Raw genomic sequence first — 127,741 nt, 5'->3', positions numbered from 1 at the left:
AGAATCAACTGGATGGCAGTGGGTTTTGGTATGCTATTATGATAAGGTTCCTGAGTGGCACAAACAGTTCACACTCAACTACTAATCCAAAGGCTGGAAGTTTGAACCCATCCAGAGGCTTCAGGGGAGAAAGGCCTGGCAATCTGCTTTTGTAAAGATTACAACTAAGGAAACCCAGAAGGCTGGCTGTTCAAACCCACTAGCCACTCCTCAGAAGGAAGGTTAAGCAATCTACTTCCGTAGTGATATCGCCTCGAAAACCCAAGGAGGGGTCACTATGAGTCAGGTCTGACTAGAAGGCACATAACAACAACAAGGAAACCCCATGGAGCTGTTCTCCTCTGTGCTACATGGGGTGCCATGAGTTGGAATCTAGTTAAAGGTTTTGCTTGTCTTTGTTGTTGTTGTTGTTTATGTTATTGGTGAATTGACAATCTGATAATCAGTACCAAATGAATGGAAATATACCCATATATGCATCAATGATAAAATAAACAATCTGATAGTTTTTCTGTACTTTGCAGAAGATAAAAAGTATACTGCTTTTCCAGAGACAATTTCCTATGAAAGCAGCATACTTAGTATTATTTCATGTAAAATCATCAACATACAAATATTAATGGTAAAGATTACAGTTAACAGACTTTAAGTAGAAGACCAAAATTATAGATTTCATGAATAGGATTATTTTCTTTTAAACAGACTGTAGGCAATCTACACACATATTATTTATTTAAAAGATAAGATTAGAGCTACTTGATTGTGTAAACACCATCATTTGTAATGCCGTTTGATTAGAGTTTTGCAATATAATTATTATAGTATGGCAATAACTGAGAAAATATGACCTTGAAAAGGGGCATCTCAAGGAGGATGCACTGTATGAGAAAGAAGCCACAGAAAACCAAGCATCTTTATGCATGATTAAAGGCTTTTTAACTTGAAAATCATTGTTCTCATAAAAAAAAAAAAAGACCATGTTAGCTGGTCTGATAGAGCCTGAAGAGACCCCCCAGACTATGGCCCCTAGTTACCTTTCAGGTCTGGAACTGAACTCACTCCTGTGGCTTCCAGCCAAACAATACACAGGCATATGGGGTAAACATTTACATCAGGTAGATACACTCCTTTGTGGTGTAGTAAATTACCTGGTTTGGCTTTTCTAGCCATAAGTCTTTGTAAACTTCATGGTGGAATTTGCCATGAGCAACCAAGTAGCTCCTGATTGTTATTCACCTGGGGCACTGTTGTGGGAGCAGCACAAAGTAATTTTCTGGGAAGTTAGCTCTGTCTCAGGTCTATGGAATTCTGATGTTGGGATTGGTTACTTTGCCACCCTGCCAGGCTCAAAAGGAGGCCTCCTAGAGGCAGAAGGGGGTCTCTCTGACTGCTGGCTGAGAAAGACATGCTGCTGAGAGAAATGCGCTCCCGAGAGACACGCACTGCTGAGAAAGAGACACTGAGAGACATGCATTGCTGAGACAGAGACTAAGAGAGACTTTTGGCTGAGAGACTTCGGGCTGAGAGAGGCTGAGAGTTTTTCCTTAAGTTGTATTGTAGCTTGGTGCTTCCCTAATAAACCCCATAATCTGTGAGTTGTGTGTGGCCACTGCAGCGAATTATCAAACCCAGCAGAGAGGTGGTGGGTGCTGCGCCCACGGAAGGAACCGTTAGTGAAAGGGCTAGAGGGAGGCAGCATGTCTGGCCTCTCAGGGATAGGCCTTGGGCTACTGATGGTGATTCTGTCTTCTTGTGGGGTTAGAGGAAGTCAGAAGATGCGGCCTCCCTACCCCTTTAGCATCCTTGGAGCACTCAATCCTGGGAAAAAGAAGGGCAGTGTAAGCACAGAGGGGGGCAGGAGTGCATGGGAGGGAAAGACAAAGGGAAGAGATAACTAAGGGAAGAAGCGGGAAGACATCTTTTACATTGTGGGGAATTGCAGTCAACATCATGAAACAAAATGTGTTTGAACTGAGGTATAGAGAATGAATTTGCTCTGTAAACTTTCACCTAAATCACAATAAAAATTAAGAAAAAAAATCATTGTTCTTTCATTTCTCCAGATACTCCATTATAAGTTGGAAGACCTGGTGTTTTCAACTCCACTGGTAAGAAAGCCTTAGTCTAAAGAGAAGTCACAATTTATACCCATCTCAAACAGTGAATGAATAGCTTTGGTGCACAACATTAAGGACAACGTATTAGAATTGATTTTGAAGGGTATGTGGTAGGGAGAAAAGTACACCACCTTTGCTCCTGTCCCAAAACACACGTTTAATTTCTTTCTGATGCTTATTTACCAGCACGTGTCAGTAAGTTAAGGTAGATAAAACTGGGTATACCTGGGAGGTGTCTTAGCTGTCACAGCTGTCCCAGCACCCACAGGCCTTTCTGCGGCACACAAGCACTTTCCACCCAATCCTGCAGCTGATGATGGGATGCACTGACCACACACCGGCATATATGGCACCACCACTAGATGAAGATTTCAAGGAACACAGGTTGCCACTGGGTAAAGCTTAGCTGTCCACAGATCCTAGGATTTAAAAAAGTTCTGTATGTGGAGCAGGCTGCTCTTACCAGATTTAACCAGTGAGAGAGAGGCAGTGCTTCCCTCTCTTTCTCCATGTTACCTGCTGAAGAAAAAAATAACTGTCACCCGATCCCACTTAAAGAGAGCGCTGCGAAAGCTACACTGCCCAACTTGTTTTAAGAATTTACTATGGCCTTGTACAAGCTGGTTAAAAAGCACTTTTATTTTTCATTTATAATTGATATTTAGGACTGATGCAATTATAGCCAAATCAATATCATGCATATTTTAAAACAACCACACCAGTGAAACGTATTTTCTAAAATGTCCCTTTGACTATTTCAAGAAATTATATTATTGCAAAATTATATCTTTGAATAAAATATATCTGTGTTTAGGTTAAGTGCCTTCCCCAAAGTGTTTTAAAAGTGAAATAATGGGAACATGGGTTACTAATACCCCAAACTTGTTAGGTTGGTAGGTTTTGACATAAGATGAATGCTTGTTAAAGATGGATGTTTCTCATGAAATATGTCACTACTAGTATGCAAAAATGCAAATGCAACCATCGCTGTGGAATCGGATCTAACTCATAGCGACCCCTCCTTGGGTTTCCAGGCAGTAGCACTACAGAAGTAGATTGCCCAATCTTCCTTCTGAGGGGTGGCTGGTGGGTTTGAACCGCCAGCCTTCTGGTTAGCAGTCAAGTGCCTTAGGCACTATGCCACCAGAGCACTCCCCACTACTAATACATACACCCCCACCCCCACATACGACTCGATGGCAGTGGGTTTGGTTTTTTATATGGCTAAAACTGCATCATTCACTCATGGATCACGCAGAAATAACTGAATTGTCCGTTAAAATTATAAATGCGGCAAGGGAAGGCTTTCTGCTGTGTGGTGTGAGTACTTAGAGAAAGACAAAAACTGGAGACTCTTAATACTAATTACACAACTTGTCCTGTTTATTTAAAAATCTCAAAATTCCTTTTAATTCAGTTTCCACCTCATAAAAATTTTAGCCACGTCATTTACCAACTCTTCTCATTTAGCTCCTTAGACAGCTCAGCTTGGGTATCATCCAAACGGTGTGGGTGGGGTGAGAGGGACAGGTTTTTCAGGTCTCAATGCTGGTTTATTCCATTGTCTCTCTTTGTTCCCAGGAATTGGAAACAGACTCGTGGTATTGTTGCTGCGTGCCTCTTACACTCTCAGGTGCCCCGCCCCCCTTAACTGCCCCCCTCTCCATCACAGCGAAGTCAGGACTTTTAAGGTAAGGACTCAAGCTTTCGCGTCCTGCCATGGCATAGCATCTGCGCCTGGGGCACACGTGCCTTACCCTGGCGGCCCCTTTGGGATACTTCCCGCCAAACGAAGATAAGTCTACTTTTTTGAAAAATGTTTGACATTTTCCAATAAAAACAAATTTTACTTTATAAGCAAAGTGGGATGAGCATCACGTGACTGGTAAACCCACAGCCAAAGCGTTGCCCATTACTCATTTTCTCTCAACTGCACAGTCCACTCTTTCTCGTGCACACGCGAAAAGGCAGCTCTAACGAAAAACCAACCTCAGAAATATCTGAATGTGACCTCACTTTCAAAAGAGTGACATCAAACAAGGGGCCAGAACCGAAAGACGTGTTTGACTTGAAATATCAAAGAGCTCCCCTCTTCTTCCTCCTAAGAAGCTACGCGGTTACTCCCTGAGTTACTTTCACTGAGATCTGAAGGTTTTCATTAAAGGGAAAAGTGAACAAGTGGCAGGATTTTTGCAAACTAGAGCCCACAGCTTCCTCGGCTGCACGTTCTCCGGTCCCTCCAGCTCGCGCGCGCTCGCGCGCTCCCTCTCCAGACCCACGTTACTTTGATTGACAGCTCGGCTCAGCCGCTCTCCTTCCCACCGACCTTCCCATCTTCGGTGCCAATCTCCGTGTCTCACCGCTTCCCATTGGCTGGCTCCAGCATCCCGCGGCTCCTCCAGGAACACTTCCTCACCAAGCCCGGGAGGACGCTGCCGGCGGAGGAGGAGCGGGGATGGGGGGAGACGGGGGAGACGGCGGAGATAGAAGCGAGCGGGGTGGGAGTGGAGGGGACACGGGGACGGCCCGTCTGGCGCCGCGTTCCCATAGGTGCCGGGGAGGTGCGACGTCAGCTCCCCACGTTGGGCTCGCCGCGCGCGATTGGCTGACGCAGGCCTCTCCGTTGCCCCCCTTTTCGCGCAGGCCTTCGTTCCCCGCCGGCTTCGCTCTCAAGGCCCCCGCCCGCGCGGGGCTGGGCGGGGCCGGCGCTGGTTAGCTCCGGAGTGTGAAACCGCGTGTTAATGTAACCGGCGCGAGAGGCGCGGGCGGCGGCGGCGGCTGCAGGAGCAGCGGCAGCGGATACCCCGTGGCCCGCGCCCCCGAGTCGGCCGACTGCGTCACCTCCACCCCCCGCACGGCCGGGCGGGACCCGCGCCGCTAGCCCGGACCTCTGCCGGGTCGCGGCACCAAACCCCGCCGGCCGCCGCTGCCTCGACTACTCCAGACTCGCCCGCGGAGTTTGCCCGCCAGGGTGGGAGGCCGAGCGGGGGAGCGCACTCTTGCTCTTCTCCCCGCTATCTCGTGGATGTCTTCTTCGGGGTCGTAAGAGAACTTTGCAGTGGGCTGGAGCTCCGTTTGGGGAGAAGCAAAGGAAGGGAAGGAAAGAAAGAAGACAGAGGAAGGGGCTTGGAGAACAGTCCGGAGCTGCTGCGCTAAGCGAATGCGAGGAGGGCGAGGCGCCCGGATGCGCCTCGGGCTCGAGGAGCAGCGAACGGCTGCGGGGCTGCCCTCTGCGGTGTAGCCCCGTCCGGCCTGGAGGGTTTGTGCAACCGGGGAGCATACCGAGTGCGGTCGTGCGGGGCGTGCCCAGCCGCCTTCCGGTGCGCCCTCCTCACTTTCTCTGTCTCGCCGTTATCCCGCACTTTCCGGGCCAGATTGAGGTTGCGGAGCGCCGGGCGCGAAGCTTTTGCCGCGGCCCCGACATCGTTCCCCGCCGCCTCGGCAGCTCGCTGAAGGCGCAACCGGCGGTCAGCCACTGTCGTCGCTAGGTTGGTTTTTGTGGGGCTAAGCGGGGGCGCCACCTGTACTTCGCCCGCCACCGCCGCGGGGAAAATTCGGAGAGAAGACAGACCAGGAGACAAGCAAAGAAAAGCCACCCGCCCGGATTTGTTTGCTCAGGATAGGCGTCGCGCGCTCGGATCGCCGAGGGGAGCGCGGCCACGGTCGCCGCACCCCTACCTTGCCGCCCCAGTGGCCAAGGCCCGCGAGTTGGAGCTCAACCTCTGCGTTCACTACCCGGACGCCAGCGTCGCCGCGCAGGTTCCTGGAGCAATAGAGCACTGGGCGCCCGCGATGTGGCCCTGAGCGCTCCCGGGAGCCCGCACCGGCGGGAGCAGGAGCTGGCGCTGAGCGGCCGGTGCGCCCCGCGGAGTGCGCCTGCTTGCGTGGCCAGCGCGCCCCCCGCCTCCAGCGTTTCCCGCTTCTGCCTGGCTTCCCGGTTTAATATTCCTTGGCGGGATTAAAGTTAGAAATTGAGCGGAGAATTCAGTTGTCGGGGAACAGAGCCGCGGCCGCCGCCAGAGCGATGTTCCCTCAGAGCCGGCATCCGGTGAGGCGCGGCCGGGTGGGTGGGGGGATGTTAGGGGCAGGAGTGTGGGTGGGTTGGGTGCCGTAGGGAGAGGGGTGGTTGCTGCTGCCTGGCGGACCTCTTCCCCTCATAAGTGTGAGACTAGGGAGGTCCCGGGTCCCCCCTGCAGCGTGGGGAGTGGGTTGAAACTGCAACCCCCCCCCCCTTTGGTCCCCTCCTACTTGTCTAGACTCAGCGGAGGGTGGCGCCCGGGGAGGCTGGGGTTTCTCTCCCGCAGCCACATCCTTGTCCTATCCGAGCCAGGTGGGGGTACCCCCCCTTTTGCCTCTTTTCTCCCTTATTTACATGTCAATACGGCCCCCGTTCCGGCGCGCCCGGAGGTGGCTCCGGCGACTCTGGGAACCAGGCACGTAAGGGAGTTGTTTTTCTCCTTTGGTCCCAGGGGTCATTATCGTGCCTGTGGGGGAGGAGGACCGAGGACGACGACGACAATCCTCCCTGGCAGCCTGGGAGCCCCATTCCTCTGCCGTGTGACCCGGGCGCACTTATTGCCACCTTCCCTGGAGGCTAGAAGAAGCTCTGAGCCTCTTTTAGAACCTGGGGACCGGGAAATGCTTTCTTTCCCCTCCCCAAAGTGAAACGCAAAGTCTAGTTTGGAGCTTCGGTTTTCCGCCGCGTCTAACTTTATTATTATTTGTATGCCCTACTCACTCGTCTCTCTGACTTATCGCTGTATCTGAACGCACCCCTATTCCTCGGCCCCCATCGCTGCTCGTCCCCAGACGCCGCACCAGGCTGCTGGCCAGCCCTTCAAGTTCACGATTCCAGAGTCTTTGGACCGGATCAAGGAGGAATTCCAATTCCTGCAAGCACAGTATCACAGGTGCGTGTCCGGCGGCGCTGGGCGAGTGGTCGCCCTTGGAGTCCCTCTTAGGCGTCCCGGTGCCCCTCGCCCAGCCCCGGCGGCTGCTGTACTTAGTACTTGCGTCCAGGCGGTGGCGTGTGGAGTTGCAGTTAAGACCTGTCATTCACGTTTCCCCCTTTTCTGCCTCTTCCCAGGCCGCCTCTTGTCTCCTCCTCCTTCCATTGTTTCCCTTTTGCCCGTTTGCTGCTGTTCCAGGGAGTCCTTTTTCGTGTATTTAGGGGTTGCATGAGAACTGTCAATATTTGCCCTTCATTTATTTATCTTGTAACTGGCTGAGCTGAAACATTGGTTCAATCGATGCCTTAGCTCTGGAGTTCGGGTTCACAGAAGCACAGCCAGTGTTGAAATCACTGCTTGCCATTCTAGGGAATCGGATTGTCTGAGGCAAAGTCCATCGTGGAAGGCTAGATGCTTTCATCTGTGGCCATTATTGGTGATGATTTGGGGGCGGGGGGAGTAGTGTGTAGGAGAAAGCTCACCTGCCTTTGCTTCATTCTTAACATGTTAACGGGACAGGAGATTGGAGTGGCACTTTTATATCCATCTCAGCCTTAGTTTCTTTCTTCATCTAACAAGACCTGCCTTCAAAGGAAACTATTTTGAAGTATTTGGCCTATTAGGGCTTTTTCAGAAAAATGTTAGTTTCTTGCCTTGCTCTTATGAAGTATTAGCTAATAGGAGCTAAGAAATTAATTTGTAAAATGATAGTATGAATTTTTTGTGGTGTGTAGGAAAAATCACACAGATCAAGCCAAGTGGCTTGGGTGTGGATTTTCTGATTTTTTTGTGGGGGGAGCTTTTGATTATTGATTGACCTTTTGTCTACTTGTAGATCTTATCTCTATAGCCTGAGGCATACCTGCACACGCCATGTTTACCAAGCCGGGAGAGCTTCAGCCCACTTCATTGGAGTAGCTACTTGACATATTTTGACAGGCATTTTAAAACCTAAGGTTTTAAAAGGGACCAACCATTGTAGAAAAACTTTACAGGCACAGTTTTCAAACCTAGAGACTGTTAGAGTTGTCTAAGAAGGTACAGTCTATTCCTGGGGCTGAAGATTGTGCAAAGGCTAGATTTTGGTGGATCTGGAATCTAGGAGGCAGGAAGTAGGAGTGAACAAGTGGCCATGAGGAGGAATCGGTCTTCTGGGTAGGTCACAGGTTGTAATGTGTTTTTCCATCTTGTCATCTGTGACCAAGTATACGCCAAGAAGAAAAAGAATGGTAGCTGAATGGATAGCCTGTACTGTTCACCTTATTCCTTTTCCCTACTAAAATGCAAGGACAAAGCATTTGGGTGTTTACCTAGATAGTTTATGGCTTTTCCAAATTGATCTGTGTTTTTGCTTGAAGTGCAAGTATGTGAGGCAGATGTTAAAACAAGTGACATAATGTTTACATTAAGTTGCCTGTTTTGTTTTTGTAGCCTTAAATTGGAATGTGAGAAACTGGCAAGTGAAAAGACAGAAATGCAGAGGCACTATGTGATGGTAGGTACCGAAGTTTGGGCTTTTTTTTTTTTCTGTGTAATATTAACAAATATGTTTTCTTAGCATTACAAAAATGTGAGTTAATGAAATGTTTAATCCTTTTTTCTTTTTGCAGTATTATGAAATGTCATATGGATTAAACATTGAAATGCATAAACAGGTAAGCTTTAGTTAAATCTCAAACTGAGATGAGAAATCACTTCATTCTGGTTTTATAGTATTGGCTTTGTCCTTGGTGCTAGAGAGGTGGTTTGTAAATCGTTTTTCTGCCTTGGTTTCCCATTCCTGTGAATTGGTGTGGTATTCTGCAGCAAGGGTTATTTCTTGACCATTTTAGGCTGTTTAAATGACTTGGTGAGAGGTGCTTAGGAAATGTAAACTTGTCTGTTTATAGGCAGATAGAAATTGAGACTCTGAATTTACTTTTCTATCTGGATAGATTTAGTCTCTTGAAAGATCTGGGTGTCTTTTAGGGTTGTTAAAGCTCAGGATAGTTATTTTTGTGCTGGTTTGGAAAAGAAATGTGGACCTGTGGGGGCAAGGAGGCATTCAAAGAGTTTCTTGAATTGCCTAGAACAAGGTATAGAGTTCTCTGGAGTTCTGGTGCACTGGAACTGCATAAAGAGACACCCAGGTTCAGAGGCTTGTAAGCAAACATCTTTTTGAAAAGTATCTCAATTGATGCAAGTTTGGAGATGAAAAAAAGCATCTTTTATGGCTACAGCATATGTTGGGAGTTGCTTCAGTCCTGGTGATTTTAAAAGCATGAAAAGATTAGTGACTGGAAAGCTCTAGCTATGACTATGAGTTTGCAAGTTCCCATAAAATTCACACTTATGGCTACTATAATGGTGTATAAAAAGAGTATTGAGCTGGAACAAGGCACTAAGGACCTCATAAGAGAAGAAAAGCTAAATGATTGCTCAGCCCAAAGGACCCTCGATTGAGTAGTCATTGTCTGCCAAAGAAAGCATTAATGGCAGGGTGTAAGTATTCTGGAGATATGCTGACATTCACTTTTTCATCAAGACACTGGTACAATAAGTCTTTTAGAAATCGATTGCCTCTTAAAAAAATTATCATCAGATGAAGTTGCACAGTTGGACACATTTCAAAGTGCAACAATACAATTCTTACTGATGTATATGTGCTATTTCATCTGAAACCCTTGTTTCATTAAATTAAAGAGCATGGCTGACCGGCTGGGGCACAGTGGAGAAATTGATTAGTTCAGCCTTCAGATCTTCCTTATATTCAAAGACTTTCATTAAGCAAGTGTGTTTCAGATGTGTTGAATTCTGCTTTTGTGACTCTGCACTCTTTGATTTTTAATTCATCATAGATTTCGTAATGTTAAGTTATTGTGTATGTTAAATCTGTCTTCACATGTGTTTGGAAGGAGAGAGTTAAGTTTGGGGCCTTTTGTTAGCAATATAATTGAGCCTTTTAAAAAGCTGATATGATTCTGATTTGCAGAATTGGTAACCTAGCATGTGTTGGGTTTTGCCTTTGTTTTTGTGTGTTTAAATGGCTAGTGTCCTATTGAGGTAATTGTAACTTGTTGATAGTAACTGGACTAGAAGATTTATGGCTAAGCTTTGGTCATTTAAATGAATTATGCAAATAAACTTTGCCTAGGACTTCTAACCTGTCACTTAAAAAAAAAAAATTAAAGATCATTTGCTGGTAACAAATATGCTGAAAGAATAAGAGGAAACTGAGGGTTCTCTTAAGCTCATAAACTCAAAAGGATTTAATAAGCTCCCTGACTATTTTACAAGGGCACGCCACCTCTGTAATGTGGTATGCTCATGCTGGATTTATTGAGGGCTCTAAAGGGGGTGTGTAATGCGTCTGCGTTCGTTACATGGCAGGGTGACCTTTACTTTTCTTTATCGAGTAGGAATAAGGGGCAAAGTGCGCCAGAAGCCCCGTGGTGTGGAAATAGTTTCCTAATGAGTTCCCGTATTCCATTGGGCATTTGTGGGTATATAGTGTCTGTCCCTGAGTCTGCGCACATTAATACTCTGCTGTGTATAATTGGCTCAGTAATTTGACAAATGCGAAAAGCTGAGAGACAGACACCATGTTCTTTATAGTATGGTACTAAGCCCCTTGAAATTTAGTTTATATTGTAAATGGTGACAGAACCTTAACTGGAGTGGTGCACAGAGCAGTGCTTTAATTCAGTTTAAAGTGGCCTTACATTTGAAAAACATCCTTCTGAATGTCACACATTAATAATAAGTTCTGAGGAGGCATTTGGTGCAGCTAGTAATCATAATTCTTATTAAAACTGGTGACGTCTGGCCCCCAGGGTGCATCCAGGCTCAAATTGATGCTTTTTGCTGCCTGATCACCAGCATGGCCTGAGTGCTCATTATATTGTAGAGAGGGCCTTTGGAGCTCTCATTAGATTTGACAGGAATTCTCTCTAGGGGGAAACTGGGCATTAGTGAGACTCCTGACAGGCTGAAATTATTCCTGCTTTATGGCTTATAACCAAATGCTAGCAAGGCATCATCAGGGGACACAAAAAATTGTCATTTCTGACAACATCTTTGTTACTGAAAAAAATGCAGTGATGGGGAAACTTTCAGCGGAGAGAGCTTTAATGCTGTTAAGATTTGTCTCCTATGTGACGGCCGCCCTCCTCCCTTCCCACCTTTCAGCGGGTCTGTCGGATGAGGGAGTTTGAGAGATTTCAGTGTCAAGTCTTACCACCAAGTTTTCCGTCTGGAAGTTTTAAAGTGAAAAGTGCGTCCAAATCAGGAATGGTATAATTGTGGTTTCCTTCCTTGGTTTGGTGCCCACAGTCCATGTTTATGTTGTGTCAACACTTCCTGATAAGCCTTCCCCTTACTTTCTCTTCTCTCATTTGTGACTAGTTAAGAAGTCTACTGAGTAGGAGTGCTAGTAGATACTGAAATCTTTCCTTGAGACAGTGAGGCACTTTTTTTCTGAGAGCTTTCTTTGATGGATCTCTGCCTTTATGTCGGGCAGTGGTGGTTCAGTGGTAGAATTCCCACCTTCCTTGCAGGAGACCTGGGTTCCACTCAGTGGCCAATGAGTGCACCCTATGTGCAGCCACCACCTGTTGTCACTGGAGGCTGCTGAGTTGTGGTGGCGAACAGCTTTCAGCAGACTTTCCAGACTATCAGATGGAGTAGGAACAGAGACCTTGTGTTCCACTTCTGAGTATCAGCCACAGCAGTCCAGTCAGCAGCTAATCAACGGCATGGTGCAGGCCTGGGCAGCATTTTGTTCTGCTGTGCGTGGGGTTACCATGAGGGGTTACCATGAGTTGGGCTGACTCCACGGCAGCTGTCAACAAAAAGCCGGTTTTATCTCTCTGTCCCTGTAGACTCATAAACTGTGTATCTCTGACTAAGAGAGAGGTAGAGGCATCTGGTATACAAATTAACACCACTGAAGCAAGTCTAATTGTTTTTAGGGCTATGCTTGGTGTATGTGGCAGAGTAATCTTTAGCTTTTTTTTTTTTTTTCCCCTATCACGTTGCTTGGTGTTACCTCATTTAATCTTTTTGGGAACAAGATGCATTGTAAATACATAAAAACCCTTTTTTATCCCATTTGTGTATCTTTAAAGTATGCTGAAGAAGGCAAGCTATCATGAGTAACTTCAACTTGCATAACACTTAACAGTGACTGATTTTTCTGGTTTGACTTCAGCTGTCAGCCTGTAAAGTAGATTGGAAAGGTGTTTTGCTCTTCTCGCACCTGTGGGCATGTGTTCAGAGTCTGGGACTTGATCAAGGCCAAGTGTCATTGGAAGCTGGGGTCATCTATAGTTTCTTCCCTGAACCCACCCTGTTGCCGTGTGGGAAATGAGGCTGTGGCAGCAGCACCCCCGGGCCTCTATGTAGTGACCTCCACTCTCCGTATCTGTCTCTCTTTGCTCACTCTTGTGCTGTGTTGTCCAACCTCATGGTTTATAAGACATATCAGGGTTAGACAGGGATTGTAAAAATTGGGAAACTCAGCACATAGACTGGTCTGTTGTAACTGGTTGAGAGATACTGGCCTCAGATTAAATGGAAAGTTCAAGAATACAAAAAATGATATGCTTAACAGTTGTTTTCCCACTTTTTTTTCTTTACAGTTAAGTAAAGTTTTACCTGTGAATTTTTTCCTGCGATACGACTATCTTAAATTAAGTCTGAAAGGTTTATTTTCTTATTTTTTAACCATGTACATGGTCTTGGGTGCAGTTTCTCCCTTTAAGATTCTCTTCTCAGTCAAAATCTCAGATTGGGGAATGACTCGCTGGAGTGTAGGCACTTAGAGTTAAGCATGACCAGGTGTTAATAACCTTGTACTGCAAAGGGGTAGTTGTCATCAAGATTGGAGTGGCCTCTGACTTTATTTTCTTCCAATAAGCCTGTCCTTTGCACACTTTATATATAGAGATAAAGCTCCCTATATTTAGCGCCTCCACTCCAGAGGTGCAAGATTAGCCTTTGTTTTGTATCACAGGCAACTCGATTCCTCACTGCTGAACCTTCACCCATCCCTTCACAGTGGCTTAGTGGCTGGTTTCTGCTCAGACCTGGACTAGGGTTAGGCAAGGGAGGCAGTGCCTCAGGCACAAAATATAAGGGAACACCAAAAAATCTCAAGATAAATGATAGTGTAATGCAGTGTTTTTAAATTCAAATCAATGCCAAAAAAGTCTCCAATGATCAGTATTCCGTGTAAAGACAGGATTTTATAACATGGCAATTAGGTGAGGCGAGGGAGGCTAAGAACTGCAACTGCACATTCAGAGTGCCTCACCTGCTTTACCCTGTGTCTGCGTTTCTGGAAAGGAAAGAAGAGTGTGCATGTCCCATTGTGAGCACTTGACCTGACCGGTAGAATCTGCCTTGGTGTGAGATAGTTCATTGAAGTCACTTAATTAGAGACTCTGGGGACTGAGTGGCACAAACGCTGAAGCTTTCACTACTAGCCAACAGGTTGGCGGTTCAAACACTTCCAGAGGTGCCTTGGAAGACATGCCTGGTAATCTGCTTCTGGAAGATCACAGCCTTAAAAATCCTATGGAGCCAAGTTCTACTCGGCACATGTGGGGCTACCATGAGTTGGAATTTACTCCATGGCAATTAATACTCCATGTGGCAACAATAGTGTTGGCAAAGCATTAGCAAGTTACCTGGACCTTGGTTTTCCTCTGTGTAAAATGAGGGGCTGAAGCTAGGCAATTTCTAAAATCTCTAGTGACGAGATTCTGGTTCATCTGAAGCGCGAGGGTCATCCTGTCCCACCACCCGTGTTCAGAACCGAATGCCATGTGTACGTGTAACTTGAGGTATGTCTTAGCCAGAGACCAACCACTGATGCTAGCTACCAAGGCCAAAGATGTCCTCCCAAACAGTGTTTAATATGCAATCCAGAAAGAAAATCCCGTCCTTTTGGAAATATTTGAATTAAACTATCTTGAGTGGTAGTTAAAGATATATTTAGTTTCTGTCTCATGGAACCATTTTAAGTTTGCACAGGTCTGGATCTTGACTGTTCTGTTGCTATACATTTGTGGTCTCTAAAACTGAATTAAATAGGAAGAAAGTAAGAAACTTATTACTTTGACTCTCTTTAAGACTAATGGATTTATCCCCCACCTTCCCAACACTTACTGCTGCTTCAGATTTTTTAAAATTGAAATTCTCAAAACCAGCACCTTTAATGTGAGAGAATGAGCATAGTGGTTTTTAATTAAATTTTTAGAAAAATTGTTTTTGTTGGTTGGCTTGTTTGATAAGATTTGACATTTATACCTTTGAAATAGTCCTCACTAATAGAGTTGGTGAGTTCTTTAAGTAATAAATCTGCCTTAGGATTGTTCCATGAATATGGCTGATGTTTTGAGTAGAGCTATTTTATATTGACTCTGATAGAATGGTACAAATGGTTAAGTGCTTGACCACTAGCTGAAAGGTTAGTGCTTCAAACCTACCCAGAGGTATCTCTGCCTGGTGACCTACCTCCAAAGCATCAGTCATTGAAAATCCTATGGAGCTCAGTGCTACGTTGACTGTGAATGGGGTCACTATGAGTCAGGGTAGACCATAAATGTATGGGGTGTACGTGTGGACATGGTTTGATCTGAAAAATAATTTAGACTGAAATTTTAAATTAACATGAAGCTGTTTATGTATTGTCATTTATGTAATTTAACAAAAAATGGTTTCTAAAATTCTTTGCAAAAGTATGGTGTTTTCAGAACTGCTCAGTTCATACACTGCTGAATTGCATGATACTCTATATGGAAAACCAAGAAATGTTGACTCAGTTTTATCAAATAACCTGTGACGGAGCACAATCATCTGTTTCATTATTTTACATTTAAGTTCTTAATTATTGTGTTTAATTCTATTTACCTGCTAAGAAGCAGTGTAAAATTAGAACTCTGAACACAGTAGCCCTCTTACCTCCCCCAACAAGCTCTCATACTAGGTGGTGTAAGAAGTAATTTTTCAGTTTTTCTTACAGTGTTATTTACTGCTTAATCACTTTTTTTTTTTTTTTAATTTTATTTTATTTAGATTTGGGTGAAGATTTACAGAGCAAATTCACTCTTGATACAGCAGTTCACATATACTTTTGTCTCATGTCATTGACCACAGTTTACCACAATGCAACAGCTCCCCTCCAATTTCCTCCCCAAGGTACCACTTCCCAGTGTCCATCCCTCCATACTCTCCTGCCCCCTAAGCTGTCTCCCTGTGCATAAGGTGCCCTTCCTTCTCCCATGTGCTTAATCACTTTTTGACTAAGAAATATGTTAGCAGAAAAAAGATAAGTTGAAGGTCATCTTTGGTATGAGGAAAAAATTGGAAGGAAAAAGCAAATTGTGAAAATTTTATTAATTGAATTTATTTTTTCAGCTGTCAAATGAAAGACTACTATTAGACTTGGTGGTTGTACATGAGTATATACTGAAAAGGGATAATTTTATATATAACTTAATGAGCATCACTGACATCTATTTCTGATGTACTAGTATTTATTCATTAGATACTCATTATCCAGTAGATCAGTTATTTTTGAGGATATAGGTACATTTAAACTTGCCTATCCAAATAATAAATTTTGTTGACCACTGAGATCCATACAGTACTGGACTGGTTTGATGATGGTGCCATTACTGATCTAACTAGCTCCATCTACAGTATTTTGTGTAGCTGGTCAGTGCATATTTTGAGCACGTACCCCTGGTGTTGTTTACTTAATACATTTTTAAGTTGTATACATTACTACAGTACTAGTATGTTTGTTGTGTTTTTGCAGTTAGGTGTCTTTGAGGTGATTTTGGCTCACAGTGACCCATGCGATAGAGTAGAACTGCCCCATAGGGTTTTCTTGGCTGTAGTCATTAAAAACAGAAATTTTTAATACAGGGGGTAAATAAGAGTTCTCTCATTTTCACCCCAGTGTGTGAGTCTGTCCTGTCTCCTGTCTTAGTTTCCTAGTGCTGCTATAACAGAAGTACCCTGAGGGGATGGCCTTAACAAACACATTTATTCTCTCCCAGTTTAGGAGGCCAGAAATCTGAATCTGGAGTGCGGCTCAAGGGGAAAGCTTCTTTCTTTGTTGGCTCTAGGAGAAGTCCTTGTCTCTCAGCTTCTGTTTCCTGGTTATGTGGTGATCTCTGTGTGCCTAAGCATCTGACTTTCCCTATCTCTGCTTGTTCTTTTATGTTTTGTCAGGGATGGACTCAAGATACATCCTGTAGTAATCCTGCCTCATTAACATAACAGACAATTAATTCCCAAATGGGATTATAGCCACAGATGTAGAGTTTAGGATTTATAACACATACTTTTTGGGGACACAGTTCAGTCCATAACACCGCCTAGGGTATACCCACTCTACTTGGGAACTCTAGCCCTAGAAAAGGAGCACCTTTAAGCTTGTGAATGCCAAGCATCTTTAGGGGTTTGAGTCTTTATGTCTGCTTTTACTAATTTCGACTTCCTACTATAGGAATTACCTCTTTGCTTGCACTTAGAGGCCCTGATTACTCTCCTCTCCTGTCTTACTGGGCCACCTCTCCTTCCCTGCAATTGTTTTAACCCAGCCAGTGGATTTCTTCTTCATGTGTGAAATAGGTTTGATATATTTCTGCTCTCTTTATACAGAAATCTAGGCCTTCTTGTCACACTTCACATGGCCTTCCTCACTATGCTTCAAGGCCCAGTTCACCTGGAAACACTGCCTGTTACCTCAAGGTGTTCCTTCCCTTCCCCTTCCAACAGGAGGCTGTCACATCACTTACTTTGCTTTGTTTTCTGTAACGATGATGTTTTTCTTGAGCCTGTTTTGTTACTTCCACTAGCTTCCAGCCTGCTGGAAGCTTGAGCTTGAGACTTAGATCTACCCTTCCCAGTGCTTTATGTAAAGTAGGAACTCAGTACCTAGTGTGTTTGTTATATAGAGTGGTAAGGCGGTCTGGTGGCATAGTGGATAAGGTATTTGGCTGCCAACTAGAAAGTCAGCGGTTCAGACTCACCAGCTGCTCCACAGAAGGAAGAGAGGGTGATCTACTTCCATAAACATTTACTGCCTTGGAAACCCAGTGAGCGTTGCTGTGAGTTGGAACTGACTCGATGGCAGTGAGTTTGGTTTGGTTTTGTATGTCAAGTGGTGGAGAGAGTCCCTGGGTGGTGGAAATGGTTAATGCACTCAGCTGCTCACCAAAAGGTTGGAGGTTCGTTTCCATCCAGAGGTACCTCAAAAGTATTACTTGGTGATCTACTTCTGAAAAATCAGCCATTGACAGCCTTACGGAGCACAGTTCTATGCTGACAAACACGCGGTCTCCATGAGTTGCAATCACTTGGATGGCAACTCTTTTTTTATGGACAGTGGTGGTTGTAATTGCTTTAGATCCTGAACCTGTTTTAAAATCACACGAAAGCTGCTTGGCCACAAACAGAACACATTTTTCATGCAAATGTGCATTTATCTAACAATTTTATCTGTTAGTGGACCACTTAAGAGCCTTCAGCAGTTCATGTAACCCAGATTAAAAATTTGAATTAAGAGTACCAGGATGGGCATTTATGTGAAGATTAAAAATTAAATCTATGTGGTTTGGTATTTTTACAAGACATCAGTTTATTTCTAATCATCTCATCTAGTAGCATTTCCTGTGTTTTATTTCTTTTGGAAAAGTGATTTACAGTCAGAATATCCACTGAAGTTTCTTTTCTTTTTTTTGTATGAACTGTATGATGAACTGTATGCTATAGCAATTACAAATTTACAGGGACAGCACAGAAGGCAGACAACATTAAAAACATGTACTTGCATGTGGGATAATTCATTTAGAAAAGAGTAGTGAGTGGATGGAATGTACTGTGTGATAAAAATGCTACAAATACCATTTAGTTGCTGTTGTCAATAAGAAATTTACTTGTTTTTGAAAAATCCAAATATGGTAACAGCTAGAAAAATGTAACAGGTTTATTTAGAATTGTTATAAAGTTGAGCTGCTGAAACTTTTTCATGGAAACGTTGATTTGTATTAATACTTTATGTCCTACCATTTATATTAAAAACAAAAATGGAAAGACTGCCAATATCTGATTTCTGTTGCATTTTTCCATTTGCACCATATACATAGGTACCTTTTGACTTCTGGAAAAAAAGAAAAAACATCTAACATTCAGAATTACCAGTAACAGACAGGATTTTTTTTTTTTTTTAAAGAATATAATGTTTCTCATCATAGTCGATTCTTAAGCATATTCTCCATGTATGCAGCATGCTAGCTGGAAGACTTTTGACCTAATTGTTAGTTTGTCATAGATAGCTCACAGGCTAGTGGCTTCACAAAGGCCAACCAGATCAGCCTCTTGCCTCCTGCAAAGCACCAATAGCTGTGCTCTGGATATGTGGTTCTATTTTGAAGTCCTGAGCAATTTCTCACACCAGATGCTGGAAGGGAAGTTTGGGAATCAGAAGTTCAGTAGACTTCTGATAACATTTCACAGTGCCACAATACCAGGCCTATAAGGATAAGGTTTCTTGACCCCTCCGGTAGAGGGTGGACTCTTATGAGTGGGTTTTGTAGCTAATTACTTCCTGGGGGCTTTACCACCAGTTGATTTGTGGACAGGCTGCTTTGTATGAACCATGGTATGAAGACCTCCTTACTTACCCTACCCCTCCTTTGGCTGGAGCTCGCCAAATTTAGAAGCAGTGCTGGCCTTAGAGAGTGGCAGTGACTGCTGGATTGATGTTTCCTAATGGGAGTTTAATTATTATAATATATATTGGTTTGTACTGAAAAAAACTCCCAAACTACTATGTTGCTGAGACAAGTTTCCTTGTGAATTGAATGTGTGTATTCATAACTGCCCCTGGAGCGCTACTTATCTCCTAATGTCTATGATAGCTGCCAAGTCGGGTTTCTGATAAATTGAATTACAAGCTTCTCTAAAGGCATTAAACTTGACTTAGTTATCAGTTTCTTAATAATGATTATACACAGATTATTTACATAACATATTTTATCATTAGAATTTTGACATAGCCTTCTGCCCTCCAACATTTTCTTAGAAAGAATTTAAAATATATAGGAAAGAAGAAATAACAGTGAATACCCGTATACTCATTGTCTAGAGCCTGTAATTAACGTTGTGTCCTATCTGGCTTATCACATATTTTGTATAGAGCGTTTGTCCTCCTCCCAGTCCCCAATGAGTCACTCACTTACTCTCACTCAGAATCTGGAGAACTTGGAAGGGCTTGTTAGAGGGTCAGGCATTTCTTTTGCAACCAGCACCATTATAGAGTGACACATGAAGGAAGGCTTTTCCTCTGCATTTTAGGAATTATGTTTTAACGTATGTTAATAACCTTTTCCTACTAGACTTGCCCTTTGTGTTTTGGGCATAGTTCTATTAGGTGATCCACCATAAGATGGCATTACAGTGTTTTTTTCAATAGGTATTTGTACTTACACACAAAAGCTAGACTCTTCTTACCAAGGCCCCTTCTCGACTTTCCTTTTGGTTCTTTAAATGAAACTTGAAATAACATACCTTTACTATGGAAGCGGAGTTCCTGGATAGTGCAGAAATTTAAGCCCTTGACTGCTAACTGAAGGGTTTGTGGTTTAAACCCACCCATAAGCCCCTCAGAAGAAAGGCCTTGATAAACAGTGTAGAATGCAGTTTTACTCCGACACACGTGGATGCCATGAGTTAGAATTCATTCAACAGCAACTGGTTTGTTTTTGTTTTTTTGAGAAGTAGCTTTAGTGTGGATAGGTAGTAAACTGGGCATTAATTGGGCAAAAGGACTTTGACTTCTCACTTTGTGAATACGGGCACTACCCTGGTGGATAAGTCAAGGTGGCTTCAGAGGCCATGGGTGGTGGAAGGAGTGTGAAGTACCAGAAAACAAAACCTTTTCGAGGACATGTCCTCAGAGGGAGGCTTCCCAAGGCGGTGGCCTCCAGGCTGAGCTCATGAGTGAGGCCCTCTTTGTTCCTTGCACTCTTGATGCCTTGAGCAAACAGCCGGTCAGAGCTGCTTACAAGGAAGGTGACCAGTCAGTGTATTGACACGAACAGACACAATACAAAACTGCATTAGGAGGCGAGCCATTGGGATTTGCAGTAAATATATTACAGAACACAAGTGACTTGCCGATACTGCTTGTTTAGCAGTTTGCAAGGGCAATGGCAGTATGGATTTTCGAATTAGAAGGGAAGAGCTGTTCTTTCTCTGTGTGGGAACATCTAGTTGATGGCTGGGGAGAAAATTGATTTGGAGAACAAAATGCAGCCTCCTTTATTTGTGCCATTTGAAAGGCTTCGGTGGATTAGGGAGTGAACAGGCAAAGGGTGCTTTTGTTTTAGGAAGGGGAGTGTTAACATTTATCTGTGTCTTTGGCCACCCCCACCCCCGGTCTCTGGACAGCTTGCGATAGGGTGCCCTCTCTTTCCCAGAGTGGTTGTCTTTTTCAGCTCTTCTGGCTATGGGAACTCAGATTCTTGGGTCAATTAATTGATTTATATTTTATTGAGTTAAAATATGTATAAGAAAACACTTGCCATTTCAACCATTTGTACATGTATAATTCAGTGACGTTAATTACTTTCATCATGCCATGCAACCATCACCACTATCTGTTTCCATATTTTTTCATCACCAGTGTTAGAAACTTGGTACCCCTTAGCGGTAACTCCCTTTCCTCCCACCCCCTCGCCTCTGGTAACCACAACTTTGTTTTCTGCGCATCTGCCTATGCTGGGTATTTCATGTAAGTGGGGTCATAGCAATACTTGCCCTTTAGTAAGTGTGACTTACATCATTCAGCGTAATGCTTTCAGGGTTCACCAGCATGTATCACAATTTTATTTCTCTTTATGTTAGGTTTACTAAGATAGAGTAAGCTTACTTGGGACATTAGACTGAGTCTCCGTAGCCCCCATGGGTGGTTCTCCCACGGCACTCTCTACACATTGTTCGGTAGGTGATGTCTGTAAACCCTCTAGCGTTCATTAGTGTTGGTATTCACTGTTTCCCCTCACAGAAGAGAAAACAGTCTAGTAGGGTTAGGAGATGACAGTGGTTCTGTACCCCACAGCATTCATGAGGATTAAATAGTTAAAACATACTGGATAGTAGTTACTGTGGTGCCTGGCACATAGTAGGCACTCTGAAGCATTACTGGGAGAGGCAACAAAATCTGCTTGTGTTCCCTTTAAAACTGGACCCTGCAGTAGGACTTCTAGGCCATGCTCCATTTTACTTCCATCTTTTTTTCCCCAAGCTCGGCATCCTCCTTCTTTGTGTTTGAATTATTTAGTTTTTATTTTTCTCCTTCAACTACAAAGCCTTTAACTCATTTCCTTCGAAGATCATAAGCATTTGTCTTTAAGCTCAAAATGGAATCCTTTTTTTTTTATTATTTTATTTTATTTTTCCCCCTAAAAGACCCCTGTTGGCAGCTTCTACCATCTGAGGAGTCTTGAGGCATTAAAATGCCTTACTTTGGCCTAACGACAGATGTGTCCTTGGGAGACCACAGCCTTATATAGTGATACAACTACCAGGGAGAATAAACTTGTATCAGGGTTTTTTCATTTAAGCGGATGAATGAACAACAAAGAGGATTTGGTTCATTTTGCTGAAGTGAGTTTGGACAGAACAAAGATATATATATATATATATTTCTTTTTAATGTAACATGGAAAATCCGGCTCTTGTTTTGAGGAGAGAATTTGTCATTGTGAAAATAAGAGGGGGTGGATTATAAGGTCAGATTGTTGCTTGGCTAGGGAAAGAGAAAGCCATGAGTCTTGGTGAAGTGTGTGTACGTATAACCTATAAAAACAAAGTGTTATTTGCAAAAGTTTGAGTAGAGTAATTGTGTTTTGTTTTTCCATCTTCTCCATGGGGTTGAGATTTTTGTTGGCTGTCACGTTGACAGCTGCTGTTTATGTTACTAATATTTATAGAAGCGGGGAAAAAAAACTCCCAAGGGAGAAAAGCTGAGCCATTGGGATTGGACATACTGAAAGTTTAGGCTATTGACTCTTATTGCCAAGTGTGATACAGGGGAAACTTCCTGTGTGTCTTCGTAAGTATTTGAGATAAAAGAGGCACAATTGGTCTGGTAGTCCTGTGCTCAGACAAATTGTTCCCCTACCTGCTGTCACACTTGTTACAAGCTCACCAGCCTGCTGACTTGGATGTGGTGAGAAGCTTCACATTTTCCTCTCTTGTCTCTTAGCTTGAGCAGGGGCCCTGACATCCTGCCTATCTGTGGGCGAAGCTCTAGATTCTTGACAAACCCCTTAACTTGCCAGTTGGCCTGGGTTCCAGAGCCTTTTCCATTTGTAAGTGGGCTGGCTCTTTTACAGTGCCTGAGCAGTGAGTTCCCGCAAAGCCAGTCTCCTCACACAGCTACTGAGAACATTGGAATTGGACCACTGGAATGTGTCCAACTTCTCGGTACTTTTTAGCTGACTGAAGGCCAAAATCATACCACTAACTGAGGGGAACTGCTGACTTTTGACTCTTAGAAGAAACCTGTATTCCATAATTGAATACCTTGAATGCTGTGATATTTGTAATTTGAAGTATAAGGAGGTGTCATATTTTGACTATGCAGATTTCTCAAAGAGTACAGAGATTTTTGAATCTGTATTCTTATTTCTTGACAAATGGGTTAAATCTTAGTGAAAATGAGGTAAACTTTCAATGAGGTAGATTGATGAAAGAGCTGAAACAGTAGACTCAGATATACCTAGGATCATGAAGTTGGTGGAGGACCTGGCAATGTTTCCTTCTGTTAGGAGGTTGCCATGAGTCAGAGACTTGATGGCCCCTAATAGCAGCAACAACGACCACCACCTACCTAAACTAAAGAGCCCCAGAAAAATCAATGCCATTACACTACTATGATCTTGTGTTTGGTCGCCGTTTTATCAGAAGGTCTCATATAGAAAAAAGCTATGATTTTCTGCTTAGCTTGTGGAATTACTCTTGTCAGTTTCACTGAAAGTGCTGAGATAGTTCAAAGTTTCTATGAAATGAGTACCAATTGTTGCTTCTCAAATTAAACAGATCTAAAAGGGACAGGGGCTTTGGAGTAGACTTTGCACTGTGAGAAAATTGATATTGACATCATTTATAATTTGGAGTATAGTTTGAAGACCAGATTCTCCTGTTTGTTTCATACTGGTTAATATGGCTGTAAAGAGGAGATGAATGTGGCTACTTTTCCAAGTCTATTACTCAGGAGGACTGTAAATTTGATTGGCTGTTACAATTCTAGCAGAATCATTCGATTTGAGAGCAATAGAAAGATAAGATATCCAATTACCCAAATGATTTGCAGGGTTAGCCAACGTTGTCATGGAGACACGAGTTGGAACAAATTAAATTTTAAGCAATAAAATAATCTTAAAGCCCGTCTGGGAACAAGAAAATTTGGCAGTGGCACTTACCTGAATTGAATCTTAGCTTGACACGATGTTGTTTGACATTGATATACTGTGGGGGCCTAAACTTATATGTGGCACAACATTACCTTTAAAAAAGTAGCTCAGGCAAGCCAGGAAAGTGGAGTATTAGTATAAAGGAGAAGGATATTAACATTTATTCCATGGCTTAAATGATGATTAGGCTCTGGGTTCCCAAGAATATTTTGTGTTTGAGGGTTGAAATGCCTTAATAATGATTAAGAAGCTTTAATTGGACACTTGGAAGAAATAAGGATTCATTTAGCAGCAACATGCCGTTTTCCGAATTGCTGTTCCCCTTTGTGTGTGCCTTAGCAGATTTAATAGGAATCTCGTGGATGTCTTTTGGTGGGGGATGGAGGTGTAAGCATGCATATATTTGCATGTACAAGTAACTAGATTTTGGCACATGCCCCTCACTGCAGATGATTCTCTGTATTTGTAAAAATGTCTACTTTGCAGTACTGCTTACAGACTGAGAATTTGTGTTCCAAACTTTAGCCGATGACCTAAAACCTTGAAAAAGCACCAGTCAGGGGCTTAGAAGGTTATTTCCCCTCATTAAGGTACTGTTTAAGTGATTCCTGGCTTGTGCTGAGGATTTGAAAACAGCCGAGTGGCCCAGAAAGAGGGAGGGCTTTTTTATCCACACGTCTATTAGACAGATGGAGATGAAAATTGGTCTGAGGTCAGGCCATTTTCAGAGTTCTCCCAGCCTTCGATTTTCCTCTCATCCTCACTACAGATCATCTCAAATGATTCAGTAATGACCAAAAGTGCAACATTGACCTTTATTCCCTGTGGATTACTGTGTTTCACAGTCCAAATGGCAGGAAGTCTATTCTGTTCTTTCAGAAGGAGCTCAGCATTACTGAGGCAGCCCAGCCCTGTGGGAACCGCGCTCGTGCAGACCAGTGTAACAGAATCCATGGGTTAAATTTGGTTTCTGGTGCTCTGGGAAACGAGAATTGACATGTCCTGGAACCCACATATTAATGGAAGAATATCTCAGACGCTTTCTAAAAACACACGCAAGCACGTAAATTGATTTGTCCGCTTGTAAGATAACTTGTGAATTATAGGAGTGGTAACTTCTGGTGGTGAAGGGAAGCTTAATAAGATGCCCCCTAGTTTATAAATTGTTGTCACTTTACCCTCGGTTGCCCTTCCCTTATTTAATGCTTCCCGACAGTATATCTGGATAAAACATAGTAAAATGGCATAACTTTAAAATTGTAACTTGACATGATGGAGGCATAAAGGAGCTTTTTTTTGGACACACTTCTAATTATGTATATATTTGGTTAATCCATTTAACCCTGAATATAGGATTTCTCATAGAGTACACTTTTTTTTTTTTTTTTCCCCTGAAAGTAAGTTGATTATCATTTTGAAGGACTGGCAGTTATAATTCTCTTGCTTTGATTTTTCTGTGTGTTGTATTGTGATGCAAGAAATTTTTTTTTTTTTTTTGAAGAAATAATTTAATTTGTATTTAAGATGTCGTTTATGTTTGCTCCCACCTGCGTAGGTGGGTCAGTAGTCTGTGAATCTATGTACACTGAAATCTGGGCTCTAGCATCCTCCTGCTTAACCACCTTCTAAATATTTGAAAGATTTTCCAAAAACGTTATGCTTTGAAAATTTTAACCAGTATCTCAGATTTCATTTTAATGATGATCTGAAATGCTTTTGAGAAAATTTTTTTTCCTCTATTGTTGACTTAACAGCTCACAAGTCCTTTTCCTGCTGCAGAGGCTCCCAAATTCTGGCACCCCACACATTTGAGGGATACAGCAATGGGCTGCTTCTGGTGGGGACTCAGTGCTTCTTTCAAAGAGGGCTTTCCTCCCTTAAAAATTCCACTTTTGGTGACTTTGGGATTATATTACATTCTGAAGTTCCAGCAAGGAAGACCAGGAACACTGTCTTCCTTCCCAAAGGATCACCTCTCTTGAAGTCTCGCTTTGTTGGGAGGAGTGTTTGGAGGAGTACGGCTGGGGCTGGGGCTCGGAGGTCTGAGACTTCTGTGATGACATTGGGCCCCTGTGGATGGCTTTGGCTAAAGCTACCCTGGGCCTCACCAGATCATGCATGTACTTCACTCGGCCCTTCGGCTGTCATGCTATCTGGCAGTGATGGCATAGGCCTCCTCACTTTTTCTAAGAGGTGCCCGGGAAGGAGAAGAGTGGCAAGTGTCATTCCTGTGTGTGATCATTCAATTGTAGCATGCTTTTAAAATTAGGAAACCATTGTACTGCTCTATGGTCACCTCAACATGAAATTCTTGTCCCATCATCTGCATTGTTGATAGATTTCAATGTGTAAGGAAACATTCACACCAAACGGCTCTTCCAGTGATGTGCAAACAATGAGATGTGGAAACAGTGGGAATTCTTAAAGCTCATGATACATGTTAGTGCTTTCTAGTTTTGAACATGGGGACTAGTAGCATTTGGTTCCATTGTATATGAGGTCGCCATTATTTCGGGGGTGAATTCCACTGCAGTTAACAACATGGTTTTGGGCACTGGTCATTTGCTTTGTAGCGTCGTAAGACATGGAGATAGGAATTATTCTGGAAGGCAGTACCCCCAAAGGTAAGCCACACAGCTCTAAATAGTAGCAATAATTTTTTCATGTTTTTAATTTTATTGTATGGAAAACAATATTACAAAGTTTGAAAACAGAAAATTCTTATAAAGCTGGTTTTCAAAGTACCTTAGTTTTTGTATATACTTGTTCCTAAAATTGTAATTTTAGCCTACACAGAAGGATGTAGTCAGCTTCTCCTCCCACTAATCCAGCTATTGTGCGATATTATCTCATTTCTCATGAGCTACTTTATGACTAAGGCCTATGAAGAGGGTTAAAGGTGTAGGCCTGTTTTGTGCATGTTCCTGGGTGAGGCTTGCTCTCTTTCCATTCTGTGAACAATAGAGACTTCATGGTGGGGTCCTGTGATCCGGCCCAGAGTTTGTATTGAGCACTGTGTGTGGTGCAGCAGTGCGTTTTCCTTCAAGGCTACCAAAAGCTGTCTTTTTCCATCATGTGAACTCCATAACAAGGGTTTCTGAATAATGGAAATGTGCTATTTAGGAACTGAAACAGCTGTGATGCCTTTGTCAAGGATGCATCTTTACCAAAATGACAAATTAGACCCCAAATGCTCTGCTTGGCAACAGTTAGGTCAAAACATTTAAGTCATTAATTAGAAAGAACTGAAGGGGGAAAAATTTACACAAATACACAGCGTTGCAGACTGAACCTCATCTTGGAAAATGCAACTGAATTCTTAAAAGAAAAAAAAAAACAAATGAGGGCAGCTCTCAAGTGGGGCCTGCCAAGCTTGTCATTTGCAAATAAATCAAAAGACCATCATTGTAGGAAGGAGAACCAGTGAATAGAGTTGCTTTGTCATTCTTTGATGGGCCCCACACTCAACCCTGCAATTAAAAAACCAATGCATTCAAGAGGCTCTGCAATAAGAACATAAATAATTAAGGGTACTTGAGTTGCTCTGAAGGAGCCCTGGTGGCGCGGTGGTTAAGCACTCAGTTGCTAACCAAAAGATCAGGGATTAGAACCTACTAGCATTAGAACCTACTAGCCACTCCTCTGGGAGCTCTGGTAGCATAGTGGCTAAGGCACTTGACTGCTAACCAGAAGGCTGGCGGTTCAAACCCACCAGCCACTCCTCGGAAGGAAGGTTGGGCAATCCTACTTCCGTAGTGATACTGCCTCGGAAACCCAAGGAGGGGTCACTATGAGTCAGGGCTGACTCGACGGCACATAACAACAACAACAACAACAGCCACTCCTCTGGAGAAAGATGTGCAAATCAGCTCCCGTAAAGATTACAGCCTTGGAAACCCCATGGGGCAGTTCTACCCTGCCCTATAGGGTTGCTATGAGTGGAATCAAGTCAAGGGCAGTGGGCTTGAGTTGCTCTGCTGAGAGCAGCCGTGAAGATAGGAGCGCTTTCTTTGGAGATGCAGCCCCTTCCATTCTAGTGCAGGGGAACCAGGAAATAGGAGCAATTAATGTTGCTAGCTCTGCCCAGGAAGCTTTCACCAGGGTCCCCCCCCCCCTTTCTTTTAACCCCTCCTTATCTTCAGAGAAGCTTCTGAGTGTGAAAGATGAGCAGTGAAAAGCTAGAGCTGGCACCCAGTTGGACAGGACTCAGATTTAGAAAGCTGTGGGAGCTGCCAAGTGAGGGGGAGATGGAACATAAAAGTTATTATCTGCCAGTGATTGGTGACTTATGTTCTGATTAGTTGAGCCACTAAAGGGTTTCTGTCATCTGGTACTCTGTGTTTTGTTTTAATCGTAGGTTTTAAGAAGGGGTGAGATTACATTGCCATGGGTGGAATAATTTAAATGAATATCGTTTGAGGTTTTCCACTGTAGGCAGATATATTCCTCCACCCCTGATTTGTGTTTGTTGCGTTGGTCTTGTTTTGTAAAAAAAGCAGGGAAAGCAGTCATCGGGTTGTGGAAAGACTTTGGAGAGAGGCAGGCTTGACCTCACTGCTTGCTGTGTCTGACCTTAGGCAAGTTATTTTAACCTTTTCACCCATTCTTACTGGGGACATGGTTTGCCGAGAAGATTGGAGAGTAGCTGTAAGAAGGCCTGGCGTGTGCAGAGCAGAAGGTGGTGCAACTGTTGTGGTGGTGAATGGCTGGCAGCTGTTCTCAGAGAGTGGACCCCCAGTCCAACAGTTTCAGCAACCCCTGGAACTTGATAGAAATGCAGATTTTCCGTCCTGCCCTGGGCCAGCTCTGGGGGTAGGATCAAGCCATCTGTGTTTTAACAGGCCTTCAAGGTGGTTATGACTAGCAGCACCTACACATTGCAAGGAGATGGACTCAGTTTGAAAATACTCCCAATTATTTAAATTCGGACTTCCCAAAATGTGATTAATCACTTTTTGGAAGTAATTATGTTTTAAACAGAAAGCTACTCTGGTGCATTAGAATTTGAGATAAACTTGTCTTTTCATGACTGCATTTCTTAGCTTAAGCAAGATAAGATGTGGTGGGTGAAGCAAGTGATTTGACCAGCCGTGGTAAGGATGCTGGATGTTAGGATTTGCTGAAGGAGGTCTCTAGGTGAAGGAACCTTCCCCTTCTCTTGAAAGGGAGGGAGGGGATGATTGGAAGATGACTCAAAGTGCTTTGCATATTTAATCATTTTGTGTGCACAGTTTTTACACAAACATCCTAAATTTTCTTTAGGTACATCAGATGTCATCTCTAGGAACTAGAGATGTATTTGTAGGTGTCTCTTTGTGGATTTTCTCTACTGATTGGCCTGATGGTTTGATATTAGGGTTGGTGGTACTCTTAATTGTCTCTGTCTGGAAAGTAGAGAACTAAAGTGAAGTTTAGCTGTATCTCCTTGGGCTATTTATGATTAAGGAGCTTTGGTGGTATAGGGTCTAAGGCATTTGACTGCTGACCAGAAGGTTGGCAGTTCAAACACACTAGCTGTTCCATGGAAGGAAGATGGGACAGTCTACTTCCATAAAGATTTACCACCTTGGAAACCCACTGTGGGTCACTGTGAGTCGGAATGGACTTGATGGCAGTGAGTTTATTTTATTTTTTTTTGTATTTTATGTATAATTTACATCCCTTACAAAATGCCCACTCTGTCATGCAGAATACCTTAAGAGGATGCTGGAGATGACTTCCTCTTTGGCCAGGACCAAAGGGTACAGTGACGCTGTCATTGGCAGAATCATTTTTGTGGTACCCTGCCTGGTCCTGCTGCAGCCCTGCTTAGGCTGTGTGGCCATTGCAAATGTATTTTTCAAACTGCTTAAGTTCTCTGGCTTTGTTGCTGGTCATTGGTAAGACCCAATTTCCCACTTCCATTTCCTGGCAAAGGGCTAGGCATCAGTTGTGAGTTCTGATCTTGCCTTATGTTTGATCTTGGACAAATCATTTTTCCATATGTGATTTGAGAGTTCTAAGAGATCAGGACACTCAAATGATGTTCAGGGTTTGACACCATTGTTGTGATCCGGTGCCTCTATGAATCACAAGTACAGTGGGCCAGACCATTCTTCTCCCTTCACAGTTTAATGATAAATTCAAACAATAAATTAAGGGCAGTGAACAGGGTCGCTGGAGAGGAAAAAAAAGTCACCATTAACCCTACCTCCCCAGCCCCATCACTACTTTTATTTTGAGTTTTAATTTACAGTGTTTGGCCCCAAGCATCCCTTCAAAAACAAAACATATGTATTAACTCCCTATCTTTTTTCTTTCCCTTTTACTTTAAAAGTAAACAACCACCACAAAAAAAAACACAGTTGCTGTCAGTCAAATCCAACTCATGGTAACCTCATGTGTGTCCAAATAAAACTGCTCCCTAGGGTTTTCAGTGGCTGGGTTTTCAGAAGTAGATCACCAGGTCTTTCTTCCGAGGTTCTTCTGGGTGGAGGTGAACCTTCCACTTATCAATCTTTCGGTTAACAGCTAAGCTTGTTATCCCTTTGCACCACCCAAGAATCTCTTCTATAACTACAGTGCACAGTAAATCTGTTGGCCATTTAGCATCATTATCATAAATGTGACTTTAATGATTACTTGCTATACCTGTGGGTTGGTGTATATTTTACTCTTTTCCTGGTATTGAACAACTGATGTATCAGGAGAAGAAACATTAAGTTCTCTTTAAAAAACTCCACTGATACAGGGCTGGTAGACAATGGTTCTATAAGTGTATGTCTATGTTCTTTAAGAATTCCCAGGGATATAGTAGAGCTGACAAGGGACAAAGTTGTAGTCACTTCTTGGTCACAGCCAGCTACCCTAGAGGGAACCTGTGGGCTAGGGACCATAGTCGCAGGGGATATCAAGCTCAATTGGCGTAACACACTACACAAAACATTGTTCCACCTCTTACTTTGGTGAGTAGTGACTAGGATCTTAAAAACTTGCAAGCAGCCATCTAGATGCAACGATGGGTCTCTCCTCGTTCAGAGCAAAGGAGAATGAAGGAAACCAAAGATTCATGGAAACAATTAGTCCCAGCGACTGGTACACCATATGGTCCTCAGCCTATACGACTATGAGACCAGAAGAACTAGATGGTACCCAGCTACCGCTGTCAACCACTTGGAAGGGGATCTATGGAGATCCTGGATAGAGAGGGAGAACAATGTGGAACAAAACTCCTGGTGGAACCACTGAGACTATGGCCCCTAGCTGCCCTTCAGGTCTGGAATTGAACCCACACATGTGGCTTCCAGCCAAACAGAGTACAGGCATATGAGTTGAACATTTACCTCAAGTGGATACACTTCTTATAGAGAACAATCATGGGAGAAAGAAGGGCTCCTTATGCACAGGGAGATAGCTCAGGGGGCAGTAGTGCATGGAGGGATGGACACAGGGAAGAGGTAACTATTGGGAGGAAGTGGGAGTGGAGCTGTTGCATTGGGTAAATTGTATTCAATGTTATGAGACAACGTGTATGTGAACTGCTGTATGGAAAGTGAATTTGCTCTGTAAACTTTCACCCAAATCACAATTTAAAAAAAAAAAAGTTAAAAATAAATAAAAAACCTCCATTGATAAGTTCTGATGTGTTGTTGAACTGTTGTATCTTTACCTGGTTCTTTTCTCTTTTGCTTTGAAACTTGTGTTGCACTGAATAGCTTTGTGCATGGAATGCTTTTCATTTGAACGATTTCCTTAGGACAAATTCCTGTCTGTGGAAAGCCTTACCAAAGGGTTTGAATAATTTCATGCTCTTGAAACACATTGCTCAGTTGCTTTCCAGGATGATTGTACCAATTTACTCTGCCATCAGGAATATATGATTGTTCCAGTTTCTCCAAGGACTAATCAGCATCAGCTTTTATTAATTCTTTTTTTTAAAAAAAAAACCTAACTTAACTGGTGCAGAACAACCCACCTTACGTACAACCAAATTTGCATTTTGTTTGGTTCCTAGTGAAGATGAATATTTTTCAGACTCAGAAACTTCTAATCAGAAAGGACTTAAAGATTGTCTCTTTACTCCCTCTTGTGTCATTTGTTTCCTTGTTTTTGCCTATCTCTCTGTTGCCAGACACGTCGTACCAACACTCCATTTTGTTTTCCTCTTGGCTTCCTGCTTGGTTGAAAGAAACCAGAATGTTACTTTGCCAGCCCTCAGCCTAAGCATCATTTTTTGTGACTTACCAATTTGCAGTTTAGTGGTGGTTTCCCCTTCTTAAACTGACTTTGGGCTCGGTGCCATTAGATTGCTTTGAGACATGGGGAGTTACTCTTAAGCAGTCCTTGCCCTGTTTTGAGCTTCAAACAACACTCATCATGTATTACTCTACTTTTAGTGGACAAGGTGTGAAGGGTATGAAAAGCTAGAGCTTTTAAGAATCATACAGCTCTCAACCTTGAAGTTAAGATGCCTGTGAGAACATGTCTGCAGTTTTAAGAATTCTGCAGAGTACAACTGAATGTGTGATTCATTGCTGGTCTTTGAGATATTTGACTATATTTAACTCAGTTTAAATGTACAAGAATTTTACAACTACTAACATATACTTTCTTTTTGTAAACAGAGTCTTATTCTAACACTTTAGGAGCAGTTTAACTGATTGCATCTTGGTTGTTGAGTTTCAGGAGGCTTAGGGATTCAGTTAGTTCTGTGAAGCTTTACTTTAAAATATGGAAAATGTGTATCCTGTGATTAGATTTAGTAGAGGAGGGTTTAGCAAGGACAGATAATAAAATATTTGGTAGGAATCTGTTCTCATGATGCTTTCCATCTTGTTTTCAGTCAAAGAAGACTTAGATGCAGGAAGCTATTAGGAAACGTGTGGAAACTCTGTATAAACTATGATTTTTGAGCACACGGACTTAGTTTTCCAAGTTGACAGTAAGTGGTATGGAGGATTTTGAAGGGGCTAAAGAAGAGTTTGTTAATTTGTGTTATGGAGGAAAGAAAGACAGCATCTAAGTGGATTTCCAGTGGTGCCACGGAAGAGGCCTGGCAGTCAGCTTCTGTGAAGATTGCTGTCGGTAATGCTAACAGGCCATCACATCACTTCCAACTGATGACGAGCCCATGTGTTGCACAGTAGAACTGTGCGCCATAGTGTTTTCAAGTCTGTGACCTTTCAGAAGCAGGTAGATCTTTATTCTGAGGTGCCTCTGGTGGGTTTGAACCACCAATATTTTGGCTAGTAGTCAATTGCTTAGTCATTTGTGTCATCCAGGGATTCCATTTCCATAAAGATTACCTGTTGCCAAGAAAACCCTGTGGAGCAGTTCTGTTCTGTAACACACAGGGTTGTCATGAGTCAGAATGGACTCAATGTGATGAGTTTGATTTTATTTTATGTTTTTTGGTAAGACATATTGTGGTAACTTTTTATATTTGCTCTGGTACCATAGTGCCTAAGGCACTTGTCTGCTAACCTGAAGGCTGGTGGTTCAAACCCACCAGCCACTTCTCAGAAGGAAGGTTGGGCAATCTACTTCCATAGTAATACTGCCTGGGAAACCCAAGGAGGGGTTGCTATGAATCGGGTCCGACTTGACAGCACAAAACAACAACAACATTACTTCAATTTGGCTACTAACCAGAAAGTCAGTGGTTCAAACCTTCTAGCTGCTCCTTGAAAGGAAGATGGGGTGCTCTGTTTCCGTAAAGGTTTACAGCCTTGGAAACCCAGTGGGAGTTGCTGTGAGTCAGAATCTACTCGATGGCAGTGAGTTGGGGTTTTGTGGTTTGGTTTATAATGTATAGTGCTGTGAATGTAAATTTGTATGTTTCATGCATATGTTTGGGGGCAGCTCTGGTGGTGTAGTGCCTAAGGCATTTATTTGACGGTTAACCAGAAGGCTGGTGGTTCAACCCACCAGCCACTCCTCGGAAGGAAGATTGGGCAATACACTTCCATGGAGGTAACACCTCGGAAACCCAAAGAGGTGAATTTGGTTTGGTATTTTGGTAATGCATAGATGTAATATGTATGTTAAAATATGTAGTAGTTTATATATAAGCTCCCTTTATTTTCATGAAACTCTGAAGTAGGTTGGTGATAGTCTCTTACTCAGATAAGAGACCTGGAGCCTAGTAGTTGAAGTGACTTAAACAAGGATACCTCATGCTAGTGTTTGCTAAGATACAAACCTACATTTTGGATTTTGAGGGCCAATTCGATTATCATAAGCAAATCAGTGAAGGGAGTTGGCATTGGCCTGCACAGTAGAAGATTGTTCTAGACAGGTCATCCTCCTGCCTCACTGGGTAGTGGCCATCCATGCTGGGACCTTCACCTACCTGCTTGAGTTTCTGGGTATGAGAGTTTCATGGAGGTGTGGTTTGGATATTGAAGAAGGATGTAACAGTCTGCTTCAGTAATGATGACAGCCTTGGAGGGGCATTTCTGCTTTGTCCTTTCTAAACCAAAAAACCAAACTCATTGCTGTCGAGTTGTCTCCGACTCATAGCAACTCCTCCTTGGGTTTCTGAGGCAGTATCACTACGGAAGTAGATTGCCCAGTCTTCTTTCCCAGGAACGGCTAGTGGGTTTGAACCACTAGCCTTCTGTGTAGCAATCAAATGCCTTAGTCATTATGCTACCAGAGTGCCCTTCACTATAAATCTGAAATGATTCGATGACAGTGAGTATGGTTTGGGTGGCAAGAGATAGTTCTTGAATGATGACTTACTGTTCTTACTAGCACAATGTCAGAGATACAGGTACAGGGGAAGTCTATTTACAGACATGACTTGTTGTTAGGTGCCATCCGGTCATCTCTGACTCATGTGTAACAGACCAAAGTGTTGCCCAGCATTGCGCCATCCTAACAGTTCTGTGCGAGCCCAGTGTCGTAGCCACTGTGTAGTCCATCTCATTGAGGCTCTTCCTCTTTTTGATGACCCTCTGCTTTACCAAGCATGACGTCCTTCTCCAGAGATTGGTCCCTCCAGATGATGGGTTCAAAGTAAGTGAAACAAAGTTGCACCATCTTTGATTCTAAGGAGCATTCTGGCTGTTCTTCCTCTGAGGCTGATTGGTTCATTCTTTTGGCAGTTTGTTGTACATTCAGTATTCTTAGCTAACACCACGATTCCAATGTGTCTGTTCTTCTCTGGTCTTTTTCATTGTCTAGCTATCATAGACACCACCTGTCTGTCAGGTTGTCATACTGTGGTGGCCTGTATGTTGCTATGATGCTAGAAGCTATATTGTATTTCACAAACCAGCAGGGTCACAAATTCATCAGACTTTTCAGACTAAGACAGACTAGGAGAAAGACCTGGTTGTCTGTTTCTGAAAATTAGCCAGTGAAAACATTATGAATAACAACAAACATGACTATTAACAGCTATGGGAGCTCTGGTAGCATAGTGGTTAAAGCACTTGACTGCTAACCAGAGGGCTGGCGGTTCAAACCCACCAGCCACTCCTCAGAAGGAAGGTTGGGCAATCCTACTTCCGTAGTGATACTGCCTCGGAAACCCAAGGAGGGGTCGCTATGAGTCAGGGCCAACTCGACGGCAGATAACAACAACAACAACGTTAAGAGGTATAAACATGGCTTCAGCCTTGAGCAGGAAAATGATTTCTAAGTGTGAAAAATGCAGTTAACATAGACTTTTTTCATTGGAGTTGTCTGTGGCAGCACTGGGAAAAAGTCTGAAGAGATTACAGAACTATCTTACTGTTGCCTTAAAAACAGAACAAAAAGAACAACTTCACTTCCATCAAGTTGATCCAGACTCACAGTGACTTCATAAGCACTGCCTCATGTTGCCAGGATTGTAAATCTTATGGAAGCAGGCTGACTCACCTTTTTCCTGCAGAGTGGCTGATGGGTTCAAACCACCAACCTTATGACTAGCAGCTGAGTACTTAGCCACTGCATCACCAGTTTAGTACCCAGTTTAACTTGTTAATAGGGAGGCCTGGTGGTGCAGTGGTTAGCACTCAGCTGCCAACCAGCAGATTGGTGGTTCAAACCCACCAGCTGCTCTGTGGGAGAAAGATGTGACTGTCGGCTTCTGTAAAGATTTTTAGCCTTGGAAACCCTTTTGTGCAGTTCTACTCTACCTTTAAGGGTGACTTTGAGTTGGAATCGACTTGACAGCAATGGGTTTTGGTATAACCTGTTTGCAGATTCAGTGGTTAGGAATAGAAGTATGAGTTAGAAAAGATTTGTTTTAGCTGCCCTTGAGTCAGCCTTTGACTTGTGGCAAAACAGAATGAAATGCTGCCTGATCCTGCACAATCCCCATGGTAGGTTGTAGATCAGACCATTGTGATCTGTAGGATTTTCACTGGTTGATTTTCAGAAGTGGATAACCAAGGCTTTCTTCCTACTCTGTCTTAGTCTGGAAGCTTCACTGAAACCTGCTTAGCAGCGTTAGCCTCCACTGACAGGTAGTGCATTGGCCAGGAATTGAACCCTGGTCTTCCTCATGGGAGGTGAGCATTCTGCCACTTAGCCATCTTTGCCCCCATTGGAAAATCACTACTACTTGTGAATTTTGTGCTACATTAAAGGTCTTAACAGAACACCCATGAGTTGAAGCAAGAGACAGTACTAAGAATGAATGTAGTTTTGTGCCACCATCTAGATTGTTTTAGAGAATAGGGCAAACTTTAATGAACTCCTCCTGGGGTGATGGTGGTGTTGCTTTAGAGCTCACAGCACATTCATATAAACTCATTGCATCCTCACAGAGATACAGGTACAGGTAAGCACCACTGGGAAGTAGGTGCCCTTGCTTATGTTGTGAAGATGGTGAGTCATCGGCACTTGGAGAAGATCGGTGCCTGGTTCAACATAAACCAGCTTGTGAGTCGAAGAGTTGTGACTTTAGGTTTTCTGGCCCCAAATGTCAAGCTGGTTTGTCAGGATGTTGTTGTTGTTATGTGCCGTCGAGTCGGCCCCAACTCATAGCAACCCCTTCTTGGGTTGCCAAGGCAGTATCACTGCAGAAGTAGATTGCCCAACCTTCCCTCCGAGGAGTGGCTGGTGGGTTTGAACTGCCAGCCTTCTGGTTAGCAGGATAGTTTATAGGATTTAGAGACCTGAGAGAGAGAGGAGACCTCTCAGAAGACATCCTCCTCTATTGCTTGTATTTCCATTTCTTCTCTAGACTGTGTGCTTCAAATTCCAAGGACATATGTTGTTGTGTGTCTTCATCAGTTGGAGCTTACATCTTTAACCTTTCTTCTCCTATTTTAGTCTTACCTAGTTCTACTTGCTTTATTGTTTAACCCAGTTTATGTTGTTTTCCTTTAACCTCTACTTCATTTGTTTTTAGTAACTTTGTATGAAGTGTTTCCGAGTTCATTCTATTCAAACTGGGCCTTACTGTTCTCTGATGATGTTTATTTCTACTTTGAAGCTATTATATGTAATAATACATAAAATTATTTGTTATTAAAGATGAGATAATATTTCCTTTTTAAGCCACAATAGATTCCAGCTAGATCAAGTAATTAAGTATGAAGAGTATGGTTGTAGCAGCACTAGGAGAAATCATGGTTTTCATAATCTTCAGATGTTCTGATCTCAACCCAGCAAAGGCTAGGAACATAGGAAGAAAATTCTTTAGTTTGATCACATAAAAATTTAAAGTTCTGTGCAGCAAAAAGTCCATATTAAGCAAGGGTGAAAAACAAGTGGCAGGCTGGAAAGACTAAGATGAAGGGTTATCATTTGTCACATGAGAAGAACTCCTTCAAAAAGACAATGAAGAATACAACACCAGTGGAAAAATAGACAAAGGAAAATGCAGCAGGCAATAAATAGATGAAAAGATGTTTAACTTCAGAAAGAATCCAAGTAATGCAAATAAAAATGAGATCAGTTTTTAATCTATTAGATAGCTAAAGATTAAGAAAAGGTCAACAAAGCTCAATATTGACAGTGGGGGAGGGGAGCGGACAAGCACCCTCACACTGATGGTGATAATGTGAATTGGTCTGGCTTTTCTGCCGCACACTTCACCAGCATGGGTTACAATTTAAAATATGCAGAGGCTTTGACCCAGTGAACTATGTGTATAAGCGTGCTCCAGTTGCCTCAAAATTACAAGCAACCAGAACACTGCTGGGATGAGGACTCCACTATTCAATCCAGTTGGGTTGTACACACTTAACACAGTGTTGGCATTGGAAAGCCCCTATTTTTATTATTTATAGATTATTATTTATAGAAGGTAAATAGTAAACAACAAGAACAGGTTACTTGTAGAAAGCCAACAGTAAACAACAGGAGCAGATTTGAAGGGAACCGGTTCCTTCCACCCCTACAAATACTACACAGGAGGAACCCACGTAGGTGAAGGGAAACCCACTCACCCTTCCCAAATTACCATGTCCACTTCTGTGTCACTGGCCATGCAGGCCATGGATTAAGTGTCCACAGGGCTGTCCTCTCTCAGCAGGTGTGCTGCCTGGTCAGACCAGCATGGCTGTGTTTTTTCCTCTCTGTCTCTCTTCACAGCTTTTCATGGCCACATCTGGCCCCCTCTCAACCAGCGGCTTTGGGACAACCCTCAGCCAGGGCCAGGGGTAGGCTGGTGTTGCAGCAGCTTTTGAGGCAAAACCATTTTACAGTCAGGCCTTATAGGGTGTATGTTCAACTTCTGCTTTGTTGATAACCTTTTGCTTGCTCCCAGGGCCAGCTCTGCCCACCTCTGCCCCATGGACCAACTCTGCCCACTGCTGCCACCTGCTGGTCTCATGGTTCCCACTTCTCTCACTAATGCCACTATATCTCTGTTTCTGGGCTCTGCTGTGCTTGCCATCATTTCTAGCATTACCAGCTCAGTGTTACACCCCTTGACCTATATTACAGCTCTTCTAGGAGGTTCTTGGCACAGGGCCCTGTGTCCATGGAATGCCTTCTTTCCTGGCTCTGGTTGATTAGGAAACCCTGAAAACCTGTGTGAGATTGGCCACTTTTCAATTTCAGGGCATATCTTTAGTAAACCGACCAGTTGGGCGGATCATAAACTCATCAATCCTGTTGGGTGGATATGCAAGTTGTGGATAGCAAACCACCCAGTTCCTACAAGCCACTTAGTGCAGATAGTAAACTGACCAATCCTTTAGCACATTGTGGCCCAACCAATCATTTTGGGAGAATTACAAATCCAGGACCAGAAAGGCCACATAAAAGAAAACCGATGGCCCTTCACCAGCAACTTCACTTCCAGGAATTCCTCTTAGAGTTCTGTGTAGAGTTATTTGACAAAAAGTTTGTAATTATTAAAATATATATGTAGATGAACCATAAATACCACTGATATCAGGGTATATACTTGTATAGTCAAATAGTTGATAATGTACTTATTGAGTGGGAGAGTGGCCATGACACATTTTTGAGTGGAAAAGTGAGTTATGGAAAGGCAGTGTATATCATGGAACCCCTTTGGTGTAAAAGTGTCCCTCACCCTGGGCACTGGAACATACAGTGAGAGCTTGGAATGGTGTTTCCAGAATCATCAGATCAGTGCTTATCCTTGCATGATGGACTTACAGTTATTTTTAATTTTCTTTTGTACCTCTGCACCTTAGTGTGTGTGTTTAATGTGAGCACACATTTTGAAAATTGGAAAACCTCAAGCGTGAATTTCGGAAGGGGAAGAAAGTACAGCATGCTGTTGCAATGTATGGTAGGTAGGGAGTGGGGGCAGGGACCTGTCTAGAAGTCCATGAAGAGCATCCTTACTCCTTTACATATACCCAAATATATAGCACAGAACCCTGTTGCAAAGGAAAGGGAAGCATGCCCATGCTTTCGAGGAGAGCCATGACCTTGAGTTAGCTTGTGTGGGTGATTTATGCTCAAATAACTGGGTGGGGCTGACTCAGTTCTGTTTTTGCACCTGGTACAGCTGCAGCCTTTTTGCATGTATCTGTTTGCCCTGTTGGCTGAAGCAAGGTCATGGGTTTGATCTCATTTCCTCTTCTAGTACATTTCTTCCATGGTATGGTCTGTAACCCTATCTCTTTGGTGGTCAAGGAGAATTGGGTTGGGTTGGCCTCAATCCAGTCCCATAAACTCCAAAGACCTTGTTGTTCAGTTAACTGCGATCATCCTGGAGGACAAAGGATGATTCTTTCTTATGTGCTTGTTTGTACAGTTCTGGCATTTTTCTACATTATTTCACATGTTCCGTTCTGTGCTTCTCAAGGGCACTGTGACTGCATGCTTTATAATTCTCTTCTCCTTGTCATTCCTTTTTATTGCTTAATATAGTAGTAGCAGCAGCATTAGTAAACATTGACAGAAAATGATGAAATAAATAAGGTCAACACTGGGCCTCTGAGGTCTCCTCAGATGACTTAAAAAAAAAAAAAGCAGAACTGCTTTGCATTGCTCTAAGGTCATGGAGGGTGGGGTTGGTGGATTCTGCCATAGGCTGTAAGTATTTATTCATTCTCTCCTTTGCCAGTCTGTCCTTGTAGCACTGGGACTGCTCTTGATTTTGAGCTGAACGGGGACTTTCCCTGCTTACTTCAGAACAGCTTGGGCTGCAGATACTCATAACACATTTTCTTAGATTCAGGTGAGCAGTGGGCCCCCTCAGTGAGGTCTTTTTTCTGTTTGATGCTGAATTGTGAATCTTGACAAATACACAGAACATCCTGACTTGACCATCATGTGGGACTTGAGTTCTGTTTCAGTAATGGTTTCTTGGTTGGTTTGTGGTTTTGAGATGTAGAGAATGCTACTGACATCAAAATCCTGTTTCAGTTGTGTAGGACAGGAGGGAAGATGGTTTAGCAGGCTCTTTTCTTCTGGTTCTCACTTTATACCTTACCTTGGAAAGCTAGAAATATCTGGGTGATGCAAATGATTAGCATGCTCTGAGGCTAACTGGAAGGTTGGAGGCTTTAGTCAACCCAGAGACATGTCAGAAGAAAGACCTTGTGATCTCATTCTGAAAAGTCAGCCAATTGAAAATCCTATGGAACATAATTCTACTTAGACAAGTGTGGGGTCGCCATGAGTCGGTGTTGATTCAATAGCAATGCATTTTTTGGTTCTTGGAAAGCTAGACTTGCTTTAACAGTGTTACTTTTCCAATAGTTTCTGATAGCAATTTGCTGTAACTACATAAATGTGCCATAGTATGCTATAATTGAATAAGTATATTAGGTGGTTTGCAGTGACCAGTTTAGGTGATCATAGTGCATTAAACCACACAGCTGCTCTGACACAGTTGAACTACCTTATTAAAGGACCACCAAAGCATGTGGTTTTTATCTTTGAAAGTGGTAGTAATATGTACTACATACCTCAAGATAACAGTAACAGTAACATGACCTGGGAAAACAACTTCATGCCTTCAAGAGTGAGGAAATGGAGGAATCAAGTGTTGGAGTAAAGTGTTATGTTTTTCAGCTGATTATGAAAGTATCCTAAACATTTGTATGGCTTTGTCGTTATAGACTGAAATCGCCAAGAGATTGAATACGATTTGTGCACAAGTCATCCCATTTCTGTCTCAGGAAGTAAGTAAAACTGTTCAGCTGTTAAAGTGCAATTATGTTGCTTCTCTGTTTGCAAATTAGCTAGTTTTAAGATGTTAATTTTATCACAAGGAACAAGTGTGAAGAACATCTGTTACAGCTGAAGTGTGCAAACCCCCTGCTATTTCAACTACAGATCTGAGGGCATGCTGCAGAAGTGGTGACAATAGCTCAACCTCAAATTAATTTTTTTTTTCCTGTGGAAAACTGCAAAATGACTATCAAAAATAATGCTTTCATTTACTTTGAGGAGTAGTGTAAGCTTGAGACCTACATAGGACTCAGATGTCACTTACATTGTTGAAGTAGAAAGTTTTTCCTGTGTTGAATTTTAAAAAAATGGTTCTACCAAGGTTGGCTGTACCTATGGAATCATTTATACTGTGGATCAAGTTAGGTTGACTTTATGTGAAGGTGCTGTTCACAGAGGGAGTAGATGATAATTGTCCTAAGAATATAAGTGTTCCCAATTGAAGGAGCTCTGGTGGCATAGTGGGTAAGGCATTTGGCTGCTAAGCAGACGGTCAGCAGTTCAAAGCCACCAGCTGCTTTGTGGAAGGAAGATGGGGCAATCTATTTCCGTAAAGATTTACAGCCTCAGAAACCCAGTGGGGGTTGCTATGAGTCAGAACTGACTCTATGGCAGTGAGTTGATTTTTAATTTTTAAATTACCTATTGACTAAAGACCATTATGTTTTCGTTTTGTCTTAAAATTTGCCTTCCTTTCAGTGCAGGCAAATAGATGCTAAAATACTTTATAAATGTGTATGGGTTGAATGTATCTTGAGACGGGGTGAAAGCTTATTGGGCCGGGAGTCAGAATACTGGGTGTCTGTTCTAGTTGGCATCTGCTCTGCCTTGCTGTATAGTCACTTACCATCTTTGCTATTATTGTGGCAGTTCCTTCCACCATAACATTTGTCTGATGTTACAGTTTAGATTTGTTGGTCTTTTGTATCTAGTTGTTTGCTAGACTTCAGTGATCCTGGTCTGTGTGGTTCTCAAATAAACTTAGGGTTTTGTTTTTTGTGGGTGGAGTTGGGAGGAGTGCAAGTTGTTTCCAGCCTGTGTGGGACAGTGAGATCCTCCTTTACCCTGTGGAGAGTGAAAACTCAGATGGCTACATTAGAGGAGAGGGATTCCTAAAGAGTCTACAAACTACTGGTGGGTCAAGATTATTGATCAAAGAAGTGATTGCGGATTTAATGTTTAAGTATTTGAAATGGGTGTTTAAAATTACTGTAAACTTCACTTGCCCAGCCTTTTATAACACCTCTTGGAAACCAACCTTAGTGATCTTCCATGTTCCATACTGTTTATTTTCTAAGGTCTCAAGTTACTACTGTCGATGTCCTTTGTGACTTTCTACTATTCTGAGCCAAAAATTACCATCAGAGATTAAATGGTGACTGGTGTTGTTAGAAATAAAGGGAAGCACTGTTCTCTGTTTCCTTTTCCTGTTACGCATGAGTCTTCGAAATACATGTGGTTGAGAAGCTGTGTATTTAAACTCTTTAGTTATTATTGGGTGGGAAATTTGTCTTTTTGTTGTTGTTAAGTAATGGACAAGTACAGTTCTTGGCTGCCCTGCTTAACCCTTTTCCTTCTTGTTTCCAAAGCATCAGCAACAGGTGGCCCAAGCCGTCGAACGTGCCAAGCAGGTGACCATGGCAGAGTTGAATGCCATCATCGGGGTACGTGGCCTACCAGGTCTACCTCCTACAGTGTGTATAACCGGCTTTCATTTCTTATTAATTTGATGGCTTAGTATATATGTCTAGTTCTGTGTAGTTTAATGTTGACCCATTTGGATTTGAGAAGGGTAGGCGGGCAGTTGGGGTACGCTGAAGTGTATAGGGCAAAAAGGGGTTAGCATAGGGAAGATCATAGGAGAGACATTTTGGGAGGGAAAGAAAAACAATTATCTTGAATAGGAAAGTAAGTGTAACTCACTCTATGACACTTAAACCACCCATGCTCCATCAGTGAAGCTTTAGGTTAGAATTTTATATACTTTGCTTCTTCCTATCTTAAAACTTTAGGTCATGATGAGGTTTAGACAGGTCACTGATTGTTTTTAGGTTTCTTTGCTTTTGCGTTTAGCACACTAAGGCATTTGAACCTACACAGATGTGTGCACTTTCTCTTTCTTGTATACCTTTCATGAATTTTTAAGTGGCACGCCAATGAAAAGAGCTCTCTCTTGTCATTGAAGATGTGTTCATTGTCTGTAGTAGTGCTCTCAGCTTTTCACTAGGTTTCTGCTGGCCTAGGTTGGGTTCAGTCAGTGCTCCTTGCTGAGGACGGGTTGTCAATCACAAATCATTTGCTCAACATTAATGAATCTGATGAACCATGCATTCCATCCCCTGCGTGAGTTCACCTCGTCCCTCAGGATCCAGTGGGGTTCTCATGTTTTCTGCCCTTCCAGACGAAGCAAAAGAAGTAGCTGAAACAAGGGACCATCCTTTCTGTTTTTATTCATATGTGAGTGCCTTGAGCGGATTCAAATTACTCATTTATCAATTTATGTTAATTGCTTGTGAGAAGATGCCCTGCTGGTCTTTATAGTTCCCTCAGAAGCTTTGTAATGATAATTAGACATGCTGCTGTACGGATTAAGAGTGCCATAGTCCAATGACGGCCACAGACAATGGAACCAGTTAATCCATCAGGGCTTAAAATTACATCCCAACTGGAGATGGAGAAAAAACATAAGAGCGAAGGAGGATTAAAGAATGAGGCTCAGCTTGAAAACTCTCCTTTCATCAGTTTCTCAATTGCAGATCTGCAGTCGGGTTGCCTGTGGTAAGCTATTGGCAGTCAATTAGGTGAAATAAACTGGGAGGGTGACCTTCATTTCCTTTTAATAGCTTTTTCCTCCCTGAAATGGGGAGCTTCAGTGGATTTTCAGCTTAAATTTTATTCAAGCTGCTTTATTACACTTGACAGCTTAGCTCTGCATAAACAGTTCTCCCCTCCTCCTCTTCCCCCCACATCCAGGCTGCATTTTTTCCCCCTTTAGTATCACATTTTTGACTGTTACTTAGTGGGCTCTCTAATCACATTCAACAAAAAACACAATTACATCTGCATTTGTCTGCTGCCTTCTGTACCCTTTTCTTATGTAATGAATTGCTTTCTTTCAGAGATCAAATCAAATATTCACTGGTACTTTTGCATGTACCATGTTTGATTAGCACAGACTAATAGCAAATTGTACTTGTAGCTCAAGCACAGAATTTTTTAACCCAAATGAATGAGGATGGAAAAGCCTATTTTGATTAAAGGAAAACATATGCAAAGCAGTTCTCAAGTACCCGGTTAAACTTTGTGGAACATGTTTGTTTTCTGATAGGTTCTAATTTTAACATAAAATTTCTTGATGGTAAAACTTTTACTTACTTTTAAATCCTCAAAGACATTACCCAAACCTTGTGAATTTCTTTTCTGACCTACAGTTTAGAAAGGAAGAAGTTGTACATAACAGATGTTTATAGGTAAGACTTATTTCTACTTGAGTCAGAAAATAAAAATAACAGATTACTTTAGAAGGGCATGTGAATTGCTAATGATACAAATGGCTTTACTCCGAGAAATATGTTGAGATTATGAAGGCAGATTAGCTGTGATAACATAGTAACAATGATTCCAATCAGGGAACCAGACCCAACTCAAGACTTTTGCATGGTCCCAGCATACCAGCATGTGCAGTTTTCATAATGGTAGTTTGGGGATCATACATTAATTAATGTCAGAAGGCTCTTTTAAAGTTTGTAGTGATCAATAATTATCGCACACCATAAGTTTCATACTCTGGCATATGCTTGATTTTTTGCTTGAAAGAAGTTGTGTGCGTCCTGGAAAATCGAAGTAGCGTAAAATTGGGTTGACAATTCAGTGGACCTTTGGACCCCGTCATTGAACATGCAGTGTGTCAACCTGACTCCCCAGAGGGGAGAAGGTACTGAGAGGCTGGCTGTTCTGCACACAGCAGCTGCTCCCAGAGTAAATGCAGCCGGGTTTGATAGCAGCTGTCAGTATTGTTCAGGGACCAACTTAGGGTGAAGAACAATGGAAGAGGCCACACTCTTCGTCTGCGTTGACTTTCAGGCTAAGAAAAGAAATAGTAATTTAACGGTTTAGACATCTATTACAAGTGTGAAAGATCATGAAAGAGTACCCTTTAAAATGCAAATGAGCCGAAACATTCTCATTCCCTTTAAGGTGCAATCAAGGGGCTTACTGCTTGCTTGACAGGGCTAAAGATATTTCTCTTTAGCAAACCTGGAAAAAGTTACAGCTTCTCAAGGACACCAAGCTTCTAGGTAAGCTCAACTTGTGTCCTGGGCCTGTGGATGCTCTTTCAGAAGAGGAAAAAGGTTAGCTTTTTCTGTCTTTATTGTATGTTTTAATCTTGCCAGTTTCACACCAGTGTGGAAAACTTGGTTCTTGTATCAGACAGACAATACTCAATTATAAATCTTTTCTACCATAGCACCTGCCTTCAGATTACATAGATTATTGGCATTTAAGAAAGATATTTACAGAACACCTTAGATAGATGTTTACAGAACTTAAATAGATATTTACAGAACATCTTAGATATTTAGTATATGGAGGAACTGTTGAAATATTTTTGTTAGCCTTTTTTTTTTAATAGCTTTTGGCTGATAGCAAATTTGATGACTAGCAGAATAACTGCAGCCCCACTTTTTGAATTTTGCTTTTTATAGGGTTTTCTATTGTTCTTGTAACAATAAAAGGCATATTTAATAATGCAGAGATCTTAATAGCCCACGGTTTATTTGGCTTGACATGATTCACTTGTGTTTTAGAAAAAAGTTGCATTGTGGGAAAGGAACTTACTCATTTGATAGCTTGAGTTTTTAAATCAGTATAGTCTTCATACTTTAAAGTAAGCAACGTTCTTAGAAAAGGTTTTCTTTTCTTTTTTAAAAATTTGGAATTCTGTTACAAAAAAAAATGTCCAAAACAAAATAGATTAACATATGTTGTAACATTTTGTGTACTGGTTTTTGGCTACATGAAAAAAAACAAAACAAAAAAACTGCCATCAAGTTGATTCTGACTCACAATGACCCCTATTGGGTTTTTTTCAATTGGGTTTATATGATATATAATTCACATACATATACACATTTTCTGGGAGCTCTGGTGGCTTAGTGCCTAAGACATTTGCCTGCTAACCAGAAGTCTGGCAGTTCAAAACCACCAGCCACTCCCCGGAAGGAAGATTGGGCAATCTACTTCTGTAGAGATACCGCCTCGGAATCCCAAGGTGGGGTCTCTATGAGTCAAATCCAACTCAACGGCGGTGGGTTTGGTTTTTGGTTTTTATACACACTTCCGTACACACATACTCACATATCCATAGATATACACACTCTCACCTATATATACACACAGAGATTTTTAAAAAATTGATGTGTGATTTATATGAAGTGAAATGCACAGATTTTACATGTCCAGTTTGGCCATTTTTGACAAATGCATACACCCATCTTGTCCACATTTCTCTCAAGTTACAGGTTGTTTTCATCACTCTAGGAATTTCTTTCACCTCTGAAGAAAGAGGGTTCACTTTTTGATCTAAAGGTGAAAAGTAATCAGCTGTATTGGTATTTTTTAAATTTTTGCTCTTCGAGAAAGCAATCACATAGTTGTATTTTCTGTTTTGACTCAGCCGCCAACTTCATGGTGTCTGTAGTAGTTTATAAAAGAGCATTTGTAGTGTGTTACCTGGGAAAACACATAGGCCAACAATCAGATGGACATGGCTGGGACATTTGGTACTACCATTTATAGTTGTGACCTCATGTAATTATTTAACTTCTGTCAGTGTATCCCCAACTGTATATGGATAATACCACCTACCTTGCAGAACTTTTGTGGGCTTAAGATGCTGGCTAGAATCCTTCACCCAGCACGTGGTCTCAACTCTCTGAGATGCTTTTTTGTCTGCCTGGCTTCTCTAAGTACCTGTACTCAGTCTGGGGGTCAAGTTGGCCGAGCCTTTGGGATGGGTGGTTGTTCTGAGCAGCAGGCCACCTCTTTCCTTGTCTTTTCTAGTGGTTACATGGATGTCCGGTTTGAGATTAGCCCCAGCCAGATGCTCTTCTCCTGCCATGAAGTTGTTGTGCATGAATAACTTACAATAAGGACACAGCAGTGGAAAAGCATTGTTATTCAACTTTTGATGAACAAACTTTAAGTTCAGAATGGAGAGGGGAAAAATTAAGTTTGGGAACAGATGGAGAGAGGGTGTTGAGAAGCAGGAATGTGAGCACAAGGTATATCACTGGCTTCAATATTCAGCATAGCAAAGGGAACAGTGTTTTGGTGGTGCTGAGGGTTAAATGGATCATTGTGATAGAATTGGGGGGAGAGAGAGAGAGAAAGAGAGAGAAAATGCAAGATATCCAATGGAGATTGTCCCCTTCCCATGGCATAAAATTAAAAAAAAAAAAAAAGATGTTTGCCATAGCCATGCCTGTGAACTTTAGGAACTCAAGATGGGGGTTAGAGAGGCAACCATGTTTTCCTTTCTTTCTTACTTGCATGTGATCTGGCTTTCCATGAATATAACTTCTGTCAAGGGCTTTGGGGGCATGAGTTACTGATGAGATTTATATATTCTTTCATAGACAAGGAGTTCTGGTGGTACTGGGTTAAAGCGTTGGGCTGCTAACCAAAAGGTCTTCAGTTCGAACCCACCAACTGCTCTGCAGGAGAAAGATGAGGCAGTCTCCTTCTGTAAAGAGTTAGGGGCTTGGAACCCCTATGGGGCAGTTCTACTTTGTCATATAGGGCCACTATGAGTCAGAATCGCCTTGATAGTGGTGGGTTTGTTATTTATTTATTTTTTTGAGTTATTTCATAGACAAATTTATAATTCTCTATGCATTTTAAAACTAGTATGAAGTTAAAGAAGTCAAGGGTATTTTGTGATGTCTGACGAGATGTGTTTTTGTATAGGGGGTAGCTTGGTAGGTATATAGATTACTGATGAGTCTGTAAAAGGAGTCTTTCAGGCTGTCCATACTTAAGGGATTGAGTTGTAGACCTAAAGGACTCTCTACTGTTGCATGAAATGATTGGTTTAAGTATTAGCAAAATGTTGGATTATTTTTCTCCTTTGACTGTAGCTGTCAGCTATCTATGGGATTGTAGTGTGTGAAGTTTAAGAGGATGAGGTGAGCCTCTTATTCTTATGAGTATATGGCTAATCCCTGGAAAGCCCATCAATAACTGGACTGTAAATTTCTTTGTAAAACAAATTCACCCTAGGAGAAAATGCATATCCTGCTACCAAGAGCAGAAGATGAAATGACTAAAGCAAACGTGGTCTTCCAAGACTACTTGCTTATGTGTGGTGACACAACCTCTGCTTAAATTCTAACGGCTCTGCCTTTTATTAAGTTTCCAAAGAGAAAGGAGCAATATTGCAAAGAAGGCTTCTATCCATCCTATGTGTCCTTTGGTTAAGTTACTTTGTTACTGAGAAGTACAGCTGGGTGTCTCTCTGCCAATAGCGGGGTTTGTCCTCAGTGTCTGGGTGCTTCCATGTAGACAGTGTGCTTTTTAGTTATCAGAAAAGTTGCTGGTACAGTGTTTACTTTTTGAAACTAATATTGTGCAAAGTTTTATTTCTTCACATATTTTCATACGATTTTTACTTGCCATCTTGGTAGAAAGCACTGTAATATTTCCCCTTCTTGATTTTCTAGAGGGAGAAACTTAAGTCCTAGAGTAGAGTAGAGTACCCCATTTGAGGAGTTACTGTGTGATTTTTAATTTTTTTAAGTTATAATTGATGTACCATACAATTCACCATATTAAAGTATATGATTTGGTGCACAGAAGAGCACAGAGTTGTGCAGCCTTCACCACTGATTCCAGAATATTGTCATCACTCCAGAAAGAATTAGCAGCTACTTTTATTCGACCCTGCCCCATGATCTTGACAACCAGTGGTCTACTTTATATCTCTATGAATTTGTCTTTCTGGATGTTTCATATAATTGGAATCATACAACGTGTAGCATTTTATATCTGGCTTCTTTTACTTAGAATGATGTTTTCAGGGTTTATCTGTGTTGCAGCATGCATGAATCAGCACTTTATTCCTTTTTTCATTAACTTCACATTCTTTATGAATAATACTCCATTGTATAGATATATCACAGATAGACCACAGTAATAACCTTTTGTCAGTTGTTGAACATTTGGGTTATTTTTACTTTTTGGCTCTTAAGGATAATGCTGCTGTAAACATTTGGGTAGGAGCTCTGGTGGCATAGTGCCTAAGGCATTTGACTGCTAACCAGAAGGCTGGCGGTTCAAACCCATCAGCACTCCTTGGAAGGAAGGTTGGGCAATCTACTTCCATAGAGATACCACCTTGGAAACCCAAGGAGGGGTTGCTATGAGTTGGATCTAACTCGACGGCAGTGAATTTGTTTTTTTTGGGAATATTTGGGTATAAGTTTTTGTATGGACATGTATTTTCAGTTCTTGTGGGTATATACCTAGAAGTGAAATTTTCAGGTCATATTATAACTTTCTCTTTAACCTTTTGATATTAGAAAGACTGTTTATCAAAGTGACTCTATACCATTTTACATTCCCATCAACAGTGTATGAGGTTTTCACTTTTTCCCTAACACTTCTGGTTGTCCATGTTTTTTTATTCTAGCCATCCTAGTGGGTATGAAATAACGTCTCATTGTGGGTTTGATTTGCATTTTCCTGATGGTTAGTGATGTGGAGCATCTTTTCATGTGCACTATGTGGTTTTTGAAGAATCTCTCTAAACATGGAATTTAAAAACTTATTCTAATTCAGGCCTTTAAATTCTAAGGCTATAGTCATTGTCACAACCCTAAGTCATTCAGGGAAGGTGGGGCAAGCAAGGCAGGGGAATCATTGGGGGAGGGGTCATGCAGGATGAGTTGGCCCATGTGAATGTGCTGACATGTAAAATGAGTAGAAAACAAAGAAAACTAAACCAGTTGCCCTCGTGTTGACTCTGACTCATAGCAACCCTTATGTGTGTCAGAGTAGAACTGCTCCTTAGGATTTTAATGGGTGCGACTCTTTGGAAACAGATCAACAGACCTTTCTTCCCAAAGGTTGTCTCTGAAAGGGTGTATCAGACTACAGTAGTCTAGCATTTAACTGTTTGTGCCACCCAGGGACCCCGAGGAGAAGTAGAGATGAGTTGAAATCCTTCTCAGAGTTTTGGTTCTTTGCTCTTGTAGTCTGTCTACAGATAGGCCATCCTTTTGCTTGTATGTGTCAGTTTATCTTGTGTGCTCCTGCTTCAAGATGGGATCTTTCAAGGGGATGTTATTGTTGTTGTTGTTATTATTAATGTCTTCGGGTGGCTTGAGAATTCTTGTCCGTCCCCTGCCCCCCAGCGGTTTCTGCCTGTTTGTCACCTTTGCCTCTCTTCAGGTGAGAGGCTTTTCACATAATGGGAGGTTTTTAGATAACTTCTCTAACAGTGCCTTTGATGTTTCTGCTGCCAGACATTCTTTTCCCACTTGTTTACTGTTGTTGTTATGTGCCATTGAGTCGGACCTGACTCATAGTCGGACCTGACTCCTCCTTGGGTTTCCGAGGCAGTGTCTGTAGGCAGTATCATTACGGACTCATTACCAGAGCTCCTTGTTTCCTGTAGTATACCTATTTTCTTTTCCTACAGCCTCCCAGGATAAGACTCAGAGTGGTTTTAAAGAATAGGGAAATAGCAAAAATCAAGGAAGAGAGGAAGAGTGATTTGGATAGAACTGTCAACAAATGCTACATTTCACTTTTTTTTTTTTAAGGTTTTAAATACCAAGTGCTATAAATGCCACTTACTGTCACGCTTTTATGATCAGAGATGCCATTTTGGGGCATGGGTTTTATTTGTGGTTGGGTTAAGTTTGTGATCTTTGTGACATAGTTTTCTTGAAGTTACATAAAGTAGGTTTAATTAATTTCAGAAATTAAAATTGATTCAGTGGTTGGTGGAACAGAGCTTAATATCTGGTGATAAGGCTGGTGTTGGTCTTCATTCTCATACTGGGTGTCCTTCCTACTTGTGTAGGCAGCTGCAGTACAGTTGTGTAGGCTGTACTTGTATTATAAACACAAAAATACAGAAACCACTATGGCATTTACATTAAAATCCTGAATGTAAACAGCAAAGTCAGTTTTGTTATAGTAACATAATTGACCTGTGCTGCACTAAGTAAAATGTGAATTAAAATTCCAAATGTGTGGCTGTTATTTGACATGGATGAGGTTACTTTATTCCTTGTGGGTTTTAGGTATCATTAACTCGAGGGTTGGTATTTGTTTTCCTTGTCTCGCTTCCACCCTCCTCAAATTGTTTGGGTTAGAGTTAAGTACATTATCTCCTTATCCCCAAACCTAAAGCTTGCCATGATTCACGTTGGGCACCACAGCGCCAACATGTAAAAGTTCACAGAGCAGCTCTTTCCCAAATTGTTTATAAAATAGGAATTTTCCTCCCCCCCCCCATTTTATTTGTTTATTTTGGAATTGTTAGTGGAGTCAGCTCTAGAAAGCAGATGTTTAGGTTTTGAGTTGTGACAAGATGCTTGGATGGTGATGAAAGGTAAGTGAATACTTGAATATTTAGAAGTATTCTTATTTTGTAAATAACAATTTGGTAATCAGTTGGCAAGCAAGAACATGAATTCTGATGTAATGGGACATAATTCAGGCTCAGGTCTGGACTGCGGTTTTTCAGCACACTCGGTGCTGACATTTTGGACTTGATAATTCTGTTGTGGGGAGCTGTCTTGTGTGTTATTGGGTGTTTTTAGCAGCATTGCTGGCCTCTATCCATTAGCAGAAGCATCTTCTACCAGTTGTGACAACCAAAACTGTCTCCAGACATTACCACATATTCCCAGGTGAGACACTGGTCTAAATTGACAGCCCGAGAAGCACTTTTTTTGCTAAAATTTTGCTAAATAATCACCTTTGCTCATCAAAGATGTCTTTTCTAATACTAGCTTTCCAAACAGTTTTGCATGTGTGTCCTTTCCTATGTAAATCAGAAAGCATTAATTTAAAAAAAACTGTTAACTAATTGTAACCTAACGAATGGTTAATGAGCCTTGGTGCTACAGTGGTTAAGTGCTCAGTTGCTGACTGATGGGTGGTTTGAACCACCAGCCACTCCATGGGAGATGGCCATTTTCTTACATAAAGATTACAGCTTTGGAAACCCTATGGGGCAGTTCTACCCTGTCCTAGAGGATTGCTGTAAGTCAGAATCGACTTGATGACATGGGTTTGGTTTTGATTTTGGAATGAATGCATAGAAGGTTGAACATTCCCACTTTTAATACCGTGTTTTAAAATACAGTTTTTCAAATGATGTGCAGATTTTGCTCTGCAGGGGACAGATGCAGTGTTTTATCTTGAGAATGAACTTCTTGTCATGAAAATAAGCTTGTTTTTTAAGCATCTACTTCTGACAGGAGCCAGAGACATCTCTGTTTAGTCTGTTTTCTTCTTTAAACTTCCTTGGAAGAGAGGTGGGAGTAAATGATGGCCTCTCTTTAACGGGAGCTCTGGTGGCATAGTGCCTAATGCATTTGACTGCTAACCAGAAGACTGGCAGTTCAACCCCACCAGATACTCCTCGGAAGGAAGATTGGGCGATCTATTTCCGTTTTGTTGTTGTTAAGTGCCGTCGAGTCATTTTTGACTCATAGCGACCCCATGCACAGCAGAACGAAACCCTGCCCGATCCCGCGCCAGCCCCACAATCCCTGCTATACTTGAGTCCATCATCGCAGCCACCGTGTCAATCCATCTCGTTGAAGGCCTCCCCCTCTTTCATCGACCCTCCACCCTACCAAGCATGACATCCTTCTCCAGGGAATGGTCCCTTCTTACAACATGACCAAAATAGGTGAGAACGAAGTCTGGCCATTCTTGCTTCCAAGGAGCATTCTGGCTGCACTTCCTCCAGGACAGATCTGTTAGTTCTTTTAGCAGTCCATGGTACTTTTCAGCATTCTTCGCCAGCACCACAACTCAAAAGAATCAACTCTTCTTCAGTCTTCCTTATTCATTGTCCAGCTCTCACATGCATACGAGGCGATTGGAAATATCATGGCTTATGTCAGGCGCACCTTAGTCTTCAAGGAGATATCCTTGCTCCTCAGCACTTGAAACAGTTCCTTCGCAGTTGACTTTTCCAGTGTTACATGTCCTCTAATGTCATGACTGCTGCTCTATTTCCGTAGAGATACTGAATTCAGGGTGCCAGCAGGGTTATGTTTGCTCCGGAGGCTCTAGAGAAGCATCCTTTCTTTGTCTCTCTCCTACTTCTGATAGTTCCAGGGGTTCCTTGGCTTGTAGCTGCAGCATGAAATCCATCCTCCTGTGGCCATCTCCCCTCTATCTGTCTCTGTTTCTCTTCTCTTTTATGGGATACCACTAAGATTGCATTAGACCTACTTACTCCAGTATGACCTCATGTTAACTGGTAGCATCTGCAAAGACTCTGCTTCCAAACAATATCACATTCACAGGTACAGAGGTTAGGGTTTTTTTGGGGACACATAATTCAGTCCATACCAGCTCTCAACAGTATCAAATCTAAGCACAAACTCCTGTTTGTCACTATTGTTGTTGTTGTTGTTATGTCCCGTCGAGTCGAAAGGTGGTTTTATCACTGAGTGTGGGGACAGTATCAATTCTATGGTAGAACTTGCATTTTCCATGCAGAGAGTATCGAACGATATCATTAATATCACACACAAATAAAGTTTTGCTGAGGATAATTCAGAAATGGTTGCAGCATTCCATCAACAGGATACTGCTAGTGATTCAGGCCAGATTCTGAAGAGGACTTGGGACAAGAGATATCATTGCTGATGTTAGATGGATCTTGGCTGAAAGTAGAGAATACCAGAAGGATGTTTTACATGTGTTTTACAGACTATGCAAAGATATTTGGCTGTATGGATCATAACAAATTATGGATAACATTGTGAAGAATGAGAGTTCCAGAACACTTAATTGTGCTCATGTAGAACCTGTACATAGACCAAGAAGCAGTCCTTTCAATACAAGGGGATGCTGCGTGGTTTAAAATGAGGAAAGATGTTGTCAGGGCTGTATCTTTTCACCATACTTACTCAATCTGTATGCTGAGCAAATAATACAAGAAGCTGGACTATATGAAGAGGAATGTGGCATCAGTATTGGAGGAAGACTAACACCCTATGATATGCAAACAACACAGCTTTGCTTGCTGAAAGCAAAGATGACTTGAAGCACTTACTGATGAAGATCAAAGACTACAGACTTCAGTATGGATTACACTTAACATAAAGAAAAAAAAAAATCCTCACGACTGGACCAATAAGGAGTATCACGATAAATGGAAAAAAAGATGAACCCTGTCAAGGATTTCTTTATATTTGGATCCACAATTAACACTCATGGACGTAATAGTCAGAAATCAGACATCATATTGCACTGGGCAAATCTGCTTCCAAAGACCTCTTTAAAGTGTTAAAGAGCAAAGATGTCTTTGAAGACTAAGGTGCGCCTAACCCAAGCCAGGTATTTTCAGTTGCCTCATATGCATGTGAGAGCTGGACAGTGAATAAGGAAGACCGAAGAAGAGTTTATGCATCTGCATTGTGGTGGGTGGTGTTGAAGAATATATGAAAGTACCATGGACTGCCAGAAGAACAACCAAATCTGTCCTAGAAGAAGTGCAGCTGGAATGCTTTTTGGAAGTAAGAATGGCTGGACTTCATTTCACTTACTTTGGTCATGTTGTCAGAAAGAACCAGTCCCTGGAGAAGGATATCATGCTTGGTAAAGTGGAGGGTCAATGAGAAAAGGGAAGACCCTTAACAAGATGGATTGACACAGTGGCTGCAGCGATGGGCTCAGGTATAGCAAGCCTTGGGAGGATGGCACAGGACTGGCTGGTGCTTGGTTCTGCTGCACATAAGGTTGCTGTGAGTTGGGACTGACTTGATGGCATCTCACAACAGCATGCGATAGACCCAGATTTGATTTCAGGTCATTGCACCTCATGTGCAGCAGCTAATCCATCTGTCAGTGGAGTCTAGATGGACTAAAAAGAAAGGATTGGTGATTTTCTTTTGAAAATCAGCCAGTGAAAACCATTGAATCACAGTGGTCTGATCCACAACCAATTATGGTGATGGCTCAGGATGGAGAAGCAATTTGTTCAATTGTACATGCACTCACTGGGTCACGGGCTGACTGAATGGTAGCTAACAGCAGTAATGACAGCAACATGATCATCTATGAAATAAGAGCAATAATGCCTATACTCCCTTCCTCAGGTGTTCTGAGCTCAGGATGGATAATGGTGTGAAAACATTGTTTATGAGCACTGTACATCAACAAAAGAAGTAGAATGAGATGTAGTAGTAGTCTCGTTTCTTTGTACTGCACCATGTTCAGTAGTTGTGATCCATCCTATTGTATCAGTAGTTATCATTCCTTCCTGTTTGATAGGATTTTTTGTGTAAGCTTTCAAGGTGGCTAAACTAAGGATGGAAGAAGGTAATTACCTTTAATAACAAACAGTGAACTAACTGTTAGTTTAAAGCACCTGGAAAGCCAGATCCGAGTAGAAGTGGGAGTTACCTGTTGCCAGCTAGGCAGTTGAATGTCCCTATTGATAGTTATTAGCTTACATACTGTGTTTAACCACATATGTCTACTTCACAGCTGTGGTGAAGCTTCTTTATTACAGATAGTATCTCTCTCTTAAGTAATATGTTAGGGTCTACTTTCCGGTTCCTGTTTCTAAAAGCTAAGTTGGATTTTGGACAAAATATTTTCTTCCTTCTTGTGTATCAAATGCTATCTGCATATGTGTTTGGGCAAACTGTTAAGTGTCTGGCTACTAACCAAAAGGTTGGTGGTTCAAATCCACCCAGAGATGCCTTGGAAGGAAAACCTGGTAATCTACTCTGAAAGGTTACAGCCAGTGAAAACTCTGTGGAACATAGTTCTATTCTGACATTCATGGGGTCACCTTGAATTAGAATCAACTCTACAGTAACAGGTGTTTTTTTTTTTTTTTTTTTTCCTTTTCTGTATTTCCTTTGACATAAAACCCCACCTATGAAGTCTTCTGGTGACACCCAAACTCCGAAACCATATTTACTGCCATCCAGTGGATTCTGACTCATAGCAACCCCCATTGGGTTTCCAAGGCTGTACATCTTTATGGAAGCAGACTACCTCATCTTACTTCTAAGGAATGACTGGTAGATTTGAACCACCAACCTTTTTGGTTAGCAGCCAAATGCCTTAACCAGTGGACCACTAGCACTCCTTTCTGGTGACTCCACTCTTTGTGTTTTGGGGGTGGGTGGTAATAGAGTGGTGTCCTCCACCTTGTGGTGAAATTCCTTCCGCTCAGCTTAGGCTCTCTCATCTTCCTTTAATCAATGCTGTGCTTAATTACCCTGCTGCACTCGCTTGTGTATGCATCGTTGCACTCCTCACCCCACCCCCAAGCCGGACATAGCTCTGATTCTCCAAGTAATGATAGTAATTGCTGGTAGGGCAGACCTGTTCCTCATTCTTCTCCAAGCACATTTCTTATGGCAGGTGTCTAGTTTCTAATTAAGTGCTAATGAGCATGCCTAGTGGACCGTGACACTGCTGCCAGCTCCTTCAGTTTTATGTCTCACTATTGGCGAGCTCTTAAAAGGTGACAGAGCGAGAATTAGTGTATTTGGGATGACAGGAAGGTGATTTTATGCGTACAGAAATCGTTACTGTGATCTCAAATGGTGAATGAGTAGTTTATAAATACTTCCCACGAATACTATTAATGCTGCCTGTTCTGACCTCGTCCCCTTTTGCATTTTTCCTCTAATTAGAACTGTACTTGCTTTGCAAGGCATGGAAGTTTTAAAAGAAGGTTGACTCCTGAAGATTCTCTTAAAGATGCTAGGCGTGGTTGGAAATTTACTGTAAAATTACCATGAACAGCTGACTTCTGGTTTTCAGTGATGTTGTTTTCTCTTACTCTTGAAGGTGGGAAGCATGTTTAGGATTCAGTTTAAACATTGGTGTTCTGGGTGGAAGTAATAGAAGATCATGCGTGAAGATTTAATATATTCAGTACACGCAAGGGAATAATAAATAAAACGAGTAATTGAGTCCCCAGGAAGTGAGCACAAATCAGAATCTTGAGAATTTTCTAACATTATACCTTAGAAATTGAGCTTTAATCATTTCTGCTATCTCCTCAAAAATGAGTTTTATGTTGGACAGCTGCAAAGTGGCCAGATTTATGGTGCAAAGGCCATTTCTTGGAGACTTTTTCATTTGATACAACCTGGTATTAAATACAATATAGGAGAGCAACGATACCTTTTAATGTGAACAGATAGATTTATAATTCTGGAATGGGTGTCATGGATAAAGCATTTGGGGTTGGGGACTTGGGTAAGCATGGTTGGAATCCCGCACAACTGGTTAAAACTACTTTCCTTGTCAATTTCTTAACATTTCTATGTCTCAGTGTTTTCACCTGTAACACAGAAACAGTGGGGCTGAGATGTGAGGCTTAGGAGAAACCTGTAAGGTTTCTTCCATCTACAGCAAGCATGGTTTCCTAAAATAAGTGCTCTGTTCTTGGGGGGTACAATAAGCATAGAGCTCAGCTTTAGGGGTCCTTCTTGCGTTGACTTCAGTCCCCTCCTGCCCAGTGGGCCAAGTTCCTCAATTTCCTAGTTGTGTTTTGAGCCTTGGTTCCTTCAGTACTTCCTCATAGTTCTGTGAGAGCTGAATGAAGTAAGGCACAAACAAATGCCTGTGTGGGGCTTAATTGACATCAAGATACAAGTTCTTCCTTCTTTCGAAATTTATTAATTAAAGATAATATTTTTGTTTTGTCTCATTGTGGTAGGTTAATAAAAGGATATAGAGGTAAACCTAATAACGGGGTAACTGTAGTTGAAACTAGAGTCTTAAGTGACAGAGATGGTTAACATTCTTGGCTATAAACCAGGTTAGGGGTTCAAGTCTACCTAGAGATGCCTTGAAAAGAAAGGCTTAGTGCAGTCATTGCACTTGCATTCGTTGAAAACCCTAGAAACAGTTCTAGTCTGATACACATAGGTCTCCACGTTTTGGAGTTGACTAGATGGCAGTGGGTACTGGTAGTTGAAGAAGGGTTGGGTTACTGTAATTTACCAATGAGCCCTCCTTCCTCCCATACACATACACAATCGAATCTCTCTGAAATTGGAGTGAGTCTTAAATCTCTGGCATCTCAGATTCAGAGATATACTGGATTTTATACTTGGAGGCACATAGCAATGGAACTAACATTTGAGTGCTTACTGGCTTAGCCAGGCTTGCAAATGGTAACCAGCTACATTCATAGTGGGTGTGTTGTGCCAGTTACAGTGTAGGTTGATCTGAGGATTATATTTGGAGGAGATGAGGAGAGATTACTAAGTAGGTAAAAGAAGCTTTTGATGAACTGAAAGTACTAATTACATTTTTTTCCCATTTTCTCCCTGTTTCTTCTTCTTTTACTTCCTTTGTGTGTATGTTTAACCTGTTCTGTTTCCTCTGTCATTTTATGTCACGTCTGTTTTTCCCTGGATGCTGCCACCACCACCACTATAATCTCTTCTCTCTCCTGTCTCTTCTGTCTTCTCTCCTCCCTCTTCCCTCCTCTCTCCTCTCTTCTTGTCCCTCCTCCACCTCCTCTTCCACCACCACTGCCACCAACAGCAGCAGCAGTTACAAGCTCAGCATCTCTCTCATGGCCATGGACCCCCAGTACCCCTCACACCTCACCCTTCGGGACTTCAGCCTCCTGGAATCCCACCCCTCGGGGGTAGCGCTGGCCTCCTGGCGCTGTCCAGTGCTCTGAGTGGGCAGTCTCACTTGGCAATAAAAGATGACAAGAAGCACCATGATGCAGAGCACCACAGAGGTGAGAGGCCGGGCAAGCCAGATTAGGACTTGGTCCTAATACTCATACAGTGCTGCAAAATTGTGTGCATCGCTAACGAAAGCCCCACCTAATGCAGAGAGAAAACAATGAGATAAGAGGAACTGTAGCAAAGCTTTGCCACTGAAACACGGTTCAAGTTTTCAGGGCTTGACATGGAGATTTGTAGCTTTCTCAGTCTCTTAGATTGCAGGCATCTTGACATCTTGGCAACGGCTTAGTTAATGCCAGTGGCCTGTACCATATTATGGAAAACTGTTAACTGCTTAATTGGGTAATTTTCAAAGAAAGTAATGTTGTTAAATGGGGCGAAATAAGAAGTTAAATTTGGAAGTGAATGTGTTCAAATGAAAGGTTTGATAATTGCATCTGTTACTACTTAGTTTCATAGGCTTTAATTCTAGTATGCATTAAATATTGGGCAAAATTGCACTTGACTAATTTTTTGAAGAAAAGTAATTTATTCTGTCAAGAAATAAAAAAATAGGTTTTGTGTATGGTTAAACTGTAAATCTTATGTTTACAAAATACTGTAATTTTCAGGAAATCACTGTATTAGGAATGTGCAATGACTTACATAAATAAAAGCCATTTTTAAAACTGTTTGGGGCTTGTGTTCTAATTATTCCCCCCTTTTTTTTTATTTCTGTTCTTGCCTCTGTGTCTGAACGGGCATATCTGTGCGTTTCTTGGTTACCTCGGGAGCAGACAGAGAACCGGGCACAGTAAGTACCCAAGCGCCTGCTGCACATAAACACACACTCTTTCCTACAATGCTTTCTGAGCTGTCTTTCTTTAAACACAGGCCCAGACGCACATGCTCTCTCTTCTCTCAGTGCCCGAGATTTTCCTTCCTTTCTTTTTTTTTTTTTTTTTTTTTTGGATATGACTATTTCCTTCCCTCTTGTCTTTCCCATAAAACTTACATTAGATGAAAGGGGCTTGGGGACAAAACTGTTTGGTTTGATTATTCACTTGGGAATACACTTTGATCTATATGTGTCCTAACCTCGCTTAAAAATATGTTTATTGTTGTATTACAAGTCCAGGATGCCTGCAGTTTAAAAGCATATTATATTTATATCTATATAAAACATCAGTTTTATGAGAAAGAGGTCAAAATCTCTACATGAAATTGTGTTAGGAATGTGTTACTTCTCCCTAAACCATTCATTATCTTCTGTGAATGCATCTTAGTTGCTAGGTTTCCATATCTGGCTTGTTTTCAATAATTGTCCTTGGGGTGTAAACTTGAACTTAAATTTATTTTAGACCAAAGAGCTGAGCATGTGCGCAAGCTCTTAAAAACAAGGAAATTCAACAGATGTGGCTATGTGCTTACAGACTGCATCTTCTCATCAGCCTACATTTTGCCTGTTACGCTCACTGCACATTTGATTTATACTTGTATCTACCATTTAGCTGTGCAGGAGATCCATATCTAAAATGTATCTCTTAAATCTTAAATTTTGACCATTTTTAATCGAATATGGTAAAAAATGGGATACTGAACTTCGGCATCATTTTGCTTTTTTGTTTTGTTTTATTTAGAGTTTAGGGGATGATTTTCAAATATTTTCAGTTTGAAAAGTTGAAATTTTCTTTTTTCTCTTCTATCTAGAATAGTAGCTGCCTCTGAAATGCTTTTTGAGACAGATCTTGGTGTACTTCTTTTATCTGGATGTGTTTGGAGAATGCATAATGCTTAAGGGAAAAGGTAGCTAGTTTGTTTTTAAATTCTTGTACTAGAAGTTTTCTCTGGAAAATGTTGGGAGTGGAAAAGGGGAGAAAAAATATACAACTAGTGTATCATCTAGTGCTGCCATAACAGAAATAGCATAAATGGGTAGTTTTATTTATTTACTTATTCATATGTTTGTTTGTTTTACTGTGATTTGGGTGAAAATTTACAGAGCAAATTCATTTTCCATACAGCAGTTCATGTACACTTTGTCTCATGACATTGACTACAATTTACCCCAATGCAACAGCTCCCCTTCCACTTCCTCCCAATAGTTACCTCTTTCCTGTGTCTATCCCTCCATGCACTCCTGCCCCCTGAGCTGTCTCCCTGTGTAGAAACAGCCCTTCTTTCTCCCATAATTGTTATCTCCAAGGAGTGTATCTACCTCAGGTAAATGTTCAACTCATATGCCTTTTTTTTTGTTTGGCTGGAAGCCACAGGTGTGGGTTCAATACCAGACCTGAAGGTCAGGTGGGGGCCATAGTCTCAGTGGTTTCACCAGGCTCTGTTGAACCAGAAAACCTGGTCCCCCCTTTTTTTTTTCCAAATGATTTTGAGTTTTGTTCCACATTGTTCTCCCTCTCTATCCAGGATCTCCTACATAGATCCCCTTCCAAGTGGTTGACATTGGTAGCCGGGCACCATCTAGTTCTTCTGGTCTCATAGTCGTATAGGCTGCGGATCTCATGGTGTACCAGTACCAGGACTAATTGTTCCCATGTATCTTTGGTTTTCTTCATTCTTCTTTGCTCTGGACAGGGAGAGACCCATCGTTGCATCTAGATGGCTGCTTGCAAGCCTTTAAGATCACAATCACTACTTGCCAAAGTAGGAGGTGGAGCAATGTTTTGTGTAGAATGTTATGCCAGTTGAGCTTGATGTCCCCTGCGACTGTGGTCCCAAGCCCACTGGTTCAACTACTTGGTCCCTCTGGGTAGCTGGCTGTCACCAAGAAGTGACTACAACCTTGTCCCTTATCAGCTTTACTACACCTCTGGGAATTCTTACAGATCATACAAGTACACTTATAGGACCATTTTCTGCCAACTCTATACAGGTCTTGGGTACACTCCCTGTTTCATGTTGTTGTTGTTATGTACCGTCGAGTTGGACCCGACTCATAGTGATTTCTCCTTGGGTTTATGAGGCAGCATCACTACAGAAGTAGATTGCCTCATCTTCCTTCCTAGGAGTGGCTGGTGGGTTTGAACCGCCAGCCTTCTAAGGTTGGCAGGCAAGTGCTTTAGGCACTATGCTACCAGAGCTCCTCCCCGCTTCATAGACATACCTAATAGTTCAGGCTGTCCACCCATCTATCCACCCGTAGACCCCTGTTTGCCTTCACTGACAACGCAGTACTGTATGTGCAAAAGGGTTCATCTTTGTTGTCTGTACCTCCCATGTACCTCTCTCTGTCTTCCTCTTCCTCAATGCTACCATGTTGATCACTCACATTTGGTACATTGCCCTTGTCTTCACCCAAATCAATACTTATCTCTACCTATCTATAGTGTTCCCTCCCCTCCCCTCCTACTCCTGGTGACCAACAAAGAAAATTTCCTTTCATATATAAACCTTTCCTTAACTTTTACAATAATAGACTAATGCAGTATTTGTCCTTCTGTGATTGACTTATTTCAGTCAGCATAATGTCCTCCAAGTTCATCCACATTATGTGGTGTTTTGCAGATCCTATATCATTCTTTAGTGTTGCATAGTATTCCATTGTGTGTATGTACCATAGTTTGGTTATCCATTCTTCACTTGATGGACCTAGGTTGTTGCCATCTTTTGGCTATTGTAAATAGTGCTGTGATGAACATGGGTGTGCATCTGTCTGTTCTTGTCATGGCTCTCACTTCTTTAGAATATATACCTACTTAGGGAATGGCTGGGTCAAATGGTATTTCTAATTATAAATGGGTAGTTTTAACAAACAAATTTACTTTCTTAATTTAGGAAACTACTCTGAATTCAAAGCACTAGCTCTAGGAGAAGGCTTTCTCTCTTTCTTGGCTTTGGAGAAAAGTCCTTGTATCTTAGCTTCTGTTGCCTGCTTCCTTGGCTTTCTCCTTATGTCTTGACATCTATCTTACCTTATTTCTCTGTCTGTCTAGTCTGTGTTTATATGTCAAAAGAGATTAACTCAAAATATACCCTACCCTGATCTTGCCTTATTAACATAACAAAAACCGGATTCCCAAATGGGATAATAACCATATGCATAAACAAAAACAACGCAACACATTGTAGTGGTGTGATCCCACTCATAACGACCCTTCCTTGGGTTTCTGAGGTGGGTGTCACTGCAGAAGTAGATTGCCCAGCCTTTCTTCCGAGGAGTGGCTGGTGGGTTTGAACCTCCATCCTTCTAGATAGCAGTCAAATGCCTCAGACACTGTACCACCAGAGCTCCTGACTGTATGCGTAGAGGTTAGGATTTACAACACATGTTTTGGAGGGATACAATTTAATCCATAACATTGCACTCTTTGCTGCCCCTCCCCATTCGTGTCCTTCCTGCTTACAAAACACATTTTTATCATGTCATCTCAAGAGTCTTAAATCAACTTCCAAGTCCAGAATCTCATCTTGTAAAGCATCTAAATCAAATATGAGTGAGACTTCATGCATATTCCATCCTGGGGCAAAATTCCTCTTCATCTGTGAAATCTGTTTCCAAAGTACAGTGGTAGAACAGACACAAGGTGGAAATACTACAGATGGGAGAAATTGGAGGGGAAGAAGGAATAACAGGTACCTGAGACAGGTCCAAAACCCAGCAGAACACTTTACACTAGCTCTCAGTCCTAAAATAGTAATTTGTTCCCTGAGACTTATTTGGGCAGTAGCCCTGCCTTCCAGGCTCTGGATATTGGCCATGCCCTCAATTCTGTATAGACACCCTCAGCCCTCGACTTCAGCTCTACCTTCTAGATCCATTGGGCCAACAACTTGGCTCCCTCAGCTTTGGAGGACTCCATTCTTCTAGTCCATCTGAGTGGTGACCCCACCCGCTTGGCCCCAGCAGAACCCGTTCTTCTGCCCCTTGGCTGTGACAGCCCTGCCCCTTCAGCTTTGGATTGCCCTGTGCCTCCCTGGCATACCTTAACCACAGCCCCACGCTCCCAGAAGCAAGTTAATGAAGATCTGACTCTTTGAAACCTAGAAGGCTATGGCCCCACACCCTTTGAGATCCAGAAGACTCTGGCCCACCCTTTGAGAAGACCCTGCTTTCTGTGCTCCTTCCAACAGTTCTGTTCATCTCTGAATTGCCCCAGGGATGGTCCTTTTCTTTCCTTGGAGAACAACAGATATAGCTCCTTTGGCCTGTTTGCTGCCTGTAGAATTCCAAGAGGCAGACAGCGTTACTTCTATCTTTTTTCTCTGCCCCCTTCAGTCTAAGCCATTGCATCTTCTGCTGTATTAGTTGGTTAAATCTATCAATCACAGATTTAATCTCTTTAACAGCAGCTTGTATAGCCACATACTTGGTGAACACTCTAGGACACATGTCCTTAGTTTGTATAACACGATTTTCCGAATCTTTAAGTTCTGTTTTCATTTTGCACAGTTCATTTTTAAATCCATCTCTTTCCTCTTGCGTTTTATTATAAACAGCAAGGGGCTCATTTAAGATCCTACTTAGAAATCTCATCAGCCACATATCCAAGTTCATCACTTAAAAATTCTCCCTTCCACCAAACATTTGAATGTAATTCAGACAGGTTTCACATAGAAAACATCACCCTTCTTCCATTGTCCGATCACATGTTCATAATTTTCTTTTAAAGCTTCACCAAAAGCACTTTTAACGTCCCGTTTCTGGTAACATTCTGTTGCTGGCACTATTTGTATTCTCTGAGACAAAAGAGGCTTTCTCTGTGGCCATCCTCACTGCCTTCTGAGCCCTTACTAGAATTGCCCCAGATTGCTTTTGACGTCCATGATTTTACCAAAGGAGCTCTGGTGGTGTAGTGCCTAAGGCATTTGACTGCTAACCAGAAGGCTGGCGGTTCAAACCCATCAGCCACTCCTCGGAAGGAAGATTGGGCAATTTACTTCAGTAGAGATACTGCCTCGGAAACCCAAGGAGGGGTCGCTTTGCGTTGGGAAAAGGCGGTGAGTTTGGCTTGGTTTTTGGAATTTCACCAACAGTTTCTTCAGGGCAATGTAGGGTTTTACTGGTAGGCACCTTAAAACTCTTCTAGCCTCTGTCAACCCATGATCCAATTCCAAAACTGCTTCCATATTTTAGATACCTGTTACAGCAGTGCCCCACTCTCTCAGTACCAAATTCTTAGTTGCCTATTCCATCTATAACAGAAATAACACAAGTGAGTGGCTTTGACAAACAAATTGATGTTCTTACAGTTTAGAAGTCCGAATTCAGTGCCGGCTCTAGGGGAAAGCTTTATCTCTCTCTTGTTTCTGGAGAAAGGTCCTTGTCTTTTCAGCTTGTGCGTCCTGGTTCCTTGGAGATCTCCATGTCTGTCGGTGTTTATCCCATCTCTCCTCTCTTCTCGGGTTTAATCTCAGTTTAAACTGATTCAAGGTAACACCCTATACTGATCTTGCCCCATTAACATAACAGAAAACTCATTCCCAAATGGGATTGTAACCACAGGCATAGTAGAGTTTAGGATTTACAGCGTATTTTGGGGAGACATAATTCGTAACAGCTACTTAATTTTATTTAAGCAAAATCCCACTTAATCCCACTTACACAAAAAAGGCAGAAGACTCGGATTGCCTAGGACACACTCCAGAGCATAGGGTCTGTAAACTTAGGAGGGCTCTTGGGTGGGCTTCAGAACGTCCCTGCACCCCTCTGGAATTGTTGCAGAGCACTATGGGTCTGTTCTTGTGCATAATTGTGAGGAGAGAACATAACTTTCATCAGCCTCAAAAGGGGCTCCTCACCCAGAAAAGTTAAACACCATTCATCTGCCTTAGAAACCATCTGGCTCAGCACTATCATTTTATCAGTAAGACAAATTCAAGGAGATAAGTGTCTTCTAGTTAACAGAGGCCAAGGTTTAGATGGCGTCTTTCTGAAGGATAGTGTGAAGACTCCTGTAACTTAAGTTCTAAAATTATTAGGTGTCATATTTAGAACTTATTTAAAGGTAGTTAGACCAATAATCACTTTATTTAATATGAGGGAGCTTCTTTACTTTGTTTCTCTTCTGTAACTTTTCTTGTTTTTCATATTGGATTGTTGTTGTTGTTGTTGTTATGTGCCGTCGAGTCGGCCCCGACTCATAGCGACCCCTCCTTGGGTTTCCGAGGCAGTATCACTACGGAAGTAGGATTGCCCAACCTTCCTTCCGAGGAGTGGCTGGTGGGTTTGAACCGCCAGCCGTCTGGTTAGCAGGCAAGTGTCTTAGCCACTATGCTACCAGAGCTCATATTGGATTAGTTATGAATAAATGAATAAATGGCAGAAGTGGGGCCAGATCTTAGTTAAGAATCGTCCACCGCTTTCCTTTGTGTCAAATCACCACCTAAGCATTATAGAGGGTAAGGAGGGCTGTGATTCAGGGCTGGCTTTGAAGAATATTGCGGGTCTTTTTCTAAAGTGATATATATAATTTTATATATAACACACACTTCCTTAGCTCTCAGTGGCTGTTTGGCACCGTAGCAGCTGGGAGTTAGGGACATGGGGATAATAAAAAAGAACATGGGTTTTCCACAGAGGCAGACTTGAGTGGAATCCTGCATGTTCAGGCAAGTTTTTTCAGTGAAAAACTTTTGTAACTTTCTGGACTCATCTGCAAAATGGTAGTAAGAGTGGCTGCCTCGCAGAGAGAGTTGAGAGGTTAGAAGGTGTCCCACGCAGTACAGCAGGAGTGCTCTGTGTGCCGACAGCAATCGGTCAGCTACGAGTCACGCTCCAGATCAGGCCTTACTTCCTCGCCTTGCTTTTTAAAACACACATGAGCCCTGTGGGCCAAGCAGTCGTGGACATGAAGGACCCTGTGACAAGGGGACAGTTACTGGTATTTCTCAGTATGCTGGTACTAGGAAACTGATCTCAGCCTCTCATTACCTTCTTTCATTTCATGATATTTAAACTAGTTAAAACTTAAACAAGAGTAGGAAGAGGTCTTTTGGCCTGAATGTTTATGAATTAATCTTGATCTGAGAAAATTTAAAGGAATTGCCTGGAAATAACAGATAAAACAAGAGTAGTCAATGAAGTTTGTGTGTGTGTGTGTGTGTGTGTGTGTGTGTATCTCCTCTTGGGAAAACTGACATCACTGCCATGCTAAGGGTGAATCTCTGAAGAAAAGAAAGCCCAGGGCCTGCATGCAGCTGGATAAATGGTCAGATACTATCTCACTGTGACTGCAGTGAAAATAGGGCGTCTTTACTCCACGCCCCTCCCCCCAAAAAACCAGGTTGAGAATAATTTACCCTTTTGAAACCTTTTCTAGACTTCAGTTTGTGTTCAGTAATTAGAAAACTTAATACTCATTAACTATGTGTACCCAGGGACTCTTGGAGATGTGGATGCGAGTGCTATGAAGTAACCATATAATTTATACAGTCATGTCTTCACCAGTTTCAGGGTCTTTTCCTGCTTCTGAATCTTATCAGAGACTGGAGAACTAAGAAGGCCAGTAAAAGCTATTTTTATTTTTTCTTTAGAGAAGGAGGGTCAAAGGACAAGTTGGGGACCTAGAAGGTTACAGTGAAGGTACTGTACGGGGTGATACCCTGTCCAGCCCTAATTATCACTAGTTCTGTATGTCTCCTGAAAGGTTCATTCCTTTCCATGATGCTGACCAAGTCTCCCATTTGCCTTTGGATGCGTTTGGACAGTGCTGTGTTCCTAGCAGGGCTGTCAGGTAGTGGGGTGTGGACCACACTAGGTGATGTTGTCAGAGGGGCTGACACCAAATAACTGTCTATAAAATTTTTGTTCATCATTTTCAGCAAAACTTTATTATTACTTATTTTTTATAAAAAGATCCTTGTAGTTAGTTACAACAAAAACTTTTTTGTAAGCCTAATTTATGGCTGTCAGTATACCTAAAGGCTAAAACTCTATGCTGATTTTCCTTTTGAAACTTCTAATGCTCTCCGATCAGAGCTGTCATTATTACCCAATTACAGTGACACTTCTAATCAAGCAGTTTCATCTGCACGTGCTACAAGCATTCACTTTTATTGTCATTGCTGCTGGTATTTACTGATTTTGTCTAATTTATGGTGTTTGAGCTGTAATGTAATGGTAGTTAGCATTTGTGAGCCTATATCAATAACATTTTTGAGAATGAAGTAATAATTAAAGGAAAAGGAGAAGAATCCAAAAAGGCTTCCGCTCAGTTACTAATAACCTTGTGACTAATAATTTTGTAATTCAATATAGAAAGATTTTACAAAACAATTTTGTTATTAGTGTTCATATAGTATAAGAAATACTACATTTCAGCAGTTTACAACTATATTATACTATTCTATGATTAAGATTGATAATAAACATTATTAAGGAATCTGGTCTGGTATGGGAGGTCCATGGGGGGAGGAGTGACATCATGAATTAGTGCACTGGGTAACACCAACCCTAGTGATGCTGCTGACCCTTCCACTAGCCTCATTTTCTCATGTGTAAAACGATGGGTTTAGACTTTCTGAATCTGTCCCAGGTCTAGAAGTTTATAGTTTTTGGATTCATTAAATACAGAGTTTGATTTCCACTGACTCTAAAAGGATCAGGAAACTAATTGAATCAGTCCCAATTGACTAAAGATCCATTTGTTAGTTTCCAAATTTATTACCCAATTGTAATGATGTTTACAGTCTGGTATGGGAGGAAGTCCGTGGGGGGGGTGTGTGTGACACCATGAAGTATTGTACTGTGTAACAGCAATCCTAGGGACACCACTGGTTCCTAGATCAAGACATGAGAACACAGTGGTTTTCTCCCCTATTTCACATTTAAACTGTATAAACAACATGTATGTGTACCTTTCAGACCTGCTATATGGCCAGGACTTTTGATGTGTTACGTCTTTGTCAAGTGGACACATTTCCACTTTCTTCATGTTGTTGACAAGTTGGGATCCCATCAGTTTTATGGATTAAGAAAAGCATCTGCTGAAATATCAGAGAGGCTATGATACGTGAGTGACCGATTGGACTGCAGTGAAAAAGTGCAGTGCAGGGTTACGGTTTAATTGGTACCAGGTGTAGATGGGGAAGACACACAGATGTGATGAGGTGCGTTGTTGCCTAATTGTTTTTATGTTCACCGAGAAGTTAATTGACAGTGTAGAGTGTGCTAGCAAATTAGGTTCCCACTGCCTTAGTGTAACAGAGGATAAATGAGGTGTCATGAGTTTCCAATCTGTACCTCTGACACAAGCGCTTTTCCTGCAGGGAGGAGTAAGTTCCCAAGGGGAATCAGCATGGCAGCTAAAGAAATCCATTTGAATAATGTGCATTATTTTCACATTAGGGAAACCTGTCTAGCTTTTTGCTATATCCATGAGTGGGTTTTCCTTTTAGATTTGCTGGTGGTGATTTCAGCATTTAGACTTGGTTGCAGAAGAGTTGCTTTGAGGTCCCAGGATACATGAAGGCTCTGTAGCAAGTGTTCTGGCAACACTGACAGTGTAATGTTTCATTAAACTTGCTTTCTTTCATATTTTTTGGAGTTAACTTCCAAAACATATTAGTGTACATGAACAACTATTCTGGTTAAATTACTAAGGAGAAGTAAAATTCTAGGAACAAGACTTTAGAGAATGGTTTTTATCTTTATTGTGGCAGCTGGCTACCTTCCTCTTGGGTAGGTGTTTAAACCCAAATCAAACTGACTGCCATCGAGTCACTTCTGACTCATGGCAAGCCCCATTGGGTTTCTAAGCCTGTAGATCTTTACAGGAATAGATTGCCTCATCTCCCTCCTACAGAGCAGCTGGTGAGTTTGAACTCACCAGTTTGTGGTTAGCAACCTTACTCACTATGCTACCAAAGCTCCTTGGGTAGGTGTTTGGAGCTTGGAAATGAAAGAAACATTGTCCACAATGGTCAGATTAAGTTAAATATAGTACAGAGTCTAAGTCTTGACAGAAATGTAAGTTAGTGTCCAAGTTTTAACTCAACAGATGCTCTCTGGGATTCGGTAGACCCTTCTGTTTGCACTGAAAGTACCGATACGAAGGTGTGGCTTATAACTACATTCTGTTTTATTTTGAGGGACTCTGTTGGTCACTTGTTACCCAATAGGTTCAGACCCTTTGCTAACTAACTACTCAAATTGCATCCATTTAACTACAACAGTAAAAGGTCCTCGTGTTTGGCTTATTTTTTTTTTTTTTTTTTAAATTATTTTGGTGAGATATATGTGACAAAAACCTTGCCATTATAACTTTTTAAGAAGTGTACACTTCAGTGATACTGATTGCATGTACCATGTTGTGCCTCCATCACCACCATTTATCCATTTGATACGTATTTATTTACACATGGTTCCCACAGTTAGGTAGTTGTGCTCTGAACTCGAGCCTGCTTCTGGATTAGACTACTCGAGGCAGTGGATACAGGGTGTAAAATTGGAAGAGTTGTCACGTTAGCCCTTTTGCTCACCCTCCTACTGTCCTTAACTGTCACATGGTGCCAGTAGATGTGAGCCTCAGGAAGCATGTCTTAATAATGTGAAACAATTTGCCTGTTGTCGATGAAAATGCCTGGTGAGATGTTACGTTCTCACAGAACTCCAGCGTGTAGAACTGTTGAATATTGAATGTGTTTAGCTATGTGTGTTCTCAACAACAGCAACAAAATAAATAAAATTTAAGGGGAGGGGGAGCTTAAAAATATTCCAATATTTCTGAGAGGGAATAATCTCCTCCCACATTTTCTCTTGCAGCCCCTCTAATCATCCCATGGGCAGTGTCTACATGTAAATGGAGAGAGGGTTATGCCAGTTGGGCTAATGGGTCTTTGGGGCCCTCTTTCTTTCTCTAGAAATGAACATTCTGTGGGAATCTTTTTTTTTTTTTTAAATCTGCCAGAAATGCCTCTCCCTTTACTGTTTAACTTGGATCTATACCCATAAGTGTGTTCAACACATAAGGTGTAGGAAATGATTATGGTTTTGTTCAAGGATAGAATTTTAGTTTGTTTTGAAAACATACTGTGTTTTCTGTCTTGATTTGCTCAGATCTGTAATATCCCCCGTGGGCTGTATAACTTCTTTTTTCAGTTCTTACAGAAGACATAAGATAAATAAGATGATTTTGTTTAGTTTCTAACAAAATTTTAAAACAAAAGAAAACCTATATGCAGTCTGCAAATCTGAGCCCTCGGGACATTTGTAATACATGTCTGCCCAATGTTTACAGTGTTTGAAAAATTCTGGCAGATATGTAAATTTTACCAGCTGCAAGGTGAACCAAAACATCGAGTTTCTTGGCTAGAATTTGAGTATATCAGCCATTGTGGTAACTCTAGTTCTCATGCTGATCAAAACCCTGATTAATGGTTGGTTAAATATTTATTTGGTAAATAAACATTTGGAAAATGAATTTTCCTTGGTAAATGCTGTTTGATAGATTTAGATCTTTCAAAATACGGAACCCCAGAAGTCTGTGGTGGTGAATAAGTCTGTAGACCCACCATCTACCATGATTGGTATTACATGAAACGAGTACTGTTGTATGAACCTGGACTTCTTGTTGCTCTCTGGAGATTTTAAAAGTATGCATCTCAGTTTATATATGCCAGGGTTTGTAAGTTCAAAGGTACTATTCTCAGATCATTTAAAAGTAACCTGTAAAATGCTGATTTACTAGGTATCCACATTATTGGTAGGGTAGACATAGAACCAGAGAAGGCATGGTGGCTCAGTGGTGGAATTCTTGGCTTCCACGTGGGAAACAGGTTCCAGTGCACCTCGCGCACCACCACCTCCTGTCTGTCAGTGAAGTCTTGCAAGTGACTGAGCAGGTTTCAACAGAGCTTCCAGACTACGATACCCAAATCAAACCAAGCCAAACTCACTGCCATCAAGTTGATTCCGACCCATAGCAACCCCCTTTGGGTTTCTGAGGTGGTAAATCTTTACAGAAGTAGATTGCCCAGTCATCCTTCCGTGGAGTGTCTGGTGGATTTGAACCACCAGCTTTCTGGTTAGCTGTCAGATGCCTTAGGCACCATGCCACCAGAGCACCTTCCAGACTAAGACAGGGAAAAAGTCCTGATGATCTACTTCTGAAAAATGGGCCAATGAAAACTGTATTGATCACAATAGTCCAGTCCAGAGCCAATCATGGGCATGATATAGGACAGGCAGCAGTTTGTTGCATGGTACGTGGGGTCACTATGATGTGGGGGCCAACTTGACAGCAGCTCGCAACAGCAGACACATGTCAGTCAGGGGACTTTGTGTTTGTGTGACTGTGGTTAGGAATAGAGAAAACACCTTTAGGCATTACTTGTACGTCACATAATTTTAAGCACAATAGATTAAAGAGCCACTGGAGATTTTAAGCAATAAATCTTTGGGGGCCCTGTATTCTATATATATAAACTGAGTTTAAAAGTCAGTCTTCAGAGGGGGAGATACTTTGATATCATGGGCATTGGTATGTGATGGAAAGAACTTCTTAACCTTAGGCAAATATACCCTCTGTAGACGCATAATCCTCACTAAAACAAGGAAGATAAGGAAGATGGACGATATATGTCTTTTTAGGTTGATTTGGTCTCTTCAAATCTTTGATGGTAATATATTCTGTTTTGAATGAATGATTTTAAAAATAACTTTTAAAGTGAAACAACCCAGTTTCTCTCTTTTGAAAATGGTCTTAAATGTTGCATTGTATGGACTAGGATAAAATAGCTTCCAAAAATTTTGAAGGCTCAAAGAATATTTAGCCAACATTAAGGCATAATCACTTCTGAAAATATGTATAAATTGGCTCGTTTAATGACCATCAAAATGACTGGAGTCCACATCTGAGCCTTTGTGAGGAAAAAGTACTTATGGTATCAAGAGACTTTTACTGAAAGTGGTGAGAGTCATTCTAGGGTATTTGGGAAGCGAATGAGAAAGCCACTAAGGTCAGGGTCGCAAATGCAGAGGTTAAAAACCCAAAACGGTTGCTGATGCTGCTAGTGAAGTTCATTAGCCTGGGACTGTTTGCTTATACCAAGAACAACAGTGAAAGCAATGTCAGGAGCTGGAAGAAGTCAGGAGCAACCAGACACAGAAAACTGGGTTCTTGGGAGCAAAGGTAAAAGGGAAGTGGCGTGATTTTGATGGGGCTGCTTTTACAGCCTTCCACATGTAGGCTGCAGCATGGCCAAGAATTCCCTGGCTCCTGAACTTGACTCTTCTGAGGCTTCCAGCACACAGTCTCTGCAGCCTTGTTCTGAGGCATTTTGACAGCATCAAAGAGATGATGAGACATTTATTTCATAACTTGTTGAAGTCTTCTAATTGAAAATGAGTAAAGGTAAGCAGGGGTGTTAATTACCAATCCTTACCAAATTTGGAGGAATTATTTGTTGTTAGCTATTGTGGAGTTAGTCCCCAACTCATGGGTACCCCACATGCAATGAGATTGGCCCATTTTGATCCATAGGATTTTTATTGGCTGATATTTGGAAGTAGATCACCAGGCCTTTCTTCCTAGCACATCTTAGTCTACAAACGCTGCAGAAATCTGGTTGGCACCACAGCAATGTGCAGGCTTCCACTGACATGGGTAGTGGCTGCACATCAGGTGCACTGGCCAGGAATTGAGCTTGGGTCTCCCACAAGGAAAGCGAGAATACTACTGTTGAACTACCACCTCCTTAGAAGAACTCTTACATCTTTTCAAGACCCATTCTCATCGTTGTCCTCCCTGTTCCTGGGAGAAGTGCAGTAGTAGTAACTTCTAACACAGGAAACTGTAGACCTCAAAGCTTGACAGTCTTAAATGTCCAGCCTTAGAAATTATATTATTCCTAACAGGTCTGCAGTTTACTATTACATTTGCAATACCACTTAACATCATTAACTGTAAGACATTAAAAATAAACTGTATTTGAATGGTTGAGCCCTTTGGAGGCTCTGAGCCAGTTCATAGCCTGGGGAGTACAAAGATGAACTTCAGAATTGCCAGTAGACACAACTAGTTATGCTGCCAACTTGGACAGATGGAATGTTGATACTCCAAGGCTGAAATAATCTAGAACACATACAAAAAAAAAAAAGACCCAGAAAAACCATTGCTGTCAAATTGATTTCAACTCATGGCAACTCTGTGTGTTACCGAGTAGAACTGTACTCCATAGGGTTTTCCTGTCTGTAACCTTTACGGAAGCAGATCACCTGGCCTTTTTTCCAGTGTCATTGGGTAGGTTTGAATGGACGATCTTTTGTAGGTGAGAACAAACTGTGCCATCTATTGCCATCAAGTCGATGCCAACTCACAACCCTGTAGGACAGAGTAGAACTTCCCCATAGGTGTTCCAAGGCTGTAAACTTTATCTGGTGAAGCGGCTGGTGGGTTTAAATCGCTACCTTTCAGAGAGCCAAGAGCTTAACTACTGCACCACCAGGGCTCCTGAGAACAGAGATGTGTTTGAACACTTCTTACACATGTGAGCAGGCTGCTGTTCACCCTGGCTTGGCTCCTCTTACTGTGCTTGTTAGCATCTTGCAGGACTTTTGTTAAGTCTCCCATCAGGCAGTGAGTGGGAGGGGTTGGTTTTTAACAGCTGTTTATCAAAGTAATTAGTTCAGTGACCCCACACGCTAACCTTTCAGTCCCTAAACACTGGTAAAGACGTTACTTGGAACTTCTTTATATTGAAATGGGATGGTCCCGCCCATCTTCTTTTATGTAAGCCTTCTATCATTTGTTTAGCTCAAACGTGAATAAAAGAGCTTGCTTTGGAGTTACCTCCTGAAGTGGGCAAAGGAGGCTTCAAATTACCTTGTGGTCCTAGTTCTTACATCCTCCTCCCTGTGGGTAAGCCCTAGTGGTGCACTGGTTAAACATTCAGCTGTCATCCAAAAGGTCAGCAGTTCAAACCCACCAGCTACACAGGAGAAAGATGAAGCAGTCTGTGCTCATAAAGTTTGACAGCCTTGGAAATCCTGTGGGGCAATTCTCTGTCCTGTAGGATGTCTATGAGTCAGAATTGATGCAGGGGCCATGGGATGGATGGTGGTGGCCACAGTTTTCCCAGTGGAGTTTTAGAGAGCCAGCCAGCCTGTCTCATTACCTGTGGCTGGTTTGGAATGACAATCTATGGTCTTCAAAGTGTACCATAAAATACTTGCTCCTGCTTCTAACCATTGCATTTGCATTAGTTGTGGTGTAAGTTACAGGTTTCTCCACTACCTTGTATTTTAAATTGTGGCAGAGAAAGGTACCCCACATGTCTGTTGGCCCTGAACTACCCCCTCTTGGTTCTCAAACATCTTTCAGAAATCGGGGCAATCTGGCTTTGTGAAAGAAGGATTTTTGCACAGCTCATTCAGCTTTGTTCAAAGCAGTAACACATCACTGAACAAATTGCCCCCTTGCGTATGCTAATCCAGCACTTAAAAGAACTCATTGAACCTGTTCTGATGCTTTAGCCTGGGGGGAGATGGCAGTTGAAAAGATGTCAGATCATGTCATGTGACCCCAAAATATCTAAAATGCCTGTTTTCTTTGGGTCAACAGTTTGTACTCAGTATATGCGAATGAAAGTATCCTGTGTAGTTTGAGGAAAAGAGTCATCCTTGCTCTTGCTTTTGTTGGGGAGCCAGCCCCGCCATTGAAGATTCGCTGCCCGAAATTCCTGCTTTGTGTCTTAAATTTCAGTACTATTGGTAAAGAACGCCAAATCCTAATTTTCAACAATAAATTAAAATAATTCAAAAGAATTCCTTCTTTGTTGAGGTGGAAAATGTGATTTGCCTTTTAGGAAACCATGCTGTTAATCCCACAAACTTCCTTGTGTCTTTGTAGAGTGACTCACAGTGACTCTTACAGTTTAGAGAATATTTCTAATAAGAGTAATCTCAAGTTTTTGCTCATAGACCATTCGTATTCCTGACCAGGAAGTCACAATGGGGAAGAATAAAAACACATCCCCCTGTAAACAGCAACTTCCATTCTTCTAACGGTAAATAAAACAGGAAAACGTTTTGATTGAATAAGGCCTGAAGGATCCACCAGGCTTTGAAGGGTTCCCCTTTTAAATGCATAAACCTCTGTAAATATTTGCCATCAGAATCTTTTGATGAGATGAATTAAATGGAATGAAAGACTGTGTCCAGATCATATTTCTAAAACAGCTGTTACATCCAGTTTGGGTTTTCATGGGGACAAACACTTGGGCAGAAATTGTTGATTAATATTTTGTTTTTTGTCTTGTAGAGTAATTCCCTCTTGGTACCAGACAGTCTGAGAGGCACAGATAAACGCAGAAATGGGCCTGAATTTGCCAACGACATTAAAAAAAGAAAGGTGGATGACAAGGACTCCAGTCACTATGTAAGTGAAGAAATGCCTTAAAGTAATAGTTGTTTGCTTGCTCACCTTCCAAGTGCATATACCAACATGCTTCCAAATCTTAGTGGTAATTCTGTATTCCTTAAAAACCAACACAGTACATAGGATAGATTGTTATATTAGAGGATACTATTACCCTTCAGGGCTGCAAATTATGCCTCCCCTTGTTCAGTGTTAGGTTTTCTACCATAGTTACACATAAGGGACATTATTAAAATTCAGAGCCAGCTTTCTGGTCATGTGATCTGTGCCTGTACATAGCCCTGCTCTTAGAAGGCCTCTGTCCCAACTGTGGTTTGATGCTTTCCCATCACCATTTTTAAATTCCAGTTTTTGAACAAGGGCCCCTGCATCTTCTTTTTATCCTGGACCTGCAGACTTTGTAGCCAGCCCTGCTAAAATAATCAGGATAAAAGTTTTGGTATCTCAAAATACCTTTTTCCATACTATTCTGATAATATATTCAAACTTGTATTAAGTTGTAAGACAGAGTTAGTCCTTTTCCAGAGTGATCAGTTGAGAGATGTAGTCCATGGAGGAATGGAAGAAATGTTGGAGGCATGTAGTTCAAACCCTGCAGATGAGATCACATGATTGGTTGAAGGAATGAGGACTTTGACACAGATCCAGCAAAAGCCACATTCCAGAGGAAAACAAACCAAACCAAATGACCATTGGTATTATCTCAGGGTCATAAACATTGCAGCCTGACATATGACTTGGAGTTTCTTTGTATGCCCCCAAGTGTCTGTTTCAGGATAGATGAATTCTTAGGAGCAGTCTGAAAGAAAAATGCTGAATTGTACCAGTTGGAGGATGAGGTGTCTACCTTTGGCTGGCTGGTATGCAGGCTATGAGAAAATCTGAAAGCTATGCCTCTTTGCCATTGGCTCTAACTTATAGCTAACACTAAACATTTCCTGGACAGTAACTCTATGTTGTAGTGATACTGTGGTTAAAGCATTGGGCTGGTAACCAAAAGATTGGTGCTCTGCAGGAGAAAGATGAGGCAGTCTGCTTCTGTAAAGATATACAGCCTTGGAAACCCTATGGGGCAGTTCTACTCTATCTTTAGGGTCACTGTGAGTCAGAATTGACTAAATGGCAGTGGGTTTGGTTTGCTTTGGTTTTTAACTCTGTGTCAGCTATCCTGTGCTTTTATTTGAACTTTCATAACCACCCTTTGATGGTGCCACCATCTCCATTTTATAGATAAAGAAGCTGAAGCATAGATCTTTTCAGTGATTTGTCCAAGGTCACGGTTAGTGGTAGAGCCTGAAGACAGCCAGCTCCAGAATCCATGCTCTTCATCACCATGCTAACAATCCTGAGCTGAGATGATAAGATTGGATATTTTGCTAGAAGTCTTTGAATCCTTCCACACTTTGCACTATAGGTTAATAACATCTAAGAACAAAAGTTGTTGGTTCTCTCCACCCCAGCTCGAGCTTTTTTCTGGCACATACTGTTTTCCTCTTATCCACTGCCCAACTCATGGTGACCCCATGTGAGTCAGAGTAAAATTGTGCTCCATAAGCTTTTCAATGGATAATGTTTTGGAAGTAGATTGCCAGGCCTTTCTTCTGAGATGTCTCTGGGGGGACTCAAATCTACAACACTTTGGTTAGCAGCCAAGCATGTTAACCCTTTGCACCACCTAAAGAATCTCTAATTCGTGATATTATTTATTAGTTAACAGGTCAGAAGGTCCACCATATACAGAAATTTGAAAACCTGTTGGTGTATAATTCTAAATTATTCTTCATGAGGCTTGTATATCTATTAAGTTATTTAGTAGTGAGTGATCTAGAATCCATAGCACAGAATGATTGTGTAAACCTGCTTGTACTCAATATTTGGTTGGATAGGAGGCTAGGTGCAATGTTTCGAATATTTGAGAATTTGGGGGAAAGGCTCTGGACTTTAGAACTTAGATGACGAGAATGTACTATACTGTGAAGGCTTATGTTTGCAGAAGGGTCCGGTCCAAAGCTAAGATTTAAATTACAGGGTTCTACAATGAGGTATCATCTTACCCCAGCACTAAGAGCAAAGTTCAACAAGACAGAAAATAACAAATGCTGGCAGGGATGTGGAGAGATTGGAACTCTTCATACACTGCTGGTAGGACTATAAAATAATGCAGCAACTGTGGAAGGCAGTATGGTGATTCCTTAAAAAGCTGGAATTAGAAATACCATTTGATCCAGCAATTGCATTACTAGATATATATCCTCAAAAAGTGAGAGCCAGGACAAGAACAGATTTATGCACACTCATGTTCATCACAGCACTATTTACAATAGCAGAAAGATGGAAACAACCTAGGTGCCCATTAACAGAAGAATGGATACGCAGACTGAATACACACAATGGAATACTATGCAACACTAAAGAATAATGTAGAATCAGTAAAGGATACTGAAGGGACTCCCTTCAGAGTTCCACGGTAATAAAGTAATTGCTGCATTTTGCCAGTTCAGTTTAGCTACTGCTTTAGCCATTTTTATAATTTTTTTCCTAATTATTTTTTTCCCTTTCAAGTTGCACTCCTTTATCACCCCTCACCGCCAGCCCCCACCCCTGCTGGAGTTCTTAATAGCTAAAACATTTATGCTTCTCTGTGGGTTTTACTCAGAGAAAACAAATTTTCTTTATCATGCATCTTTTCCTTTATTGAATACAAATATTTTTCAGTAGGCTATTGTTTTGAATTACCCAGGGTTCCTCATTGGCTATAATGTTGTTACTGAATTGAGCCACTTGAATTATATGGAGCCTTTATAACAGTGGTTAAAATAAATTTTATAGCACCTTATTGAAGAAAGTTGGGTCTTATACAGGAACACTTTCAGTACCGTTAGAACAAAAACACTTAAGACATTAGAGTTGAGGGTAAACTTTTTAGCTTGGACTTGGGGGCCTCACAGAAGGCCAACATGAGCACTTGTACTAATATTTTTCAAACGTTATTTGTATATTCTGAATCATCAGTGACATCATCAGTAGGATGGTTTAGATTGTAAATTACGAGCTGCCTCCTTTTTGAGAATTTAGACCCATTGCAATGCCCTACTTTTTCTATATGTTCATTGTATCATTCTGCAGTAAAGGACATACATAAGGTCTTTTGGCTAACAAAGTGAGCTTTTTCATCTTGCCTTGAATTTGATGGAGGAGTGATCAGATCATTAATTTAAACAGCTTTTCTGAATCTTTTCCAAACTCAGTGCGACCTTGGAGTTTCCTCTGATTGTCAAATTTTATGGCTGTATGAAGAGATAGTAAAAGCCCTACTGCTGGGTGCCAGTGCCCTCCAAATATTTTCCTCCTCCTTTCCTCCCATCCCTCCAAAAATACTATAAGCCAGTTGCTAAAGAGGTCTATTCTTAATATGAGGCTTAATGAGTTCTTACTCTAGCCGGCAGCTGGTTTTGTTGTTTTCAGTTTTTTGTTTGTTTTAACTTCTTTCTTGAAGTACCTGGGAACCTCAACAGGAGCTCTGGTGACATAGTGCCTGAGGCATTTGACTACTAACCAGAAGGCTGGCAGAACCTTAACAGGAACATGGTTCAAGTTTGTTTCTCTATAATAATGGACTGTATGAGCATCCAGTTATAGGTGGTACATATAAGAGAATGACAGGAAATTGTGTCATTCATTTGAAATCAAATGGGAAAAGATAGAAGAATATGTGTATTTCAGATTACAGGAGACCTTCACCTGTTGGCAAACATTTATTGAGCCCTTGCTATATGAGAGGTATTCACTCCTTGCTGTCACCTATATACAAGTTGTGGGTTGGTGTAGTAGCTGGTGTGTTACTGCAACAGAATTTCTTCCTGGGGCTTTGTGTAGTCTCAAGTCAACATGAGAAGAGAGGGTAGGTAGTATCAGTTACCCGGGCTGGCAATCTGGAATGGAGCCTGTGGGCACGGGACAGGTAATTTGTTAGCCAGGCTGCTACCAAGAGCTATGGAAAGGAATTTAACTGGGCCTCAAATCCATTCTCAGCCTTTTACTAAGAGGCATTAATTTCTTTTTTCCCCCTCAGGATAGTGATGGTGACAAAAGTGATGACAACTTAGTTGTGGATGTGTCTAATGAGGTAACCATTCTTCTTATCAAACTTTATCTTCAGAGTGACTTGAGTAGTGTTGTGTGCAGAGTCCAACAATGATGAGTGAGCCTTGAAATCATTCTGAGTGAAATAAGCCAGACTCAAAAGGACAAAAATTATGATTTCGCTTTGAATAAATATCTGGAAAAGGCAAATGAATAGAGACAGAAAGTAGATGAGTGGTTACCATGGGCTGGGGCAGGGGGCAATGGAGAGTTATTGCTGAATGGGTACTGAGCTTCTGTTTGGGGTGATGAATTTTTGGAAGTAGATAGTGGTGATGATTGCATAACATAGTGAATGTAACTAATGCCCCTCAATAGTCCACTTAAAGAAGGTTAAAATGGTAAATTTCATGTCATATATATTTTACTATACTGAAGTTTTTAAAAATCAACGAGTGAATGAATGAAGTAGAGGCATGGTGTTGTAGTCTCTTATATCTGTGGACATTAAAAACTCAGTGATTGTTCATAGATGGAACAGTATGGTCTTGTTTCCTTTTAAAAAATGTGGTTGCCCAGTCACTCTGGATTCCTACATTGAGTTGACTGTCTGGTGTTGCTCTCCTCTCTAGGCAGAGCACTTCTGCATGAGGGGTGTTGAATCCATTGTATTCTGTTTTGCTTTATGGTGCCTTCATGGGGGGTTTGCAGACAACCATCCTGTTAATTATAACAGTGTTGCTAGTCTTTTGTATTGGTGTACACACCTGTAGTGTTCTCCTTTGACTTAGAGAATGAGTGTGGGAGTAGAGTGTATAACAAGAAAGGTCTGTCCTTTATAAGCTAACTCATGAAAACCTTGGCTGTGCTTGTTGAGGATCCTTCTTCTCCACGAGCGAGCCCAGCCCATTCACCCCGGGAAAATGGAATTGACAAAAACCGCCTGCTAAAGAAAGATGCTTCAAGTAGCCCAGCGTCCACGGCCTCCTCGGGAAGTTCGGCTTCTTTGAAATCCAAAGAAATGAGCTTGGTATGTAATGAGAACTGTCGCTTTCCTGTTTGTAGCTAATTTTCCTTTGGGCTCCAGAGGACCTGAAACATTTGGAGGTGAGATTTTACTGATTGAGGGTTAAGTGTTAGCATGAAACTCATCCTTCTTTTTGTCCCCTACAGATTTTACTTTTCATCTATCCCTACGTTTTTGTGCCATTGTTGTTGTTAGGTGCTATCCGGTGGATTTAAACTTAGAGCTACCCTATATGACAGAGTAGAACTGCCCTATAGAGTTTCCTAGGCCGTAATCTTTACAGTAGCAGATTGTTAGGTATTTTTCCAGCAGAGCAGGTGAATGGATTGGAACCACCAACCTTTCAGTTAGCAGACAGATGTTGAACCATTGTGCCACTAGGGCTTCTTATGCCGTGATTGTAGAAGGAGGAAGGATTGCATGTCTGGTGCCTTCTTACTTGGGCACTGGTGTCTGAGTTTCTTAGTACTGCTGTAACAGGAACACCACACGTGGGTGCTTTAAAGAAGAAAAGTCTTTCCTCACAGTTCTGGAGGCTAAAAATCCAAATCGGCATCTTGGCCATTCCTCGTCAATAGCCCTGGGCTGCCTTTGGTTCTGAGTGATCATCACATGGCATCTGTCTTCCCCAGTGTGTGCTTGTCACTGTGTCCGATATGCTCTTTTTATATTTTAAAGGCCATTTGGTTTAGGACACGCCCTACACTGATAAGACCTCAATAATATAACATTAGATTGTGTTTTGAGAGGTGCATTGCATTTATACTACGTTGCATTGCATCCACAGTATATAGGGGTTAGGATTCCAACACATATTTTGGGAGAACACAATTCAGTCAGTAATACTTAGGAAACACGTTCCTGCCACCAGAACACCAAACCCATTCCAAATCATAATGACCCTGTAAGACAGAGTAGAACTGCCCCATAGGGTTTCCAAGGCTGTAAATCTTTATGGAAGCAGACTGCGTCATCTTTCTCCAGCAGAACAGCTTTTGGGTTCAAACTGTTCACCTTTTGGTTAGCAGCCAAATGCTTTAACCACTATACCACCAGAATTTGTGGCACCCGGTGCCCTCTAAAAATTCCCAGTTGGAAAACGGGTCAGCCTTTTTTGGTTTTGAGAAATCCTCATTATCTTCAGCAGTGCTTGTTTTGTTGTTTGTTTTAAACTGATTCTCAGTGTTGGGACATGTCATGATTAGGGAGCTTGTCAGAGTGGAGATGGACGTGAGGCACTGCATTGAGCCTGAAACTGATGGAGGAAGGGCATGCATCAGAGCCCATCTGTGTGCTCAGTTATTCATCCAACAAACAGCATGGAGTGTGTCCTCTCAGTTAACTCTCAGTCTCCCTGGGCCTTAGCTTGAGTTATATGCCATGGCTACACAGCCTACCTGGTCTAAGACCTGGGAACACTGGCTCTCTCTAGCCCATCTTTCCTATACAGTAGCCCTTCTTGGACTATTTTAAAGGATGTGAAAGTTTGACAGGCAAAGGAAGATACTTGTGTATTTGTTTCCTGTTACAGCAAAGTACCACAAACCTGGGTACCTTAAAACAACAGAAATTTATTCTTTTTCACAGTTTTGGAGGCTAGATATTTCTTTCTAGTTTCTGGTGGTTCCTGGCAATCCTCAGAGTCCTTTGGTTTGTAGAAGTATTACTTCAGTCTCTTCACATGGCCTTCTTCCCCTTATTGGTATCTCTATCTTTCCTGTTTTTATAAGGATGAAGGTCATATTGGATTAGGATCCACCCTACCACTGTATGACCTCATGTTAAATTAACTAATAACACCTGCAATGGTGCTATTTCCCAACAAGGTCACATTTACAGGTATTGGGGATTAGGTGTTCAACATACCTCTTTGGGGAACACAATTCAGCCTATAATAGCTTATAACCCTGTTACTCTCATCTCCTAAAGGGCCCCTAGCGGATGCGAAGTCTCTGTCTGCACTGCTGGATGTCACATTGGCTCTGTAGGCTAATTGAGAAGTGATCCTTAACTCTCAAGGGTCATTCTTTTTGGGCATCGCTCTCAAAACAAAATGAGACTAGCTCTAAGGCTTTTGCTTCTGAGATGCCGTTTTGCGCCTTATAAAATTGATGGCCCTTCTCAGCCCCTTGCTGTTAGTTTCAATCCGGCTGCTGCTACAAAGCAAAACAGAAAAGGAGTCTTTCCCTGTGACAGGTCTTCCCTGCTGGCAGCCCGGACATTTGTTTCTGCATGACCAGGAAACCCTCCTCTGGGTGGTCATTCTTTTAACTTGGCTTAGACCCAACATCCACAAGCCTGATGGAAAATACTTGTTAAAATAAAACCCACAGAGGAAGAAGTGTGATCCTGTCCTGTCCTTCTTGCTAGAGTTTTAGTTCTGGCAGGAAGAGGAAAGGTCAACATTTCTTGCTCACAAGTAATGCTGTCAACATTGTGTGGATTTATGAAAATTGGCCGAGGGAGTCACTAGAAGGTGCCCAGTATCCCAGCTGCTGTTGTGATAAATTGTGTAATATGGCTTGGATTAAAAATAATACTCATTTAATTTGTTTAATGATACCAGCATGAAAAAGCCAGCACGCCTGTTCTGAAATCCAGCACACCGACTCCACGCAGCGACATGCCAACGCCGGGCACCAGCGCCACTCCAGGACTCCGTCCAGGCCTCGGCAAGCCTCCAGCCATGGACCCCCTCGTTAACCAAGCCGGTAGAGCACTACCTCTTGCTTTGCTTTGTTTGGCTCTTCCTGTTCCCATCGTGATTCGTCTCCTGCTAAATGTCATGACTTCATTTCTCCATGAATATTAAATGCACTCATTGTCACCTTCCTTCCTAACTTTGAAGAGCCATGATAAGAGACAGATGTCTGTCCTTGGGTTTTAGCAGCTGCACTTTGTTCTGTCTCTGGCTGTTGACATTCAGCTTTTCTTTTATTTCCAAGTAATGCAAATGCGGGGGTCTTCAGGTTCCTGGTAATTACTCCGAATGTAAGCTCCTTACCAAACTATCGTTGTGTATCTGAGTTAGCTAATGTTGACGGACACAGAAAGTTTGGCTGCCCTGTGTGTACTTCTTGCTTACTGTTGTTGGCTGGTTTTCTGCGGTTACAACGCTTGGGAAGCAGTGGTGTCTCTTTCAGTGGAAATTGGGACGGTTTCGCTGAGACTCCAGCCTATGAATAAGCTTGTAACTTTTAACTTTATCTTCCTCCCTGGGCAAGGGAAAAAAGTAACTATCCTGGGCTCACAGGAAAATAGGCACCAGAATATTCCTCCTGAAACCCGTGCTTTGGTTTACATAAATCCAGGATTGGGTTTTCATTTGGAATTGGTACCAGGGAATGGAGAGTTCGGACTGAAGGAGAAATCTTGGATTTTATCAAGAAAATCTTCCTTTGAGATTAAGTCAGGTAAACACTTAGTGTCTGTGCCTTGGTTTGCCCTCTGTAAATTGGGTATAAGGATGCCACGTAATTCTCCTCATCTCCCAGTGCTGCCGTGTCTGCCAATGAGAAAATGTGTTGGTAGTGCTTCCCTTTGGGTTTTGTCTTTCCTGGAGATGAATTCAGCTTTGGGAAAGAATGGCCCCTGTGTGTAAATATGAGGTGATTTTCTCCCAAAGCCTTTTCCTTCATCTTCTTCCCCATTATCAACAGCATCAAAAAGTGACACTATGCTTTAAGCTTGTTGGTCAGGTTTGAATTGGAGTGTGTCCATTGAATCATGTCTTACTTTGTGTTTCCTTTCAGCGGCTGGTTTAAGGACGCCCCTGGCAGTGCCTGGCCCGTACCCTACTCCATTTGGAATGGTTCCCCACGCTGGCATGAATGGCGAGCTGACCAGCCCAGGCGCTGCTTACGCAAGTTTACACAACATGTCTCCCCAGATGAGTGCCGCTGCCGCTGCCGCTGCCGTGGTGGCCTACGGGCGCTCCCCGATGGTAGGCTACTGGCTGCCCCATCTCTTGTCAGTTAGCTTTGGTTCAGTTAGAAACACTGCATGCTTCATTTAGCTCTGTCAGACTCCCGGGTTCAGACAGAGCCAGAGAGTGACGGCTGCTGTGGAGGCCTCCTCTCCATGCTATGTGGGCAGGAGCAGCAAACGCCACACACCTCACAAACAAAGACGCCCAGTGTTCTGACGCCTGCCATTGCCTTCCTCTTGTCGGCCTTCATCAGCATGCTGGTTCATTAAGTTAGGGCCAAACACTTTTTGTTTTACTGTTTTTATGGATGAAAAAAGGCAGTGTTTGGAAGCTTCTTCAGTGGTTCAGGGGACATCTGGTTTTCTCCCACCAAAGTAGATTATTTTTGAAGGTGATGAAGTGACTCAAGTAGCTCACAGATGCCTTTTCATTCGTTTTCTTGAGCTTTTCTTTTCTTTCTTTAAACCTTAGAAGGAAATATTTGAGAAGCTGTAGCTTGCTCTTCCATGCCTGTGTTATTCTTTAAGCATTAGCCTGGCTGATGTGTAAGAAGTGATTTTAGTATACCAGGTAGAAAAGCAAAGTATACCAGGGGCTGTGAAACCGGTGGGGAGGTTCTTCTTTGTCCTCCTGCTCTGCCCTTTACCAGTGTGTCAGCGGCCTAATTTTTGACCAGGAAAGTTCAGAAGCACATCTGAAGTGTGAAATTGACTGGGAAACCATTCATTGCTTAGGAAAAGGGGTAGATTACAATCAATAGTAAATAAAGTCTCCCAAACATTTCCATTTGGTGTTTGAAATAGGCCATGTATGTTTCTCTTCTCCCTCCTCTTCAGGTAGCAATACGTCTGATTGTTCTTTTTCCATATCTTGCACTAGTATGGAAGACTATGCAGTGGTGGGTGAGATAGCCCAAAGTGAGGTGGGCACATTCCAACATTATCAGTAAAAATAAAACAGTTGCCCTCCACCCATGTGTGGCAGAGCAGAACTATGCTCCAGAGGGTTTTCAGTGGCTGGTTTTCAGGAAGCAGATTGCCAAGCCTTTCTTCCAAGGCAACTCTGGATGGAGGCAAACCTCCAGCTTACGGTTAGCAGCCGTAAGACACTGGGTCCACAACTGTTGAAAGGAGAAAAGGACCTTCCCCAGAGCTGACAGAGAGAATGTCTTCCCCTCGAGCAGTCACCCAGGGACTCTAGATACTGGCAAAATGAGTAATCCGTATATGAATCCTGAAGCATTATCTTAGACTGGTGGTTCTCAATGGGGGTGATTTTGCCTCCCAGGGCACATTTGCCAATGTCTACAGGCACTGTTGCCTGAGCCAGCTGGGAAGGGCATGCTACTATTAGCCCTTACAGAGGCCAGGGATGCTGTTAACACTCTAGCACAGGATAACCCCCCACCACAGAGAATTATCCAGCCCAAAATGTCAATAGTGCTGAGATTGAGAAATTCTGACTTAACATATTACTCATTGTACTTGCGTGGTTGAGGCAAAATATCCTAAGACTGCAGGAAGCCTCTACCGTGGGAGCCTGGTTCTCGGTCCACAAATGGAAAGATATGTGTACTGTGGTATTTAGAAGTGGGTGCGTTACTTCTTGCATTCTAATTTTCTTTGGAGGGATACTGGGAAATATTATGGTGCTCATTTTATGCTGCTTTGGGGAACATAAATGAGTTTCTAATGAAAAGTCTTGTAGATGTTAATATAATGCCTACCTGGCCTTAAACTGAGTCTGAAATACTTACAATGTTGCTTCCAGGTTGGGTTTGATCCTCCCCCTCACATGAGAGTACCTACCATCCCTCCAAACCTGGCAGGAATCCCTGGTGGGAAACCGTAAGTACCTCTAACTCCTTGGTTTTGTTTTCAAGCCAGTTACCTAGTCATCGTTGTTAGCGGACTAGAATTCCAAAGGAAGTACAGGCTTGGGCGTTTCCAAGGAGATCTCTAGTGTCTTTTCCTGAGGAGTGTTAACACTTTCTATAAATAGGCAGCTTGTAGGTGTCATGCCTCTGCCTTCTCCCTATTGGTGATCTCATGTGCTTAGTTATTTCTGGGGAGAAGCGGTTGGCAGTGAGGACAAGGAGGGAGGAGAGAGTTGGCCCTCTTGCCTTGGCCCACTCAGAAAGCTCTTGCCTTGCTTTGCTATTTGTTAAGAGGGTAGCTGCTGGAAGTTTTCATCAGTACTGTATCGTAGGCTGCGTGTAGCCATGCACTCTTGAAATCTCAGAAATTTGAACTGTGATGTCTTTTGATCCAATGTAGTGCCACCTTTTCCTTACTTTGGTGGAAATGAGAGTTGTTTGAAGGTATATCCTAGATAGTAATGCTGGTTCAGTGGTAGAATTCTCATCTTCAGTGTAGGGCGATTTCTGGCCAGTGAACCTCAGGCACAACCATGATCCATCCTTTGGTCACTGGAGGCTTGCAGAATCCTGAACAAGTTTCAGTAGAGCTTCCAGCCTAAGATAGACTCGGAAGAAAGGCCTAGTGATCTACTTCTGGAAATCAGCTAATGAAAATCCGATGGATCACAGTAGTCCAGTCTGATTGTGCCTGGGGTTACCATGGGTCGTGCTGATTCCACGGCAGTTAACAACAACATACGAGGTTGAAGGGGGATAAAGGAATTTAAATTAAGGGTAGGTTCTGTTGGATATCTCAGTTTGATCCTCAAGTAAAGTTCTGATGATTACCTTTTTCTGAATTATAGTAAGTATTACAGAGTTATAATAATTTTATAGTTATTATAATTAGATTATAATACTGTACTATATGAAATATAGGGGAACTCTGGTAGCACAGTGCCTAAGGCATCTGATTGCCAACCAGAAGGTTGGTAGTTCAAACCCGCCCAGCCACTCCATGGAAGCAAGACTGGGCAACCTACTTCCATAAAGATTTTCTGCCTTGCAAACCCAATGATGGTCACTATGCATCAGAGTCAACTGGATGGCAGTGGGCTTGGTTTTGGTTTTATGTGAATTACAATAATAAAAACAAGCAAAGTGGCTTTGGGTAAGCAAGGGACATAGGTGAAAGAGCAAATGAGTATTTGAAATTTGAAAAACCTAATTGAGTTTTTTTTCTAGGTTACTTAAAACATCACATGCTTTTCCTAAATGTTAGTAATTAGAAATGTGATTTCAATGAATGCTCAAAATTCTCCATTTTTGTACAAAGCAAAAATTAAATATGACTTGTCTTACTTTCTGGCAAATACTCTGCCTTTCCTTGGGATAGAAGATGGCAGAAAGCCTTTCCAAATTTTGTTAATTTTCTGAATAGGGATACATGTTGCCTGTCATGGATTGAATTGTGTCCCCCCAAAATACGTGTCAGCTTATGTAGGTCATGATTCTCAGTGGTTGGCAGTAATGTAATGATGTAATCATTCCCCATGGTGTGATCTGATGTGATGAGCCAATCAATTGTAAGAGGATTAGGGTGGGATGCAACACCCTTACTCAGATCACAGCACTGTTGTGAGGGGAGTTTCCTAGGGTATAGGCTGCATCACCTTTTATCTCGTAAGAGATAAAAGGAGAGAGAATTGGGCAGAGAGGGAGGGACCTGACTGCCACCAAGAAAGAAGAGTCAGGAGTGGAGCCCATCCTTTAGATCTGGGGTCCCTGCCTTGAGAACCTTCTAGTCCCAGGGGAAGGTTGATCCCAAGGCACATGGAGATTTCCAAGGGACAGTGGGCCTACAGATGTTGAAAGGAGAAAAGGACCTTCCCCCAGAGCCGATGGAGAGACAGCCTTCCCCTAGAGCAGTCACCCTGAATTTTGACTTACAGCCTCCTAAACTGTGAGAGAATAAATTTGTTTGCTAAAGCCATCCACTTCTGGTATTTCTGTTACAGCAGCACTATATAACTGAGACATCGCCTTCAGCTTGGTTTAGTTATACTTTGTATTTTCATTGTTTTCAGCTTTTAGCTATGCTTCAGTTGCATATTGCATGTTATTTTGCGTGGTCCATTCAGATACCCAGACATCTCTCTATGGTTTTGATTGCAGCCTTGTTTCAAATAAACCATTAGCATGAGAAAAAATTGAATTCCTTTTTCCGTCATGTGCTTTTAGAAAAGTAGATTCCTGCTGCTCCACTTTGCATATGTTATCCTGTCTCTTTCACTATAATTTGACTCATGACAAAACAAGGCTTTTGCATATACTAGGAATTATGTAGTGGAGATTTTAAGAATTTCAGGTGACCTCTAGGCCCAATACAGGGAGGGATTAGAGAATCGGGAAATGTTTACTTTTACTTAGCTGTGCACCTCTTCTGGTTGAGTGCCCATAAAGTATGCTGAAGGTTTTCTTGGAGGTGCTTCCTTTCTTCTGGCCCAGGACATCCTTAAGGCACTTGTGAGTGTTTCTTATCTATGGATATTGGTACTGTGGCTTTGGAGAAGGAGCTTTGCTGGCATAGTACATAAGGCATTGACTGCTAACCAGAAGGTCAGTGGTTCAAACCTGCCACCACTTGTTCCACAGAAGGCAGATGGAGTGATCTACTTCTGTAAGATTTACTGCCTCAAAAATCCAAAGGGAGTTGCTGTGAGTCATAATCAACTCGATGGCTGTGGAGTTGCTGTGAGTCAGAATCAACTCGATGGCTGTAAGTTTGTTTTTTTTTTTCACTGATTGGTAAGTGAATGAAAGGACCAGTGAGTAATGTTGGTGTAAGAAGCAGTGATAATAGTTATTGATTAATCTTCCAGGGGAAATATAGGCAGTAAGGACAAGTTCAGCTGATCATTGGGGAAAGCCAGCTTCAAGAGTCAGAGGGCTAGGAGTGTGTCTGGCTGCCAACACCCTCACCTCAACTATGATATGTGACGGAAATGAGGGTGTGGACAGAGCTGTGGTTGCGGAGCTGGTGTGGAAGACTGCAGCAGGGGATGGCTGACTGGGACTCATTGCCTTACTATCTGTGTGTGTGTGTGTATGTGTGTAAGTAACGCGATCTAGTAGGTATCTGTATTAGACACAAATGCTTAGTGGTGACTTGCTCATTAGAGCCAAAATATTCATGTTCTTACCATGCAAGCATCTTGGATATCTTTGTGTTTTAAGCTACATAAGCTAGGATATGACATGACCCAAGAAAAGGGAGGTGAGCACTGTTGTAAAGCACTCATGTTTGGCCACAGTTGTCTCTTTGCTTAAGATGGCCATTGGTGTCTGGATCTGAATGGTCACCCCTCTTTCTAGAACAGTTAAATTTTCTCCCCCAGAATTCCCTTTCAAGTTTGAGGTCAGTCATAGGATATGAGGTGGATGGAATTAATACCAGAAGGAAAAATGAACTTCCCTATTGTCTCCTGGATCTGGGCTAATCACAGTCCTATTGCCTATATTAATCCATTAATTAGTATGCAAGGATGTTCTGTTCTTATGTTTTAGTCAAGTAATACTGTCTGAGGAATGGGTCTCCAGCTGTCCATGGTGGTCACCCCCACCAGCAGTTGCCATCGATTTGGTTGACTCATGGTGACCCTGTGTTTGTCAGAGTAGAACTGCACTCCCGTGGGTTTTCTTTGCTGATTTTCCAGAAGTAGATTGCCAGGCCTTTCTTCCAAGGTGCCTTTGGGTGAACTGGAACTTGAACTTTCAATGTTAACAGAACACTTTTATTCCATTCTGTTGAAGATTGATACTTATACACGAAAAATGAATTGCTAGAAAGATGAATGGGAAGAAAAAGACAGAAAGTGTAAGCCCTAATTTTTTGTTGTAAGAGTTCCCAGCATTAGCTGGCATTGTCAAGTGGCTCTAGCAAAGTTTCTAAACATTTCCCATCAATTCCTGTGCTCATTCATTGAGGGCAGGAACAAATAGTTTACACATTTACTGTGAGTAGCACTGTGCTGTGGCACTTATTTGAAGAGAAATGGTAGCAAACCAGTATGTCAAGAGCAGGTTGAACAACGTTGTCACACTTTTAGAAATGTTATTCTCTGAAAAATACCAGTTGAAAGAGTATCTGTCTTATAAAAGACAAGATTTGGGTGGAGTGGATAAAAGGCAGGATGATAATTCACGGACTTCGCATGAGTCTGGATTCATGCGAGATGCTGGAAATGCTTCAGAAACAAAGTGGTCATGCATTTCTTGGCTTCAGGGGCATCATGATGTGGTGGTGGTGCTGGTGAATTGCTGTCGACAGAGCCCCTCGTGGGGTCCCCACGAGTCACAATGGGATTGGACTATTGTGACCTCTAGAGTTTCAGTCACTGGTTTTTGGAAGCAGATTGCCAGGCCTTCTTCCTTCCTGTTTTGTCTTAGTCTGTAAGCTTTGCTAAAACCTGTTTAGCATCACAGCAACACACAAGCCTCCACTGACAGATGGGTGGTGGCTGCACATTGGAATCTGACTCAGGTCTCCCACAAGGAAGGCCTCTAAACCACACGTGTGCTTGTGCGTGCGCATGCACACACACACACATACACACACGCTGCTGTCATGTTGATTCCCCCTAATGGCAACCCCATGTGATACAGAGTAGAGCTGCTCCATAGCGGCTTTTGTTTGTTTGTTTGTTTTGCTGTAACCTCTGTAGAAGCAGATCTCCAGGCCTTTTCTTTGCAGTGCTGCTGGGTGGGTTTGAACCACTAAGCTTTAGGTTAGTTGTCAAAGTGCAACTGTTCGTGCTGCCCAGGGTCGCTGCCATCAGCACCCATGTGATGGCGTAGTTATTGTTGTTGTGTTCCATTGAGTTGATTTCAACTTACAACGACCCTACAGAACAGAGTAAACCTGCCCACATAGGTTTTCCGAGGCTGTACTCTTGTGGAGGTAGATTGCTAGGTCCTTTCTCCCACAGAGCTGCTGGTAGGTTCCAACTGCCAACCTTTCACTTAGCAACTGAGCACTTAACTGTTATGCCACCAGGGTTCCTTGATGATGTAATTGAAATACTTTTGAAAAATAAAAATAATATGATAGTTAAATTTGTGATAAATACTATGAAGAAAAAGCAGTGGGTAGTAGGAAAACTTGTTAAAGAGAAGACCACAGTTAGGATGAGGCCCATGAGCTAACACAAACCTGAAGCCTCTGTAGGAAGGAATAAGTCACCTAGGGTCTAGGGGGCAGGACAACGTGGACTGTTGCAGACCAAGACGACACCGTATGACACTTACTCTGAGTACAGAGCGAGTTTGAGAGATTCCTGTGGAAGGGGGTAGGTCTTACTGAGATTGCTAGAGCCAGAAGAATTCAGTTGGTGTTAGAGAGACCTTCAAGTCCCTTTAGTATAAATGCTGCTTGGTGGTTCAGTCTCCTACAGTATCCTTACCGAGGGTCTGTGCACTTCTGCCTGACCCTATCCGAGCTCGGTGCTCGCCACCACCTGGAGCAATCCGTTTCCTGTGGCTGTGCCAAAGTTGCTCCATCCCTTAAGCTGAGATCTGTCTCCCTGGAACTTTTAGTCATCGATCCTGGCTCTTTCTGACCCCCTGAGACCACCCGGTGCACTGCTAATCCATCTTCCACCAGACGGCTCTTCAGATATTTGGAGACCACCGTCTTGCCACTGAAGCTTCTCTTCTGGCTGCATAAATCTGTTGCTTCAGCCATGTCTTATGGGATGTGATTTCAGGTTCGCACACCATCTCCTTGCTAAAATCTAGACACAGTTACCACCCACTTGTCCTCTCTTCCACAAATATTCATCAAGTTGTACTGCATGCTTAGGGGACCCATGAGAAGCTCACAATCTATGATGGAGAGATATCATTAATCGAATAATTACAAAAATATGCAAAATTAGAATAGCAATAAGAGCTATGACAAATCATTGACAGGATCTGATTCTGTCTGGGAACACCAAGGAGGGATTCACTACAGGAGTATTTTTTGAGCTGCGATAACCTGTTAGGATTGAGGGAATAAACCTCTAGGTGGTGGTGGTGGTGGTGGTTAGGTGCTGTGGAGTTGGCTGTGACTCATAGTGACCCTTTGTACAAAAGAGCAAAACACTGCCTTGCCCGGTCCTGTGCCAGCCTCACAATCCTTGCTGTACCTGAGTCCATCATTGCAGCTACGGTGTCACCTCATTGAGGGCCTTCCCCTTTTTCTTCGACCCTCCACTTTACCAAGCATAATATCCTTCTCCAGGGAATGATACCTTGTGACAACATGACCAAAGTAGGTGAGATGAAGTCTGGCCGTTCTCGCGTCCAAGGAGCATTCCGGATGCACTTCTTCCAGGATAGATTTCTTAGTTCTTCTGGCAGTCCATGGTACTTTGGTATTCTTTGCCAATACCACAACTCAAAAGCATCAACTCTTCGGTATTCCTTATTCATTTTACAGCTTTCACACATGAATATGAGGTGATTAAAAACACCATGACTTGGGTTAGCCACACCTTAGTCTGAAAGAGACATCTTTGCTCTTTGGCACTTTAGAGAGGTCCTTTGCAGCACATTTATCTAGTGCAGTACGTCGTCTGATTTCTTGACTGCTGCTTCCATTGCTGTTGATTGTGGAACCAAGTAATACGAAATCTTTGACAACTTCAGTCTTTTCTCCATTTATTGTGATCCTCCTTATTGGTCCAGTTGTGAGGATTTTTGTTTTCTTTATGTTGAGATGTAATCCATACTGCTGACTGTAGTCTTTAATCTTCATCAGTAAGTGCTTCATGTTGGATCACCATATACAAAGGCCCAGTGGCCTACGTGGTTTCTATCAAAATGAAGTAAAGCAGGATGATTCACACTGCCACCATTGGAGACTCTTGTTTCTGGTATTTAAGGGACTAAGTTTTTTTTTCCCCCTGTACCTCCCTTGTACCTCTCTCTGTCTCCCTCTTCCTCAGTACTGCCATGTTGATAATGTTGATCCCTCACTTTTGATACATTATCCTTCCTTTCACCCAAATCAATACTTGTCTCTGCCTATCTAGCAGTTAAAGGGACCTTAACAGAGTTTCTCAACCTGCCTCGCCATTTTCCCTCACTCCCTCACCCACATCAGTTTCCCTGTCATTTTTAAAAGCATCATTCTCTCTGTCATCTGGACCCAAACTTTTAGCTTTTGTTTCCTCTATGTTTAATTCTCATTTTACCCAGTCTTACTCCTTGTCCTATTTTGGTCAGGTTGTCAGAAGGGACCATTCCCTAGAGAAGGATATTATGCTTGGTAAGGTGGAGGGTCACCAAAAAAGGGGACGACCCTCAAGGAGATGAATTCACACAGTGGCTGCAACGATGAGCTCAGGTACAGCAAATACTGTGAGTCTGGTGCAACACCGGGCACTGTTTCATTCTGTTGTATGTAAGGTCACTGTGAGTTGGAGCTGACTCAACGGCACCTAACAACAACAACACTTTTTGTCAAAATTCTCATCTTTTTCTTACCTACTCTGCAAATACACACCTAGGTAAGTGTCCCTCTTTTTTTCCACTCCTAACTTCACTCCAATAACTGTCAGCTTATTGTTATTAGAAAGCATTTACCTGACCAGGTCCTTTTCTTTCTCTGAGATCTTCAGAAGTTGAATATAAGCTGAATGTGACATTCAAGGTCCTCCAGTAACATCCCAGCCTGCTTTTCTAGCCTCTTGTCCTGTGTCCTTATTCCTTGTGCCCAGGCCAGATGGAATGAAGCCCTATTCCCCAGGGCCTCTTGCCCTTCTACCTTCTCAGTAGTCTTCACCTCTTCCTTAAAATACTTCTGTCCTTCAAAGACCACCTCAGTTGCTCCTGCTTTCTTCATGAAGCCTTTGCTGATTCCATTCATCATATATAATGCCTCTCCAGAAACTTCCCAATGGTATCCTGAAACATCTCATGACATGTGTCACACTCTGGCCTTGGGTTATAATCACGTGTACATGTCATATTTCTGTCTGGTTTCTCCTTTTAGAATCGAAGCTCCTTGAAGTCCCCTTGTCCCTTTGAGTACAGGTACCTGAAAAATAAATGTTTCTTGCATTGAATAGGTGGGAGGTATTGCTGGATTGTGAAGACCGCTCAGACTGTTTTTGCTGTTGTTAGTTGCTGTCCAGTCAGCCCCCAGCTCATGGTAACCCTGTCCACAATGAACAAAGTACTGCCCAGTCTTGTGTCATCCCCACGATTGCGTATAGATCAGACAGTTGTGATCCACTGGATTTTCCCTGGCTGATTTTCAGAAGTAGATCACCAGGCCTTTCCTCCTAGTCTGTCTGAGTCTGGAAGCTAAAACCTGTTCAGCATCATAGCAACATGTGAGCCTCCACTGTTAGATGAGTGGTGGCTGAATGTGAGGTACACTGGTTGGGCATTAAACCCGGTTCTCCCACACGGAAGGTGAGAATTTTACCACTAAACCAACACTGCCCCACTCTCAGACTGTAAGACCCTATGATGAATCCTTTTGCAAAGGAGATTTGCACTTTGCATTTTAGAATAAAGTAGTATAGATTTAAAAAAGATAACCCTGACTCTTTTCAAATCCTTCAAGATAGATTTCCTTGATATTGCTTGGTCAGCTTAATTCAAACACACTTTTAGTTTTCAGACGTTTATGCTCCTAAGCTCGGTGGAGGTGGTCATTGCTAAGTGAAATTCTGAAATTTAGATAGGCTGGTACCTTGTTATTGAGTTTCATGATCCTCTCCCCATAAGATGTTTTTCTAGCCCTATAGCACTACTTTTCTTCCTATAAATACTTGGGTTTGTACTCCACCTGCTTCATATAGTAGCACCTGAAGGTCAGTAATAACTCAGACTGATAATAGTTTGGCTTAAGATTTCAGGTTAGTTCCAGTTTCCTCACCCTGTGTTTTAATGCCAGACATGTAATTCAGAAATCATCCACCCACTCGTTTAGTGTTTAAATAAATCTTAAAGTACCTTTTTGGATTTAGAGCCTAAAGGGAAAAGAAACTCTTAACTACATTTGGGGTAAAAATGCCTCTTAGGAAAACATGTTTTGCGGCAGTGAAAAGAGACCCTTCCCAGGCATCTAGCCAAGAAGGTATTTCTGTGCTGACGGGTTCCTGACTGCCTTCTCCTACACCTGACCTTGTTTCTGATTTCTCTGTTGGCCAGCTCTGGACTCCAGCAGGTTTATTTAGTGCATTTGAAAATTAATTCAGCTGTCTTTTTTACTTGGTATAATATTTGGATGTTGGTACCTGTTAAATGCTGAAAGTAACTTGTCTGTGTTATACAAGCCTTACGATTGTCATGTTTTAGTGTATCTTGTTTTTTAACCTCTGATGACCTGGGGCTTGCTGCTGATTTCTTGAGCTCATACAGATGTGAGGTCCTTTAATTTGACTAAGTTTTGCTGCTGGACAGTCGTCCTTCTCTCTCTTCCTCCCTTTCTCTCTTTCACTCACGACTCCTTTCAGAGTGATGTGCAGCTGTTAGGATATGAACTGGAATTGAGAGTTTCTTGCATGGATAATGCTCTTGTTTGTTTCTGGCAGTTACTCCTTTACCAGAAGCTTTGACTTGAGTTTTGAAACAGCACTGTTTTTAAACCTCTCTCACTTTTCATCTAGCATTCTCTCAGTTTGTGTCTTTGTCCTGCATGGGAGCCTTGTTTCTATTCTACCCCAGCAAATTTAGAAGTTTGAAATCATTCAATTGGTAGAGGAAGTAGAGCCTAGAATTGTCTGAAATGCTAACGCTGGCCAGACAAGCTTAGAATTTATCCGTATTTTGCTGTTTAGTAGAACCTTGTTTTTTTTCCTGTCTGGTCATTTTCTTTTTCATCTCCGTTTTAAGGAGTTTGTTTTTGCCTTTAAAAAAGAAAGAAAGTAGAATTGTATTCAATTTCATAAGGAAACAAAAAGTCTCCCTTTTTAATGCTTGGAGTGTTCCACTTGTAATTTAATTGTTAATAAAACCTTCCAATGATGTAGAAACGCTACCTTCGTAATTAGATAAGAACTGTGCCCTGATTTTGCACATACACTAAAAAGGAGCTCTGGTGGCACAGTGCCTAAGACATTTGACTACTAACCAGAATGTTGCCAGTTCAAACCTACCAGCTGCTCTGAGGAAGGAAGATGAGGCAGTCTGCTTCCATAAAGATTTACCACCTTGGAAACCCAGCGGGGCTCACTGTGAGTCAGAATCATCTTGATTACAGTAGGTTTGGTTTTTGGTTTTGGTTTGCACTTCTGCTAGATGAGGGAGATGTTGAGATGCTAAACTAGAAAAGTCCTGCAAGAAGTAAAGAACGTCACAGATGTGGATTAGATATGTAAACTCTAACAAAACGTTAAAATGAAGCCTATTATATTCACAAACAGGGAGATTTCACCCCAGCACAGATAAATTATACCCCTAACGATCTGATTTTCTTCCAACCCTGCATCACCATCCTCCCTGCTACCACTTTCCTAGTTTTTCAGGCTAAGACTATCTTCCAAAGTCATCAATTACAGTATTCTTATCTTGGAGTGAGCCCAAAGTCTCTTGGTTTCCAGAATGAACCATGCTAATAATGTTGATGTGCCTCATGTTTTTTATATACGAGGAGATATGTTCCTCCTAATGTCCCCACATTATCTGCCTCTGGGGGATGATGTCAGAGCTAGTGCTGGTTTGGATGCTAGGGAAGATGTTAAGAGCTCTACCTGTACAATTGGCTTAAACCTTGCAGTTGGACTTGAATCTTGTTGTACCGCTTATTAGCTGTGTAGTTGTGGGCTGACCCTCTCCTATGCCTCTGTCCCTCTTCTAAATAGTAAAGAATAGAACGAGAATTCCAAAATCTAGTGTTCTTCTCATTACCAAGCACCTCCTGTGACATGGGAATGAAAGATTCAGTACATATTGTGCTTTCTTATGTAATCATATTCCACACCACAGAAGTTATATTCACAAGGTAAGTTTTTTCAGGGCACATTCAAAAATAGGTAAATGATAGGTTAAATATGGCCTCCCGCCAATTAGTGACTGATTTGAAATTGTAACCTCAGTCTTCTCCCTTCTTGGCCTTTACATTTTGGTCATGCTTTTCAGTATCCAGACATAGGATCAAGCCTTGTGACAAGTTACCTGGATTGCTTCTGCCAGAGGTGACTTTGGAAGCATGGATTCTACTCACTTCGGGAAGGGCTGTGGATTTTATTCCATTACTGTCATTTCTTTTGTTGGTTGTTGTTTTGGTCCAAATCAAAAAGCTCTTTAGAAATTGCCTACCCCCTTGGGAAATTTGATACCGTTTCTTAGTGACAGTGGGTTTGGTTGTTAGAAATTTCATGGGAAAATTTGGCTGGCATAACCTAGGTAATTAGAGGACCCTTTACCTTCTTGTTTTACCTTATTTTCCCTGCCAGAGCCATCTTTTATGTCTTTATAAATGATTTTTGTTAGCAAGAAGCTCTGGTGGTACTGTGGTTAATACATTCAGCTGCTAACCAGAATGTCAGTGGTTCAGACCCACCAGCTGCTCTGCAGGAGAAAGATGAGATAGCCTGCTTCTGTAAAGATTTACAGCCTTAGAAAACCCTATGGGGCAGTGCTACTCTGTCCTGTAGGGTCGGTATGTGTTGAAATCAGCTCGGTGACAGTGGGTTTGTTTTTTTGTTTTTTGGTTGTTGTTAGCTGCCATTGAGTCAGCCTCATGTCATGTGTCATGTCAATACATGACAACCCTGAGTACTGCCTAGTCCTGCATCATCCCCGTAATTGGCTGCAGATAAGATCTTTGCAATCCATAGTATTTTCATTGAATGATTTTTAGGAGTAGATCCCCACCCAGGCTTTTCTTTAGACCATCTTAGCCTGGAAGCTCTGCTAAAACCCTTTTGGCATTGTAACAACATGCAAGCCTCCTGAACAGATGGCTGGTGGCTGTGCATGAGGTGCATCAGCTAAGAGCAAAATCCAGGTCTTCTGCATGGAAGGAGAGAATTCTGCCGTTGAACCAATAATGTTACTGCCTCTTGGAATATGTAGTAGGTGAGTCAAAAGTGTACGTTGAACGAATGATGGATGTTCATAGGACCTTTTGACTTTGGCAAGAGGTAGAAGACCAACGCAGTATTTTAAATGAAGCAAAGTAATTCAATTTTATTTTGTTTTCTTTTTTTCCCCAAAAGAGTTGCTCCTGACTTCTAAAAAATTAACAACAAAAGAGAATTTAGGATGTTCTATGTCTAGTTGAGATTCCTTCAGTGATTCATCAATACTACACTTGAAGTCTAAGTGTTCTCTTCAGGATTGAGTTCAAAAGCTGATTCCTCTTATAAGTGATTAGGTAGCAGTAAACATCTTGCAGTGTTTCTATTCATTTATTGAATGTTAGCTGTGTACCAGGGTATGTGCTGGCTGGTTAGGTCATCCCACTTATCCATGAAGAATTCTGTAATGGGAAAGACACAACGGTAACCATGAGTAATAGTGCCCAGCATGATAAATGCTATACCAAAAAAAAAAAAAAAAAAGCCAAACTCACTGCCATCAAGTCAATTCTGACTCATGGTGACCCCCATTGGGTTTCCGAGGCTGTCAATCTTTACGGAAGTAGATCACCCCACCTGCCTTCTCTGGAACAACTGGTAGGTTTGAACCACTGACCTTCTGCTTAGCAGCCAAATGCCTTATCCATTAAGCCACCAGAGCTCCTTGACAAGTACTACTGGAGATTTATGCGAAGAGCTTGGAACCTAGGAAAGAATCATTCCTGGTTGAGGGAGAGTGAAAGTGATATACACTTAGGAGGGGGTGGTGCTATTCTAGGCAAAGGGGAGCAGTTCTGTGGGACTCAGAAGTGACATGCAATGTTTTAGAGGATTGGCCTGTTGTCTGTCCCATTGTGGCTGAGGGTTTAGCATACTGGACTGTTGCATGAAATAACAAATGTTGGTGCTAAATTGTGAAGGGTCTCATGTGCCCTAAACAGCATGGAGAGTGAGTGACAGCTTTTGACATGACAGAATTTTTGATATCTGTTGATGCAACAAGCAGTTTCACATCAGGAGGTCCATGTCCTCTGGCACCAGGTTCTTGCTGCACTATTATCTCTGGGGTCTGTGGTTCTTCATTACTGTTTACCTGATTCTGCCACTGCAGTTCTGTCTATTTCCAGCAACCCAACAACTCTGTAAACACCTCTTTTCCTTTGGCCACAGAACACAGCACAGTTTTATTAACAGTAGCCAGTCTACAAAGAAAAGAAAGAAAGAAAAAAAAAATACCAGCTTCCGTAGAACCCAGTCTTGATTGCAGTTCAGGCTGCGGTGAGAAGTCCCAGTGGATACTCTTTCCCGTTAGTTCCCGCACCTTCTGCTGTGGGCCCAATGAATGAAAAGTCCCTTGCCCCTGACTAGCTTTGATTTCACTCTGTTTTTAAATTGTTGAACATTAATGGGCTTCGTTCTTTTAAATTCTACAACCAGATTGCAGAATTAGATGCCATCCCAACCTATAGTTGCTTGATTCAGAAACCTGGGTGGAGACTGGGCTTAGTTCCCTGAGGCTGCTCAGAGAGGTGCACGAAACGGGTGGTTCTCAAATGAGGGGTCCAGGGACCGGTTCTTTCTGCCCTGCAATCTGCCACAATCCTGTCCAAACGTCTGTCTCATCTCTTCAGACATTTCCTCAAGTCTTTACCATGTGCCATGTCTACAACCTTCACCTTTTTAGATTTATGCATTTTTATGATTTTCCACTCCTAGTCAGCTCTGGTGGCATAGTGCTTAAGGCATTTGACGGCTAACCAGAGGGTTGGTGGTTCAAACCCACCAGCCACTCCACAGAAGGAAGACTGGGCAATCTATTTCTGTAAAGATTTACTGCCTCAAAAACCCAAAAGGGGTCTCTGCGAGTCGGAATTGACTCCATGGCGGTGAGTAGTGAGTAGTAGTCATTGTCCTGAGGATCCCTGGTAACACAGTGGTTAAGCACTAACCAGTACTCACCAGCCACTCCATAGGCAAAAGGACCTGGCGATCTACTCCCATAGATTCCTACTGCCATTGAGTCAGTCAGTTCCGACTCATAGCAAGCACCATTGGGTTTTCAAGGCTGTATATCTTTATGGAAGTACGTTGTACCATCTTGCTTCCATGGAGCAGCTGGTGGTTTTGCACCACTGATTTTCTAGTTTGCAGCCAAATGTCTTACCCATTATGCCACTAGAGCTCTTTTCCACAAAGATTACAGCCTAGGAAACCCCATGGGGCAGTTCTGCTCTGTCCTGAAAGGTCACTAGGAGTTGGAATTGACTCAGTGGCACACAACAACAACAACAGTAGTCATTGCCTTGGAGTTCCTAGGTGGTACAAACAGTTAACATGCTCGGCTACTAACCAAAAGGTTGGACAGTTCAAGTGTACCTCAACATGCCTTGGAAGAAAGTCTTGGCAGTCTACTTGTGAAAACTGTATGGAACAGAGCTGTACCCTGACCAACATGGGGTCACCATGAGAGGAGTCAAGTCAGTGGCAACTAGAAAGTCATTGTCTTGTATTTTCCTAATTTCCTTGCTTCTTCTCCCTTTCTGTCTCCTCCCTTCCTCACAATTCTGTCCACGGGCTGAGATGAGAGCCTTTGATTTGTCTTAGTCTCACTTTCCTTTTAAAAAAATCCATTGTTGATGATTCACCACAAGTGGCAAGTACTGGGTGTTAAGTGCTTTGCTATCCTCTCTCCTAATCCTTACTGCCACCCCTGTGACCCTTATATTTTACTATTATTATTATTATTTCTGTCTTATAGGTCAGGAAATGGACACAGTATAGGGTGCAGGTCCTTATACTGATTAGTGAGGCTGGTGAGCCAGGAATCCAAACTGCAGGTACATATAACACCAACGTCTGGGCTCGGGATTTTTTGTGGATTAATCTGTATTCAGTTAGGTGCTCTACTTTTTCTTGAGTAAATAAAACTAATCCAGATTTTCTAAATTGAAGTATAGTATACATGGAGAAAAGGACCTCATCATATGTGTGTAGCTCAATGACAACCAAGTGTACACACTTGTGTGGCTGCCCCTGGGTCAGGGAACATAGGAATCAGGCACGCTGGATCACCCCGGGAGTTCCTCTTGTGCCCCTTTCTGTCTCTTGAGGGTAGCTACCACCCTGATTTTTAATACCATAGATTAATTGTGCCTGTTTCTGTTTTTCTCTTTTCTCCCCAGCTATCATCCTCAACCCTAACCCAGTCTCCTCCCCTCCCTGCCTAGTAACCACCCCCCTGCCCTGTGCCCCTCATAGTTACGCACTCCTTGTGTGTCCTGCATTTCCTCTGTGCGAATGTTGCCCCTCTGGTGCCCTGTGGTCAATTGCTCCAAGGGACACATCTCCATAGAGTATGTGGATGTGTCACCCTGGGTTGAGTGGTCTGTGTGTGCAGACATGGAGTGATCCCTCACAGACAGCCAGACACTGTGGGAGAGAGATCCAACAGATCTATGGACTCAGGACCATAGTACTGGGGGACACCAGACTCAGTCATGTTTGTTTTTGAACTATAAATGCAGTCATACCATATTTACTCGTTTGTGTCTACCTTTTTTCTGCATTCGTTCAGTGTTACTCTGTTTTCTCAAACCCGTTCCCAGTTAGTTTTACTTTTCCGACTCCTTGAAGCAGTGAAGAAGGTAGGTTTCCTTCTGGGGTATCATCATAATGAGCCATCAGTGTGGCCTTTATAGAGAAGTTCCTATCATTCCTGTAGGTGAATACTGGTTAGTTCAAACCTGTCTTGCTTGAACCTCTGGGCTCTCCTTCCAGTTGATCCTTCGTTGGGACCCATCAGCCCTTTACACTGTCCGGGCTGGAGCACTGTTTGTTCATGTGCTTAGGCTCTCCTGCACCAGGAACAGCACCAGCCTCCTACACGGACCACTGTGTCTGCTGTGTTGGCATTCTTTTGGGTTTCCCTTGGGACGGACCAGTGTTCACAGCTTCTGGCAGCAGTTGACTGCACTGTGATTCAATTTTAAATTGCCTCAATGTGATGATTGCAGCCTTCCTGCACAGTTTAAAGACTAGGACAGAAGGGAGTGTTTTCCAGAGACGTGCATGCAGATCTTCCGTTTGGGCTCTGTGGATATATTTTAATCTGGAACATTTAACTCTATAATAAGCAGAATGCCAGTTGAAGCAAAATAAAATTTCCTTCTCCTAAAAGTCTGGACTCACTGAAAGGGTGTTTGATGGAAACTTGGACTCTCTGGAGGCACCCACCTTGATTTATGGCAAAGAAAGAAACCGACCTTCCTGCATGCTTTGCTTCCCACTGTGCTCAGAGAAGTTCTCTCACTGCTTTAACCATTGTTTTTACAGAATATGTTCAGCTCTACTGTTTTTATTTTGTGAAAACTCAACATTTCTCCAGCTTCACCCAGAGAGTCAGTTGTTGTTTTAGGACCCATGTTTTGGTTACCTAGGGCCACTCTGATAGGAGTATACTACAAACGGGATGGCTCAAACAAACAGGGATTTATTCTCTTACAGTTTTGGAAACTAGAAGTCCAAGTTCAAAGTGCCAGGTTCTAGGAGCTGAGTGAAAGCCCCTCAACTTTGGGCTTCACTTCTACCTCCTGCTCCCAGCCTACTGATAATGGAGGCTTTTCTTCACTCAGGCAGCTGCTGGCTGCTGAGGCTGACAAACCCAAGGTCGACAAGTAAAAAGGCACAGTCCCAATATTACCAAACAACACGGCCAGGTTACTAATTCAAGTCTAGAAAAAGTCCCAAGATTGGCAGGGTGTGGCAGGCTACTGAACGGTGACTTGGCTACATGCAGGGTTCAAGTGTGCCAAAAAGCCCAGAGACCATTCGTGAAGCTTCTCCTCATATATTGGGAGCAGACCACATCTCTAAGGCAGCTATTCAGCTGCTTGCTGGTAGATTGTACCATGGAGGTGATTATCATTCTCATCGTGGGGAATACTACATCCACCTGCTCAGCCACTCAAAACCAGACCCAGCCAAGATGACACATAACCTTGACTACCACAGCCCAGATTGTGATTCCTGATAATCTGGGTCAAATAACTTGCTTGTGTTTAGCTGCCAACTACTTGTTTTTAGCTACCCCAAGTACTGTGGGTTTGGGCCATTGTGATCCATAGAGCTTTCATTGGCTGATGTTTCTGAAGTAGATAGCTAGACCTTTCTGCCTTGTCTGTCTTAGTCTAGAAGCTCTGCTGAAGCCTGTTCAGCATCATAGCAACATGAAAGCCTCCACTGACAGATGATGGCTGTGTTTTAGGTGCATTGGCCAGGAATCAAACCCCAATCTCTCACATGAAAGGTGAGAATTCTACCACTGAACCACCACTGCCCCACAGAACTTGCTATCTGTAGAAGAATTCTCCTTGGACTTGAATAGACTTAAACCCCTACAGTTCCTGTGGTCTCCTCCTTAATAGTCAATAAAATGAATCCCTCTTCAAATATTTCATAAATAATATAGGTCCCATTCAACTAATAATGTGCATGCATTGACGTGCCACGAGGACTTAACACTTTACTAAGGACACCAAAAGATCCTGTTGTATAAAAAATACGAGATCTCGTGGTTGATGATGTGAGATCTTTGAGCTGTACTTGTTTTATATGCATATTTATTTCCCAGGACATTCTCTGTGGTGCCCAATTACTCAAAAGTAACATTAAGGATTTGGGCCAAATATCCATTGAATATTAGTTATTGAAACTAGTTTGCCAAGAGATAGCAAGTCATTTAGTGTTATTTCTTCTGGTTGGGGTGAGGGAAATTTCTTTTAAAAATCTTTACATATTTGATATTTTGCTTTTATGGAGAGAAAAATCATAGCCTATATTTTATTTCTAAGTTAAGAAAGTATGTGGCTTTTAACTACAAAGTAATAGAGATCTGATATATCAGTTTTCAATTTTGTGCTTGCTAAGTTACTTGCTAAAATTTGAGTTAGCATTAAAATGAACATTTAAGCTCTGTATTAGTACATGTGATGTTTAGACCTGCAGAGGGACTGCACGGTGCCAATGACAAGTTCCAGACAGGACCCAGACTTATCACAGAGGGTTATAGGAAAGAGGAGACAATACTTTATTCATTTATTGTTTATGTACTCCATGCAGACATGTAGGGAACATTTAATGCTCAACTTCTACAGCTTCTAAGTAGTACCTTTGATAAGAAGAACGTGAAAATAGTGGTCTTTAAAAAAGTAAGCTGTGCATAATTCCATCAGCTGGGATGTGGGGTGATTGTATTAGCACTTCTATTTCTTCTGTCCTTTAAAATGTCTTTTCTTTGTGTATGTTTTATAATGTTCATAATATGTTAGTGTGTAGAGTTGCATTGGCCAGGAATCAAACCTGGGTCTCTCATTGGAACTAGATCATTGGAAGAAAAAAATATGTGTTAAGATTTTGGTGTGGTAAAATTATGTCCAACAAAGATTAGGTTTGATTATATTTAACTAAAGAAGAAAAACGATTACTTTAATAACAGAAGTTTTTTTTCCTCTTATCTATAAAACATAATAGCTGTTGGCAGCCCAGGGCAGATATCACAGCTCTGCAATATTACCAGGGCCCCTGCATCCTGTCTTTCTGGTCTCCCTCAGCCATTGGTTTCCATATTTAGTGTTATCTTGTCTAAAATGACTGATGGATCTCCATCTTACTCATGGTTCAGTTAACAAGAAAGTGCAAGAGAAAAGGGGTCAGGGGGTTACTTTTGCCTTCCTTAAAGGAAGTTAAGAATTTCCATAAAATACCACCCAGTGGTTTCTGGCTGCATCTCACTGACCAGAATATGGGCATACCTGGCTAAAGGAGAACGAGGGTAAGTAGTTTTCTCAGTTAGGAGCTTTGCTGCTTTACAGAAAATTGGGGTACTATGACCAAGGTAAGGTTGATTATTGAGGAAGAGACTTGGAATCTTACAGAGCCATTTGATGTAAGAGAAGCACCTTATTTTCTCTTGGTTATGCAAAAATGACTAGCTCCTACCTTGAAGTGATATGTTTAGGAAGCTCTTTGTGTGTGTATGTTGAAATACACTGTTTACTGTGTTGTAATTATTATGAGTTCTTAGAGGCTTAATCAGAAATAATTTTAAATTGTGGTAAAGTCATACAACTGTGTAAGGCACACGGGAGGAGGTATTTTGTGTTAATTTAGAAACACATTTAGTATTTTATAATGAGATTTGAAAATTGCTTAATGGAATGGGATAAGCACAGTTTTAAAATGCTAATTTAGCAAAAATACATTTCAACATGTATGTCTTTTGGTACCCCCCCACCCAAGATTTCTGCTATTAATTTAACTTTGTTGCATCATAAATAGTTCAACTTATGTTGATTTCAAAAGGAAATAATAACATAAAAGGAATCAAGATGCTCTTACTTTTGTTGTGTTTCTCAGTGTAGTGCTGAGGTAATGACAGGTTCCTTTATGATAAATGTCTTTTCTGTCTTCCTTTTTCTACTGTCCTCACTGCTCTCCTATCATCCCCTCCCCAAAAGTGCATACTCCTTCCACGTCACTGCAGATGGTCAGATGCAGCCTGTTCCCTTCCCCCCTGACGCCCTCATTGGACCTGGAATCCCCCGACACGCTCGCCAGATCAACACCCTGAACCACGGGGAGGTGGTGTGTGCCGTGACCATCAGCAACCCCACACGGCACGTGTACACGGGTGGGAAGGGCTGCGTCAAGGTCTGGGACATCAGCCAGCCTGGCAACAAGAGTCCTGTCTCTCAGCTTGACTGCTTGGTGAGTGAACAGGACCTGGTGCACAAGGGTAATTTCTCCCTGGAGGCTCAATAAGGAAATAGCTGTCCAGGCCTGGGTTTTATTCCTATTATAAGGAAATGGAAGCCCTCTCTGTTTCCTGTGTTAGCTATTTAGCTCTCCCCACCCTACTCCATCAAATGTGAAGATTCCATTTATTGCCAGTTCAGTGGTTAAATCTGAGAGTTGATGGATTTTTATGTTTTTAAAGTATTTTACAGTAGTTTACAGAAGCTCTCTTTGTTTGGAGATAGATGATAAAAGGGGGTTGCCCACTTAATGGGTGAAAGCACAAGCTCGGCCTGAACCCTGATGCCTGCAATCAGCTCAACTTTAATTTCCCTACAGGGTTGTGGTAAATACTGAATAGTAAACATCTGATAAGGTGGCATAAAAACATCTGAACAGGCTCCATGCTTTCACTGAGACCTGAGAGAGCTAGTTTAATTTCAGAAATCCTGACATCAGGAAAGGGTTAATAGATCACAGTGCTTTGTTCAGGTGACAAGAAATGAGGCAAGCCACCTAAGAGGGGTTTGGTGAGAACTCTTTCCCAATGCACCCAATCCATTCCTCTCAGAGTATGAGAATAACATTTTACATATCTCAGGGATATGGGACATGCCAGGACATGCTTTAAGCTCTAAGCTATAACTCTAGGATTTACAGACCACGTACCATCTGCCTTAAGCAAACCAAAGTCCTCTTGCGCTGCTCCTGCTGTGGTGTCGGCCTGCGCTGTGCCGCTGCCGTTGCTTAGTTCACCCACGCCTGCCTGAGAATTGTTAGGGTTCTGCAGAGTATTTCCCAAAAGAAGAGTCCTGGTGTGTTTGAGATGTAAGAAAGTGTTTGAGAAATTTTTGGTTTACTTTTTTTTTTTTTTAAATCAAATAACTAAAAAATATCACCATTTCTGAATCTTGGGACTTAACACACAGCCAACATTCTGGAGCTGTGTGGGGATGTTTTGTAACGTTCATTACCTATTTTGAAGTTAAGTGTTTAACGTTTCTCTGATCTTTGAAAGATAGGCCATTGTGAAAGCATGTTAAAAACTTCAGCTATCTCTTATTTGGGGAGCTCTTGTGGCATAGTGCCTAAGGCATTTGACTGCTAACCAGAGGGCTGTTAGTTCAAACCTACCCAGCCACTCCTTGGAAGGAAGATTGGGCAATCTACTTCCATCGAGATACCATCTTGGAAACCCAAGGAGGGGTCCCTGTGAGTTGGAAAAGCCTCAACAGCAGTAAGGTTTTTTTTTTTTTTTTTTGAGTTCTTACATCTATTTGAGTTTCAATTGAAGAATAGGAGCTCTGCTTTTGTGGTAGTGGAGGTAATTTTAGGATCCTTGTATAGCCTCAGAAAGGAGCTCTGGTGGTGATGTAATTAAAGTCGTTGGGCTGCTAACCAAAAGGTCAGTGGCTCAAACCTACTAGCCACTCTGTGGAAGAAAGATGAGGCAGTGTGCTTCTATAACGATTTATAGCCTTGGAAAACTTCTGGGGCAGCTCTACTCTGTCCTGTAGGGTTGCTATGAGTCAGAATTGACTCTGGCAATGGAGTTTTGATATCCATAGTAAAATTTTTTAAAAATACGATTTTGATAGAAAACATGTTTTATCAATTTCTTTGGCCTATAAAGTGAGAAGCTTAAATATGACAGGAGCCATATTACAGCGTGAGAAAGCAGCTCTGTTAGATTCTCAGATAAAGATCCGTCTGACTAACGACACAGTGTAAGCATTAGGGAAGAGTATTCAGAGTAATAAAGAACAAAACATAGACAGTGAGTATGCTGTTTCCAAATAGTAAATAGTGGAGGGTGATGATGTAAAAGATTTATAACCTGGCTTTGAAAAGTGGTTTCTTCCTAAAGAAGTAGGCCTACATCTCCTGTTAATTTCAGTGCTATCTGTTAAGCAGGAAATTGGACATCAGGAACAATTACCTAAGCTTTCACAAATACTTCAGCAATCCTGTGAGTTTATAATGTTTATTATTTTCAAGTATCCCAATATTGGCTACAGAGCTCTTGTCTTGTTAGAGTGTCCATGAAATACAGCTCTTCACATCGACCACCAAGACAAGTCAGTGCACCCAGCCTCATCTATTGCTTGGTAGTGCGTGATAGTAATTGAATTATGTCTATTTCACAGAATAGAGATAATTATATCCGTTCCTGTAAATTGCTCCCTGATGGCTGCACCCTGATTGTTGGAGGGGAAGCCAGTACTCTGTCCATTTGGGACCTGGCAGCTCCGACTCCCCGGATCAAGGCAGAGTTGACGTCCTCAGCTCCCGCCTGCTACGCCCTGGCCATCAGCCCGGACTCCAAGGTCTGCTTCTCCTGCTGCAGCGACGGCAACATCGCGGTGTGGGACCTGCACAACCAGACGCTGGTGAGGTAAGAGAAGATGGTTTTCTGTGGGCAGAAGGGGTGAAGTGGTCTCCTTGCATAGCTGGGCCACCTCTGCTCTTTCTTGACTGTTCTCAGGATCTCAGCCTACACACTTAGAACCAGACTTGGAGCTAGGTCATGGGGTGGTGTGTGTGTGTGTGTGTACTTGTGTGTGTGCACACACATGTGCAAAGACAAAGCCACATACCTCCCCTTGAGTGGCGTCAGTCTTGGTGTGCTTCAGTGTGGGTTGACACTGTGGTGCTCTTTAAGACTCTCACCAAGCGTTTTTTACCTCAGTGGTGTCCCTGGGTAGTGCAAATGGTTAATGTGCTAACTTGCTAATCGAAAGGTTGGAGGTTCACGTCCATCTAGAGGCATCTTGGGAGAAAGCCTAACAGCTTGGCATTCTACATCTGAAAAATCAGTCATTGAAAACTTTATGGAGTACAGTTCTGCTCTGACACCCACGGGGTCTCCACGAGTGTCATAACCAGCTCTGCAGCAACTAGTAATGCTCCCATTCTTTAGTTGACATACAGAGGCTAATAAACTTACATCAAAAATATTTCTGCTTTTGCCAAGGGATGGCATAACCTGGACTGCCTGGTGGTTCGAAAGGTCCACAGTGCTAGATGCTTTTGACTTTGGCAAGAATCTTGTTTATGCAAATGGGAGCCTGCTGATAAAAGATAACAGAAAATCAACAAAAGGCAGTTTGAAGAGGAGATTGCACTGATTTCACCCCCAAATGATTTTTAAGTATTCGTGTTTCTCAGTAACTAAATCCGGCCTGCCCAGGGATTGTTACATCAGCAGTGAGCAGGCCTCTGCGTGGCTTCCTCCCCACAGCACTCCTCACCTTAGTGATTACTGTGGCTCTGCCACCTCCTGTCTCTCCTTGGCTCCTGCCACCTCACTCCCCCATCAAAAGCCACTGCTCACACTGGAGGTGTTAACAAAAAGTTTTTAAAAAGTAAGTACCCGTTAAACGTCAAAGTTAAAATTAGCATGGGTTTCACTTTTTTGTGTCACATTTCATCCTCACTTGGAAACAATATTTAATGATAGTGCAGTTTTAGGCCCTGGCTTATTTGGTCAAAATTAGCTGCCAACAGGTCTTTTCTGACTACGGTGACCCATGTGGGCCAAGTAGAACTGTGCTTATGGGGTTTTCAGTAGCTGATTTTTTGGAAATAGATTGCCAGGCCTTTTTGCTGAGGTGCCTCTGGGTGGACTTGAACGCCCAAACTTTAGGTCAGTAGCCAAGGGTGTTAACTGTACCACCCAGGGACTGTAGTTTATTTGGTAAGTCCTTGAAGACTCTTGGGTTCATGTGCCGCAGAGGAGGGACTGTGGAAATCATGTCAGCAGCACATTTCCTTCATACCTCCTGTAGGAATGGAGTCAGTGTCACCAGCAAGGGACTATCCCTGAGTGGGAGACCACGTGGCAGTTGTTTCCCTTTAGCACTCCCTGTGCAGTTCAGAGTGAGCAAATGGACTGAGGCAGCTACCTATAAGCCAGTAGATTCTTCTTTCTTTCTTCTGTTTTCCCTTTTCTTTTTTTAATTGTGATTTGAATGAAAGTTTACAAAGCAAATTTGTTTTCCATTCAACACTTTATACACATTTTCTTTCATGACTTTGACTGTATTCCCTATAATGTAACAGCTCTCTTCTCACTTCCTCCTTTGGTCACCTTTTCCCTGTGTCCTTTCCTGTGCATTCCTGCCCTCTGAGCTTTCTCCCTATGCAAATGCTGCCCTTGTGATCTCCCATGGTTAATTGTTCTGAGGAGTGCACCTCCCTGGTATAATTGTCCAGTTCATGGGCCTGTCTGTTATTTGGCTGAAGGGTGTGAGTTCAATTCCAGGCCCAAAGGGTGACTAGGAGCCATAGTCTCAGTAGTTTCATCATCTCTATCGGACCAGTAAGTCTGGTTTTTTTTATGATTTTGAGTTTTGTTCCACATTTTTCTCCTACTCTGTGCAGGATCTCCAATTACAGTCCTTTACTATGTGGTTGATTTTCTTCTCTTTTTAAATAAACTTAATAAATAACACTTTCAAAATGTTAATTCAAGCTGTTTTTTGACTATTGATTCGTTAATCCTCCTTGTATCTGTTCAGCTGTTAGCCCATTTTACAGCTGAGGGAGGTGAAGCACAAAGAGGTTCCGTTTACCTGCCTTGTGTCACATAGGCAGGCACGGTGGACCTGAGGTGGGAGCCCAGGCATTCTGCTCTCTGTGCCCCTCGTTGTTCTGACTCCTCTAGATTAGTCGAATGCTTTTTGGATATAATGGGTAGCACTTGACAAACCTTTATCTGTTTGGACCAGTTACATGACAAGTGCTCAAGAGGCACACGTGACTGGTGGCTACTTAAGATAGGGCAGTGCAGAGTCTGTGCAATACTTTAATATCTACTGTGACCCAGTACATTCTGAACAGGTGTCAGACCTGCCTTTTGGGAGCCAGAGAGTAATGCTGAGATGTGTGGTCTGAGGGCAGAGAGGTGAAGGGAGTACCCATTCAGCTCCGGAATTCAGCAGAGAAAGGCGTTTTTAGCCAACGAGTGAGAACATTTAATGAGGCATAGAAGTAAAAAGAAGTCCAAAGGTGAAGTGACGAGAATGCCACTGGATTTCAAGAGCTGTTCCAGGGAGAGAAAAACAGCACTGCTCTGGGCCCAGGTGGACCTGAGGGGACATCTTGGAGGCCAACTGGGGATTACTAAGTAACCATATATGAAGGCTGTGGAGGAGGAGAGTCAGGGTGTATGTAGAGAGAGGACTGGAATGCTAGAATGGAATCCTGAGGTGTGGAAGTTCAGATAGCTTGAGGAGGAAAAATATTTGAAGTGATGTCCACATCTTGTTTCAGAATTCAGGGGAGCAGTGGTATTTTTCTTTTCTCTTAACTGGTTACTGTCGAGTTGACTCTGACTCATGGGGACTCCATGTGTGTCTGAGTAGAATGGTGCTCTGTAGGGTTTTCAATGGTTGATATTTCAGAATTGGTTCAAGCCTTTCTTCCAAAGCCCCTGTGGGTGGACTTGCACCCCTAAATCTTTCAGTTAACAGCCAACTATGTGAACTGTTTTTACCACCCAAGGACTCATTACTTTTCTTACACTCTCTTTAAATTCTAAACTCAGCTTAAAGTTTAGAACTCTGTGGGAATAATAAGGTAGGGGGATGGGGCGTGGAGGGGAAATTAAGAGAAGGAAGTGTCCTTCTTCTCAGTGTTGAAACTGACAGAAAGTTCTTTAATAGATCTTGCATGATTCACCTCAGTGATTGGGTCCTTGAAGATGGGGCCAGACCTGCTCTGGTCACTTTGCTGCTAGCGCCCCTACAGCATGCAAAACCAAGTCCTGAGGATGGTTGTCACCATTCATGAACTGCCAGCCCTGGATGGCTCACAGACTTTCCCACATGCTTATACAGTTTTTAGTGTCGGTGCTCAACGACTCTCTGTTGGTGAATTGTTTCTGGTGGAAGTTCTTGAATAAAGCATGAGGTTCTCCTTTAAGAAAACAACCTTACACTGGGGTTTGAGCAGGGTCTTGCTGAGGTGCTGTGGGTTTGCCTCAGCAATTAGCTTTTTCTCTGCTCCACACCCCTGTGGTCAGGAGGCTGGGATGACCCTGGTCTCCAGGAGTTCAGGTTTCCTAATGCAGCGCTCTTTCTAATAGAGCCAGCAAGGTTGAGGAAACATGTGAGCTCATAATGCTGTTGGCATGAAGGGTACCACTGTGTTTACTCACTCACAGAACTGGGAGGCATTCTGAGGTCTCATGCTTGTAACCTAGCCACTTCTTTTTCACAATTGAAATGCAGGCGTTTATCTTTAAGGAAAACATTTGGAATTTGGTGTTTGTCCCCACCCCACTCTTTTTTTAAAACACTCTTACAAACCAGGTAAGAATTAAACCTTCCAGATGGACTTGAAGAAAAGCATAGGAGCATGAGCATATTTAACCCGTGCTGTATAGTAACCTAAGATGGAGTTCCATGTCTTTAACGCTTGGATCATGAAAAAAGGAAAAGAGGACCTGCAGGTGCTGCATCGTAGCCTCCTCGAGGGATGGTTAGTTTGATCTGGCTCTTCAGCAGACACCAAAGAGATGAGACACACACACAGAATCCAAAGCTAACAACACAACAGTGTTTCCTTGAGCTCTGGCAGGAAATCATTATTCAATCTGGTTTGTTTTATCAGGCAATTCCAGGGCCACACAGACGGAGCCAGCTGTATTGACATTTCTAACGATGGCACCAAGCTCTGGACGGGCGGTTTGGACAACACGGTCAGATCCTGGGACCTGCGTGAGGGGCGGCAGCTGCAGCAGCACGACTTCACGTCCCAGGTGACTGGCTGTCCCCCCACCCCCAGGCTGTGTGCGGTGGCTTGTGTGTGTCATCCCTCTCCATCCTTGCTACCCCTTGCACAATAGTGGCTAGATCAACAGGGATAGGGCTAAATTTGAGATAATGCTTAAAACAAAAAACATCAAAGTGCTTAGCATGGTTTCCAAAATCCTACTGGTTAGGACGTGTTAGCTGTTTCATTTATACAATGTTTTGTTGAAGGAATTCATGCAGAGTATACAGTTGTCTTTCAGCAGTGTTTGATTTGCTGTACATATGGCTTGGGTAATGCACACTTTTGTCCTCAAAGTGACATCTTTGATTTTTAACACTTTAAAGAGATCTTTTGTGGCAGATTTGCCCAATGCAGTAGTTTTTTGATTTCTTAACTGCTGTTTCCATGTGTGCTGATTGTGGATCCAAGTAAAATCAAATCCTTGACAACTTCAATCTTTTCTCCATTTATTGTGATGTTGCTTATTGGTCCAGTTGTGAAGAATTTGTTTTCTTTATGGTAAGGCATAATTCATCCTGAGGGCTGTAGTCTTTGATCTTCATCAGTAAGTATTTCAAGTCCTCTTTGCTTTCAGCACGCAAGGTTATTTCATCTGCATATCATAGATTGCTAATAAGTCTTCCTCCGATCCTGATGCTGCATTCTTCTTCATATAGTCCAGCTTCTCAGATTATTTGCTCGTCTGATATAAGTATGATGAAAGGATACAACCCTGATGCATACCTTTCTTGATTTTAAACTACCCAGCGTCCCTTTGTTCAGGTCAATCATCATCTTCTTGGCCTATGTACAGGCTCCTTGAGCACAATGCAGTGTTCTGTAATTCTCATTCCCGATGTTGCTAGGACTGCAGAAAAATCAGTATTGCTCATTTCCCTTTCATCAGTGAACTTACAGAAATATATGGCTCTCAGTGGAAGCCCATGATATCACTCATCCCAGGAAAAATGGAGTGATGGCTAATTAGATTCACGGAGTTTTGAAATAATACAAAAATAGCAATGTCAGTGTTGATTGTGAAAATTACTTAGATGTTGAGCATCTGAATCCAGACTTATTTTGGGGAAGACAGTGCTTGTTATTATAAATACTTTCTGATGGTAAAATTGTTCTTTGATCATTTACTTGGTGTTTACATACTTTTATTGTAATAACTATAATTGCATTCAGGGGGAAAAAAAACCACAGGAGAAAGTGGAAAACAACTATCCATATGACTAAATTCCTTATCACAGTTAATGTTGGTTGAGTTTTCTTATAGTTTGTGTTCCACCCCTTTCCCAATGTAAGTGGGATACTTTTTTTGATTTACCTTTATTTTTTTTTAAAGAGAACATCTTAGGGAAATTTTCATACGTATTTTAAAGCACAGAGAACATTCAAACATACATGAAACAACTGAGAATTGTATAGTTAACTCTATGTACCCATCACTCAGCCTCAACATCCATCAACATGTGGCCAGTCTTTTCATCTGTTCTATCACACCCACCCCCAAACATTGCATATTTTAAAGTCAATGCCAAAGACATCATGTCATTCATCTATGTCATTGCAGTTAGTATCTTTGAAAGATAAGGACTCTTCTTAAGTTGCCCCTCCCTGACACACAGATACCATTATTATTAAGAATAATTCTTCATTATCATAACATATTTTGTGAGCATTCCAATTTTTCCAATTGTTTCATAAAAGTTTTTTGCCATTGGTTTGTCTGATCTGGGTCACTCAGTCCCACGTTCTGGATTTTGCAGATGGCATCCATTCTTGTTAAATTTTCCTTGTCTTGTAGTCTTTTCACTTCCAAAGTTTATCAGGAAAAACTAATCAGTGAGCCTGCTCTATCCATAGATCTTCTCGCTTGGATACTGCCCTACTGGAGAGTGGCTGGCCGTGGGCATGGAGAGCAGCAACGTGGAGGTTCTCCACGTCAATAAGCCTGACAAGTACCAGTTGCATCTCCATGAGAGCTGTGTGCTGTCCCTGAAATTTGCTTATTGTGGTGAGTTCACTAAAAAGGAAACTGGAGGACATTCGTGGCCTATGTGGAAAAATAATTCTTTAAAAAAATATGTTGGAGATCATATCTCGAAAAAATGTTCTTGGAATAGCTGGATGCAATAATTCTCTTGTCTTACTATGTTTTTCAGAGGACAGTAATGTCTGTGTGTCTAAACTGAGAAAAGTTAGGCAGTTTATGAAATGTCTTCATACAAGGTTTTGACTAATGATTGTTTTTAGTGGGGTAACGTAGGGGTGGGGATAGCAGTGTCATTAGTTCCCACTCTGAAGAGTATAAGGTGGGAATTTATGGAAAAAACAGGGCAAGATTATGAACTGACCAGGAAGAAGAGTGTGTAACTGCACCTAGATTCTTACCCTCCGCAATAAGGGTAAAGAGGACTGAAGTTCATGTTGACACTATTCTCGTACACTGCAGGTGGTCAAATATTTGTTCACAGAATGGATGGATGAGTTAAAAAAAAATTGCAATCGAGTCAGTTCTGACTCATGGCATCCCCATGTGTATCAGAGTAGAACTGTGTTTATAGAGTTTTCAGTGGCTGATTTTTCAGAAGTAGATCTTCAGGCTTTTCCCTAAGGTGCCTGTGGGTGAATTCAAACTGCCACCCTTTTGGTTAGTGGCTAATCACAGTAACCGTTAGTACCAACTGGAGTTGTGGGTTGTCTCAGAATTCAAGGTAACAGGGACCCAGGGACTCACTCATTCTGATGGATGAGCAGCTATCACTTACTGAGCACATTCTATATGCCATATATTGTGTCTGGCATTTAGTTAAATTAGTTTTTGAGTCCTTACTAGCCCCATTTTGAGAAAATGGGCTACAGAAGAACAACTTAATTGATTCATTATTTGAGGTCTGATGCTACCATGTCATAAATCCAGTGGCTGAGAGCTCTGACCTGGTTCCTCCCACTGCTTGTATTATAGCCCAGTGCCAAAGGGGCAGGGAGGCCGTATCTTCTGACCTCCTCTAACTCCACAAGAGGAAGACCCCCACAAGAATCACCATCAGTAGCCCAAGGCCTATTCCTGCAAGGCCAGACATGCTGCCTCCCTCCATCCCTTTCACCAACTGTTCTTCCCATAGCACCCACCACCTCTCTGCTGGGTTCGATAAATTGCTGCAGTGACCACACAGAACTCAGATTATGGGATTAATAGGCACACAACAAGCTACAATTCAGGTTCAGAAATACACTCAGTCTTTCTCAGATGGCCACCTCACTCAGCAGCCAGAAGTCTCAGTAGCACATCACTCTCTATGCAGTGCATGTCTCTTAGTCTCTCTCTCAGCAGTGCGTGTCACTCTCATGTCTCTTCTCTCAGCAGCATGTTTTTTTCAGCCAGCAGTCAGAGAGACTCCTTCTGCCTCTAGGAGGGCTCCTTTTTGAGCCTGGCAAAGTGGCCAAACTAACCAATCCCAACAACAGAATTCTATACACCTGAGAGTGAGAGAGAGCGAGAAAACTTCCTAGAAGATTACTTATGCCATGCTCAACAGAAATACCCCAGGTGGATAACTTTAACAATCAGGAGCTACTTACTCAGTTGCTCACAGCAAATTCCACCAAGAAGTTTACAAAGACTTAGGGCCAGAAAAGCCACACTATATAATTTAGTACACTGCACCCAGGTAACATAGTTACTTCACAGTGGAGGCCCTATTTAAAATGTCTGGTCTTTCCACTCATGCCATAGACTAACCCTTTGGTCATGATGAAGCCAGTTGCTGTCAAGGCAGTTCTGACTCAAGACCAACTCATGAGTGACAGAGCAGGACTGTGTTTATAACATTTCAATCGCTGATTCTTCAGAAGTAGATTGCTAGGCCCTGCCTCTGAGTTGCCTTTGGGTGGACATGAACCTCCAACTTTCCAGTTAGCAGCCAGATTCATTAACTTTTCGATCTGAATTTGATTATGACTGTGCTTATATTATCATAGGAATTTCAATCTTGCTAAATTCTTGTTCCTTTGCTAATTCTAGGGAAATGGTTTGTGAGTACTGGAAAAGACAACCTCCTCAATGCTTGGCGGACCCCCTATGGAGCCAGTATATTCCAGGTGAGTGTGTGGTCCTTACCTGGGATGACAGTTTGACCACCGTGTGCCTGATGAAACCAGAAGAAAAGAATCCTTAAAGGTAGCAGGGCCCCTGTATATTTCAGTCACCTTAAATATGTCCCCTTTGTTTTCTCTTCCAGTCCAAAGAGTCCTCGTCAGTGCTAAGCTGTGACATCTCTGTGGATGACAAGTACATAGTCACTGGCTCAGGGGATAAGAAGGCTACAGTCTATGAAGTCATCTACTGAAAACATAATGTGGTTTAACATTTATAGTTGAATTGGGCCAAAATGTTTTGAATTTGTAGAAATAGAAACATTGTAACTTTAAAAGGAAAAACGAAAACCTGTTTCCAAGTCTTGACACAAAACTTCTGCAAAGAGGAGGCAGCAAGTCCATCAACGGAAGGTCACCTATCTACCTAGACCAAATGGAGTACCAAGGCAGAGTGGACAGAGGGGCCAAGGGTGGTAGGATTGAGGAACAGAATCTGCTGACCCGTGTTAGAGCCCATTATTTCCTTTCTATGTGATCTCCTGCCAATCACGCGTTGCCTGAGTGTGAATTACCTTTCTGTTCCTTGCAGTTCACCTCACGTTTCGCCCTTTCTAGAGCAGTGTCTCTCCAATGAACTTGTTTCCTGGTTTTGCATCTTGTGAAATGTTTTTTTGTATTTTTGTTGAAGGTTAAACATTTGTATAAATTGTAAATATATTTGGTTTATTACAGTAAAGCCTTTAGTACCAATAAGTGGTTTTTCTTTTTTCTTCTTTATTGTTTTTATGAAAACTCTGTTATTAGTGATGTGGGGTTTATAAGCAAAGTCCACACATCGGGAAAGGAAATTTTAAAATGCACTTCTTGTTTTATAAATATATTGGGACATGGACTCCCCTCACTGCACTAGAACCGAATTCATCAAGCACATCTGCATTACCAGAAACTCAACACTAGGAATTGTGATAAGGTGAAGTTGTATTAATAGTTTTGGCAAGCTAAAGTTAGTTCATCAAGATTCATTCTTTTGTTAAAAATTCTGGAGATTCAAGGTCACAAATTAAAGCTCACTTTTTCTTGGTGATTCATTAGACGACAGAAAATTTTCTCTCCAGGAAGGCCCAGTCCTTTCAGATCTATAGTCTCTCTTCAGAAGCTTCACATTTCCTGAAATTTAGGTGAATTAGGCTTTGTGTTAAGATTTATGATACACACAAAGCTGTAGAACTCATTCACCTGTAAAAAGGTGAGAAGACAGCTGGTTTTGTCTTCATTAATACTTATTTGATCCGTTATATTAAGATACTTAAGCCTACCATACCCAACACTTAGCCTTATTCTTCTCATTAAGCTTTCCCTGCAGCTACAGCTCTTGCTCTGTCTCATTAGTCTTTGGTCTTTATCTTTGTGGACAAGTTTTTACTCATTTGGTTAGATGAGATCTGTAACCCTAGGCTTTTAATAAGTCACCATCCATGTTTCATCTTTTAAGGCGGCTTTGTGACTCATTCTTTATATACCTATCATATAGTGTTATATTTTAGAAAATAACTGTTAATAATTTTAAGCCAAGTTTGCTGGCTGTTTAAAAATAGCATGTAAGGAATTTTTAATGTTTTCTTACGATCCAGTGAGTTGTTGGCAGTTTGTCTTAATATTTTTTATTTCTTTTCCAGACCTTTTTTTTAATACATTTTAAAACACTAGTTTGTGTTTTGCCAAGAAAATATTTGTTTATGTACAATTTATTCAATATTGTCATTTCTTATTAAGTGAGTGGCAAACCCCTAATTAGCAAAGCTGATTTATCTCATCCCTTTCTTGTATAATGAAGTAGGTTTCTGTACCGTAGACTTTGTTGGTTTATTAACCTAGTGTGTACTTTCTTTTTGTTAGAGACCTAAATTCTGGTCCACCAAGAGGCTTCTCAGAAGAAAGACCTGGCAATCTACTTCTGAAAAACCAGCCACTGAAAACTCGATAGAGCACAGTTCTACTCTGAGACATAGTTCCCACGAGGCAAAAGTGACTCCTTGCCAACTTTTTTTTTTTTTTTTTTAAATAATACACTGGCTTCAGACATGCAGGTTTGTTTCTCTCCCACCTAAGACCCAGAAACCCAGGTCAGCAGGGCAGCTCTACCCTTCCACATTGCTCCAGTTGCTGTCACTTCCAGCGTGCAAGGGACAAGTGGAAGGAAGACCAGGGACCAGAGATGTGCTTTCAAGCAAGGGACTAGGAATTTGTTTCCTCACTTCTACTACCAGTTCATTGGCACAGACTTAGAGATACGGTGCAGCTGGCCACAAAGGAAACTGGGAAATGTGGCCTCTTGATAGTAGCCATGTGCCTGTGGAGGAAAGGGAGTTCCTTTGAACTGGGTTCAAAGAAATAATCCAATTTTCTCTTGGTAGATTTTTCTCCCTTCATCTCCTTTCATACTTCATAGTTTCCTAAGGTCAATAGTTCATAACCCATCACCTGCTCTGCGGAAGGAAGATAGGGCAGTCTACTTCTGTAAAGATTTATAGCCTCAGAAACCCAATGGGTATTGCTATGAGTTGGAATTGACTCAATAGCAGTGAGTGTGGTTTTTGTGTTTTGTTTTGTTTTAGGCTTCCTGTATTCTTTCCCAAGTGGAATTTTCTCAAGTCTAGACCTTATCAACTCATTAGTTATTTTGTATCTGATGGAGCCATTCCATTTGGTTTTGGGATGAGACACTGTTTTGGTGAAGAGAGTCCTGGAAGAAGTTTTCTACACCTAGCTGCACTGCTCAGTGCATCTAGAATCTTAAGAAATTGCCTAGACTATTGAGTAGGAGCTCTGATGGCGTAGTGCCTAAGGCATTTGACTGCTAACCAGAAGCCTGGAGGTTCAAACCCACCAGCCACGCCTCGGAAGGAAGGTTGGGCAGTCTTCTTCCATAGTGATACCGCCTCAGAAACCCAAGGAGGGGTTGCTATGAGTCGAATCTGACTCAACGGCAGTGATTTTGGTTTTTTTTTTCTTTTCATCTTTCCACTGTACATGTTTCCAGTTTGCACAATTCTCTTGGGTATCACTCCTATGCAATGTTGTATGGACAGTTTTATGTTCACTAATTTATAACTCAATTTATTTAAATACTTGGATTTTGGATTATTTAATCGACAAAATTTTTCTTAAGTTTAATCTTGATCAGTTATATAACTCACAGTCTTTATACCTTGGCTACAGGCGTCTACCATGTACTTCTATGGAATTGAAGTTCACTGGGCAAAAATTGAAGTCCTGTGAGATTGTTTTGTATTGCCTTCATAACTAGATGTTCCTAGTACTTATTTTATAAGAAGAGAAAAATATTTCATCAATATAATTAACATTTATTAAGTTTTTGTTACTTACCAGGTAGTAGTGGGAGGTGCTTGGCATAGATTATAAGCATCCTCACAGTGGCTGAGAGATGGGATTTTGATGAGTTTCCTCTTTTAAGATCTCATGACTTGTAAGTAGCAGTTCTGAGAGTCAAGCTTAGGATCTATCTGGCTGCACAGCTGTAGAGTATTCAAAGATTTAAAAAATTGTGCTTTTGCTAATAGCACTCGGAGGTTGTGGCTTTCTCAAAGTTTCCAGCTACTCAGAGAGTCGTATCAAATTCTTAATTCCAACCTGAGGCTACTGCCTCTGTCATCACAGGAAGGAGCCTAAATGGAGGCATTTTAAATTCTCCTCTCTACAATAGACCCATGGATCATTTACTCCTCAAACCTGTCATCTCTTCACTCTTCACCTGGCAATGTAGTCCTCAGGTCACTATAGTTTCAGGCTTCTCTGAGCAAGATACAACTTGTATAAGGGTGACTTCTGCCCCCTTTTAGCTCCGTATTTTGTCAGTTAAATGATTTGATTTTAATTGGGTTAGTAGATGTCTAGTGAAGTTGTTCTCAAACTCTAGTCTGCGTCAGAATCACTAGCAGGTCTAGTTAAAATGTAGATTTCTGGGCCTCAATCTCAGGGTTTGATTCACTGGGTCTGAGGGGAGACCTGAAAATTTGCATTATCAACAAGGTCCCAGATTATCATTACACATCCATCTGGAGGCCACACTTTGAAAACTGATGATTTAGAGTAATACCCTTCAGTTGATGTTCTTGTTGCTATGTGCCATCTCATAGCGACCCCTCCTTGGGTTTCCGAGGCGATACGACTACGGGAGTAGATTGCCCAACCTTCCTTCCGAGGAGTGACTGGTGGGTTTGAACCACCAGCCTTCTGGTTAGCAGTCAAATGCCTTAGGCACTATGCTACCAGAGCTCCCTACCCTTCAGTAGAACTATAAATTTAATAAAAACCTAATAGAGCATGTTCATATTCTCTTAAGACTTAAACCCTCTCAAAATTTAGGTCATCAGGCTGAGGATTAAAAATAATATGACAATTAAATGACAGGCTTAATTTTTTGAAGTTGTTTGACAACTGTTCTTTGGGTAGTGTTTGTCCTCAAAACTAACTTTTAAAGCAAAATACTGTAATAGGTCTGAATCAAATTAATTTCTTTAAAAAAGTTGCTTTTTTGCTCAGACAAAACTCAGAGCCATGCAAGAATCTTCTGAGGTTTGGAAAACCTACCACAATGACCTAATGTAGCAGAGACCTCAAAAGTGTATACAGAGTGTAATTTGAGTGGTGATACATAATTAAAAGTTGGGAATCAGTCTTAGGAAATTGGAAAATTTACTCTGTTTACAGTAAGCTGCTGACTTTATAGGCTGTTTTTATGCCTCAAGTTACCATATTGGGTTAAACCATCCAACCAACGTTGATTGAGGATGTAACTGTGTCATGTGGTAAAGTGACCACAGAGCTGGCAAGTAAGGTGAATTATTCCAGCAAATGAGCCCTGGAGAAGAGTATGATGGTGGTAATTGAGGAGGGATGTGAAGAGGCATTGCCCTAAGGAAACCATCAGTAAGGGATGGACAAACATCTCTCAGCAGTCCTGGGTGTGAATTAGCAATTTCACATTAGCTAGTCTTTGACTAAGACACCCAGTGGTGTCATTTTAACAAATGTTTTCAAGATCTATTATATGGCTGATATTGTTACAGGAGCTTCCATACCTTCTCTCATTTATTTTAGTTTAATTATGGATGTACCCATGTACTAAGAAATATATTCTCTTTTGTTTTTATTGACAATTGTTTTAATCATAAAAGAATCATATACCTCTGAATTTCAGTTTGGAAAATATGACAAGATCCAAAGAAGAAAATAAGGGGGAAGAAAACTGCCATCAAGTCAGTTCCTTCTCATGTTGTCATGTGCTGTCGAGTCGGACCCGACTCATAGCGACCCCTCCTTAGGTTTCCAAGGCGGTGTCAGTACGGAAGTAGATTACCCAACCTTCCTTCCGAGGAGTAATTAGTGGGTTTGAACCGCCAGCCTTCTGGTTAGCAGTCAAGTGCCTCTCATGGCCACCCCATTTTTATCAGTGTGGAACTGCACTCAATAGAGTTTTCAATGGCTGTGATCTTTCAAAAGCAGATACCAAGGACTGTCTTCTGAGACACCTGGATGGATTTGAACCATCAGCATTTCAGTTAGTAGCCAAGCCATCCAAGGACCCAATCCTTTGCACTACCTTAGGACTAATGAAGAAAATAAAATCCCATAATTGCACCACCTAGTAACATTGACATTTTCTTGTCAATCATTGTGACAAATGTAATACACGTCATCAATAATAATGTTTGTTGAGTGTGTACTATATGCAAAGGACAGTTAAACACTTTATGTGTATTCTCTTATTAAGTCATCACAAAAGCCCAATGAAATGCTTGCTAGTTTCATACTCATTAACAGAGGAGGAGGCTGAAGCACACACAGGTGAAGTAACTAGTTGGAGATTACACAGCCGTGGAGTTAGATTATAACCAGGAAATCAAACTCCAGAGCCCATTCTTTCAGTACTACTATTCCCTGTCAATATGGCTTTGTAACTTCACTGTATTTTTCCTGATTATTAAAAGTTTAAGGAAAAACTTGATGTTGGTTATATCATAATTTGCCCATATCTCATTTATTGGTTATATAGGCTATTTCTAACATTTAGATATATCTATGTAAATAAATTCTTATAAAGAAAATACTTATATATATAATTTTCTCCTTATTTCCTCCTTTTCTTAGAATTAATTACTAGAAATGGAATTACTGCATCAAAAAATAGAAAGATATTTTAGATCTTTGGTATCACACATTGTCAGACTGCTTCCCAGAAATGACCCATTTGAACTACCCCCAGCAAAGCATGGCAGTTCTAGCTTGTCTCAGCACCACATTCATGTTCTCACTTTAGAAAAAGGCTTTGCTAATGATAAGCAAAAATATCTCACTTTTCCATTTAGTGTTGCTTATATTCGTTCTTTGAAAGAATTCTGAAGAAGTCGGCTCACTGGCCATCAGCCAGCATAAACCTAAACCATATAAGAAAGTTGGATGTTTATCCTATTAACAATTCTTAGGAAAGCTTTTATACGTTCTTGATAGTTTCTCTTGGACACTTAGTGGTTGTCTAGCTTTCTTAAGATAGTTTTCTGGTTATAAACTTGTGTGTTGTATTTTAAATACTAATACTATGTAAAAAAAAATCTATAGATTTTGAGAATTCAATATGTTGTTATCCTTAAAGAAAGAGCTCTGGTGGCACAGTGGATAAAACATTCAGCTGTTAACAAAAAGTTCAGTGGTTTGAACCCACCAGATGCCATGCAGGATAAAGATGAGGCAGTCTGCTTCCTTCTATAAAGATGTACAGCCTTGGAAACCCTATGGGGTTGTTCTGTCCTATAAGGCCATTCTGAGTCAGAATCAACTTGATGACAGTGGGTTTGGTTTTTGGCTTATCTTAAAGGGTAATTCAGAAACCTTAGTGATGGTAATGGCAGGCCCACGTGCTTCCGAGCTCAACTGTGCTCCTTTGGCTTTTCTTGGTTTTAGTCTTCATGGGAGCAGATCACTGGGCCTTTTTCTCACCACTGAGTGGGTTCAAACCACCAACTGACTTGAGGCTGATAGGTTTAGTTTTGAGTTTTTAATGATGATAAACTTTAATAGCAAGTTATAAGTAGAGATCTATAATCTTTCCTTATATTATTGTTTAAAATAAGTAAAAGACTCTAGTCACTTGAGTCATAGACTGTTTGTAACAAGAATGCAAACTGGAAATAGCCCACTGGGAATTGTGGTACGTCAGGAAGATCACTGTGTTTGGAATCAAATCCAGATCAGATTTGGTCCCAGAAATTATAAATATTTGTCATTTCTCTGTGGCCTTGGGCAAGTTCCTTAGTCCCTCTCAGACCTTTCTTCAACTGTAAAATTTGAATAAAAATACCTATCTCATAGGGTTGCTGAAGGGATTAAGTAAGACACGGTATTTTGAGAATTTAACATGATGCTGGTCACTCTTCTTCGAGAAGTTGCCATTTTGGCCCAGTTAGGCTGACCACTGAACTTTATAACTTATCCTTGCTTGTGAGTGCCATGGGCAACAACAAGTGGATGATCTTAGGCCTGACTTTAACTAACAACTGGGGTTTGTCCACTCTGTGCATGGTATCTTCCAACTGTAGTGTCAGTAAATGAGTTTAACAGTAAATGGATCTTAGAGCACTGATTGTTCAGACTATCGGACCTAGGAGGGAAATGTGTGTTTCAACATCCCTTTGAGTTTGGGTGGCATTCATCTCTTGTAATTTTAAAGACTATACTATTCATTGCACTCAAAGGAGTGAACTGTAAGTCTTGCACAATTTCCATCTGTTCCTTAGTTGGCAGGATTTCACCAATTTTTTCATGAAAGTAGCCTTTGCCCTTGCTGTGATCAGGACATGCTATGATTAATTTTCCTTATTTTAGGTCTAGTTAGAAAAGTACTGGTGTAGTGACTTAGCTTTACTATATGTTGTGAGAATGATGTGGAAAAGTGACAGCCAGCACCCAGAACCACTTGCAGAAGTGAAGCAGGGAAGGTGCAGCATTGGGATTGCTGCCTTATTGTATCACTGAAGGAAGGATTTACAAAATACTACAAAGCAAAAATTCTCCATCCTAATTTTTGGTGTGTTTTCCTGAAGTCTATTCCTTCATGCATCCACACACTCTAATTTAGTGTACTGCTCTTCTCATTAAACTATAACAGCTTTCTTCCATGCTTCTGCATAGTCTTCAGTTATTGTTTTTTTCAACTTCATCAAATGACTCCACCATTTGCGTATTTTATTTGTTTGTTTGTTTACCACACTTGAGCTTTAATGACAAGTACTGCATTACATATCTTTTGATACAGAGCTTTTTTCCCTCTTCTTTTGAATTATGACCTTGGAATATTCTGAGGAATGAGATTGCTAGAGGACAGGATAGGGAGTGCTGACCAGAAGGCTGGCGGTTCAAACCCACCAGCCACTCCTCAGAAGGAAGGTTGGGCAATCCTACTTCCGTAGTGATATTGCCTCGGAAACCCAAGGAGGGGTTGCTATGAGTCAGAGCCGACTCAACGGCAAATAACAACAACAACAGGGTGTGAGCATATTAGCCTATTTTTTCATTTTTGTAGTTGGATTTCTCATTTGCATAAAAATAAAATCTTACCTCCACCCAAGATAAGCATCTCTATCAGGAATTTTATTTTTATCAAGCATTTTGAGTATAATCAAGCGTCTTGAGCATAACCTTTCATGGGAGGGTTTTATATGGCAGAATTAAAGAAGAGGAGCAAACTATTTCTCTTTCCATAATACAAACCATCAGCATCCAAGTGAGGTCTATTTGCTGAAGCCTATGCCCTTCTAGTTTTCTTTGTGATATTGTATGAAGTGACCCATATCATACCTCTGCATAAAAGACAGTTGATGAGAAAGACAAAGCTCTTGTTCTTTGGGTGAGTGATTCATTGGTTGATTGTCTAGAGTTTTCCACTTGGGAGCAAATTCCTTCTGTGGTTTCCAGAGCTTGAAAAGACATTAGTTTGCTTTTCAATTTACATGACCATTCTACTGAATCCACTGCAAAGCTCTCTGCGATTGTAATAGCCCCGACATAACTTCACATTTAGAATGAAATGTGCTAACCATTCTTAATCGTTTAGTTTAATGGCCACTCTCTCCTTTCCTTTACGGTTTCTTTATTATTATTATTATTTTAAGCAGACAGCTATTTTAGAGCCACACATTCACCATTTACCCTACTTTCTGCTGTGAAAATCCTTTTAAAAACAACTATCTTCCCTTGGAAAGTAAATTCACTCCGCATGAGAAAACATTGATCTATGGGAAAAAGTGACCTAATGAGACCTTCTCTGGGATCTTCCTTTTTCTTTTTTTAACCCACCTAAGAAAAATGAGCATGATGTGTAAGAAACTGCACATGTGGGTGGTCATGAGGAGGGTGTTGGGATTAGGTAATTATCCCACATGATATGGCCATTTTTAAGGTCTGTGCAGGCCATCACCACCTGTATAGCTGTTTTTTCTTGAATAACTTAATTTTGAAATAAAGAACATCTTGTTCTTTTTTCTTTCCCCCCTTCAAACCCCTATATGAAGTTCCAGGACACTTCCTACTCCTTTCCACTCTTCCTCACACTCTGTCTCTTCTGCTGATCCAAGGAAACTTAAGCTGTGCAGACTCCTCTCCAGTTTTGTCTTCCGAGATAGCAATGGAAGAGTTCTTGCTTTTAGCTCTTGGGGAG

The 127,741-nt window shown here is 41.9% G+C and overlaps 1 protein-coding gene across 1 annotated transcript; it reads left to right on the top strand.

Annotated features, from left to right (window-relative positions):
- The first annotated feature begins 6,141 nt into the window (after window positions 1–6,141).
- TLE1 (TLE family member 1, transcriptional corepressor) lies at window positions 6,142–118,259 on the top strand. The gene is made up of 21 exons (XM_042780667.1): window positions 6,142–6,165; window positions 6,927–7,027; window positions 8,498–8,561; window positions 8,677–8,721; window positions 41,013–41,075; window positions 42,714–42,818; window positions 58,909–59,113; window positions 59,840–59,856; window positions 76,259–76,375; window positions 80,448–80,501; window positions 81,336–81,488; window positions 84,052–84,196; window positions 84,797–84,898; window positions 85,238–85,428; window positions 87,184–87,260; window positions 106,866–107,115; window positions 109,290–109,537; window positions 113,758–113,905; window positions 115,774–115,924; window positions 117,935–118,011; window positions 118,152–118,259. The coding sequence occupies exons 1-21, from the start codon at window positions 6,142–6,144 to the stop codon at window positions 118,257–118,259; spliced, it is 2,445 nt and encodes an 814-aa protein (XP_042636601.1).
- The last annotated feature ends 9,482 nt before the right edge of the window (window positions 118,260–127,741 follow it).

Source organism: Orycteropus afer, unplaced genomic scaffold, assembly GCF_000298275.1.
Source record: "Orycteropus afer afer isolate SDZICR_OR568_19922 unplaced genomic scaffold, OryAfe1.0 scaffold00005, whole genome shotgun sequence".
Classification (NCBI taxonomy): domain Eukaryota; kingdom Metazoa; phylum Chordata; class Mammalia; order Tubulidentata; family Orycteropodidae; genus Orycteropus; species Orycteropus afer.
Note: the sequence above shows the minus strand (reverse complement) of the source record. Positions and strands in the feature narration are given on the sequence as shown.

Coding starts and splice junctions, on each gene's coding strand:
- TLE1 (XM_042780667.1), top strand. CDS start 6,142: ATGTTCCCTCAGAGCCGGCATCCG. Junction 8,562..8,676: donor TGCAGAGGCACTATGTGATG/GTAGGTACCGAA, acceptor TTCTTTTTGCAG/TATTATGAAATGTCATATGG. Junction 84,899..85,237: donor TTCCTTTGAGATTAAGTCAG/GTAAACACTTAG, acceptor GTTTCCTTTCAG/CGGCTGGTTTAAGGACGCCC.